Source organism: Ochlerotatus camptorhynchus, unplaced genomic scaffold (assembly GCF_037179485.1).
Source record: "Ochlerotatus camptorhynchus isolate MF236.1 unplaced genomic scaffold, CSIRO-AGI_Acam_v1.1 ptg000076l, whole genome shotgun sequence".
Lineage (NCBI taxonomy): Eukaryota > Metazoa > Arthropoda > Insecta > Diptera > Culicidae > Ochlerotatus > Ochlerotatus camptorhynchus.
The window spans coordinates 464651-608829 of NW_027040566.1; positions in this window are offsets into that span (position 1 = coordinate 464651).

The window sequence follows — 144179 nt, forward strand, 5'->3', positions numbered from 1 at the left end:
TCTCTCTTATCCTAGACACTCTCTAAAACTACGAAAAGCTCCAATCTTGGTGTAGTTATTTGTTTCAAAGGTGTGACCTTCGACCTTCCATTTCTTCACGTAAGAACTAGGTTATTTACTCGCAGATTAATGCATTGTCATTGTGCACCAGGTTTATCGTTAAACTTACGTGATTGGGTTGACGTTTTGGCAATAAGCTCAAACGAAAGGTCGTCATCTGAAATTTATTGTTGTTACGTTCTAATTTCTTGGATTTATCTTAAACGTCAAACTGATCAATGGCCCAATCTGAAATTAAAATCCGGGAAATATGATACCACTCTTTTAACTAGCTAGCTACTATAAGTGAATGGTAAATTTTGATGTAGCTAACTAACAAGCTAAAAGGAGCACATATGTGATAAGCCCTCGTTAAATGTACTGAAAAGTTACCTCTATTACTAATTTCGATCGAAACCGATTTTCAGTTTCAATCAAAATCATCATTAGGGGTGATTTTTCAGTACCTTTAAACTCCAACCACATTCCCTGCCAATCACATATGTGCTCCTGCCCTAGCTCCTATCAATCTATCTGATTTTTTTTTTTTCTACAAAAATTGGTACTATATCTATATCTATATCTACTACTCTGAAATGCAACGATCGAGCTCACGGTAGTGGTCCTTCGAACTCCATAAACAAAAAGATCTTCGATGATAGCATTCTGCCACATCGATTGGTTTGCTCGAAAGCACGGTCCCTAAACGAATTTTTTATTCACCAAAAAGTCCCTATTCGGTGTTAATGGTGTTGCTATGGTAGCGACTATGGAAGGGGATGCGCAGTGGGTGAAAGTCGTGAAAATCGAAATTTTGATCAACGTAGGCGTGCATGTTTTTTTCTTCATTGAAACGTCAATTTTTTAAACGATGCATCATCAACTGAAAAAATTGTAACGGACAGTGGTGCAGGATTGTTGGGGTCTTAAATGTGTGACAAAGTTAGGTGGTACTTGTGAAGTGTGCTTGCTGGTGAGTACCGATTGGAATCTACACAATAATTAACGGTGAAGCTGGAATTCCTAGTGGCTATAATGTGAAGATGGATTCGTATTCATTCCAAGATCAAGATGGAAGGATGCATAGGTGGCACAGTACTCACGGTCCGCTAGTGTTCGTGAGTTATTTGCCGTCAACGCTGACGGTGCCATCTCTCCTACTTAGAGGCACTAGTCTTTTCCTTGTCGTTGGCTTTTGTTTGTGCACCTTTTCAATCCGGACTGAAATTCTGTTACCGGTAACAATAATTATATATCTTTCTCTTTCTCTTTTTCAACATTCCATCTTCATCAACGACGACCCTACCGGACTGATGAGATGACGATGATGATAAGATGCTGTAAAATTCATCCTCTCTGACGAAGGAATCACAGCCTTTGGACAACATTGATGACCTATGGACTACATCTTCACACGTGCCATAATGCTACACGTGTTAGTACGGTAAGTTGTTTCTGATTTAGGCGCAATTTAAGACAGAAACTAAAACTTTTCTTTTTTTTTAAGGAATCACCCAGAAGAACGACGTGGAGTCTTTTTTCCCGGACGGATAACGCTGGCTGAAAAAACTCCCAGATTGACGATTGACGCAAATTCCGTTTGAAAACCTTCTGGCTGACCTCATAAGCTGATGCAAACTTCTTGAACTGTAAGTTGTACACTTTTTTATGCTCCTCCAACTTATCTTCTATAGTGGTCCCTCGCTTCGATGGAAAGTTCACCTTCATCCCTCTCCAGACGATGAAGGAATACAACGCCGTGTTGTTCATTTCCTTCACCTAGGGTATCCTAGTGTCCCACACTCGCTGGTTTAATTACATGTAGATGCGTAGGCATGCATTGATTTGCTTGGACTGGACTTGCTACGTATACAAGATGTTAGAAGTTTTTTTTTTTATTATTATAGTCACTTTAACGCTCTTGGGTCATTCGTGACTTGTCCGGAGGTGAGATTTGAACTCGTGACTTTGGCGTGAGAGGTATGGATGCTAACCACTACGCCGGGGTCGCCCCATAGATGGAGATCAGATTATTTTTCTACTAGATCACCCAAGACTAATTCAATATCTGTAGTATCGAAACATGTCCAAACAGATTCAAAGTGTCTATGTGGCTCATGACAACCTATTTTCGTGTATGCCAAATGTTCTAGGCTTTCCATATCGATATTTCGATACTATAGATATTATCCCAGTCTTTGTTGATCTAGTAAAACAAATCATCTGAACTGCAGTACGATTTGGAGAGCCTAAATCATCTGGTATACGTGGGAATAAATAAGCATTATCCATATAGACACTATGATTCTGTTTGGACATATTTTGATACTACAGACTTTATCCCAGTCGTGACAAACTTGGCACCGTTCGCGTGATTCCGGTGGTAAATGATGTAACGGGACGGAATTGATTTGAATTGAGGAGGGCTATATTGATGGTTACCTATTATGTTTGGTGAAATATTTATTGATTTGTTTTACAAATACTGTACGTAGAAATTTTAAGAAATGCACTATTGTACAGACGCCTTTAATTAAATACAACTTAAATAACCAACAACCAGGGATGTGGAGTCAGAATCGGAAGCATTTTTTGAGCATCAGGTGTCCAAGTTGGAGTCGAAGAAATAGTAACACCTGAGCAATGTTGACTGTCGCACCACTCGTTTAAACAGCATCTTGACTACCGAAGGTACGACGTTCTTTACTTATATAGCGCAACGCAACAGCCAAAGGTGCTACGTAAAGAGGGTTTTTGGGATAAGAGAAAAACATATTCAAAACCAACGACCTTGGCAACCAATGCCTAGGTGGTTTCTAGCAACACTGCCATTTCAATCAAGACATGCGTTGCTCGATTGGTTCTGGCTTTGACAGTTGAGTAAAATCAACCAGTCCGCTTCTCTCTTATCCTAGACACTCTCTAAAACTACGAAAAGCTCCAATCTTGGTGTAGTTATTTGTTTCAAAGGTGTGACTTTCGACCTTCCATTTCTTCACGTAAGAGCTAGGTTATTTACTCGCAGATTAATGCATTGTCATTGTGCACCAGGTTTATCGTTAAACTTACGTGATTGGGTTGACGTTTTGGCAATAAGCTCAAACGAAAGGTCGTCATCTGAAATTTATTGTTGTTACGTTCTAATTTCTTGGATTTATCTTAAACGTCAAACTGATCAATGGCCCAATCTGAAATTAAAATCCGGGAAATATGATACCACTCTTTTAACTAGCTAGCTACTATAAGTGAATGGTAAATTTTGAGGTAGCTAACTAACAAGCTAAAAGGAGCACATATGTGATAAGCCCTCGTTAAATGTACTGAAAAGTCACCTCTATTACTAATTTCGATCGAAACAGATTTTCAGTTTCAATCAAAATCATCATTAGGGGTGATTTTTCAGTACCTTTAAACTCCAACCACATTCCCTGCCAATCACATATGTGCTCCTGCCCTAGCTCCTATCAATCTAGCTGATTTTTTTTTTCTACAAAAATTGGTACTATATCTAAAGCCTATCACTACTACTCTGAAATGCAACGATCGAGCTCACGGTAGTGGTCCTTCGAACTCCATAAACAAAAAGATCTTCGATGATAGCATTCTGCCACATCGATTGGTTTGCTCGAAAGCACGGTCCCTAAACGAATTTTTTATTCACCAAAAAGTCCCTATTCGATGTTAATGGTGTTGCTATGGTAGCGACTATGGAAGGGGATGCGCAGTGGGTGAAAGTCGTGAAAATCGAAATTTTGATCAACGTAGGCGTGCATGTTTTTTTCTTCATTGAAACGTCAATTTTTTAAACGATGCATCATCAACTGAAAAAATTGTAACGGACAGTGGTGCAGGATTGTTGGGGTCTTAAATGTGTGACAAAGTTAGGTGGTACTTGTGAAGTGTGCTTGCTGGTGAGTACCGATTGGAATCTACACAATAATTAACGGTGAAGCTGGAATTCCTAGTGGCTATAATGTGAAGATGGATTCGTATTCATTACAAGATCAAGATGGAAGGATTCATAGGTGGCACAGTACTCACGGTCCGCTAGTGTTCGTGAGTTATTTGCCGTCAACGCTGACGGTGCCATCTCTCCTACTTAGAGGCACTAGTCTTTTCCTTGTCGTTGGCTTTTGTTTGTGCACCTTTTCAATCCAGACTGAAATTCTGTTACCGGTAACAATAATTATATATCTTTCTCTTTCTCTTTTTCAGCATTCCATCTTCATCAACGACGACCCTACCGGACTGATGAGATGACGATGATGATAAGATGCTGTAAAATTCATCCTCTCTGACGAAGGAATCACAGCCTTTGGACAACATTGATGACCTATGGACTACATCTTCACACGTGCCATAATGCTACACGTGTTAGTACGGTAAGTTGTTTCTGATTTAGGCGCAATTTAAGACAGAAACTAAAACTTTTCTTTTTTTTAAGGAATCACCCAGAAGAACGACGTGGAGTCTTTTTTCCCGGACGGATAACGCTGGCTGAAAAAACTCCCAGATTGACGATTGACGCAAATTCCGTTTGAAAACCTTCTGGCTGACCTCATAAGCTGATGCAAACTTCTTGAACTGTAAGTTGTACACTTTTTTATGCTCCTCCAACTTATCTTCTATAGTGGTCCCTCGCTTCGATGGAAAGTTCACCTTCATCCCTCTCCAGACGATGAAGGAATACAACGCCGTGTTGTTCATTTCCTTCACCTAGGGTATCCTAGTGTCCCACACTCGCTGGTTTAATTACATGTAGATGCGTAGGCATGCATTGATTTGCTTGGACTGGACTTGCTACGTATACAAGATGTTAGAAGTTTTTTTTATTATTATTATAGTCACTTTAACGCTCTTGGGTCATTCGTGACTTGTCCGGAGGTGAGATTTGAAGTCGTGACTTTGGCGTGAGAGGTATGGATGCTAACCACTACGCCGGGGTCGCCCCATAGATGGAGATCAGATTATTTTTCTACTAGATCACCCAAGACTAATTCAATATCTGTAGTATCGAAACATGTCCAAACAGATTCAAAGTGTCTATGTGGCTCATGACAACCTATTTTCGTGTATGCCAAATGTTCTAGGCTTTCCATATCGATATTTCGATACTATAGATATTATCCCAGTCTTTGTTGATCTAGTAAAACAAATCATCTGAACTGCAGTACGATTTGGAGAGCCTAAATCATCTGGTATACGTGGGAATAAATAAGCATTATCCATATAGACACTATGATTCTGTTTGGACATATTTTGATACTACAGACTTTATCCCAGTCGTGACAAACTTGGCACCGTTCGCGTGATTCCGGTGGTAAATGATGTAACGGGACGGAATTGATTTGAATTGAGGAGGGTTAGCCATGATGGTTACCTATTATGTTTGGTGAAATATTTATTGATTTGTTTTCCAAATACTGTACGTAGGAATTTTAAGAAATGCACTATTGTACAGACGCCTTTAATTAAATACAACTTAAATAACCAACAACCAGGGATGTGGAGTCAGAATCGGAAGCATTTTTTGAGCATCAGGTGTCCAAGTTGGAGTCGAAGAAATAGTAACACCTGAGCAATGTTGACTGTCGCACCACTCGTTTAAACAGCATCTTGACTACCGAAGGTACGACGTTCTTTACTTATATAGCGCAACGCAACAGCCAAAGGTGCTACGTAAAGAGGGTTTTTGGGATAAGAGAAAAACATATTCAAAACCAACGACCTTGGCAACCTATGCCTAGGTGGTTTCTAGCAACACTGCCATTTCAATCAAAACATGCGTTGCTCGATTGGTTCTGGCTTTGACAGTTGAGTAAAATCAACCAGTCCGCTTCTCTCTTATCCTAGACACTCTCTAAAACTACGAAAAGCTCCAATCTTGGTGTAGTTATTTGTTTCAAAGGTGTGACTTTCGACCTTCCATTTCTTCACGTAAGAGCTAGGTTATTTACTCGCAGATTAATGCATTGTCATTGTGCACCAGGTTTATCGTTAAACTTACGTGATTGGGTTGACGTTTTGGCAATAAGCTCAAACGAAAGGTCGTCATCTGAAATTTATTGTTGTTACGTTCTAATTTCTTGGATTTATCTTAAACGTCAAACTGATCAATGGCCCAATCTGAAATTAAAATCCGGGAAATATGATACCACTCTTTTAACTAGCTAGCTACTATAAGTGAATGGTAAATTTTGAGGTAGCTAACTAACAAGCTAAAAGGAGCACATATGTGATAAGCCCTCGTTAAATGTACTGAAAAGTCACCTCTATTACTAATTTCGATCGAAACAGATTTTCAGTTTCAATCAAAATCATCATTAGGGGTGATTTTTCAGTACCTTTAAACTCCAACCACATTCCCTGCCAATCACATATGTGCTCCTGCCCTAGCTCCTATCAATCTAGCTGATTTTTTTTTTCTACAAAAATTGGTACTATATCTAAAGCCTATCACTACTACTCTGAAATGCAACGATCGAGCTCACGGTAGTGGTCCTTCGAACTCCATAAACAAAAAGATCTTCGATGATAGCATTCTGCCACATCGATTGGTTTGCTCGAAAGCACGGTCCCTAAACGAATTTTTTATTCACCAAAAAGTCCCTATTCGGTGTTAATGGTGTTGCTATGGTAGCGACTATGGAAGGGGATGCGCAGTGGGTGAAAGTCGTGAAAATCGAAATTTTGATCAACGTAGGCGTGCATGTTTTTTTCTTCATTGAAACGTCAATTTTTTAAACGATGCATCATCAACTGAAAAAATTGTAACGGACAGTGGTGCAGGATTGTTGGGGTCTTAAATGTGTGACAAAGTTAGGTGGTACTTGTGAAGTGTGCTTGCTGGTGAGTACCGATTGGAATCTACACAATAATTAACGGTGAAGCTGGAATTCCTAGTGGCTATAATGTGAAGATGGATTCGTATTCATTACAAGATCAAGATGGAAGGATTCATAGGTGGCACAGTACTCACGGTCCGCTAGTGTTCGTGAGTTATTTGCCGTCAACGCTGACGGTGCCATCTCTCCTACTTAGAGGCACTAGTCTTTTCCTTGTCGTTGGCTTTTGTTTGTGCACCTTTTCAATCCAGACTGAAATTCTGTTACCGGTAACAATAATTATATATCTTTCTCTTTCTCTTTTTCAGCATTCCATCTTCATCAACGACGACCCTACCGGACTGATGAGATGACGATGATGATAAGATGCTGTAAAATTCATCCTCTCTGACGAAGGAATCACAGCCTTTGGACAACATTGATGACCTATGGACTACATCTTCACACGTGCCATAATGCTACACGTGTTAGTACGGTAAGTTGTTTCTGATTTAGGCGCAATTTAAGACAGAAACTAAAATTTTTCTTTTTTTTTAAGGAATCACCCAGAAGAACGACGTGGAGTCTTTTTTCCCGGACGGATAACGCTGGCTGAAAAAACTCCCAGATTGACGATTGACGCAAATTCCGTTTGAAAACCTTCTGGCTGACCTCATAAGCTGATGCAAACTTCTTGAACTGTAAGTTGTACACTTTTCTATGCTCCTCCAACTTATCTTCTATAGTGGTCCCTCGCTTCGATGGAAAGTTCACCTTCATCCCTCTCCAGACGATGAAGGAATACAACGCCGTGTTGTTCATTTCCTTCACCTAGGGTATCCTAGTGTCCCACACTCGCTGGTTTAATTACATGTAGATGCGTAGGCATGCATTGATTTGCTTGGACTTGACTTGCTACGTATACAAGATGTTAGAAGTTTTTTTTATTATTATTATAGTCACTTTAACGCTCTTGGGTCATTCGTGACTTGTCCGGAGGTGAGATTTGAACTCGTGACTTTGGCGTGAGAGGTATGGATGCTAACCACTACGCCGGGGTCGCCCCATAGATGGAGATCAGATTATTTTTCTACTAGATCACCCAAGACTAATTCAATATCTGTAGTATCGAAACATGTCCAAACAGATTCAAAGTGTCTATGTGGCTCATGACAACCTATTTTCGTGTATGCCAAATGTTCTAGGCTTTCCATATCGATATTTCGATACTATAGATATTATCCCAGTCTTTGTTCATCTGAACTGCAGTACGATTTGGAGAGCCTAAATCATCTGGTATACGTGGGAATAAATAAGCATTATCATATAGACACTATGATTCTGTTTGGACATATTTTGATACTACAGACTTTATCCCAGTCGTGACAAACTTGGCACCGTTCGCGTGATTCCGGTGGTAAATGATGTAACGGGACGGAATTGATTTGAATTGAGGAGGGTTAGCCATGATGGTTACCTATTATGTTTGGTGAAATATTTATTGATTTGTTTTCCAAATACTGTACGTAGGAATTTTAAGAAATGCACTATTGTACAGACGCCTTTAATTAAATACAACTTAAATAACCAACAACCAGGGATGTGGAGTCAGAATCGGAAGCATTTTTTGAGCATCAGGTGTCCAAGTTGGAGTCGAAGAAATAGTAACACCTGAGCAATGTTGACTGTCGCACCACTCGTTTAAACAGCATCTTGACTACCGAAGGTACGACGTTCTTTACTTATATAGCGCAACGCAACAGCCAAAGGTGCTACGTAAAGAGGGTTTTTGGGATAAGAGAAAAACATATTCAAAACCAACGACCTTGGCAACCTATGCCTAGGTGGTTTCTAGCAACACTGCCATTTCAATCAAGACATGCGTTGCTCGATTGGTTCTGGCTTTGACAGTTGAGTAAAATCAACCAGTCCGCTTCTCTCTTATCCTAGACACTCTCTAAAACTACGAAAAGCTCCAATCTTGGTGTAGTTATTTGTTTCAAAGGTGTGACTTTCGACCTTCCATTTCTTCACGTAAGAGCTAGGTTATTTACTCGCAGATTAATGCATTGTCATTGTGCACCAGGTTTATCGTTAAACTTACGTGATTGGGTTGACGTTTTGGCAATAAGCTCAAACGAAAGGTCGTCATCTGAAATTTATTGTTGTTACGTTCTAATTTCTTGGATTTATCTTAAACGTCAAACTGATCAATGGCCCAATCTGAAATTAAAATCCGGGAAATATGATACCACTCTTTTAACTAGCTAGCTACTATAAGTGAATGGTAAATTTTGAGGTAGCTAACTAACAAGCTAAAAGGAGCACATATGTGATAAGCCCTCGTTAAATGTACTGAAAAGTCACCTCTATTACTAATTTCGATCGAAACAGATTTTCAGTTTCAATCAAAATCATCATTAGGGGTGATTTTTCAGTACCTTTAAACTCCAACCACATTCCCTGCCAATCACATATGTGCTCCTGCCCTAGCTCCTATCAATCTAGCTGATTTTTTTTTCTACAAAAATTGGTACTATATCTAAAGCCTATCACTACTACTCTTCGAACTCCATAAACAAAAAGATCTTCGATGATAGCATTCTGCCACATCGATTGGTTTGCTCGAAAGCACGGTCCCTAAACAAATTTTTTATTCACCAAAAAGTCCCTATTCGGTGTTAATGGTGTTGCTATGGTAGCGACTATGGAAGGGGATGCGCAGTGGGTGAAAGTCGTGAAAATCGAAATTTTGATCAACGTAGGCGTGCATGTTTTTTTCTTCATTGAAACGTCAATTTTTTAAACGATGCATCATCAACTGAAAAAATTGTAACGGACAGTGGTGCAGGATTGTTGGGGTCTTAAATGTGTGACAAAGTTAGGTGGTACTTGTGAAGTGTGCTTGCTGGTGAGTACCGATTGGAATCTACACAATAATTAACGGTGAAGCTGGAATTCCTAGTGGCTATAATGTGAAGATGGATTCGTATTCATTACAAGATCAAGATGGAAGGATTCATAGGTGGCACAGTACTCACGGTCCGCTAGTGTTCGTAAGTTATTTGCCGTCAACGCTGACGGTGCCATCTCTCCTACTTAGAGGCACTAGTCTTTTCCTTGTCGTTGGCTTTTGTTTGTGCACCTTTTCAATCCAGACTGAAATTCTGTTACCGGTAACAATAATTATATATCTTTCTCTTTCTCTTTTTCAGCATTCCATCTTCATCAACGACGACCCTACCGGACTGATGAGATGACGATGATGATAAGATGCTGTAAAATTCATCCTCTCTGACGAAGGAATCACAGCCTTTGGACAACATTGATGACCTATGGACTACATCTTCACACGTGCCATAATGCTACACGTGTTAGTACGGTAAGTTGTTTCTGATTTAGGCGCAATTTAAGACAGAAACTAAATTTTTTCTTTTTTTTTAAGGAATCACCCAGAAGAACGACGTGGAGTCTTTTTTCCCGGACGGATAACGCTGGCTGAAAAAACTCCCAGATTGACGATTGACGCAAATTCCGTTTGAAAACCTTCTGGCCGACCTCATAAGCTGATGCAAACTTCTTGAACTGTAAGTTGTACACTTTTCTATGCTCCTCCAACTTATCTTCTATAGTGGTCCCTCGCTTCGATGGAAAGTTCACCTTCATCCCTCTCCAGACGATGAAGGAATACAACGCCGTGTTGTTCATTTCCTTCACCTAGGGTATCCTAGTGTCCCACACTCGCTGGTTTAATTACATGTAGATGCGTAGGCATGCATTGATTTGCTTGGACTGGACTTGCTACGTATACAAGATGTTAGAAGTTTTTTTTATTATTATTATAGTCACTTTAACGCTCTTGGGTCATTCGTGACTTGTCCGGAGGTGAGATTTGAACTCGTGACTTTGGCGTGAGAGGTATGGATGCTAACCACTACGCCGGGGTCGCCCCATAGATGGAGATCAGATTATTTTTCTACTAGATCACCGAAGACTAATTCAATATCTGTAGTATCGAAACATGTCCAAACAGATTCAAAGTGTCTATGTGGCTCATGACAACCTATTTTCGTGTATGCCAAATGTTCTAGGCTTTCCATATCGATATTTCGATACTATAGATATTATCCCAGTCTTTGTTGATCTAGTAAAACAAATCATCTGAACTGCAGTACGATTTGGAGAGCCTAAATCATCTGGTATACGTGGGAATAAATAAGCATTATCCATATAGACACTATGATTCTGTTTGGACATATTTTGATACTACAGACTTTATCCCAGTCGTGACAAACTTGGCACCGTTCGCGTGATTCCGGTGGTAAATGATGTAACGGGACGGAATTGATTTGAATTGAGGAGGGTTAGCCATGATGGTTACCTATTATGTTTGGTGAAATATTTATTGATTTGTTTTCCAAATACTGTACGTAGGAATTTTAAGAAATGCACTATTGTACAGACGCCTTTAATTAAATACAACTTAAATAACCAACAACCAGGGATGTGGAGTCAGAATCGGAAGCATTTTTTGAGCATCAGTAACACCTGAGCAATGTTGACTGTCGCACCACTCGTTTAAACAGCATCTTGACTACCGAAGGTACGACGTTCTTTACTTATATAGCGCAACGCAACAGCCAAAGGTGCTACGTAAAGAGGGTTTTTGGGATAAGAGAAAAACATATTCAAAACCAACGACCTTGGCAACCTATGCCTAGGTGGTTTCTAGCAACACTGCCATTTCAATCAAGACATGCGTTGCTCGATTGGTTCTGGCTTTGATAGTTGAGTAAAATCAACCAGTCCGCTTCTCTCTTATCCTAGACACTCTCTAAAACTACGAAAAGCTCCAATCTTGGTGTAGTTATTTGTTTCAAAGGTGTGACTTTCGACCTTCCATTTCTTCACGTAAGAGCTAGGTTATTTACTCGCAGATTAATGCATTGTCATTGTGCACCAGGTTTATCGTTAAACTTACGTGATTGGGTTGACGTTTTGGCAATAAGCTCAAACGAAAGGTCGTCATCTGAAATTTATTGTTGTTACGTTCTAATTTCTTGGATTTATCTTAAACGTCAAACTGATCAATGGCCCAATCTGAAATTAAAATCCGGGAAATATGATACCACTCTTTTAACTAGCTAGCTACTATAAGTGAATGGTAAATTTTGAGGTAGCTAACTAACAAGCTAAAAGGAGCACATATGTGATAAGCCCTCGTTAAATGTACTGAAAAGTCACCTCTATTACTAATTTCGATCGAAACAGATTTTCAGTTTCAATCAAAATCATCATTAGGGGTGATTTTTCAGTACCTTTAAACTCCAACCACATTCCCTGCCAATCACATATGTGCTCCTGCCCTAGCTCCTATCAATCTAGCTGATTTTTTTTTTCTACAAAAATTGGTACTATATCTAAAGCCTATCACTACTACTCTGAAATGCAACGATCGAGCTCACGGTAGTGGTCCTTCGAACTCCATAAACAAAAAGATCTTCGATGATAGCATTCTGCCACATCGATTGGTTTGCTCGAAAGCACGGTCCCTAAACGAATTTTTTATTCACCAAAAAGTCCCTATTCGGTGTTAATGGTGTTGCTATGGTAGCGACTATGGAAGGGGATGCGCAGTGGGTGAAAGTCGTGAAAATCGAAATTTTGATCAACGTAGGCGTGCATGTTTTTTTCTTCATTGAAACGTCAATTTTTTAAACGATGCATCATCAACTGAAAAAATTGTAACGGACAGTGGTGCAGGATTGTTGGGGTCTTAAATGTGTGACAAAGTTAGGTGGTACTTGTGAAGTGTGCTTGCTGGTGAGTACCGATTGGAATCTACACAATAATTAACGGTGAAGCTGGAATTCCTAGTGGCTATAATGTGAAGATGGATTCGTATTCATTCCAAGATCAAGATGGAAGGATGCATAGGTGGCACAGTACTCACGGTCCGCTAGTGTTCGTGAGTTATTTGCCGTCAACGCTGACGGTGCCATCTCTCCTACTTAGAGGCACTAGTCTTTTCCTTGTCGTTGGCTTTTGTTTGTGCACCTTTTCAATCCAGACTGAAATTCTGTTACCGGTAACAATAATTATATATCTTTCTCTTTCTCTTTTTCAGCATTCCATCTTCATCAACGACGACCCTACCGGACTGATGAGATGACGATGATGATAAGATGCTGTAAAATTCATCCTCTCTGACGAAGGAATCACAGCCTTTGGACAACATTGATGACCTATGGACTACATCTTCACACGTGCCATAATGCTACACGTGTTAGTACGGTAAGTTGTTTCTGATTTAGGCGCAATTTAAGACAGAAACTAAAAATTTTCTTTTTTTTTAAGGAATCACCCAGAAGAACGACGTGGAGTCTTTTTTCCCGGACGGATAACGCTGGCTGAAAAAACTCCCAGATTGACGATTGACGCAAATTCCGTTTGAAAACCTTCTGGCCGACCTCATAAGCTGATGCAAACTTCTTGAACTGTAAGTTGTACACTTTTCTATGCTCCTCCAACTTATCTTCTATAGTGGTCCCTCGCTTCGATGGAAAGTTCACCTTCATCCCTCTCCAGACGATGAAGGAATACAACGCCGTGTTGTTCATTTCCTTCACCTAGGGTATCCTAGTGTCCCACACTCGCTGGTTTAATTACATGTAGATGCGTAGGCATGCATTGATTTGCTTGGACTGGACTTGCTACGTATACAAGATGTTAGAAGTTTTTTTTATTATTATTATAGTCACTTTAACGCTCTTGGGTCATTCGTGACTTGTCCGGAGGTGAGATTTGAACTCGTGACTTTGGCGTGAGAGGTATGGATGCTAACCACTACGCCGGGGTCGCCCCATAGATGGAGATCAGATTATTTTTCTACTAGATCACCCAAGACTAATTCAATATCTGTAGTATCGAAACATGTCCAAACAGATTCAAAGTGTCTATGTGGCTCATGACAACCTATTTTCGTGTATGCCAAATGTTCTAGGCTTTCCATATCGATATTTCGATACTATAGATATTATCCCAGTCTTTGTTGATCTAGTAAAACAAATCATCTGAACTGCAGTACGATTTGGAGAGCCTAAATCATCTGGTATACGTGGGAATAAATAAGCATTATCCATATAGACACTATGATTCTGTTTGGACATATTTTGATACTACAGACTTTATCCCAGTCGTGACAAACTTGGCACCGTTCGCGTGATTCCGGTGGTAAATGATGTAACGGGACAGAATTGATTTGAATTGAGGAGGGTTAGCCATGATGGTTACCTATTATGTTTGGTGAAATATTTATTGATTTGTTTTCCAAATACTGTACGTAGGAATTTTAAGAAATGCACTATTGTACAGACGCCTTTAATTAAATACAACTTAAATAACCAACAACCAGGGATGTGGAGTCAGAATCGGAAGCATTTTTTGAGCATCAGTAACACCTGAGCAATGTTGACTGTCGCACCACTCGTTTAAACAGCATCTTGACTACCGAAGGTACGACGTTCTTTACTTATATAGCGCAACGCAACAGCCAAAGGTGCTACGTAAAGAGGGTTTTTGGGATAAGAGAAAAACATATTCAAAACCAACGACCTTGGCAACCTATGCCTAGGTGGTTTCTAGCAATACTGCCATTTCAATCAAGACATGCGTTGCTCGATTGGTTCTGGCTTTGACAGTTGAGTAAAATCAACCAGTCCGCTTCTCTCTTATCCTAGACACTCTCTAAAGCTACGAAAAGCTCCAATCTTGGTGTAGTTATTTGTTTCAAAGGTGTGACCTTCGACCTTCCATTTCTTCACGTAAGAGCTAGGTTATTTACTCGCAGATTAATGCATTGTCATTGTGCACCAGGTTTATCGTTAAACTTACGTGATTGGGTTGACGTTTTGGCAATAAGCTCAAACGAAAGGTCGTCATCTGAAATTTATTGTTGTTACGTTCTAATTTCTTGGATTTATCTTAAACGTCAAACTGATCAATGGCCCAATCTGAAATTAAAATCCGGGAAATATGATACCACTTGTGTGACTTACCTCGTTGAGAGATGGTCCGAAAGTGAGGAGTTGTCCGTGCGTGTTCATTGAAGCGTTGCCATCGAGCTCGCCGTATAACGGCATTGAACTGTAACGGCGCTGACATCGACGAGCTGGACGCACGGCTTGCTGACTAGTTAAGCGTCAAGTTAAGACCCGCTTACACTAGCTCTAACATATGCCACACATCTCCCTCTCTCCTCAAAAAAAGAATTTTACTCGGTTCTGTTTTTCTTTACTGTAAGTAACGTTTTCAGTACGTTCTTATCCTTTTTTTTTTTTTTTTGTACATGAATTGTCATTTTGAAGCAATGAACAAAGAGGAGGGAAGAACCCTATCTGAAATTTTATGGCAGATGCCTATACTTTACAGCAGAACGCGTTTTCGTGGTGTAATCAGTCCACCTTACGCGGGGTGGTGTAATGTGCTAGGACCGCAAGCGTGGGCTTCTGTCACTGCCGCAACAGGCAAAGGAACAAAAGGAAACGAAACAACAACAAACACGGTCGATGGTCTTAAATGTTCGGACGTAGGATTGCAAAGGAGCGAAATGAATTTCTTCACAAATTAAGGTACGTAGCTAATAAATTATACTGATTTATGGATTTTATATTTTCAGGTATCTTGATTGATTGGATACATTGTCGTTCATTGATTGATTTGCCTGACGTACTGGTCTAGATGCGCTGGGGGCTGGTAACGCGAATCGGGGTAGGCAAAATTCCGACTGGGAAAAAGCAGAGGTTGACACATCCAGTTAACCGCCGCTATGCATAGTGCCATCTCGCAACCACCTGTTGGATGATGACTCTTTTACATCAATTCGATGCAATTCAATAAAAAAAACTGCGGGGGAATGCGCTGTTCCCACCTCTTCCTCTGCCACTCTGCTGCAAATGCAGATTTACACAGATTGGCCATGACTCCAGGGGTTTTTGTCACCTACTTTCCTTTATTTTTTTCGACGGATATCCGTCGCGGGGCACGAAGCTGCCGTGTACAACCTGGAGACACCGTTATCGTTCGTTTGTGGTGTTCATTTCCGGGTTTGTTTGCTCAGCGGCGTTACCTTCGCGATTCGCATCAGGTTCCTTCTCCTTTGATGGTGCGGCCGGTTCTCCATCGCCGTTGGTAGGGCTAATGCTTCTTGTTCTGTAGGCGCTGCTAAGGTCGGTGTTTTCATCGTCACTTCCTTCATGGCCACTGCTGTTGCTGTAGTCCGCTGAGTATTCGCTGCCGTCGTCATCGTGGCCCGTGGCAGCATCGACGTCGTTAGGCTTTGCTTCTCGCTCCGGTTCACGGTCGCTCGAATAACCCTTACGGTCTTCTTTCGGCCGAACGTACTTGCCGCTGTTTGGCATTGCTCGAACTCTGCGGTGATATCGCGGGGGTTTCGAAATGTAGCCTGCAATTGTGGATGCAACAAATGTCAGTAAAAAAAATACCGTAAAGGAAGTGATTGAAGAAATGTTATGCACTAGATTATACTGGTGAAATGTGTGCGGTAGTTTTTGCAATGAGGGGTCGTTTTGAAACGATTATAACAGATTTTGCAGTTTTAACAATGGCGTCATTTTAAAGTAAATGAAGCCGACTCAGCAGTTTTTTTTTTTTTTTTTTTTTTCGCGATAGCATCGTTTTGAAACGATTAGGCATATTGGCGTTTTTGTAACGGCGTCGTTTTGAAACGATTGGGGCAGTTTTCGCGGCAATGGCATCGCTTTGAAACGATTGAGGCACATTTGGCGTTCTTTTGTAATAGCGTCGTTTTGAAACGATTGAGGCAGCTTTTTTCTAGGCATTGGCATCGCTTTGAAACCATTTACGCAGATTTGGCGTTTTTTTTTTTTTTTAATGGCGTCGTTTTGAAACGATTAAGGCAGGCTTGGTGGCTTTTTTTCTCGCGATGGCATCGTCTTGAGACGATAGGCAGAATCGGCGTTCTTTTTTTTTCTCTGCAAAATGTTCTTTTTGCAATGCGTGAGGGCTGCGGTTATTTTAATCTGCTCGCTATTAGCGTGGTTTCTTTCAGAAAGAAAACCAAATCAGCTAATGTATAGAAGATTTTGTACGGCTTATTTGAATCTCCTGGCAGGATCGCCAATGTGTGACTTACCTCGTTGAGAGATGGTCCGAAAGTGAGGAGTTGTCCGTGCGTGTTCATTGAAGCGTTGCCATCGAGCTCGCCGTATAACGGCATTGAACTGTAACGGCGCTGACATCGACGAGCTGGACGCACGGCTTGCTGACTAGTTAAGCGTCAAGTTAAGACCCGCTTACACTAGCTCTAACATATGCCACACACCACTCTTTTAACTAGCTAGCTACTATAAGTGAATGGTAAATTTTGAGGTAGCTAACTAACAAGCTCAAAGGAGCACATATGTGATAACCCCTCGTTAAATGTACTGAAAAGTCACCTCTATTACTAATTTCGATCGAAACCGATTTTCAGTTTCAATCAAAATCATCATTAGGGGTGATTTTTCAGTACCTTTAAACTCCAACCACATTCCCTGCCAATCACATATGTGCTCCTGCCCTAGCTCCTATCAATCTAGCTGATTTTTTTTTTTCAACAAAAATTGGTACTATATCTAAAGCCTATCACTACTACACTGAAATGCAACGATCGAGCTCACGGTAGTGGTCCTTCGAACTCCATAAACAAAAAGATCTTCGATGATAGCATTCTGCCACATCGATTGGTTTGCTCGAAAGCACGGTCCCTAAACGAATTTTTTATTCACCAAAAAGTCCCTATTCGGTGTTAATGGTGTTGCTATGGTAGCGACTATGGAAGGGGATGCGCAGTGGGTGAAAGTCGTGAAAATCGAAATTTTGATCAACGTAGGCGTGCATGTTTTTTTCTTCATTGAAACGTCAATTTTTTAAACGATGCATCATCAACTGAAAAAATTGTAACGGACAGTGGTGCAGGATTGTTGGGGTCTTAAATGTGTGACAAAGTTAGGTGGTACTTGTGAAGTGTGCTTGCTGGTGAGTACCGATTGGAATCTACACAATAATTAACGGTGAAGCTGGAATTCCTAGTGGCTATAATGTGAAGATGGATTCGTATTCATTCCAAGATCAAGATGGAAGGATGCATAGGTGGCACAGTACTCACGGTCCGCTAGTGTTCGTGAGTTATTTGCCGTCAACGCTGACGGTGCCATCTCTCCTACTTAGAGGCACTAGTCTTTTCCTTGTCGTTGGCTTTTGTTTGTGCACCTTTTCAATCCAGACTGAAATTCTGTTACCGGTAACAATAATTATATATCTTTCTCTTTCTCTTTTTCAGCATTCCATCTTCATCAACGACGACCCTACCGGACTAATGAGATGACGATGATGATAAGATGCTGTAAAATTCATCCTCTCTGACGAAGGAATCACAGCCTTTGGACAACATTGATGACCTATGGACTACATCTTCACACGTGCCATAATGCTACACGTGTTAGTACGGTAAGTTGTTTCTGATTTAGGCGCAATTTAAGACAGAAACTAAAACTTTTCTTTTTTTTTAAGGAATCACCCAGAAGAACGACGTGGAGTCTTTTTTCCCGGACGGATAACGCTGGCTGAAAAAACTCCCAGATTGACGATTGACGCAAAATCCGTTTGAAAACCTTCTGGCTGACCTCATAAGCTGATGCAAACTTCTTGAACTGTAAGTTGTACACTTTTCTATGCTCCTCCAACTTATCTTCTATAGTGGTCCCTCGCTTCGATGGAAAGTTCACCTTCATCCCTCTCCAGACGATGAAGGAATACAATGCCGTGTTGTTCATTTCCTTCACCTAGGGTATCCTAGTGTCCCACACTCGCTGGTTTAATTACATGTAGATGCGTAGGCATGCATTGATTTGCTTGGACTGGACTTGCTACGTATACAAGATGTTAGAAGTTTTTTTTTATTATTATAGTCACTTTAACGCTCTTGGGTCATTCGTGACTTGTCCGGAGGTGAGATTTGAACTCGTGACTTTGGCGTGAGAGGTATGGATGCTAACCACTACGCCGGGGTCGCCCCATAGATGGAGATCAGATTATTTTTCTACTAGATCACCCAAGACTAATTCAATATCTGTAGTATCGAAACATGTCCAAACAGATTCAAAGTGTCTATGTGGCTCATGACAACCTATTTTCGTGTATGCCAAATGTTCTAGGCTTTCCATATCGATATTTCGATACTATAGATATTATCCCAGTCTTTGTTGATCTAGTAAAACAAATCATCTGAACTGCAGTACGATTTGGAGAGCCTAAATCATCTGGTATACGTGGGAATAAATAAGCATTATCCATATAGACACTATGATTCTGTTTGGACATATTTTGATACTACAGACTTTATCCCAGTCGTGACAAACTTGGCACCGTTCGCGTGATTCCGGTGGTAAATGATGTAACGGGACGGAATTGATTTGAATTGAGGAGGGTTAGCCATGATGGTTACCTATTATGTTTGGTGAAATATTTATTGATTTGTTTTCCAAATACTGTACGTAGGAATTTTAAGAAATGCACTATTGTACGGACGCCTTTAATTAAATACAACTTAAATAACCAACAACCAGGGATGTGGAGTCAGAATCGGAAGCATTTTTTGAGCATCAGGTGTCCAAGTTGGAGTCGAAGAAATAGTAACACCTGAGCAATGTTGACTGTCGCACCACTCGTTTAAACAGCATCTTGACTACCGAAGGTACGACGTTCTTTACTTATATAGCGCAACGCAACAGCCAAAGGTGCTACGTAAAGAGGGTTTTTGGGATAAGAGAAAAACATATTCAAAACCAACGACCTTGGCAACCTATGTCTATGTGGTTTCTAGCAACACTGCCATTTCAATCAAGACATGCGTTGCTCGATTGGTTCTGGCTTTGACAGTTGAGTAAAATCAACCAGTCCGCTTCTCTCTTATCCTAGACACTCTCTAAAGCTACGAAAAGCTCCAATCTTGGTGTAGTTATTTGTTTCAAAGGTGTGACCTTCGACCTTCCATTTCTTCACGTAAGAGCTAGGTTATTTACTCGCAGATTAATGCATTGTCATTGTGCACCAGGTTTATCGTTAAACTTACGTGATTGGGTTGACGTTTTGGCAATAAGCTCAAACGAAAGGTCGTCATCTGAAATTTATTGTTGTTACGTTCTAATTTCTTGGATTTATCTTAAACGTCAAACTGATCAATGGCCCAATCTGAAATTAAAATCCGGGAAATATGATACCACTCTTTTAACTAGCTAGCTACTATAAGTGAATGGTAAATTTTGAGGTAGCTAACTAACAAGCTAAAAGGAGCACATATGTGATAAGCCCTCGTTAAATGTACTGAAAAGTCACCTCTATTACTAATTTCGATCGAAACAGATTTTCAGTTTCAATCAAAATCATCATTAGGGGTGATTTTTCAGTACCTTTAAACTCCAACCACATTCCCTGCCAATCACATATGTGCTCCTGCCCTAGCTCCTATCAATCTAGCTGATTTTTTTTTTTCTACAAAAATTGGTACTATATCTAAAGCCTATCACTACTACTCTGAAATGCAACGATCGAGCTCACGGTAGTGGTCCTTCGAACTCCATAAACAAAAAGATCTTCGATGATAGCATTCTGCCACATCGATTGGTTTGCTCGAAAGCACGGTCCCTAAACGAATTTTTTATTCACCAAAAAGTCCCTATTCGGTGTTAATGGTGTTGCTATGGTAGCGACTATGGAAGGGGATGCGCAGTGGGTGAAAGTCGTGAAAATCGAAATTTTGATCAACGTAGGCGTGCATGTTTTTTTCTTCATTTTCTTCATCAATTTTTTAAACGATGCATCATCAACTGAAAAAATTGTAACGGACAGTGGTGCAGGATTGTTGGGGTCTTAAATGTGTGACAAAGTTAGGTGGTACTTGTGAAGTGTGCTTGCTGGTGAGTACCGATTGGAATCTACACAATAATTAACGGTGAAGCTGGAATTCCTAGTGGCTATAATGTGAAGATGGATTCGTATTCATTCCAAGATCAAGATGGAAGGATGCATAGGTGGCACAGTACTCACGGTCCGCTAGTGTTCGTGAGTTATTTGCCGTCAACGCTGACGGTGCCATCTCTCCTACTTAGAGGCACTAGTCTTTTCCTTGTCGTTGGCTTTTGTTTGTGCATCTTTTCAATCCGGACTGAAATTCTGTTACCGGTAACAATAATTATATATCTTTCTCTTTCTCTTTTTCAACATTCCATCTTCATCAACGACGACCCTACCGGACTGATGAGATGACGATGATGATAAGATGCTGTAAAATTCATCCTCTCTGACGAAGGAATCACAGCCTTTGGACAACATTGATGACCTATGGACTACATCTTCACACGTGCCATAATGCTACACGTGTTAGTACGGTAAGTTGTTTCTGATTTAGGCGCAATTTAAGACAGAAACTAAAACTTTTCTTTTTTTTTAAGGAATCACCCAGAAGAACGACGTGGAGTCTTTTTTCCCGGACGGATAACGCTGGCTGAAAAAACTCCCAGATTGACGATTGACGCAAATTCCGTTTGAAAACCTTCTGGCCGACCTCATAAGCTGATGCAAACTTCTTGAACTGTAAGTTGTACACTTTTCTATGCTCCTCCAACTTATCTTCTATAGTGGTCCCTCGCTTCGATGGAAAGTTCACCTTCATCCCTCTCCAGACGATGAAGGAATACAACGCCGTGTTGTTCATTTCCTTGACCTAGGGTATCCTAGTGTCCCACACTCGCTGGTTTAATTACATGTAGATGCGTAGGCATGCGTTGATTATCTTGGACTGGACTTGCTACGTATACAAGATGTTATAAGTTTTTTTTTATTATGATTATAGTCACTTCAACGCTCTTGGGTCATTCGTGACTTGTCCGGAGGTGAGACTTGAACTCGTGACTTTGGCGTGAGAGGTATGGATGCTAACCACTACGCCGGGGTCGCCCCATAGATGGAGATCAGATTATTTTTCTACTAGATCACCCAAGACTAATTCAATATCTGTAGTATCGAAACATGTCCAAACAGATTCAAAGTGTCTATGTGGCTCATGACAACCTATTTTCGTGTATACCAAATGTTCTAGGCTTTCCATATCGATATTTCGATACTATAGATATTATCCCAGTCTTTGTTGATCTAGTAAAACAAATCATCTGAACTGCAGTACGATTTGGAGAGCCTAAATCATCTGGTATACGTGGGAATAAATAAGCATTATCCATATAGACACTATGATTCTGTTTGGACATATTTTGATACTACAGACTTTATCCCAGTCGTGACAAACTTGGCACCGTTCGCGTGATTCCGGTGGTAAATGATGTAACGGGACGGAATTGATTTGAATTGAGGAGGGTTAGCCATGATGGTTACCTATTATGTTTGGTGAAATATTTATTGATTTGTTTTCCAAATACTGTACGTAGGAATTTTAAGAAATGCACTATTGTACAGACGCCTTTAATTAAATACAACTTAAATAACCAACAACCAGGGATGTGGAGTCAGAATCGGAAGCAGTTTTTGAGCATCAGTAGCACCTGAGCAATGTTGACTGTCGCACCACTCGTTTAAACAGCATCTTGACTACCGAAGGTACGACGTTCTTTACTTATATAGCGCAACGCAACAGCCAAAGGTGCTACGTAAAGAGGGTTTTTGGGATAAGAGAAAAACATATTCAAAACCAACGACCTTGGCAACCTATGTCTATGTGGTTTCTAGCAACACTGCCATTTCAATCAAGACATGCGTTGCTCGATTGGTTCTGGCTTTGACAGTTGAGTAAAATCAACCAGTCCGCTTCTCTCTTATCCTAGACACTCTCTAAAGCTACGAAAAGCTCCAATCTTGGTGTAGTTATTTGTTTCAAAGGTGTGACCTTCGACCTTCCATTTCTTCACGTAAGAGCTAGGTTATTTACTCGCAGATTAATGCATTGTCATTGTGCACCAGGTTTATCGTTAAACTTACGTGATTGGGTTGACGTTTTGGCAATAAGCTCAAACGAAAGGTCGTCATCTGAAATTTATTGTTGTTACGTTCTAATTTCTTGGATTTATCTTAAACGTCAAACTGATCAATGGCCCAATCTGAAATTAAAATCCGGGAAATATGATACCACTCTTTTAACTAGCTAGCTACTATAAGTGAATGGTAAATTTTGAGGTAGCTAACTAACAAGCTAAAAGGAGCACATATGTGATAAGCCCTCGTTAAATGTACTGAAAAGTCACCTCTATTACTAATTTCGATCGAAACCGATTTTCAGTTTCAATCAAAATCATCATTAGGGGTGATTTTTCAGTACCTTTAAACTCCAACCACATTCCCTGCCAATCACATATGTGCTCCTGCCCTAGCTCCTATCAATCTAGCTGATTTTTTTTTTCTACAAAAATTGGTACTATATCTAAAGCCTATCACTACTACTCTGAAATGCAACGATCGAGCTCACGGTAGTGGTCCTTCGAACTCCATAAACAAAAAGATCTTCGATGATAGCATTCTGCCACATCGATTGGTTTGCTCGAAAGCACGGTCCCTAAACGAATTTTTTATTCACCAAAAAGTCCCTATTCGGTGTTAATGGTGTTGCTATGGTAGCGACTATGGAAGGGGATGCGCAGTGGGTGAAAGTCGTGAAAATCGAAATTTTGATCAACGTAGGCGTGCATGTTTTTTTCTTCATTGAAACGTCAATTTTTTAAACGATGCATCATCAACTGAAAAAATTGTAACGGACAGTGGTGCAGGATTGTTGGGGTCTTAAATGTGTGACAAAGTTAGGTGGTACTTGTGAAGTGTGCTTGCTGGTGAGTACCGATTGGAATCTACACAATAATTAACGGTGAAGCTGGAATTCCTAGTGGCTATAATGTGAAGATGGATTCGTATTCATTCCAAGATCAAGATGGAAGGATGCATAGGTGGCACAGTACTCACGGTCCGCTAGTGTTCGTGAGTTATTTGCCGTCAACGCTGACGGTGCCATCTCTCCTACTTAGAGGCACTAGTCTTTTCCTTGTCGTTGGCTTTTGTTTGTGCACCTTTTCAATCCGGACTGAAATTCAGTTACCGGTAACAATAATTATATATCTTTCTCTTTCTCTTTTTCAGCATTCCATCTTCATCAACGACGACCCTACCGGACTGATGAGATGACGATGATGATAAGATGCTGTAAAATTCATCCTCTCTGACGAAGGAATCACAGCCTTTGGACAACATTGATGACCTATGGACTACATCTTCACACGTGCCATAATGCTACACGTGTTAGTACGGTAAGTTGTTTCTGATTTAGGCGCAATTTAAGACAGAAACTAAAACTTTTCTTTTTTTTTAAGGAATCACCCAGAAGAACGACGTGGAGTCTTTTTTCCCGGACGGATAACGCTGGCTGAAAAAACTCCCAGATTGACGATTGACGCAAATTCCGTTTGAAAACCTTCTGGCTGACCTCATAAGCTGATGCAAACTTCTTGAACTGTAAGTTGTACACTTTTCTATGCTCCTCCAACTTATCTTCTATAGTGGTCCCTCGCTTCGATGGAAAGTTCACCTTCATCCCTCTCCAGACGATGAAGGAATACAACGCCGTGTTGTTCATTTCCTTCACCTAGGGTATCCTAGTGTCCCACACTCGCTGGTTTAATTACATGTAGATGCGTAGCCATGTATTGATTTGCTTGGACTGGACTTGCTACGTATACAAGATGTTAGAAGTTTTTTTTTTATTATTATAGTCACTTCAACGCTCTTGGGTCATTCGTGACTTGTCCGGAGGTGATATTTGAACTCGTGACTTTGGCGTGAGAGGTATGGATGCTAACCACTACGCCGGGGTCGCCCCATAGATGGAGATCAGATTATTTTTCTACTAGATCACCCAAGACTAATTCAATATCTGTAGTATCGAAACATGTCCAAACAGATTCAAAGTGTCTATGTGGCTCATGACAACCTATTTTCGTGTATGCCAAATGTTCTAGGCTTTCCATATCGATATTTCGATACTATAGATATTATCCCAGTCTTTGTTGATCTAGTAAAACAAATCATCTGAACTGCAGTACGATTTGGAGAGCCTAAATCATCTGGTATACGTGGGAATAAATAAGCATTATCCATATAGACACTATGATTCTGTTTGGACATATTTTGATACTACAGACTTTATCCCAGTCGTGACAAACTTGGCACCGTTCGCGTGATTCCGGTGGTAAATGATGTAACGGGACGGAATTGATTTGAATTGAGGAGGGTTAGCCATGATGGTTACCTATTATGTTTGGTGAAATATTTATTGATTTGTTTTCCAAATACTGTACGTAGGAATTTTAAGAAATGCACTATTGTACAGACGCCTTTAATTAAATACAACTTAAATAACCAACAACCAGGGATGTTGAGTCAGAATCGGAAGCATTTTTTGAGCATCAGGTGTCCAAGTTGGAGTCGAAGAAATAGTAACACCTGAGCAATGTTGACTGTCGCACCACTCGTTTAAACAGCATCTTGACTACCGAAGGTACGACATTCTTTACTTATATAGCGCAACGCAACAGCCAAAGGTGCTACGTAAAGAGGGTTTTTGGGATAAGAGAAAAACATATTCAAAACCAACGACCTTGGCAACCTATGCCTAGGTGGTTTCTAGCAACACTGCCATTTCAATCAAGACATGCGTTGCTCGATTGGTTCTGGCTTTGACAGTTGAGTAAAATCAACCAGTCCGCTTCTCTCTTATCCTAGACACTCTCTAAAGCTACGAAAAGCTCCAATCTTGGTGTAGTTATTTGTTTCAAAGGTGTGACCTTCGACCTTCCATTTCTTCACGTAAGAGCTAGGTTATTTACTCGCAGATTAATGCATTGTCATTGTGCACCAGGTTTATCGTTAAACTTACGTGATTGGGTTGACGTTTTGGCAATAAGCTCAAACGAAAGGTCGTCATCTGAAATTTATTGTTGTTACGTTCTAATTTCTTGGATTTATCTTAAACGTCAAACTGATCAATGGCCCAATCTGAAATTAAAATCCGGGAAATATGATACCACTCTTTTAACTAGCTAGCTACTATAAGTGAATGGTAAATTTTGAGGTAGCTAACTAACAAGCTAAAAGGAGCACATATGTGATAAGCCCTCGTTAAATGTACTGAAAAGTCACCTCTATTACTAATTTCGATCGAAACAGATTTTCAGTTTCAATCAAAATCATCATTAGGGGTGATTTTTCAGTACCTTTAAACTCCAACCACATTCCCTGCCAATCACATATGTGCTCCTGCCCTAGCTCCTATCAATCTAGCTGATTTTTTTTTTTCTACAAAAATTGGTACTATATCTAAAGCCTATCACTACTACTCTGAAATGCAACGATCGAGCTCACGGTAGTGGTCCTTCGAACTCCATAAACAAAAAGATCTTCGATGATAGCATTCTGCCACATCGATTGGTTTGCTCGAAAGCACGGTCCCTAAACGAATTTTTTATTCACCAAAAAGTCCCTATTCGGTGTTAATGGTGTTGCTATGGTAGCGACTATGGAAGGGGATGCGCAGTGGGTGAAAGTCGTGAAAATCGAAATTTTGATCAACGTAGGCGTGCATGTTTTTTTCTTCATTGAAACGTCAATTTTTTAAACGATGCATCATCAACTGAAAAAATTGTAACGGACAGTGGTGCAGGATTGTTGGGGTCTTAAATGTGTGACAAAGTTAGGTGGTACTTGTGAAGTGTGCTTGCTGGTGAGTACCGATTGGAATCTACACAATAATTAACGGTGAAGCTGGAATTCCTAGTGGCTATAATGTAAAGATGGATTCGTATTCATTCCAAGATCAAGATGGAAGGATGCATAGGTGGCACAGTACTCACGGTCCGCTAGTGTTCGTGAGTTATTTGCCGTCAACGCTGACGGTGCCATCTCTCCTACTTAGAGGCACTAGTCTTTTCCTTGTCGTTGGCTTTTGTTTGTGCACCTTTTCAATCCAGACTGAAATTCTGTTACCGGTAACAATAATTATATATCTTTCTCTTTCTCTTTTTCAGCATTCCATCTTCATCAACGACGACCCTACCGGACTGATGAGATGACGATGATGATAAGATGCTGTAAAATCCATCCTCTCTGACGAAGGAATCACAGCCTTTGGACAACATTGATGACCTATGGACTACATCTTCACACGTGCCATAATGCTACACGTGTTAGTACGGTAAGTTGTTTCTGATTTAGGCGCAATTTAAGACAGAAACTAAAAATTTTCTTTTTTTTTAAGGAATCACCCAGAAGAACGACGTGGAGTCTTTTTTCCCGGACGGATAACGCTGGCTGAAAAAACTCCCAGATTGACGATTGACGCAAATTCCGTTTGAAAACCTTCTGGCCGACCTCATAAGCTGATGCAAACTTCTTGAACTGTAAGTTGTACACTTTTCTATGCTCCTCCAACTTATCTTCTATAGTGGTCCCTCGCTTCGATGGAAAGTTCACCTTCATCCCTCTCCAGACGATGAAGGAATACAACGCCGTGTTGTTCATTTCCTTCACCTAGGGTATCCTAGTGTCCCACACTCGCTGGTTTAATTACATGTAGATGCGTAGGCATGCATTGATTTGCTTAGACTGGACTTGCTACGTATACAAGATGTTAGAAGTTTTTTTTTTATTATTATAGTCACTTTAACGCTCTTGGGTCATTCGTGACTTGTCCGGAGGTGAGATTTGAACTCGTGACTTTGGCGTGAGAGGTATGGATGCTAACCACTACGCCGGGGTCGCCCCATAGATGGAGATCAGATTATTTTTCTACTAGATCACCCAAGACTAATTCAATATCTGTAGTATCGAAACATGTCCAAACAGATTCAAAGTGTCTATGTGGCTCATGACAACCTATTTTCGTGTATGCCAAATGTTCTAGGCTTTCCATATCGATATTTCGATACTATAGATATTATCCCAGTCTTTGTTGATCTAGTAAAACAAATCATCTGAACTGCAGTACGATTTGGAGAGCCTAAATCATCTGGTATACGTGGGAATAAATAAGCATTATCCATATAGACACTATGATTCTGTTTGGACATATTTTGATACTACAGACTTTATCCCAGTCGTGACAAACTTGGCACCGTTCGCGTGATTCCGGTGGTAAATGATGTAACGGGACGGAATTGATTTGAATTGAGGAGGGTTAGCCATGATGGTTACCTATTATGTTTGGTGAAATATTTATTGATTTGTTTTCCAAATACTGTACGTAGGAATTTTAAGAAATGCACTATTGTACAGACGCCTTTAATTAAATACAACTTATTAACCAACAACCAGGGATGTGGAGTCAGAATCGGAAGCATTTTTTGAGCATCAGGTGTCCAAGTTGGAGTCGAAGAAATAGTAACACCTGAGCAATGTTGACTGTCGCACCACTCGTTTAAACAGCATCTTGACTACCGAAGGTACGACGTTCTTTACTTATATAGCGCAACGCAACAGCCAAAGGTGCTACGTAAAGAGGGTTTTTGGGATAAGAGAAAAACATATTCAAAACCAACGACCTTGGCAACCTATGCCTAGGTGGTTTCTAGCAACACTGCCATTTCAATCAAGACATGCGTTGCTCGATTGGTTCTGGCTTTGACAGTTGAGTAAAATCAACCAGTCCGCTTCTCTCTTATCCTAGACACTCTCTAAAGCTACGAAAAGCTCCAATCTTGGTGTAGTTATTTGTTTCAAAGGTGTGACCTTCGACCTTCCATTTCTTCACGTAAGAGCTAGGTTATTTACTCGCAGATTAATGCATTGTCATTGTGCACCAGGTTTATCGTTAAACTTACGTGATTGGGTTGACGTTTTGGCAATAAGCTCAAACGAAAGGTCGTCATCTGAAATTTATTGTTGTTACGTTCTAATTTCTTGGATTTATCTTAAACGTCAAACTGATCAATGGCCCAATCTGAAATTAAAATCCGGGAAATATGATACCACTCTTTTAACTAGCTAGCTACTATAAGTGAATGGTAAATTTTGAGGTAGCTAACTAACAAGCTAAAAGGAGCACATATGTGATAAGCCCTCGTTAAATGTACTGAAAAGTCACCTCTATTACTAATTTCGATCGAAACCGATTTTCAGTTTCAATCAAAATCATCATTAGGGGTGATTTTTCAGTACCTTTAAACTCCAACCACATTCCCTGCCAATCACATATGTGCTCCTGCCCTAGCTCCTATCAATCTAGCTGATTTTTTTTTCTACAAAAATTGGTACTATATCTAAAGCCTATCACTACTACTCTGAAATGCAACGATCGAGCTCACGGTAGTGGTCCTTCGAACTCCATAAACAAAAAGATCTTCGATGATAGCATTCTGCCACATCGATTGGTTTGCTCGAAAGCACGGTCCCTAAACGAATTTTTTATTCACCAAAAAGTCCCTATTCGGTGTTAATGGTGTTGCTATGGTAGCGACTATGGAAGGGGATGCGCAGTGGGTGAAAGTCGTGAAAATCGAAATTTTGATCAACGTAGGCGTGCATGTTTTTTTCTTCATTGAAACGTCAATTTTTTAAACGATGCATCATCAACTGAAAAAATTGTAACGGGCAGTGGTGCAGGATTGTTGGGGTCTTAAATGTGTGACAAAGTTAGGTGGTACTTGTGAAGTGTGCTTGCTGGTGAGTACCGATTGGAATCTACACAATAATTAACGGTGAAGCTGGAATTCCTAGTGGCTATAATGTGAAGATGGATTCGTATTCATTCCAAGATCAAGATGGAAGGATGCATAGGTGGCACAGTACTCACGGTCCGCTAGTGTTCGTGAGTTATTTGCCGTCAACGCTGACGGTGCCATCTCTCCTACTTAGAGGCACTAGTCTTTTCCTTGTCGTTGGCTTTTGTTTGTGCACCTTTTCAATCCGGACTGAAATTCAGTTACCGGTAACAATAATTATATATCTTTCTCTTTCTCTTTTTCAGCATTCCATCTTCATCAACGACGACCCTACCGGACTGATGAGATGACGATGATGATAAGATGCTGTAAAATTTATCCTCTCTGACGAAGGAATCACAGCCTTTGGACAACATTGATGACCTATGGACTACATCTTCACACGTGCCATAATGCTACACGTGTTAGTACGGTAAGTTGTTTCTGATTTAGGCGCAATTTAAGACAGAAACTAAAACTTTTCTTTTTTTTTAAGGAATCACCCAGAAGAACGACGTGGAGTCTTTTTTCCCGGACGGATAACGCTGGCTGAAAAAACTCCCAGATTGACGATTGACGCAAATTCCGTTTGAAAACCTTCTGGTCGATCTCATAAGCTGATGCAAACTTCTTGAACTGTAAGTTGTACACTTTTCTATGCTCCTCCAACTTATCTTCTATAGTGGTCCCTCGCTTCGATGGAAAGTTCACCTTCATCCCTCTCCAGACGATGAAGGAATACAACGCCGTGTTGTTCATTTCCTTGACCTAGGGTATCCTAGTGTCCCACACTCGCTGGTTTAATTACATGTAGATGCGTAGGCATGCGTTGATTTGCTTGGACTGGACTTGCTACGTATACAAGATGTTATAGTTTTTTATTATTATTATTATTATTATAGCCACTTTAACGCTCTTGGGTCATTCGTGACTTGTCCGGGGGTGAGATTTGAACTCGTGACTTTGGCGTGAGAGGTATGGATGCTAACCACTACGCCGGGGTCGCCCCATAGATGTTATAAGTTATAAAATCATTCTGGAGATCAGATTATTTTTCTACTAGATCACCCAAGACTAATTCAATATCTGCAGTATCGAAACATGTCCAAACAGATTCAAAGTGTCTATGTGGTTCATGATAACCTATTTTCGTGTATGCCAAATGTTCTAGGCTTTCCATATCGATATTTCGATACTATAGATATTATCCCAGTCTTTGTTGATCTAGTAAAACAAATCATCTGAACTGCAGTACGATTTGGAGAGCCTAAATCATCTGGTATACGTGGGAATAAATAAGCGTTATCCATATAGATACTATGATTCTGTTTGGACATATTTTAATACTACAGACTTTATCCCAGTCGTGACAAACTTGGCACCGTTCGCGTGATTCCGGTGGTAAATGATGTAACGGGACGGAATTGATTTGAATTGAGGAGGGTTAGCCATGATGGTTACCTATTATGTTTGGTGAAATATTTATTGATTTGTTTTCCAAATACTGTACGTAGGAATTTTAAGAAATGCACTATTGTACAGACGCCTTTAATTAAATACAACTTAAATAACCAACAACCAGGGATGTGGAGTCAGAATCGGAAGCATTTTTTGAGCATCAGGTGTCCAAGTTGGAGTCGAAGAAATAGTAACACCTGAGCAATGTTGACTGTCGCACCACTCGTTTAAACAGCATCTTGACTACCGAAGGTACGACGTTCTTTACTTATATAGCGCAACGCAACAGCCAAAGGTGCTACGTAAAGAGGGTTTTTGGGATAAGAGAAAAACATATTCAAAACCAACGACCTTGGCAACCTATGCCTAGGTGGTTTCTAGCAACACTGCCATTTCAATCAAGACATGCGTTGCTCGATTGGTTCTGGCTTTGACAGTTGAGTAAAATCAACCAGTCCGCTTCTCTCTTATCCTAGACACTCTCTAAAGCTACGAAAAGCTCCAATCTTGGTGTAGTTATTTGTTTCAAAGGTGTGACCTTCGACCTTCACGTAAGAGCTAGGTTATTTACTCGCAGATTAATGCATTGTCATTGTGCACCAGGTTTATCGTTAAACCTACGTGATTGGGTTGACGTTTTGGCAATAAGCTCAAACGAAAGGTCGTCATCTGAAATTTATTGTTGTTACGTTCTAATTTCTTGGATTTATCTTAAACGTCAAACTGATCAATGGCCCAATCTGAAATTAAAATCCGGGAAATATGATACCACTCTTTTAACTAGCTAGCTACTATAAGTGAATGGTAAATTTTGAGGTAGCTAACTAACAAGCTAAAAGGAGCACATATGTGATAAGCCCCGTTAAATGTACTGAAAAGTCACCTCTATTACTAATTTCGATCGAAACCGATTTTCAGTTTCAATCAAAATCATCAAAAGGGGTGATTTTTCAGTAGCTTTAAACTCCAACCACATTTCCTGCCAATCACATACGTGCTCCTGCCCTAGCTCCTATCAATCTAACTGATTTTTTTTCTACAAAAATTGGTACTATATCTATATCTATATCTACTACTCTGAAATGCAACGATCGAGCTCACGGTAGTGGTCCTTCGAACTCCATAAACAAAAAGATCTTCGATGATAGCATTCTGCCACATCGATTGGTTTGCTCGAAAGCACGGTCCCTAAACGAATTTTTTATTCACCAAAAAGTCCCTATTCGGTGTTAATGGTGTTGCTATGGTAGCGACTATGGAAGGGGATGCGCAGTGGGTGAAAGTCGTGAAAATCGAAATTTTGATCAACGTAGGCGTGCATGTTTTTTTCTTCATTGAAACGTCAATTTTTTAAACGATGCATCATCAACTGAAAAAAATGTAACGGACAGTGGTGCAGGATTGTTGGGGTCTTAAATGTGTGACAAAGTTAGGTGGTACTTGGAAGTGTGCTTGCTGGTGAGTACCGATTGGAATCTACACAATAATTAACGGTGAAGCTGGAATTCCTAGTGGCTATAATGTGAAGATGGATTCGTATTCATTCCAAGATCAAGATGGAAGGATGCATAGGTGGCACAGTACTCACGGTCCGCTAGTGTTCGTGAGTTATTTGCCGTCAACGCTGACGGTGCCATCTCTCCTACTTAGAGGCACTAGTCTTTTCCTTGTCGTTGGCTTTTGTTTGTGCACCTTTTCAATCCAGACTGAAATTCTGTTACCGTTAACAATAATTATATATCTTTCTCTTTCTCTTTTTCAACATTCCATCTTCATCAACGACGACCCTACCGGACTGATGAGATGACGATGATGATAAGATGCTGTAAAATTCATCCTCTCTGACGAAGGAATCACAGCCTTTGGACAACATTGATGACCTATGGACTACATCTTCACACGTGCCATAATGCTACACGTGTTAGTACGGTAAGTTGTTTCTGATTTAGGCGCAATTTAAGACAGAAACTAAAACTTTTCTTTTTTTTTAAGGAATCACCCAGAAGAACGACGTGGAGTCTTTTTTCCCGGACGGATAACGCTGGCTGAAAAAACTCCCAGATTGACGATTGACGCAAAATCCGTTTGAAAACCTTCTGGCTGACCTCATAAGCTGATGCAAACTTCTTGAACTGTAAGTTGTACACTTTTCTATGCTCCTCCAACTTATCTTCTATAGTGGTCCCTCGCTTCGATGGAAAGTTCACCTTCATCCCTCTCCAGACGATGAAGGAATACAACGCCGTGTTGTTCATTTCCTTCACCTAAGGTATCCTAGTGTCCCACACTCGCTGGTTTAATTACATGTAGATGCGTAGGCATGCATTGATTTGCTTGGACTGGACTTGCTACGTATACAAGATGTTAGAAGTTTTTTTTTTATTATTATAGTCACTTTAACGCTCTTGGGTCATTCGTGACTTGTCCGGAGGTGAGATTTGAACTCGTGACTTTGGCGTGAGAGGTATGGATGCTAACCACTACGCCGGGGTCGCCCCATAGATGGAGATCAGATTATTTTTCTACTAGATTACCCAAGACTAATTCAATATCTGTAGTATCGAAACATGTCCAAACAGATTCAAAGTGTCTATGTGGCTCATGACAACCTATTTTCGTGTATGCCAAATGTTCTAGGCTTTCCATATCGATATTTCGATACTATAGATATTATCCCAGTCTTTGTTGATCTAGTAAAACAAATCATCTGAACTGCAGTACGATTTGGAGAGCCTAAATCATCTGGTATACGTGGGAATAAATAAGCATTATCCATATAGACACTATGATTCTGTTTGGACATATTTTTATATTTTGATTCCCAGTCGTGACAAACTTGGCAGCGTTCGCGTGATTCCGGTGGTAAATGATGTAACGGGACGGAATTGATTTGAATTGAGGAGGGTTAGCCATGATGGTTACCTATTATGTTTGGTGAAATATTTATTGATTTGTTTTCCAAATACTGTACGTAGGAATTTTAAGAAATGCACTATTGTACAGACGCCTTTAATTAAATACAACTTAAATAACCAACAACCAGGGATGTGGAGTCAGAATCGGAAGCATTTTTTGAGCATCAGGTGTCCAAGTTGGAGTCGAAGAAATAGTAACACCTGAGCAATGTTGACTGTCGCACCACTCGTTTAAACAGCATCTTGACTACCGAAGGTACGACGTTCTTTACTTATATAGCGCAACGCAACAGCCAAAGGTGCTACGTAAAGAGGGTTTTTGGGATAAGAGAAAAACATATTCAAAACCAACGACCTTGGCAACCTATGCCTAGGTGGTTTCTAGCAACATTGCCATTTCAATCAAGACATGCGTTGCTCGATTGGTTCTGGCTTTGACAGTTGAGTAAAATCAACCAGTCCGCTTCTCTCTTATCCTAGACACTCTCTAAAGCTACGAAAAGCTCCAATCTTGATGTAGTTATTTGTTTCAAAGGTGTGACCTTCGACCTTCCATTTCTTCACGTAAGAGCTAGGTTATTTACTCGCAGATTAATGCATTGTCATTGTGCACCAGGTTTATCGTTAAACTTACGTGATTGGGTTGACGTTTTGGCAATAAGCTCAAACGAAAGGTCGTCATCTGAAATTTATTGTTGTTACGTTCTAATTTCTTGGATTTATCTTAAACGTCAAACTGATCAATGGCCCAATCTGAAATTAAAATCCGGGAAATATGATACCACTCTTTTAACTAGCTAGCTACTATAAGTGAATGGTAAATTTTGAGGTAGCTAACTAACAAGCTAAAAGGAGCACATATGTGATAAGCCCTCGTTAAATGTACTGAAAAGTCACCTCTATTACTAATTTCGATCGAAACCGATTTTCAGTTTCAATCAAAATCATCATTAGGGGTGATTTTTCAGTACCTTTAAACTCCAACCAAATTCCCTGCCAATCACATATGTGCTCCTGCCCTAGCTCCTATCAATCTAGCTGATTTTTTTTTTCTACAAAAATTGGTACTATATCTAAAGCCTATCACTACTACTCTGAAATGCAACGATCGAGCTCACGGTAGTGGTCCTTCGAACTCCATAAACAAAAAGATCTTCGATGATAGCATTCTGCCACATCGATTGGTTTGCTCGAATGCACGGTCCCTAAACGAATTTTTTATTCACCAAAAAGTCCCTATTCGGTGTTAATGGTGTTGCTATGGTAGCGACTATGGAAGGGGATGCGCAGTGGGTGAAAGTCGTGAAAATCAAAATTTTGATCAACGTAGGCGTGCATGTTTTTTTCTTCATTGAAACGTCAATTTTTTAAACGATGCATCATCAACTGAAAAAATTGTAACGGACAGTGGTGCAGGATTGTTGGGGTCTTAAATGTGTGACAAAGTTAGGTGGTACTTGTGAAGTGTGCTTGCTGGTGAGTACCGATTGGAATCTACACAATAATTAACGGTGAAGCTGGAATTCCTAGTGGCTATAATGTGAAGATGGATTCGTATTCATTCCAAGATCAAGATGGAAGGATGCATAGGTGGCACAGTACTCACGGTCCGCTAGTGTTCGTGAGTTATTTGCCGTCAACGCTGACGGTGCCATCTCTCCTACTTAGAGGCACTAGTCTTTTCCTTGTCGTTGGCTTTTGTTTGTGCACCTTTTCAATCCAGACTGAAATTCTGTTACCGGTAACAATAATTATATATCTTTCTCTTTCTCTTTTTCAGCATTCCATCTTCATCAACGACGACCCTACCGGACTGATGAGATGACGATGATGATAAGATGCTGTAAAATTCATCCTCTCTGACGAAGGAATCACAGCCTTTGGACAACATTGATGACCTATGGACTACATCTTCACACGTGCCATAATGCTACACGTGTTAGTACGGTAAGTTGTTTCTGATTTAGGCGCAATTTAAGACAGAAACTAAAACTTTTCTTTTTTTTTTAAGGAATCACCCAGAAGAACGACGTGGAGTCTTTTTTCCCGGACGGATAACGCTGGCTGAAAAAACTCCCAGATTGACGATTGACGCAAATTCCGTTTGAAAACCTTCTGGCCGACCTCATAAGCTGATGCAAACTTCTTGAACTGTAAGTTGTATACTTTTCTATGCTCCTCCAACTTATCTTCAACTATTTTATCATCTCGCTTCGATGGAAAGTTCACCTTCATCCCTCTCCAGACGATGAAGGAATACAACGCCGTGTTGTTCATTTCCTTGACCTAGGGTATCCTAGTGTCCCACACTCGCTGGTTTAATTACATGTAGATGCGTAGGCATGCGTTGATTTGCTTGGACTGGACTTGCTACGTATACAAGATGTTATAAGTTTTTTTTTATTATTATTATAGTCACTTCAACGCTCTTGGGTCATTCGTGACTTGTCCGGATGTGAGATTTGAACTCGTGACTTTGGCGTGAGAGGTATGGATGCTAACCACTACGCCGGGGTCGCCCCATAGATGGAGATCAGATTATTTTTCTACTAGATCACCCAAGACTAATTCAATATCTGTAGTATCGAAACATGTCCAAACAGATTCAAAGTGTCTATGTGGCTCATGACAACCTATTTTCGTGTATGCCAAATGTTCTAGGCTTTCCATATCGATATTTCGATACTATATATTATCCCAGTCTTTGTTGATCTAGTAAAACAAATCATCTGAACAGCAGTACGATTTGGAGAGCCTAAATCATCTGGTATACGTGGGAATAAATAAGCATTATCCATATAGACACTATGATTCTGTTTGGACATATTTTTATATTTTGATTCCCAGTCGTGACAAACTTGGCAGCGTTCGCGTGATTCCGGTGGTAAATGATGTAACGGGACGGAATTGATTTGAATTGAGGAGGGTTAGCCATGATGGTTACCTATTATGTTTGGTGAAATATTTATTGATTTGTTTTCCAAATACTGTACGTAGGAATTTTAAGAAATGCACTATTGTACAGACGCCTTTAATTAAATACAACTTAAATAACCAACAACCAGGGATGTGGAGTCAGAATCGGAAGCATTTTTTGAGCATCAGGTGTCCAAGTCGGAGTTGAAGAAATAGTAACACCTGAGCAATGTTGACTGTCGCACCACTCGTTTAAACAGCATCTTGACTACCGAAGGTACGACGTTCTTTACTTATATAGCGCAACGCAAAAGCCAAAGGTGCTACGTAGAGAGGGTTTTTGGGATAAGAGAAAAACGTATTCAAAACCAACGACCTTGGCAACCTATGCCTAGGTGGTTTCTAGCAACACTGCCATTTCAATCAAGACGTGCGTTGCTCGATTGGTTCTGGCTTTGACAGTTGAGTAATATCAACCAGTCCGCTTCTCTCCTATCTTAGACACTCAAGCTACGAAAAGCTCCAATCTGGGTGTAGTTATTTGTTTCAAAGGTGTGACCTTCGACCTTCCATTTCTTCACGTAAGAGCTAGGTTATTTACTCGCAGATTAATGCATTGTCATTGTGCACCAGTTTTAACGTTAAACTTACGTGATTGGGTTGACGTTTTGGCAATAAGCTCAAACGAAAGGTCGTCATCTGAAATTTATTGTTGTTACGTTCTAATTTCTTGGATTTATCTTAAACTGATGCATACGTCAAATTGGTATGATGTCTGAAAAAAAAAGAAGCAGCAATCCATCAAAAACGGACACACTTACCCATCTTATGCTAACGGTGGATCTGATCCTATTGCATCATGTGATGACCAGATAGTAAAGACAATACTAGTTGGCGCCAGCATCAGTGGTTTAAAAATGCTTCGCGCTAATGGCATAGTTCCCCTGCCGAAGAGCATTCCACAATGGTGTCTTGGTTAGCTTTAGTTAGGTAATACTATTTAAATTATCATTTGTCAACAGGATCTTTTGAAGCCTTGAACACTTAGTTCAACCAAATTAAGCAACACCACTTAATTGATACACTTTCATTTATGGGATTGTTTTTTTACTTGAAAATATTACCCTGAAATGCACAATTGCAATTTTGATTGACAACGAAAAATGTTGTAGCACATCTTAAATGTGGGACTGCAATTCCTGCTCATTAAATTCTTGTTCCGGCCCTAGCTCTTTTCTACTAAATACAGTTTCAAGAATAAAGGAGCGCATATGTGAGAAGCCCCGTTAAAAGTACTGAAGTGTGCTTGCTGGTGAGTAATTCAATATCTGTAGTATCGAAACATGTCCAAACAGATTCAAAGTGTCTATGTGGCTCATGACAACCTATTTTCGTGTATGCCAAATGTTTTAGGCTTTCCATATCGATATTTCGATACTATAGATATTATCCCAGTCTTTGTTGATCTAGTAAAACAAATCATCTGAACTGCAGTACGATTTGGAGAGCCTAAATCATCTGGTATACGTGGGAATAAATAAGCATTATCCATATAGACACTATGATTCTGTTTGGACATATTTTGATACTACAGACTTTATCCCAGTCGTGACAAACTTGGCACCGTTCGCGTGATTCCGGTGGTAAATGATGTAACGGGACGGAATTGATTTGAATTGAGGAGGGTTAGCCATGATGGTTACCTATTATGTTTGGTGAAATATTTATTGATTTGTTTTCCAAATACTGTACGTAGGAATTTTAAGAAATGCACTATTGTACAGACGCCTTTAATTAAATACAACTTAAATAACCAACAACCAGGGATGTTGAGTCAGAATCGGAAGCATTTTTTGAGCATCAGGTGTCCAAGTTGGAGTCGAAGAAATAGTAACACCTGAGCAATGTTGACTGTCGCACCACTCGTTTAAACAGCATCTTGACTACCGAAGGTACGACATTCTTTACTTATATAGCGCAACGCAACAGCCAAAGGTGCTACGTAAAGAGGGTTTTTGGGATAAGAGAAAAACATATTCAAAACCAACGACCTTGGCAACCTATGCCTAGGTGGTTTCTAGCAACACTGCCATTTCAATCAAGACATGCGTTGCTCGATTGGTTCTGGCTTTGACAGTTGAGTAAAATCAACCAGTCCGCTTCTCTCTTATCCTAGACACTCTCTAAAACTACGAAAAGCTCCAATCTTGGTGTAGTTATTTGTTTCAAAGGTGTGACCTTCGACCTTCCATTTCTTCACGTAAGAGCTAGGTTATTTACTCGCAGATTAATGCATTGTCATTGTGCACCAGGTTTATCGTTAAACTTACGTGATTGGGTTGACGTTTTGGCAATAAGCTCAAACGAAAGGTCGTCATCTGAAATTTATTGTTGTTACGTTCTAATTTCTTGGATTTATCTTAAACGTCAAACTGATCAATGGCCCAATCTGAAATTAAAATCCGGGAAATATGATACCACTCTTTTAACTAGCTAGCTACTATAAGTGAATGGTAAATTTTGATGTAGCTAACTAACAAGCTCAAAGGAGCACATATGTGATAAGCCCTCGTTAAATGTACTGAAAAGTCACCTCTATTACTAATTTCGATCGAAACCGATTTTCAGTTTCAATCAAAATCATCATTAGGGGTGATTTTTCAGTACCTTTAAACTCCAACCACATTCCCTGCCAATCACATATGTGCTCCTGCCCTAGCTCCTATCAATCTAGCTGATTTTTTTTTTCTACAAAAATTGGTACTATATCTAAAGCCTATCACTACTACTCTGAAATGCAACGATCGAGCTCACGGTAGTGGTCCTTCGACTCCATAAACAAAAAGATCTTCGATGATAGCATTCTGCCACATCGATTGGTTTGCTCGAAAGCACGGTCCCTAAACGAATTTTTTATTCACCAAAAAGTCCCTATTCGGTGTTAATGGTGTTGCTATGGTAGCGACTATGGAAGGGGATGCGCAGTGGGTGAAAGTTGTTGAAATTCGAAATTTTGATCAACGTAGGCGTGCATGTTTTTTTCTTCATTGAAACGTCAATTTTTCAAACGATGCATCATCAACTGAAAAAATTGTAACGGACAGTGGTGCAGGATTGTTGGGGTCTTAAATGTGTGACAAAGTTAGGTGGTACTTGTGAAGTGTGCTTGCTGGTGAGTACCGATTGGAATCTACACAATAATTAACGGTGAAGCTGGAATTCCTAGTGGCTATAATGTGAAGATGGATTCGTATTCATTCCAAGATCAAGATGGAAGGATGCATAGGTGGCACAGTACTCACGGTCCGCTAGTGTTCGTGAGTTATTTGCCGTCAACGCTGACGGTGCCATCTCTTCTACTTAGAGGCACTAGTCTTTTCCTTGTCGTTGGCTTTTGTTTGTGCACCTTTTCAATCCAGACTGAAATTCTGTTACCGGTAACAATAATTATATATCTTTCTCTTTCTCTTTTTCAGCATTCCATCTTCATCAACGACGACCCTACCGGACTAATGAGATGACGATGATGATAAGATGCTGTAAAATTCATCCTCTCTGACGAAGGAATCACAGCCTTTGGACAACATTGATGACCTATGGACTACATCTTCACACGTGCCATAATGCTACACGTGTTAGTACGGTAAGTTGTTTCTGATTTAGGCGCAATTTAAGACAGAAACTAAAACTTTTCTTTTTTTTAAGGAATCACCCAGAAGAACGACGTGGAGTCTTTTTTCCCGGACGGATAACGCTGGCTGAAAAAACTCCCAGATTGACGATTGACGCAAATTCCGTTTGAAAACCTTCTGGCTGACCTCATAAGCTGATGCAAACTTCTTGAACTGTAAGTGGTACACTTTTCTATGCTCCTCCAACTTATCTTCTATAGTGGTCCCTCGCTTCGATGGAAAGTTCACCTTCATCCCTCTCCAGACGATGAAGGAATACAACGCCGTGTTGTTCATTTCCTTCACCTACGGTATCCTAGTGTCCCACACTCGCTGGTTTAATTACATGTAGATGCGTAGGCATGCATTGATTTGCTTGGACTGGACTTGCTACGTATACAAGATGTTAGAAGTTTTTTTTTTATTATTATAGTCACTTTAACGCTCTTGGGTCATTCGTGACTTGTCCGGAGGTGAGATTTGAACTCGTGACTTTGGCGTGAGAGGTATGGATGCTAACCACTACGCCGGGGTCGCCCCATAGATGGAGATCAGATTATTTTTCTACTAGATCACCCAAGACTAATTCAATATCTGTAGTATCGAAACATGTCCAAACAGATTCAAAGTGTCTATGTGGCTCATGACAACCTATTTTCGTGTATGCCAAATGTTCTAGGCTTTCCATATCGATATTTCGATACTATAGATATTATCCCAGTCTTTGTTGATCTAGTAAAACAAATCATCTGAACTGCAGTACGATTTGGAGAGCCTAAATCATCTGGTATACGTGGGAATAAATAAGCATTATCATATAGACACTATGATTCTGTTTGGACATATTTTGATACTACAGACTTTATCCCAGTCGTGACAAACTTGGCACCGTTCGCGTGATTCCGGTGGTAAATGATGTAACGGGACGGAATTGATTTGAATTGAAGAGGGTTAGCCATGATGGTTACCTATTATGTTTGGTGAAATATTTATTGATTTGTTTTCCAAATACTGTACGTAGGAATTTTAAGAAATGCACTATTGTACAGACGCCTTTAATTAAATACAACTTAAATAACCAACAACCAGGGATGTGGAGTCAGAATCGGAAGCATTTTTTGAGCATCAGGTGTCCAAGTTGGAGTCGAAGAAATAGTAACACCTGAGCAATGTTGACTGTCGCACCACTCGTTTAAACAGCATCTTGACTACCGAAGGTACGACGTTCTTTACTTATATAGCGCAACGCAACAGCCAAAGGTGCTACGTAAAGAGGGTTTTTGGGATAAGAGAAAAACATATTCAAAACCAACGACCTTGGCAACCTATGCCTAGGTGGTTTCTAGCAATACTGCCATTTCAATCAAGACATGCGTTGCTCGATTGGTTCTGGCTTTGACAGTTGAGTGAAATCAACCAGTCCGCTTCTCTCTTATCCTAGACACTCTCTAAAGCTACGAAAAGCTCCAATCTTGGTGTAGTTATTTGTTTCAAAGGTGTGACCTTCGACCTTCCATTTCTTCACGTAAGAGCTAGGTTATTTACTCGCAGATTAATGCATTGTCATTGTGCACCAGGTTTATCGTTAAACTTACGTGATTGGGTTGACGTTTTGGCAATAAGCTCAAACGAAAGGTCGTCATCTGAAATTTATTGTTGTTACGTTCTAATTTCTTGGATTTATCTTAAACGTCAAACTGATCAATGGCCCAATCTGAAATTAAAATCCGGGAAATATGATACCACTCTTTTAACTAGCTAGCTACTATAAGTGAATGGTAAATTTTGAGGTAGCTAACTAACAAGCTAAAAGGAGCACATATGTGATAAGCCCTCGTTAAATGTACTGAAAAGTCACCTCTATTACTAATTTCGATCGAAACAGATTTTCAGTTTCAATCAAAATCATCATTAGGGGTGATTTTTCAGTACCTTTAAACTCCAACCACATTCCCTGCCAATCACATATGTGCTCCTGCCCTAGCTCCTATCAATCTAGCTGATTTTTTTTTTCTACAAAAATTGGTACTATATCTAAAGCCTATCACTACTACTCTGAAATGCAACGATCGAGCTCACGGTAGTGGTCCTTCGAACTCCATAAACAAAAAGATCTTCGATGATAGCATTCTGCCACATCGATTGGTTTGCTCGAAAGCACGGTCCCTAAACGAATTTTTTATTCACCAAAAAGTCCCTATTCGGTGTTAATGGTGTTGCTATGGTAGCGACTATGGAAGGGGATGCGCAGTGGGTGAAAGTCGTGAAAATCGAAATTTTGATCAACGTAGGCGTGCATGTTTTTTTCTTCATTGAAACGTCAATTTTTTAAACGATGCATCATCAACTGAAAAAATTGTAACGGACAGTGGTGCAGGATTGTTGGGGTCTTAAATGTGTGACAAAGTTAGGTGGTACTTGTGAAGTGTGCTTGCTGGTGAGTACCGATTGGAATCTACACAATAATTAACGGTGAAGCTGGAATTCCTAGTGGCTATAATGTGAAGATGGATTCGTATTCATTACAAGATCAAGATGGAAGGATTCATAGGTGGCACAGTACTCACGGTCCGCTAGTGTTCGTGAGTTATTTGCCGTCAACGCTGACGGTGCCATCTCTCCTACTTAGAGGCACTAGTCTTTTCCTTGTCGTTGGCTTTTGTTTGTGCACCTTTTCAATCCAGACTGAAATTCTGTTACCGGTAACAATAATTATATATCTTTCTCTTTCTCTTTTTCAGCATTCCATCTTCATCAACGACGACCCTACCGGACTGATGAGATGACGATGATGATAAGATGCTGTAAAATTCATCCTCTCTGACGAAGGAATCACTGCCTTTGGACAACATTGATGACCTATGGACTACATCTTCACACGTGCCATAATGCTACACGTGTTAGTACGGTAAGTTGTTTCTGATTTAGGCGCAATTTAAGACAGAAACTAAAATTTTTCTTTTTTTTTAAGGAATCACCCAGAAGAACGACGTGGAGTCTTTTTTCCCGGACGGATAACGCTGGCTGAAAAAACTCCCAGATTGACGATTGACGCAAATTCCGTTTGAAAACCTTCTGGCCGACCTCATAAGCTGATGCAAACTTCTTGAACTGTAAGTTGTACACTTTTCTATGCTCCTCCAACTTATCTTCTATAGTGGTCCCTCGCTTCGATGGAAAGTTCACCTTCATCCCTCTCCAGACGATGAAGGAATACAACGCCGTGTTGTTCATTTCCTTCACCTAGGGTATCCTAGTGTCCCACACTCGCTGGTTTAATTACATGTAGATGCGTAGGCATGCATTGATTTGCTTGGACTGGACTTGCTACGTATACAAGATGTTAGAAGTTTTTTTTATTATTATTATAGTCACTTTAACGCTCTTGGGTCATTCGTGACTTGTCCGGAGGTGAGATTTGAACTCGTGACTTTGGCGTGAGAGGTATGGATGCTAACCACTACGCCGGGGTCGCCCCATAGATGGAGATCAGATTATTTTTCTACTAGATCACCCAAGACTAATTCAATATCTGTAGTATCGAAACATGTCCAAACAGATTCAAAGTGTCTATGTGGCTCATGACAACCTATTTTCGTGTATGCCAAATGTTCTAGGCTTTCCATATCGATATTTCGATACTATAGATATTATCCCAGTCTTTGTTGATCTAGTAAAACAAATCATCTGAACTGCAGTACGATTTGGAGAGCCTAAATCATCTGGTATACGTGGGAATAAATAAGCATTATCCATATAGACACTATGATTCTGTTTGGACATATTTTGATACTACAGACTTTATCCCAGTCGTGACAAACTTGGCACCGTTCGCGTGATTCCGGTGGTAAATGATGTAACGGGACGGAATTGATTTGAATTGAGGAGGGTTAGCCATGATGGTTACCTATTATGTTTGATTTGTTTTCCAAATACTGTACGTAGGAATTTTAAGAAATGCACTATTGTACAGACGCCTTTAATTAAATACAACTTAAATAACCAACAACCAGGGATGTGGAGTCAGAATCGGAAGCATTTTTTGAGCATCAGTAACACCTGAGCAATGTTGACTGTCGCACCACTCGTTTAAACAGCATCTTGACTACCGAAGGTACGACGTTCTTTACTTATATAGCGCAACGCAACAGCCAAAGGTGCTACGTAAAGAGGGTTTTTGGGATAAGAGAAAAACATATTCAAAACCAACGACCTTGGCAACCTATGCCTAGGTGGTTTCTAGCAATACTGCCATTTCAATCAAGACATGCGTTGCTCGATTGGTTCTGGCTTTGACAGTTGAGTAAAATCAACCAGTCCGCTTCTCTCTTATCCTAGACACTCTCTAAAGCTACGAAAAGCTCCAATCTTGGTGTAGTTATTTGTTTCAAAGGTGTGACCTTCGACCTTCCATTTCTTCACGTAAGAGCTAGGTTATTTACTCGCAGATTAATGCATTGTCATTGTGCACCAGGTTTATCGTTAAACTTACGTGATTGGGTTGACGTTTTGGCAATAAGCTCAAACGAAAAGTCGTCATCTGAAATTTATTGTTGTTACGTTCTAATTTCTTGGATTTATCTTAAACGTCAAACTGATCAATGGCCCAATCTGAAATTAAAATCCGGGAAATATGATACCACTCTTTTAACTAGCTAGCTACTATAAGTGAATGGTAAATTTTGAGGTAGCTAACTAACAAGCTCAAAGGAGCACATATGTGATAAGCCCTCGTTAAATGTACTGAAAAGTCACCTCTATTACTAATTTCGATCGAAACCGATTTTCAGTTTCAATCAAAATCATCATTAGGGGTGATTTTTCAGTACCTTTAAACTCAAACCACATTCCCTGCCAATCACATATGTGCTCCTGCCCTAGCTCCTATAAATCTAGCTGATTTTTTTTTCTACAAAAATTGGTACTATATCTAAAGCCTATCACTCTACTCTGAAATGCAACGATCGAGCTCACGGTAGTGGTCCTTCGAACTCCATAAACAAAAAGATCTTCGATGATAGCATTCTGCCACATCGATTGGTTTGCTCGAAAGCACGGTCCCTAAACGAATTTTTTATTCACCAAAAAGTCCCTATTCGGTGTTAATGGTGTTGCTATGGTAGCGACTATGGAAGGGGATGCGCAGTGGGTGAAAGTCGTGAAAATCGAAATTTTGATCAACGTAGGCGTGCATGTTTTTTTCTTCATTGAAACGTCAATTTTTTAAACGATGCATCATCAACTGAAAAAATTGTAACGGACAGTGGTGCAGGATTGTTGGGGTCTTAAATGTGTGACAAAGTTAGGTGGTACTTGTGAAGTGTGCTTGCTGGTGAGTACCGATTGGAATCTACACAATAATTAACGGTGAAGCTGGAATTCCTAGTGGCTATAATGTGAAGATGGATTCGTATTCATTCCAAGATCAAGATGGAAGGATGCATAGGTGGCACAGTACTCACGGTCCGCTAGTGTTCGTGAGTTATTTGCCGTCAACGCTGACGGTGCCATCTCTCCTACTTAGAGGCACTAGTCTTTTCCTTGTCGTTGGCTTTTGTTTGTGCACCTTTTCAATCCAGACTGAAATTCTGTTACCGGTAACAATAATTATATATCTTTCTCTTTCTCTTTTTCAGCATTCCATCTTCATCAACGACGACCCTACCGGACTGATGAGATGACGATGATGATAAGATGCTGTAAAATCCATCCTCTCTGACGAAGGAATCACAGCCTTTGGACAACATTGATGACCTATGGACTACATCTTCACACGTGCCATAATGCTACACGTGTTAGTACGGTAAGTTGTTTCTGATTTAGGCGCAATTTAAGACAGAAACTAAAATTTTTCTTTTTTTTTAAGGAATCACCCAGAAGAACGACGTGGAGTCTTTTTTCCCGGACGGATAACGCTCGCTGAAAAAACTCCCAGATTGACGATTGACGCAAATTCCGTTTGAAAACCTTCTGGCCGACCTCATAAGCTGATGCAAACTTCTTGAACTGTAAGTTGTACACTTTTCTATGCTCCTCCAACTTATCTTCTATAGTGGTCCCTCGCTTCGATGGAAAGTTCACCTTCATCCCTCTCCAGACGATGAAGGAATACAACGCCGTGTTGTTCATTTCCTTCACCTAGGGTATCCTAGTGTCCCACACTCGCTGGTTTAATTACATGTAGATGCGTAGGCATGCATTGATTTGCTTGGACTGGACTTGCTACGTATACAAGATGTTAGAAGTTTTTTTTTTATTATTATAGTCACTTTAACGCTCTTGGGTCATTCGTGACTTGTCCGGAGGTGAGATTTGAACTCGTGACTTTGGCGTGAGAGGTATGGATGCTAACCACTACGCCGGGGTCGCCCCATAGATGGAGATCAGATTATTTTTCTACTAGATCACCCAAGACTAATTCAATATCTGTAGTATCGAAACATGTCCAAACAGATTCAAAGTGTCTATGTGGCTCATGACAACCTATTTTCGTGTATGCCAAATGTTCTAGGCTTTCCATATCGATATTTCGATACTATAGATATTATCCCAGTCTTTGTTGATCTAGTAAAACAAATCATCTGAACTGCAGTACGATTTGGAGAGCCTAAATCATCTGGTATACGTGGGAATAAATAAGCATTATCCATATAGACACTATGATTCTGTTTGGACATATTTTGATACTACAGACTTTATCCCAGTCGTGACAAACTTGGCACCGTTCGCGTGATTCCGGTGGTAAATGATGTAACGGGACGGAATTGATTTGAATTGAGGAGGGTTAGCCATGATGGTTACCTATTATGTTTGATTTGTTTTCCAAATACTGTACGTAGGAATTTTAAGAAATGCACTATTGTACAGACGCCTTTAATTAAATACAACTTAAATAACCAACAACCAGGGATGTGGAGTCAGAATCGGAAGCATTTTTTGAGCATCAGTAACACCTGAGCAATGTTGACTGTCGCACCACTCGTTTAAACAGCATCTTGACTACCGAAGGTACGACGTTCTTTACTTATATAGCGCAACGCAACAGCCAAAGGTGCTACGTAAAGAGGGTTTTTGGGATAAGAGAAAAACATATTCAAAACCAACGACCTTGGCAACCTATGCCTAGGTGGTTTCTAGCAATACTGCCATTTCAATCAAGACATGCGTTGCTCGATTGGTTCTGGCTTTGACAGTTGAGTAAAATCAACCAGTCCGCTTCTCTCTTATCCTAGACACTCTCTAAAGCTACGAAAAGCTCCAATCTTGGTGTAGTTATTTGTTTCAAAGGTGTGACCTTCGACCTTCCATTTCTTCACGTAAGAGCTAGGTTATTTACTCGCAGATTAATGCATTGTCATTGTGCACCAGGTTTATCGTTAAACTTACGTGATTGGGTTGACGTTTTGGCAATAAGCTCAAACGAAAGGTCGTCATCTGAAATTTATTGTTGTTACGTTCTAATTTCTTGGATTTATCTTAAACGTCAAACTGATCAATGGCCCAATCTGAAATTAAAATCCGGGAAATATGATACCACTCTTTTAACTAGCTAGCTACTATAAGTGAATGGTAAATTTTGAGGTAGCTAACTAACAAGCTCAAAGGAGCACATATGTGATAAGCCCTCGTTAAATGTACTGAAAAGTCACCTCTATTACTAATTTCGATCGAAACCGATTTTCAGTTTCAATCAAAATCATCATTAGGGGTGATTTTTCAGTACCTTTAAACTCAAACCACATTCCCTGCCAATCACATATGTGCTCCTGCCCTAGCTCCTATCAATCTAGCTGATTTTTTTTTCTACAAAAATTGGTACTATATCTAAAGCCTATCACTACTACTCTGAAATGCAACGATCGAGCTCACGGTAGTGGTCCTTCGAACTCCATAAACAAAAAGATCTTCGATGATAGCATTCTGCCACATCGATTGGTTTGCTCGAAAGCACGGTCCCTAAACGAATTTTTTATTCACCAAAAAGTCCCTATTCGGTGTTAATGGTGTTGCTATGGTAGCGACTATGGAAGGGGATGCGCAGTGGGTGAAAGTCGTGAAAATCGAAATTTTGATCAACGTAGGCGTGCATGTTTTTTTCTTCATTGAAACGTCAATTTTTTAAACGATGCATCATCAACTGAAAAAATTGTAACGGACAGTGGTGCAGGATTGTTGGGGTCTTAAATGTGTGACAAAGTTAGGTGGTACTTGTGAAGTGTGCTTGCTGGTGAGTACCGATTGGAATCTACACAATAATTAACGGTGAAGCTGGAATTCCTAGTGGCTATAATGTGAAGATGGATTCGTATTCATTCCAAGATCAAGATGGAAGGATGCATAGGTGGCACAGTACTCACGGTCCGCTAGTGTTCGTGAGTTATTTGCCGTCAACGCTGACGGTGCCATCTCTCCTACTTAGAGGCACTAGTCTTTTCCTTGTCGTTGGCTTTTGTTTGTGCACCTTTTCAATTCTGTTACCGGTAACAATAATTATATATCTTTCTCTTTCTCTTTTTCAGCATTCCATCTTCATCAACGACGACCCTACCGGACTGATGAGATGACGATGATGATAAGATGCTGTAAAATCCATCCTCTCTGACGAAGGAATCACAGCCTTTGGACAACATTGATGACCTATGGACTACATCTTCACACGTGCCATAATGCTACACGTGTTAGTACGGTAAGTTGTTTCTGATTTAGGCGCAATTTAAGACAGAAACTAAAATTTTTCTTTTTTTTTAAGGAATCACCCAGAAGAACGACGTGGAGTCTTTTTTCCCGGACGGATAACGCTCGCTGAAAAAACTCCCAGATTGACGATTGACGCAAATTCCGTTTGAAAACCTTCTGGCCGACCTCATAAGCTGATGCAAACTTCTTGAACTGTAAGTTGTACACTTTTCTATGCTCCTCCAACTTATCTTCTATAGTGGTCCCTCGCTTCGATGGAAAGTTCACCTTCATCCCTCTCCAGACGATGAAGGAATACAACGCCGTGTTGTTCATTTCCTTCACCTAGGGTATCCTAGTGTCCCACACTCGCTGGTTTAATTACATGTAGATGCGTAGGCATGCATTGATTTGCTTGGACTGGACTTGCTACGTATACAAGATGTTAGAAGTTTTTTTTTTATTATTATAGTCACTTTAACGCTCTTGGGTCATTCGTGACTTGTCCGGAGGTGAGATTTGAACTCGTGACTTTGGCGTGAGAGGTATGGATGCTAACCACTACGCCGGGGTCGCCCCATAGATGGAGATCAGATTATTTTTCTACTAGATCACCCAAGACTAATTCAATATCTGTAGTATCGAAACATGTCCAAACAGATTCAAAGTGTCTATGTGGCTCATGACAACCTATTTTCGTGTATGCCAAATGTTCTAGGCTTTCCATATCGATATTTCGATACTATAGATATTATCCCAGTCTTTGTTGATCTAGTAAAACAAATCATCTGAACTGCAGTACGATTTGGAGAGCCTAAATCATCTGGTATACGTGGGAATAAATAAGCATTATCATATAGACACTATGATTCTGTTTGGACATATTTTGATACTACAGACTTTATCCCAGTCGTGACAAACTTGGCACCGTTCGCGTGATTCCGGTGGTAAATGATGTAACGGGACGGAATTGATTTGAATTGAAGAGGGTTAGCCATGATGGTTACCTATTATGTTTGGTGAAATATTTATTGATTTGTTTTCCAAATACTGTACGTAGGAATTTTAAGAAATGCACTATTGTACAGACGCCTTTAATTAAATACAACTTAAATAACCAACAACCAGGGATGTGGAGTCAGAATCGGAAGCATTTTTTGAGCATCAGGTGTCCAAGTTGGAGTCGAAGAAATAGTAACACCTGAGCAATGTTGACTGTCGCACCACTCGTTTAAACAGCATCTTGACTACCGAAGGTACGACGTTCTTTACTTATATAGCGCAACGCAACAGCCAAAGGTGCTACGTAAAGAGGGTTTTTGGGATAAGAGAAAAACATATTCAAAACCAACGACCTTGGCAACCTATGCCTAGGTGGTTTCTAGCAACACTGCCATTTCAATCAAGACATGCGTTGCTCGATTGGTTCTGGCTTTGATAGTTGAGTAAAATCAACCAGTCCGCTTCTCTCTTATCCTAGACACTCTCTAAAACTACGAAAAGCTCCAATCTTGGTGTAGTTATTTGTTTCAAAGGTGTGACTTTCGACCTTCCATTTCTTCACGTAAGAGCTAGGTTATTTACTCGCAGATTAATGCATTGTCATTGTGCACCAGGTTTATCGTTAAACTTACGTGATTGGGTTGACGTTTTGGCAATAAGCTCAAACGAAAGGTCGTCATCTGAAATTTATTGTTGTTACGTTCTAATTTCTTGGATTTATCTTAAACGTCAAACTGATCAATGGCCCAATCTGAAATTAAAATCCGGGAAATATGATACCACTCTTTTAACTAGCTAGCTACTATAAGTGAATGGTAAATTTTGAGGTAGCTAACTAACAAGCTAAACGGAGCACATATGTGATAAGCCCTCGTTAAATGTACTGAAAAGTCACCTCTATTACTAATTTCGATCGAAACCGATTTTCAGTTTCAATCAAAATCATCATTAGGGGTGATTTTTCAGTACCTTTAAACTCCAACCACATTCCCTGCCAATCACATATGTGCTCCTGCCCTAGCTCCTATCAATCTAGCTGTTTTTTTTTTTCTACAAAAATTGGTACTATATCTAAAGCCTATCACTACTACTCTGAAATGCAACGATCGAGCTCACGGTAGTGGTCCTTCGAACTCCATAAACAAAAAGATCTTCGATGATAGCATTCTGCCACATCGATTGGTTTGCTCGAAAGCACGGTCCCTAAACGAATTTTTTATTCACCAAAAAGTCCCTATTCGGTGTTAATGGTGTTGCTATGGTAGCGACTATGGAAGGGGATGCGCAGTGGGTGAAAGTCGTGAAAATCGAAATTTTGATCAACGTAGGCGTGCATGTTTTTTTCTTCATTGAAACGTCAATTTTTTAAACGATGCATCATCAACTGAAAAAATTGTAACGGACAGTGGTGCAGGATTGTTGGGGTCTTAAATGTGTGACAAAGTTAGGTGGTACTTGTGAAGTGTGCTTGCTGGTGAGTACCGATTGGAATCTACACAATAATTAACGGTGAAGCTGGAATTCCTAGTGGCTATAATGTGAAGATGGATTCGTATTCATTCCAAGATCAAGATGGAAGGATGCATAGGTGGCACAGTACTCACGGTCCGCTAGTGTTCGTGAGTTATTTGCCGTCAACGCTGACGGTGCCATCTCTCCTACTTAGAGGCACTAGTCTTTTCCTTGTCGTTGGCTTTTGTTTGTGCACCTTTTCAATCCGGACTGAAATTCTGTTACCGGTAACAATAATTATATATCTTTCTCTTTCTCTTTTTCAACATTCCATCTTCATCAACGACTACCCTACCGGACTGATGAGATGACGATGATGATAAGATGCTGTAAAATTCATCCTCTCTGACGAAGGAATCACAGCCTTTGGACAACATTGATGACCTATGGACTACATCTTCACACGTGCCATAATGCTACACGTGTTAGTACGGTAAGTTGTTTCTGATTTAGGCGCAATTTAAGACAGAAACTAAAACTTTTCTTTTTTTTAAGGAATCACCCAGAAGAACGACGTGGAGTCTTTTTTCCCGGACGGATAACGCTGGCTGAAAAAACTCCCAGATTGACGATTGACGCAAATTCCGTTTGAAAACCTTCTGGTTGACCTCATAAGCTGATGCAAACTTCTTGAACTGTAAGTTGTACACTTTTCTATGCTCCTCCAACTTATCTTCTATAGTGGTCCCTCGCTTCGATGGAAAGTTCACCTTCATCCCTCTCCAGACGATGAAGGAATACAACGCCGTGTTGTTCATTTCCTTCACCTAGGGTATCCTAGTGTCCCACACTCGCTGGTTTAATTACATGTAGATGCGTAGGCATGCATTGATTTGCTTGGACTGGACTTGCTACGTATACAAGATGTTAGAAGTTTTTTTTTTTATTATTATAGTCACTTTAACGCTCTTGGGTCATTCGTGACTTGTCCGGAGGTGAGATTTGAACTCGTGACTTTGGCGTGAGAGGTATGGATGCTAACCACTACGCCGGGGTCGCCCCATAGATGGAGATCAGATTATTTTTCTACTAGATCACCCAAGACTAATTCAATATCTGTAGTATCGAAACATGTCCAAACAGATTCAAAGTGTCTATGTGGCTCATGACAACCTATTTTCGTGTATGCCAAATGTTCTAGGCTTTCCATATCGATATTTCGATACTATAGATATTATCCCATTTTTTGTTGATCTAGTAAAACAAATCATCTGAACTGCAGTACGATTTGGAGAGCCTAAATCATCTGGTATACGTGGGAATAAATAAGCATTATCCATATAGACACTATGATTCTGTTTGGACATATTTTGATACTACAGACTTTATCCCAGTCGTGACAAACTTGGCACCGTTCGCGTGATTCCGGTGGTAAATGATGTAACGGGACGGAATTGATTTGAATTGAGGAGGGTTAGCCATGATGGTTACCTATTATGTTTGGTGAAATATTTATTGATTTGTTTTCCAAATACTGTACGTAGGAATTTTAAGAAATGCACTATTGTACAGACGCCTTTAATTAAATACAACTTAAATAACCAACAACCAGGGATGTGGAGTCAGAATCGGAAGCATTTTTTGAGCATCAGTAACACCTGAGCAATGTTGACTGTCGCACCACTCGTTTAAACAGCATCTTGACTACCGAAGGTACGACGTTCTTTACTTATATAGCGCAACGCAACAGCCAAAGGTGCTACGTAAAGAGGGTTTTTGGGATAAGAGAAAAACATATTCAAAACCAACGACCTTGGCAACCTATGCCTAGGTGGTTTCTAGCAACACTGCCATTTCAATCAAGACATGCGTTGCTCGATTGGTTCTGGCTTTGACAGTTGAGTAAAATCAACCAGTCCGCTTCTCTCTTATCCTAGACACTCTCTAAAGCTACGAAAAGCTCCAATCTTGATGTAGTTATTTGTTTCAAAGGTGTGACCTTCGACCTTCCATTTCTTCACGTAAGAGCTAGGTTATTTACTCGCAGATTAATGCATTGTCATTGTGCACCAGGTTTATCGTTAAACTTACGTGATTGGGTTGACGTTTTGGCAATAAGCTCAAACGAAAGGTCGTCATCTGAAATTTATTGTTGTTACGTTCTAATTTCTTGGATTTATCTTAAACGTCAAACTGATCAATGGCCCAATCTGAAATTAAAATCCGGGAAATATGATACCACTCTTTTAACTAGCTAGCTACTATAAGTGAATGGTAAATTTTGAGGTAGCTAACTAACAAGCTAAAAAGAGCACATATGTGATAAGCCCTCGTTAAATGTACTGAAAAGTCACCTCTATTACTAATTTCGATCGAAACCGATTTTCAGTTTCAATCAAAATCATCATTAGGGGTGATTTTTCAGTACCTTTAAACTCCAACCACATTCCCTGCCAATCACATATGTGCTCCTGCCCTAGCTCCTATCAATCTAGCTGATTTTTTTTTTTCTACAAAAATTGGTACTATATCTAAAGCCTATCACTACTACTCTGAAATGCAACGATCGAGCTCACGGTAGTGGTCCTTCGACTCCATAAACAAAAAGATCTTCGATGATAGCATTCTGCCACATCGATTGGTTTGCTCGAAAGCACGGTCCCTAAACGAATTTTTTATTCACCAAAAAGTCCCTATTCGGTGTTAATGGTGTTGCTATGGTAGCGACTATGGAAGGGGATGCGCAGTGGGTGAAAGTCGTGAAAATCGAAATTTTGATCAACGTAGGCGTGCATGTTTTTTTCTTCATTGAAACGTCAATTTTTTAAACGATGCATCATCAACTGAAAAAATTGTAACGGACAGTGGTGCAGGATTGTTGGGGTCTTAAATGTGTGACAAAGTTAGGTGGTACTTGTGAAGTGTGCTTGCTGGTGAGTACCGATTGGAATCTACACAATAATTAACGGTGAAGCTGGAATTCCTAGTGGCTATAATGTGAAGATGGATTCGTATTCATTCCAAGATCAAGATGGAAGGATGCATAGGTGGCACAGTACTCACGGTCCGCTAGTGTTCGTGAGTTATTTGCCGTCAACGCTGACGGTGCCATCTCTTCTACTTAGAGGCACTAGTCTTTTCCTTGTCGTTGGCTTTTGTTTGTGCACCTTTTCAATCCAGACTGAAATTCTGTTACCGGTAACAATAATTATATATCTTTCTCTTTCTCTTTTTCAGCATTCCATCTTCATCAACGACGACCCTACCGGACTAATGAGATGACGATGATGATAAGATGCTGTAAAATTCATCCTCTCTGACGAAGGAATCACAGCCTTTGGACAACATTGATGACCTATGGACTACATCTTCACACGTGCCATAATGCTACACGTGTTAGTACGGTAAGTTGTTTCTGATTTAGGCGCAATTTAAGACAGAAACTAAAACTTTTCTTTTTTTTAAGGAATCACCCAGAAGAACGACGAGGAGTCTTTTTTCCCGGACGGATAACGCTGGCTGAAAAAACTCCCAGATTGACGATTGACGCAAATTCCGTTTGAAAACCTTCTGGCTGACCTCATAAGCTGATGCAAACTTCTTGAACTGTAAGTGGTACACTTTTCTATGCTCCTCCAACTTATCTTCTATAGTGGTCCCTCGCTTCGATGGAAAGTTCACCTTCATCCCTCTCCAGACGATGAAGGAATACAACGCCGTGTTGTTCATTTCCTTCACCTACGGTATCCTAGTGTCCCACACTCGCTAGTTTAATTACATGTAGATGCGTAGGCATGCATTGATTTGCTTGGACTGGACTTGCTACGTATACAAGATGTTAGAAGTTTTTTTTTTATTATTATAGTCACTTTAACGCTCTTGGGTCATTCGTGACTTGTCCGGAGGTGAGATTTGAACTCGTGACTTTGGCGTGAGAGGTATGGATGCTAACCACTACGCCGGGGTCGCCCCATAGATGGAGATCAGATTATTTTTCTACTAGATCACCCAAGACTAATTCAATATCTGTAGTATCGAAACATGTCCAAACAGATTCAAAGTGTCTATGTGGCTCATGACAACCTATTTTCGTGTATGCCAAATGTTCTAGGCTTTCCATATCGATATTTCGATACTATAGATATTATCCCAGTCTTTGTTGATCTAGTAAAACAAATCATCTGAACTGCAGTACGATTTGGAGAGCCTAAATCATCTGGTATACGTGGGAATAAATAAGCATTATCCATATAGACACTATGATTCTGTTTGGACATATTTTGATACTACAGACTTTATCCCAGTCGTGACAAACTTGGCACCGTTCGCGTGATTCCGGTGGTAAATGATGTAACGGGACGGAATTGATTTGAATTGAGGAGGGTTAGCCATGATGGTTACCTATTATGTTTGGTGAAATATTTATTGATTTGTTTTCCAAATACTGTACGTAGAAATTTTAAGAAATGCACTATTGTACAGACGCCTTTAATTAAATACAACTTAAATAACCAACAACCAGGGATGTGGAGTCAGAATCGGAAGCATTTTTTGAGCATCAGGTGTCCAAGTTGGAGTCGAAGAAATAATAACACCTGAGCAATGTTGACTGTCGCACCACTCGTTTAAACAGCATCTTGACTACCGAAGGTACGACGTTCTTTACTTATATAGCGCAACGCAACAGCCAAAGGTGCTACGTAGAGAGGGTTTTTGGGATAAGAGAAAAACATATTCAAAACCAACGACCTTGGCAACCTATGCCTAGGTGGTTTCTAGCAACACTGCCATTTCAATCAAGACATGCGTTGCTCGATTGGTTCTGGCTTTGACAGTTGAGTAAAATCAACCAGTCCGCTTCTCTCTTATCCTAGACACTCTCTAAAGCTACGAAAAGCTCCAATCTTGGTGTAGTTATTTGTTTCAAAGGTGTGACCTTCGACCTTCCATTTCTTCACGTAAGAGCTAGGTTATTTACTCGCAGATTAATGCATTGTCATTGTGCACCAGGTTTATCGTTAAACTTACGTGATTGGGTTGACGTTTTGGCAATAAGCTCAAACAAAAGGTCGTCATCTGAAATTTATTGTTGTTACGTTCTAATTTCTTGGATTTATCTTAAACGTCAAACTGATCAATGGCCCAATCTGAAATTAAAATCCGGGAAATATGATACCACTCTTTTAACTAGCTAGCTACTATAAGTGAATGGTAAATTTTGAGGTAGCTAACTAACAAGCTAAAAGGAGCACATATGTGATAAGCCCTCGTTAAATGTACTGAAAAGTCACCTCTATTACTAATTTCGATCGAAACCGATTTTCAGTTTCAATCAAAATCATCATTAGGGGTGATTTTTCAGTACCTTTAAACTCCAACCACATTCCCTGCCAATCACATATGTGCTCCTGCCCTAGCTCCTATCAATCTAGCTGATTTTTTTTTCTACAAAAATTGGTACTATATCTAAAGCCTATCACTACTACTCTGAAATGCAACGATCGAGCTCACGGTAGTGGTCCTTCGAACTCCATAAACAAAAAGATCTTCGATGATAGCATTCTGCCACATCGATTGGTTTGCTCGAAAGCACGGTCCCTAAACGAATTTTTTATTCACCAAAAAGTCCCTATTCGGTGTTAATGGTGTTGCTATGGTAGCGACTATGGAAGGGGATGCGCAGTGGGTGAAAGTCGTGAAAATCGAAATTTTGATCAACGTAGGCGTGCATGTTTTTTTCTTCATTGAAACGTCAATTTTTAAACGATGCATCATCAACTGAAAAAATTGTAACGGACAGTGGTGCAGGATTGTTGGGGTATTAAATGTGTGACAAAGTTAGGTGGTACTTGTGAAGTGTGCTTGCTGGTGAGTACCGATTGGAATCTACACAATAATTAACGGTGAAGCTGGAATTCCTAGTGGCTATAATGTGAAGATGGATTCGTATTCATTCCAAGATCAAGATGGAAGGATGCATAGGTGGCACAGTACTCACGGTCCGCTAGTGTTCGTGAGTTATTTGCCGTCAACGCTGACGGTGCCATCTCTTCTACTTAGAGGCACTAGTCTTTTCCTTGTCGTTGGCTTTTGTTTGTGCACCTTTTCAATCCGGACTGAAATTCTGTTACCGGTAACAATAATTATATATCTTTCTCTTTCTCTTTTTCAGCATTCCATCTTCATCAACGACGACCCTACCGGACTGATGAGATGACGATGATGATAAGATGCTGTAAAATTTATCCTCTCTGACGAAGGAATCACAGCCTTTGGACAACATTGATGACCTATGGACTACATCTTCACACGTGCCATAATGCTACACGTGTTAGTACGGTAAGTTGTTTCTGATTTAGGCGCAATTTAAGACAGAAACTAAAACTTTTCTTTTTTTTAAGGAATCACCCAGAAGAACGACGTGGAGTCTTTTTTCCCGGACGGATAACGCTGGCTGAAAAAACTCCCAGATTGACGATTGACGCAAATTCCGTTTGAAAACCTTCTGGCCGACCTCATAAGCTGATGCAAACTTCTTGAACTGTAAGTTGTACACTTTTCTATGCTCCTCCAACTTATCTTCTATAGTGGTCCCTCGCTTCGATGGAAAGTTCACCTTCATCCCTCTCCAGACGATGAAGGAATACAACGCCTTGTTGTTCATTTCCTTGATCTAGGGTATCCTAGTGTCCCACACTCGCTGGTTTAATTACATGTAGATGCGTAGGCATGCGTTGATTTGCTTGGACTGGACTTGCTACGTATACAAGATGTTATAAGTTTTTTTTTATTATTATTATAGTCACTTCAACGCTCTTGGGTCATTCGTGACTTGTCCGGAGGTGAGATTTGAACTCGTGACTTTGGCGTGAGAGGTATGGATGCTAACCACTACGCCGGGGTCGCCCCATAGATGTTATAAGTTATAAAATCATTCTGGAGATCAGATTATTTTTCTACTAGATCACCCAAGACTAATTCAATATCTGTAGTATCGAAACATGTCCAAACAGATTCAAAGTGTCTATGTGGTTCATGATAACCTGTGTTGAATGCTAACCACTACGCCGGGGTCGCCCCATAGATGGAGATCAGATTATTTTTCTACTAGATCACCCAAGACTAATTCAATATCTGTAGTATCGAAACATGTCCAAACAGATTCAAAGTGTCTATGTGGCTCATGACAACCTATTTTCGTGTATGCCAAATGTTCTAGGCTTTCCATATCGATATTTCGATACTATAGATATTATCCCAGTCTTTGTTGATCTAGTAAAACAAATCATCTGAACTGCAGTACGATTTGGAGAGCCTAAATCATCTGGTATACGTGGGAATAAATAAGCATTATCCATATAGACACTATGATTCTGTTTGGACATATTTTGATACTACAGACTTTATCCCAGTCGTGACAAACTTGGCACCGTTCGCGTGATTCCGGTGGTAAATGATGTAACGGGACGGAATTGATTTGAATTGAGGAGGGTTAGCCATGATGGTTACCTATTATGTTTGGTGAAATATTTACTGATTTGTTTTCCAAATACTGTACGTAGGAATTTTAAGAAATGCACTATTGTACAGACGCCTTTAATTAAATACAACTTAAATAACCAACAACCAGGGATGTGGAGTCAGAATCGGAAGCATTTTTTGAGCATCAGGTGTCCAAGTTGGAGTCGAAGAAATAGTAACACCTGAGCAATGTTGACTGTCGCACCACTCGTTTAAACAGCATCTTGACTACCGAAGGTACGACGTTCTTTACTTATATAGCGCAACGCAACAGCCAAAGGTGCTACGTAAAGAGGGTTTTTGGGATAAGAGAAAAACATATTCAAAACCAACGACCTTGGCAACCTATGCCTAGGTGGTTTCTAGCAACACTGCCATTTCAATCAAGACATGCGTTGCTTGATTGGTTCTGGCTTTGACAGTTGAGTAAAATCAACCAGTCCGCTTCTCTCTTATCCTAGACACTCTCTAAAGCTACGAAAAGCTCCAATCTTGGTGTAGTTATTTGTTTCAAAGGTGTGACCTTCGACCTTCCATTTCTTCACGTAAGAGCTAGGTTATTTACTCGCAGATTAATGCATTGTCATTGTGCACCAGGTTTATCGTTAAACTTACGTGATTGGGTTGACGTTTTGGCAATAAGCTCAAACGAAAGGTCGTCATCTGAAATTTATTGTTGTTACGTTCTAATTTCTTGGATTTATCTTAAACGTCAAACTGATCAATGGCCCAATCTGAAATTAAAATCCGGGAAATATGATACCACTCTTTTAACTAGCTAGCTACTATAAGTGAATGGTAAATTTTGAGGTAGCTAACTAACAAGCTAAAAGGAGCACATATGTGATAAGCCCTCGTTAAATGTACTGAAAAGTCACCTCTATTACTAATTTCGATCGAAACCGATTTTCAGTTTCAATCAAAATCATCATTAGGGGTGATTTTTCAGTACCTTTAAACTCCAACCACATTCCCTGCCAATCACATATGTGCTCCTGCCCTAGCTCCTATCAATCTAGCTGATTTTTTTTTCTACAAAAATTGGTACTATATCTAAAGCCTATCACTACTACTCTGAAATGCAACGATCGAGCTCACGGTAGTGGTCCTTCGAACTCCATAAACAAAAAGATCTTCGATGATAGCATTCTGCCACATCGATTGGTTTGCTCGAAAGCACGGTCCCTAAACGAATTTTTTATTCACCAAAAAGTCCCTATTCGGTGTTAATGGTGTTGCTATGGTAGCGACTATGGAAGGGGATGCGCAGTGGGTGAAAGTCGTGAAAATCGAAATTTTGATCAACGTAGGCGTGCATGTTTTTTTCTTCATTGAAACGTCAATTTTTTAAACGATGCATCATCAACTGAAAAAATTGTAACGGACAGTGGTGCAGGATTGTTGGGGTCTTAAATGTGTGACAAAGTTAGGTGGTACTTGTGAAGTGTGCTTGCTGGTGAGTACCGATTGGAATCTACACAATAATTAACGGTGAAGCTGGAATTCCTAGTGGCTATAATGTGAAGATGGATTCGTATTCATTCCAAGATCAAGATGGAAGGATGCATAGGTGGCACAGTACTCACGGTCCGCTAGTGTTCGTGAGTTATTTGCCGTCAACGCTGACGGTGCCATCTCTCCTACTTAGAGGCACTAGTCTTTTCCTTGTCGTTGGCTTTTGTTTGTGCACCTTTTCAATCCAGACTGAAATTCTGTTACCGGTAACAATAATTATATATCTTTCTCTTTCTATTTTTCAGCATTCCATCTTCATCAACGACGACCCTACCGGACTGATGAGATGACGATGATGATAAGATTCTGTAAAATTCATCCTCTCTGACGAAGGAATCACAGCCTTTGGACAACATTGATGACCTATGGACTACATCTTCACACGTGCCATAATGCTACACGTGTTAGTACGGTAAGTTGTTTCTGATTTAGGCGCAATTTAAGACAGAAACTAAAACTTTTCTTTTTTTTTAAGGAATCACCCAGAAGAACGACGTGGAGTCTTTTTTCCCGGACGGATAACGCTGGCTGAAAAAACTCCCAGATTGACGATTGACGCAAATTCCGTTTGAAAACCTTCTAGCTGACCTCATAAGCTAATGCAAACTTCTTGAACTGTAAGTTGTACACTTTTCTATGCTCCTCCAACTTATTGTATAGTGGTCCCTCGCTTCGATGGAAAGTTCACCTTCATCCCTCTCCAGACGATGAAGCAATACAACGCCGTGTTGTTCATTTCCTTCACCTAGGGTATCCTAGTGTCCCACACTCGCTGGTTTAATTACATGTAGATGCGTAGGCATGCATTGATTTGCTTGGACTGGACTTGCTACGTATACAAGATGTTAGAAGTTTTTTTTTTATTATTATAGTCACTTTAACGCTCTTGGGTCATTCGTGACTTGTCCGGAGGTGAGATTTGAACTCGTGACTTTGGCGTGAGAGGTATGGATGCTAACCACTACGCCGGGGTCGCCCCATAGATGGAGATCAGATTATTTTTCTACTAGATCACCCAAGACTAATTCAATATCTGTAGTATCGAAACATGTCCAAACAGATTCAAAGTGTCTATGTGGCTCATGACAACCTATTTTCGTGTATGCCAAATGTTCTAGGCTTTCCATATCGATATTTCGATACTATAGATATTATCCCAGTCTTTGTTGATCTAGTAAAACAAATCATCTGAACTGTAGTACGATTTTTAGAGCCTAAATCATCTGGTATACGTGGGAATAAATAAGCATTATCCATATAGACACTATGATTCTGTTTGGACATATTTTGATACTACAGACTTTATCCCAGTCGTGACAAACTTGGCACCGTTCGCGTGATTCCGGTGGTAAATGATCTAACGGGACGGAATTGATTTGAATTGAGGAGGGTTAGCCATGATGGTTACCTATTATGTTTGGTGAAATATTTATTGATTTGTTTTCCAAATACTGTACGTAGGAATTTTAAGAAATGCACTATTGTACAGACGCCTTTAATTAAATACAACTTAAATAACCAACAACCAGGGATGTGGAGTCAGAATCGGAAGCATTTTTTGAGCATCAGGTGTCCAAGTTGGAGTCGAAGAAATAGTAACACCTGAGCAATGTTGACTGTCGCACCACTCGTTTAAACAGCATCTTGACTACCGAAGGTACGACGTTCTTTACTTATACAGGGTGTTTGGTTCCGGGTTTTACATATTTTTAGGGTAGATAGGGCTCTTAAAGTTATGAAAAAATCCCCATGAAACATAGGGTCGGAAATGACTGCTAAGTGAGTTATTCAACATTTTATATTTTTTTGTATTGCCAACTTTGGTTAGCTATATTTTTTTAATCTTAATGTGGTTTTCTGATTTCAATATACCAAATGAAAGATTAAAGTCTTAGCTATCAATGCTCTTTGAAAAAGAACTCGATTAAAGTTAATTATCATACATTAAAATTGAAAAGTATGTTGAAAGTACCGAAAAAATTGGTGAAATTTCATACATTTTAGTGTTTTTAAGTTGAATATTTTCATTTCTGTTTAATTAGTTGTTCTACAAAACATTTTCCATGCAGTTCTCTAGAGTTGTGCCTTTGGTAGTAACCTTGTAGGCTTTATGGTTTCTTCGTTATTATTGATTTAAAACAGCCATAAAAACTTGTGACGTTTTCATAAAATGCGCTATAGTCACCCTATTCGTTCGTACGTTCGACTGTTGCAGTGGACTACGCACATGACAATTTGGTAGAATGTTATTGTAAATGTTTAGCTACATTCTTAACTTTTGATTACCGCACATCTCCTGCGCCGAAAGAAAACATAACTGCGGAGATGTTTCGCGGTATCGAATATTGCTCAGTCTCAGCAGAAAACACAACGAGAGACACCGAATCGGCGAATTCTGAGAGCGGAAGGAAGAGAAGAAGTAGGTAGTGGTAATAAGTCGATGTCCCTTTTATTTCATAGCACTCTCAGCTCAGCTGCGGTGCTGTTTTGATGGAGGAGTGTGGAGCTCCGCTGCTTCTGTATACACACTTAGATTTTTTTACAGGAGTTAGTATTTTTACTGGTTTTTGGATTACTGACTCGGTTAAAATTCAAATGACTGTTATTCGTAAAGATTGGATAAAATCAAAAAAAAAAAATATTTTTCATAATTACACGGGGTTAACAGAAGTTAGTCTCTAAATTTTCGTAACACATTTTCTCAACTTTGAATTTTTCACAGATTTTTTTTAAATTTTACCGAAGAGTTCCGCTATTTAAAAACTCGGTAAAAATTACTGACTCGATAAGTGTGTACTGATGTGTGGTTGGTGAAGAGGCTAGCATGTGGAGGGTATTCTCGGGCTAGTGAATGCCACCCATCCCCACTTATAATTCAGTAATACACTATTTATTCATTTCTGTTTGATATGATTACAAAGTTTGCAAACAGATATGAGCATTGCAGTGTAGTTACCAATTTTCCAAGTCATAGACTTCAGATAACTGTTCAAAGTCCCAGAACGGAATCATGAACAAAAAACCAAAGACCACTATGACAAACGTGATCGGTCTGAAGGGATCTTTACATAGAAATAGTTTTAAGGTGATGCGATCCAGAACCTCGGGCTCTTGTTCCACTTTGCTTTTTCCAGGAGTCCATTATCTGCTACCGGAAAACATACAATAACAAAACTGTGATGATAATTTAGTGCCTCAAATCGCAATAGTGCCCGAGATTAACTCCCTAGAAAACTCAAAGTGGCAGTGAAAGTGCCTATGATTTGTGGACGCTGAACCATACCACCTTAAGAACTCAGTATACCTTAAGAACTCAGTCAAGTAATTAATTGAAAGCTTTCTATGCCTACCAATGTATGAATCTGTATTATTACAAGCACAGTGATACTCTATGCCCAGGGAAGTTGAGAAAATTTCCAACCTGGGAATGGAACATACTGAGTTCTTAAGGTGATACGATTCAGCGTCCACAGGCACTTTCACTGCCACTTCGAGTTTTCTAGGGAGTTAATCTCGGGCACTATTGCGATTTGAGGCACTAAATTATCATCACAGTTTTGTTATTGTATGTTTTCCGGTAGCAGATAATGGCCTCCTGGGAAAAGCGAAGTGGAACCAGAGCCCGAGGTTCTGGATCTTATCACCTTAAAACAATTTCTATGTAAAGATCCCTTCAGACCGGTCGCGTTTGTCATAGTGGTCTTTGGTTTTTTGTTCATAATTCCGTTATAAAAAAATCTGGGACTTTGAACAGTTGTCTGAAGTCTATGATTTGGAAAATTGGTAACTACACTGCAATGGTCATTTCTGTTTGCAAACTTTGTAAACATATCAAACAGAAATGAATAAATCAGTGCTAACATTTGAAAACGGCGCAAAAGCCATTTGTAAACAAATGGTTTGTGGGCCCTTTACTCGCTACCCGAAGAACGCCCACGCAAACTAACAGCATCGTTAGGAAGGGGAAAATTTCCCCTACCCGATGTTGCTGTTGTGTCGCGTGGGTGTACTTCAAGTAGAAGTTGTTTACAAATGGCTTTTGTGCCGTTTTCAAATGTTAGCACTGAAATAGTGTATTACTGAATTATAAGTGGGGATGGGTGGCATTCACTAGCCCGAGAATACCCTCCACATGCTAGCCTCTTCACCAACCATACATCAGCACACACTTATCGAGTCAATAATTTTTACAGGATTTTTGAATTCCGGAACTCTTCGGTAAAATTTAAAAAAATCTGTAAAAAATTCAAAGTTGAGAAAATGTGTTACGAAAATTTAAAGACTAACTTCTGTTAACCCCGTGTAATTATGAAAAATATTTTTTTTTTTGATTTTATCCAATCTTTACGAATAACAGTCATTTGAATTTTAACCGAGTCAGTAATCCAAAAACCAGTAAAAATACTAACTCCTGTAAAAAAATCTAAGTGTGTATACAGAAGCAGCGGAGCTCCACACTCCTCCATCAAAACAGCACCGCAGCTGAGCTGAGAGTGCTATGAAATAAAAGGGACATCGACTTATTACCACTACCTACTTCTTCTCTTCCTTCCGCTCTCAGAATTCGCCGATTCGGTGTCTCTCGTTGTGTTTTCTGCTGAGACTGAGCAATATTCGATACCGCGAAACATCTCCGCAGTTATGTTTTCTTTCGGCGCAGGAGATGTGCGGTAATCAAAAGTTAAGAATGTAGCTAAACATTTACAATAACATTCTACCAAATTGTCATGTGCGTAGTCCACTGCAACAGTCGAACGTACGAACGAATAGGGTGACTATAGCGCATTTTATGAAAACGTCACAAGTTTTTATGGCCGTTTTAAATCAATAATAACGAAGAAACCATAAAGCCTACAAGGTTACTACCAAAGGCACAAATCTAGAGAACTGCATGGAAAATGTTTTGTAGAACAACTAATTAAACAGAAATGAAAATATTCAACTTAAAAACACTAAAATGTATGAAATTTCACCAATTTTTTCGGTACTTTCAACATACTTTTCAATTTTAATGTATGATAATTAACTTTAATCGAGTTCTTTTTCAAAGAACATTGATAGCTAAGACTTTAATCTTTCATTTGGTATGTTGAAATCAGAAAACCACATTAAGATTAAAAAAATATAGCTAACCAAAGTTGGCAATACAAAAAAATATAAAATGTTGAATAACTCACTTAGCAGTCATTTCCGACCCTATGTTTCATGGGGATTTTTTCATAACTTTAAGAGCCCTATCTACCCTAAAAATATGTAAAACCCGGAACCAAACACCCTGTATACAGTTGCACACAGCAATCGTAGAGAAAAATTTGCTCAGCTGCGTATTTGGGAAAGAGAAAATATTTTAAAATAAAAATAAATATTGGTCATTGCAGTAGCCCACCTTTCCTACTATCCAAATACCAGCCATCAGCATCCTTACGTCAGCCCAAGTTTGTTTTCCTTGCTCTCTTTGTGTTCCCATCGAAAATTTACTTTTCGATAGAAGACAATCGCCATAGTCGCATCACTTTTACTTGCTTTGTTGCAACCTGGACCTTGACTTACATGTTTGTGTATCACTTTTTTATTGGTCCCCTTTTCCTCCTCTCTTCCGATACTTTAGCATTGTCTATTTCAAACGAACGTTATGTGCGAATCGATCACGCTCGCTTCTTTTGACCATCGAACGGGCGAACAATGGCCAACTAAGATTCAAACGGCCGGCCGGCCGGCCGGTTGTGTGTCATCCTCCCATTGTTTCCCCGGTTCTCCTCTTTTCACGGTCATGGCTCATTGTGGTCATTCCGAATGGCCCTTCCCGTTCGCCTCGTCGATGTCCTTCAGGATGAGTAATGTTCCTCAAGGTGTTACTTCGAAAGCCATTACATTGTATTTCGTTGCTATTTTGGACGACTTACGCATTTTGAGAAGAATAATGCCGTGTTGCTTCAATTCGATTGTCCCATTCTTCGGTGATAAAATTCCGATAAAAAAAAATCAATTTAAGATTCTCGAAAACACCGTTATCGAGAACCCAAGGGCGTTTCCCACCCAATCGAGCAGATCACTTTCCGCCGAAGCTCATATTAGTGCCGCATGCTTTCGGTGGAATTCAATTTCGGCTTCTCACGCAATGGAGCATCTTCACGGCAGTTCCGGCGAAATCCATTTTCGAGGCTCTTCACGTTCTTGTCGCTGTTGTCCGTGAACCCATATAGGCGTGAAACTGAGCCCACTGTTTCTGGTCGTCTCTAATTTGGGGACCGATCCCCCCCTCCCCACTACCACCTCGTCAGCTGTCTAAAAGATATCATTTCAGACTAACAACCAGTTTCGGGTTCGATTTTCAGTAAGCTTCAACTCACTCCCATGAAATTTACCGATCACCTGGATTTCAATGATCGGGTATGAAATTATTATCTCATTTGTTTTAATCCCCTGCAACGTAACACAAAACGAGAAACACGTCGAGAATGAGGAAATAAGGGCTTAGGCTTAAGAAGTCATTTTCGAGCACGAATGAAGCACCAAAAAGCGTTCGCATGAATGAATAAGCCCCGAATGATGACTAGACAGATTCAAGTTGCCAGGGGTCAAAATGATGATATGATTCATGACTGTGCGGTCTGAACACCTTTCCACGAGGATTATAGCGAAGGATTCGTTCGTTTTGCACTGCCGCCGCGTCGGGATGCTTTCATCTTGTTTTGTTTTCATCTTGGGCTCGTGTGGAATTGGGAAATCATTTCGATGTAATTGCTGGCCATTTAAATGATATTAGCGCCGGATTCCAGGATGGTTTTTGCGACGCATTGGTATTTTCAGAAATATTCGGCTGGAAATTGGTAGGTTCAGGATGATCCAGTGAATGGAGAGGATATTTCATGGAATGATTGATTGCAGGAAAAGGTATTAGGTTGTCTCGAGGATTGCTTATTGTAATAATTGGAGAAAGAATTGCCTTTGTACGTTAGGGTGCTTCATTTTGAAAATAGTGATGAATTTCTGATAGGAAACGCTCCAGTTCGTATCATTGCTCCAAAATATGATTCTGTGCCAAAAAAAAAAATGATAAACATTGATAAAGTTTAAGAGGTCGCGTTAATGGCTTGAAAATTGTATGGAATTTCAAATTTCACCTATATCGCTCTAACTGTGCTTCTACGTGTTCATGTGTTGAAAAAAATAATAATTTGTGTTGCTTTGGCAATGAGTAAAAAGTCTTTTGTTGTTACGATCAAGATAGATAGAAATGCGAAAAAATGTCGAAATAAGGTAAACTGACAGATGAATATGTGCAAAACAAAATCGCCAATTTCTTCAAAACAACAACAAGCTTTTTGATCATTGTCATGTCAACCACATACTAATTTTTTCAAAGTTTGGGCAACTACAATCAAAGTTAGAGCAATGTAAGTGAAAATCAATAATTTCCCATACTAATTCACCGAAATCTCCATACAAATTTCAAATCATTTGCGTGACCTCAAAACATTCATCAATCTTTACCATTTTTTGAACAGGCTCATATTTTTGGGTTATTAATCGATCTGGAGGGCGGTCTATTAGAAATTCATGACTTTTTTTCAAAATGAATAACTTTATTGGACATATGGCTGCTATGTAATCGTACCATTAAAACGTTGCAATGCTCCTTAAGGTGATACTTTAAGGAAGCCTTAGCGTGAATCTTCAAAGGCAGAAATGTCAGCTTCCACAAAACATACAAATTTGAAATTGCTACTCTCTGTTTGTAGTAGCACAGCATCACATCAGAGTATCACCTTAAATTTATAAAAAATGCTCCTTTACTGCGTGGCTGCCCGTATTGTTTTTTCGACGGGCATACAAAAGAAGCTCCTACGCTCCATCGTTGTAATGTAACGAAAACCACTTTCTTAACCAACCAGAGCATTTAAAAGGACGAATTTATTTATTTTAAAAACGTCGTCTAGAGAACAGAACATAATATTTAACAGTCCGAATACGATGCTTCCGGTAAAATTTGCAACGGCAAACTTGCAATGTTTGAAAAATCGTAATTCAACCATTTATTGGCGAATTTGAAATCTATTTGCGCCATTCGAAGTAACAGATTTTAAAGATATAAAAGGTATCAATAGATTTAAAATCGATTCATAAATTGCTGAGCAATGGTTTTTAAAAATTGCTGATTTGTCGATACACATTTTACAGAATGTTCAGAGTGTCAAAGAGCACTCCCAAATTGACTTCAGAGCTGAAAAAAAAAATACGATCTACATGTACTCCTTTTATAAGTGTTGCGCAACATGATAAGGGAACTTTTGAAAGACCATTATGATTAATATGCACCAATATGCGCAAAGTTGCGCTGCAAATATACAACCTGAAAAGAGATCTGTTTTCATCCTGGTTCCACATATGCTTTTAAACGTGGAATGTAAATATGCCAAGTTCAAATAGGGTAATGAATTTCGGTTGGGCCAATCCAAAAATGAATCATGGTTGGTACTTTTTTTACTAGCGCTAATTGAGTCCATATGTTTTAAAAAACCAATGACCTTCAACATAGCTATAAAGAAAATGAACTTTTTTTTTAATTATTAACATATATTTTGAAAAGAATTTTTCAAATAATTTCGGTTTATTTTTTGTGTTTAAAAATAGTCCAATTTTAACACATTGTATCATCAACATAGCTCACCCTAGATGTCCACAATAGGAATGATTTTTTACATTTTCTAAAATATTGTGCAGTACAATACTACTTAAAGTTCTAAACTTCATGTAAGGAGACTATTAATGCATTAATTTTATAAAAAAGTTTGTATAATTGACAAAATAGCTAATTCATATTTGTATCATTTTCTGAACCTATGCAGTATCATTTATTTATTTATCTGACATATGGTTGTCATAATGAATAAAAAAATTAAACAAAACAGGACACGTTCTATTCAGGACAGTCTTCTAATAAAAACAATTATTTATTTATGCGATAACACAATCAGCTGCAACTCCTCACAATCAGCGATGCAATTGATAACCACATACATCGTCAGCGTAAAATAGCTGGCATCCAGGTGGCAGTAGACACGAAAGCTCGTTGACGAAAACCGAAAACAGATGGGGTCCTAGATTACTTGTTTGGGGAACACCGGAAACGTTCGTGAACACTTCAGAACGAGAAGCTCCAATCTTAACGCAAAGCGAACGGTTCTTAAGGTAAGATATGAACCACGAGATGAAGGATCCAGACACTCCGAGTTTCTCAAGCTTGCTCAAAAGAATTTTGAGGTCTACTCGATCAAATGCAGCCTTGAGATCAGTGTAAACCGCGTCGATTTGTCCAAACGCACAGCGACGCGAATTCGGTCAAATTGATTGTAACTGACCGTTTGCTGAGCCGTGGAGATGTAATTTTTACAAGAGCTGAAGAGCGCCTCATTGATGATGATCTTGAATACTTTGGAGCAGCAACATAGTGAAGTGATTCCTCTGTAATTCTGGACATTTCTTTTATCACCTTTCTTATGGACGGGGAACATATTCGAAAATTTCCACGCCTCAGGAAATTTACTCTCCTGTAGTGACAGATTAAATAACTTCACCAAGGGAGTGAGCGACGACTCCGAACACAGCTTCAGAACGGACACAGGAATGCCGTCTGGCCCAGCATCAAACGATAGTTTCAACCTTTGAAGAGCTAGATTTACGGTATGTTCAGTGATGTGAAACGGACGGAGCTCAAATGCATCTGTTGGAGAATCTCTTATAGCAATCGTGACTTGATTTGGTGAGGCCGAAGATTCATTGAACGAACTCATGAAATGCGGCATTTCTCCACTTCAGATTCAGCGGTTTGCTCACCGAGATGAACTGACAATGGTAAACCGACTTCGTTGTTTTTAGAGTTTACAAACGACCAAAAACGCTTTGGATTTCTGCGAAGAGATGATTGCGTACGGAAGACATATCGTCGATACAGGAATCTGTTGCATTTCCTATAGTCGTTACTTGTGCGGTTGAACTCCTGCTTCGTAATGTACAAACGATTTTGGCGGTATCTTCATAGAGATTTAGCCATATACCATTTCAGTCGACGCAAGTGACCGTTAGATCACGATGGCTTTGGTGCGGGGCGGACAATAGATACAAATTCAGCCATGAAATCCCAAACCATTTGACTGAATATGCAACGACATCGTCAACACATCCAGCTAATTCTAATGGTCACCAATTGATACCGGAAATAGCAGCACTAATCGCAAAATAGTCGGCTCGATGGAAATCCAGTGTACTATTATTTTCGGAACAATCCTCAAAAACGATTGGCGCTGGGAGGTTCATCAGGACGTTTAAAGCAGGGTGGTCTGCTTCCGAAACGGTGCATGCCAGAGTTGCAGCCTCGTTAGAGAGAACATGGTCTAGAAAGCGAGCGTTCCTATTCAATACACCATTGATCTGCGTGAGGCCATGTAAAGTGAAACCGTCGATAAGCGTTGAACTAGCAGCCGATAGAACCGATTTAGGCTCAACCTGGAAAGAACCATCGTACGACTTACTCCGAGCTGCAGAGCATAGTCATTGAATTCCAATCAGGAAACAATAGCACCGATGGAGTTTACATGGTCCTGAATACCAATGACATTGTTGCGGCGGTCTGGAGGTAAACACATCACGCCTTCACTAATAATTCGACTTGGCGTAGTGATTCTAACGCACAGCTGTTTTAGAGCATCGGAAACAGGTGTCGGATCAATATAACTGTTCCAACGAGATGAAACAGCGATTAGGACACATCCACCACGGGTTTTTGCACTGTTGGAGGCATTACGGTCTGTGCGATAAACCGAAAAGCCATTTCCGAACAGTTGAGCTCTGTATAAACGGTCATCGAGCCATGTCTCCGTCAATACAATCATCGCGGACAAAAAGAACGAATCTACCTTGGTCCGTAGTTTTCGAACATTCTGGTAGTATATGCGCAGGAGATGAGCTACGTTTACAGCGCTAAAGGGCCACCACATTAGATCCGTTTGCGTTGCGTTGACGTAAATTTGACAGTTAGACGATAGATCACTGTCACTTTGCCGCAACGCGTCCGATCCGGATCTAATGTGCGTGGGCCTTAACTGCAACAGATGCGTTGTCGGTCGATGGATCCGTGGTGGAAGGTGAAGAGCTGCATACAATACCACTGGAATTCGAACAGACATCAGGAAGAGGCAATCCAACATTGACGTGGTACTTGCCTACTCATGATTAGACCTTGTTGTTTTGATTTGGAGATTTGAATCGATGTTATCATACTACAATTTTCTGTTTACTTTTCTAATCACAACTTTCTTAAAGATAAATAGGAAATAGATGAATTCTCATGTGATTTGAGGCATCGCATGGTAGATTTTGATTCAAGTCTAAAATTGACCACTTCCATGGGGGTTTTCGGAAAATGACTGGATGTGGCCGGCGTGACCTGGCTTTTCCTAGATCTGATTGTTGAATTTTACTGTGATTAAAGGTACCTCATGACGGTTTTTGACCATAGTCAGAAACTGGTCGCTTCTATGGGCCAGGTTTTGGCATTGTGGCCCTGGGCCTCCAAATGACTACCATTGAACTAGTTTTTGAATTATAATGTGCTTTGAGGTGTGAGTTTTATTCGTTTGAAGTCATAATATGCCTCATGCCCCATATAAACCGAAGCATGTTCCGGCCATATTTCTGGAATCGATTGACCGATTACAAAATAAAGGAATTCTATGGGACCTTTCATTTGGGAGTTGTTGCATCCAATTCGATTTAGTGGTTGACGAGAATCACTACTTAATAAATATTTCGTTACACACACATACACATGCAAACACACACATACACAGGGCTTTTTTGTTCCTTGATTTGTTTTCCGTCGATCTTGTTTGCCATGCTGAGCACGAATGCTACCGACGCCAGGGAGGCAGCTCCCACACCTGGACCCTACCTATCGACCCATCAACTCATGAACCGGGGACCAACGGCTTAACTTCCCTTCCGAAGGAAGGCGTGATCAGAGATGTTATGCCTCAGAACTTCCCGGCGGCGCCGACTGGGATTGAACCCAGGCCTTTTGGGGTTGAGAGGTAATCACGCTTACCACTACACCACCGGCGCCACTCATACACAGGGTTGTGATGGCGAAGAGCAGAGTACCAATAATGCCTGCTGAAATGTACCCAGAGAAGCTGAAAGTAATCGTGGAAGGACTTTTCCCGAAGCCCGACCCAATGGCCTGACCACCTACACCGTACGTAGAGGGAGATAACGTCGAAGACACCAACGAAGAAATCGTTGCTGCGGCGAAAGGATTGAAGGTGATGGAAGGATCCTGAGGAGTTACTTCTAGAGCCGGGTCCTGGTCTACTTTCGTTCTCCGCATTTCCACCGGTGGCCATTCGTCGATACCGTACCGGATCGCCTGATGGTCACTATGGGTGTACTCCTAGCACACTCTCCAGTTCATACTTGCCACTAGTGCCGGTCTGCAGAAAGTGACGTCGATAATTAATTCCCTTCCATCTTTGCGGAAGATGCTGGTGGTTCCTAAGTTGGCCAGACTGACATTCAACTTTGCCAGAGCTTCCAGCAGGCTATACCCTCTTCCCTCAATCCACTGTCCAAGCATTGAAATCCCCTGCGATGATGACTGGTCTCCGTCCAATGGGCTCTTCGGTGAGCCCATCTAGCATCTGGTGGAACTGCTCCATTGTCCATCTCGGGGGTGGGGAAGCAACTACATACAATGATTTTGGCGATCACGAAACCTTCATCTGAGCCCACCAACACTTGTTGAATGGGATACCTGCCCATGACTTGTATTGTCACCATTCCTGCTCTGTTACTATTATCGAGAGGGACTTCCACCTTCAAAAATGTCAGTGGGACAATGTACTATGGTATCATAGAACTTTTTGAATAATTTTGGATTCGTGAACTGGTTCCGGATATGACCAGAACAATACATTTTGATGAGTCATGAGAATCCCCAACCCCAGTTTCTTGCTAAATATGATGTTGATATGATGATATGGAACTACCACTAATGGTAGCAAGACAACTGCCAGTAGATAGTGGAATTTCCTCGCTGTTCAACTTGATAAAGCTCAATAACCTCTGATTGTCATCAGAAAATCGCTGTATGAAGGGCCAACAACGAATGGATGGATTGATAGGCAATTCGCCTTTTCATTTCTTTGGGGAAATTGAGTATCTCGTTCCAACAACTTGACCAATTGACAGAAAACGAACCATCCAGTAGGAAGATACTCCAATGAATGTGGAGAAGAGGCCGCTCTTTATCTACGAAATTTTAGTTAGAGTGAGTCGATATCTTCACTCTCCCCATCTAAATCGCTTCAATTAGGTTTTTTTTTTTTTTTTTTAGTCTTTATTATAGAGATTTTTAGCCTGGGGCTAGTTCATCTCTTCCTTCAATTAGGTGCCCTTCCTGGTGGTCCTTCCTCATTCCAAATTTTTGATATATAGTAATATGTAACATAAAGATCAGATAATCAGAAGCATAACGTCAACACAAATATGCGAGTCGATCGAAATCTGCCGAAAATAAATGAGGACTATGTTGATTTTTAACATAGAAGCGTAGATGCATAGGTGAAACATATGAGAAAGGAGAGTCAAACGTGCTGACATGCAGAATAAGAAGTCGTCAAGATTAAATTGCGCATGTTTAAATATCGTTGATCCAGCTACCAATCATATCAATTTGCATTTCATCTAATCATGATTATTGTCAATAATACTTACATATCAATGAAGATGGTGCTACCTATTCTACCTTTTATGTGAAACCAATCATCACAGAAGCCAACCTTGAATTTTAGACCAGGTCCATTAACAATACACTCGTTCCGAGAAGGGGCTCTATGTATGGTCATACTGTATAGTCATCTTCTTCTTCTTCAGGTTTAATTACCACCCGTGCCTCATAGATTTGATATGGTTAGTTTTATAAAATAGTGTTACATGCAAACGAAGAAGAGATACAATCAGGATTAGTTTTTGCTGCATACCAAACTAACCATTTCGTATCTTAGTGACATTGTCTCACTTTGAACCTACATTTAAAGTTATTTTAAGATTATATGGTTACTTGGATACTTACATAAAATTGTGTGCAAGTACCACAAGTTCAACAACGCCCAACTATGGTCGGCTCAATGTTCAATCAACACCTACATGATTATCTGCTAGGAAACACCAAATAATATAAAGAGGTACAACTCAAAAGTACAGTTTTAACTGATGGTATATTATAAAGATCAAGCATTTATTGGACCTTGTCAACCCACAGCACTTGCACGGTAATTGTTGTTTATTAATTTATTTGATAAGGCTCAAACGAATTAACTTTACAGAGCCGAGGATTCTTGGTCACTATACAATACATCTTAAAACTATAGTCAAGTTGTTGTAGTAGTTGTACACACAATGAACATACTATCTTTGCTATTCAATAAGCCTCCTCTACTAGAACAGGAGCTGCTTCCAGTGGTTTCATTGCATGACAGTATCGCCAACGAGGGTCAGAGCGCTTCCACCCATCGAGAGTGGCCTGCTTTTGTCGACAGCCGAGTGATCACTGCCTGCACGGTAATGAGGGCCTTCAGAATGTCTCATCGGTTACGAAGTGAAGTACTTCTCAAACTGAAGCGATGCATTTCTCAATAGTGCAACTTTATCCTAACGTAAACTTAATATTATCACCCATATGCTCGTCCACACCCGAAACCCATCCCCACACAAAATCAAATAAAAAGGTTTATGTATGGCAAACACGCCCGGACTTACACGAGAATATGGGTATACATCCTTACTATCGCCACTACGAGTTAACATCGAAAGTACTTGCATTTTACTTGCACTTGAGCAAACTGAAATCACCCTCTTATACTCGAAATGTGCCACGACCAACTTGGCACAACGATGCCCTATACGGTCTCTGATCAAAGCGCAGGGATGCTCAACCTGCCATTGTATGAACGGCCAAAAATGGGTTGGGTTGATCCGTGGGCTACATCGCTGACGGGTATCATCGGGATAGTCAAGAATCTCCTTCCAACAACAGGATCATACAACCAGTCAAGGAGCAAGAGAGTTGCCCCAATGAATGGGGAGAAGTTCACCCTCTATTTACGAAATGTTAGAGGTAGGGAGTTGGTATTCCCACTCTCCCCATCGCACAGTGCGTTGGCCCATAGACAAAAATCGATTTTAACTTTGTTTCATTTGGATAAACTAACTACTGAGAAGTGTTAATGGATGCCCCCTACAATGTAAACAAGTATTGGTTAGCTTGAGAAAGCATCACAACTACTATTAAAGCCATGTGAACTGTCAGTGTTCAGAGAGAAAAATAAACTCGAATATCGTCTAGAAATTTCACAGTTTTTCAACATACTCGGAAAAGTTTTCTACTGCGTAAAATCGATTCCGGTAATATGGACAGTAACAGTCAAGAGTGTGTAGTAGAGTAGAGTGTGTTACAATTACCCATTGGATTAATTTTGGTCTCAGTTCAGATAAACAGGAACGAATAGCTTGTGTAGAATTTGATCTTCTTAAGACACTATCATCGAGTTCCACCCCAAACTTTTCATAGAATTGTTGGTTAAAGTGTCCTTTACAAGACCATGTATGATTTAACTGCATTTTTTCGCAACTCTACCAGATTTTTAACCTTTTGTAGGACAACGCCAATTGCTTTTAAATCAACAGATTTTTGAAAAATGGGTCACATGTGAGGAAACAAAAGAACGCCATGTGTTTTCTGCTATTTTGCTCCATGCTTAACGAATGAAACACTTGAGTGCGTTTTGAAGTATTTGCACAAATTTTGCGTCGTGTATTGCTAAAAATTGAACTCCAGGTTAGTTAAATGTCATCGAGTAAAGAAGTATTTTATTAAAAAATATAATGTTTGTTGAAGTCATCAATTGCATTGCCTGCTTACGATACAAATATTGACGATGATTCCAATGAAAATTCTACTTGCGGTTGGCCCCAGAAAGATTTTGCAAGCTGCTAAACCAAAACAAAAAAAAAAAACGAGTTGCAGAACTAGTTTTCAAAACCGCTCCAGAAGAACTAGTATTCGCCGCAAACGTGTCATTGAATTTTTTCTGTTCCTGTAAAAAATACCAACAGATACTTAAGCCCTGCTCAAGTTCTAGCTCTGTTTGTTGATCTGGATCTGTCAGAGCGGAAGTAAATTGTGCATCGAGATGCTGTGAACGCCATTCATAAAGATTGTTTTCCAAGTCTGTATGCTTTAAACAAGCAAAAAACAGAATCATCTTACAAAACCTTTCGGTTACAGAGACATCTGCTATGGTAGATCTTCAAGAGCTGCTCAACCTAACAGTTAATGGCATCACTAAAGTAATACAGATAACTCACCCCACAAAAGCAAGATTGGTTTGTAAGTGCGGAATGGATGGAAGTTCTGGTTACAGCATTTATAAACAAAAAATTTCGGATTCAAATGCAACCGACTAATTCTTATTCCTAATTGCTATGGTTCCTCTCAAACTCATTGATGGCACAACCCATGACCAGCCTCTACGAGCTTTTGCAGACCTATTAAATTTATGTTTGCTAAGGAGGATTTATCTTTAATTTTAAATTGTATCAGTAATTTAGTTCCATATGAGACATGTGTAGGTGATACCAATCTTCACGTTTGCTATTAATTAATTTTCACTATGCTGGATGGGAAAGCTTGCAGTACGCTGTCACATTAAAAAGCAGCAGCTAAGTGTTACATTTGTGGCGCAACTCCATAAGGAATGAACCATACGAAAGCCCATGAAAAAACTGAAAATACAAACAACTTTAGATTTGGATTATTCATTCTACATTTTATGCATATAGGTACGTGACATTTATTTCCTCACTAAGATTTGTATACTAATGATTTTTTTAGGATAACCTGGGAGGTTCGTGGAGAAGAAATTAAAAAGAGCCACAAAGAAAGCAAAAAAGAATTCAGCAACAGTTTAAAGTTCAAATAGGATTAATTGTTGATAAACCTAAGCCAGAATACGGTATATCTTATGATGGCAACACTGCCCGAAGTTTTTTTTCCGGATCCTGTTACAAGTGCTGCTATCACGGGAATTGACGAAACTTTCATCGAAAAATTTGGTACGATTTCGAGAGTTGTAGCCAGCGGAAAACCAATTGATATTCCCAAATATCAAACATTATTACAAGAAAAAAGTTATCAATGCTTACACACTTAGAAATAACTAATTTTACACGTGACGGAATCCATCTTTGATATAAAAGATGAGACGTAAACAATAATGTCATGTAATATTAAGTGCTCCGAGACTGAAAAGTTCGAAGTACGTTTGATTGAGCTGAATTTCGCGTCTGTTATGACTTAAATTTATGTCAAAATTGACGCTCGTATATGTCAGTCTCAGAGCACCTAAATTTACATGATTTTTTCTAAGTGTGTAGCTCTTTACAACTGGTATTACAAGCCTTTGACGGTTCATAAACTGTTGATACATAGCGCCAACATTATTCTAATGTTCGAGTTACCCATTGGCGAACTTTCGGAAGAAGCTTTAGCTACTAAACCACACAAGGAAAACATCCAGAATCAATACCAACGAATACCTGATGAGATCATTGCTGTTGAATTCGGACGCTTGTGTTTCTCTTAATTGAAAAACATTTTCATCTAAAAATCGCGAAGATGACGCAGCTGTTTCATATTACATGAAACATGCCGAAACAGGAGAAGAGTAAATGGAGTTTTTGGAGAACGTAAGTTTAAACATTCAAGAGACATCGTAAGTAGACAAGGCTAGAATCGGAAGAAAGCAATCGAAGTAGAAGATAAAAGAAAGCTGTATTGAAAATTTGCCTTAAGATAATTGAATTTTTATGTTTTTCTTGTGTTATTTTGTAAAATAAAAACAAAATTTTGAATTATTATAAACTCAAATTATCGCAAAAATTCGTAATAAGAAACTTTTCTAATAATTTCTGGTTAACCGGGATATGATTTTTTGACGAAGGACTTCGTCTTTGATTTCTATATGGGGGTACACTTTGTGAAAACCGAAAATGGAACATGTAACAAATTAAGAAATATTTTGAACGTTAATAAGTCGGCTGCCCCTGGTCCAATTTCAATAATTTTATCACCAATCGATCAGAAACATGGCTACGCATCGATAACAATGTTTTCGAATGTTGATTTTCAACAAGAAACTATTGAAAAACTGGTAAATGTCCAGCATTGTCCAAAAGCGTCGAATTAACTAACAAATCCACCAATTACCTACATGCATATGCTGCTTCCCCAGCACAGTCATCAGAGAGTAGTAAGTAGACGAAACAAGTCGAAGTGGCATTCGCCTCCGATCCTCGGGCGCGTGCGAATAGGGAGAATGGAATTGCGTAATATTTTGCACACTCATCGCCATATTCAGAACCAAACGCCGTCTGGCTCACCGTGGCGGTGTCTGACGTATCTCCGGTCTGATTTACGAGGTGTGCTGAAGGTTTTCCCGAAAAATGAGATCCGTGATGCTGTCACCTACACTAAACATGCCAAGCGTAAGCGGCCATGGATGTCATCTACGTTTTGAAGTGACAGAGACGCACTCTGTTTGGTTTCGGTTTTGGTTAAATCATCACCAACTTTGGCAACAAAACGGCTCTTTTCAGGACCACCAAGCTTATTACAGTAAAGAGTAGGAATAGAATTCATCTGTCTGTTTGTCCATATTCAGAGCCAACGACCACACAAAATGCTCATGTAATCAAACTGAAAGCAGGGGTACAAAATGATCAACCTTTGAATCGCCACGGCCGGATATTTTCGATGGAAGAAGCAACAATCTAGCATCTAATTCGACGAAGACGGCAGGAAACATTTGTGAAGCCGAGTTATTTACGAAAGAGAGAGTCTATGAAGAGAATTGATCAATGTAGATAGGAAAGTGACGCAAGATTTGTTTTCCGTACTGAGCTCCAATGCTACCGACGCCAGGGAGGCAGCTCCCACACCTGGACCCTACCAATCGACCCATCAACTCAACCGGGGACCAACGGCTTTACTTCCCGAAGGAAGGCGTGATCAGAGATGTTATGCCTTAGAACATGCCGGTGGCACCGACTGAGATTGGACCCAGGCCTGCTGGGGTGACAGGTAATCACGCTAACCACCGGCGCCGATCTTTCAAGGTGATATCAGGGCGAATGAGAACAACCCAAATTTGAGTTTAGTTATCTCAGATATAAGAAATAAAGTGTAGGAACTCAGCGATGAGTAAATTTGCCTCATGTTCTCCCAGGTTTTTCCAGGATTTTCCAGAGAAAAATTCCCGAATTTGAGAAGTAAAGATTGGGTACTACTCCGAGACTGAATAAAATTTTCGTCAATTTCCTCACTTTCTGGCAGATTTTTTAGGTTTTCCACAGGAAACCATGAGACAAATTTACTCATCGCTGAGTTCCTGCACTTTTGGCGGTTATGAGTGAACTAAACTCAAATTTGGGTCGTTCTCATTCGCCGTGTACGCAAAAGGAAAAGAGCCAGTGTCGCTACTTGATAGCAAACTACTTATAATGGGAGGAGTCTTTTTAGTTTTTATACCACTTGGTTGCACATCATTCTGCTTTAACCCGAAAAGATATAAAAGAGCGCTGCTGGCTCGACTATCCAAAGTCCGCTCGAAGATCAGGTTGCGCTATGCGTTCAAAACCTAGATGCCTCCCCTTGTGCCGTGGCTCCGGCGGATATGATTACAGTACAACAGATTTGCTCAGCGCTGAAATGCACCAAGAACATGAAAGCTCCCGGGTTTGACGGTATATTCAACTTGATCTTGAAGAGACTCAGCATGAAAGTACAGTCTCTTCTAACCACTATCTTCAACAGATGCTTAGAACTGCACTACTTTCCAAGCATCTGGAAAGTAGCAAAAATCATACCAATCCGCAAGCCCGGTAAGGATCCAACATTGTCTTCAAGCTACAGACCAATCAGCCTCCTTTCAGCGCTGAGCAAATTGTTCGAGAAACTCATTCTCAATCGTTTGCTCAAGTTTGTCGAGGAAAATAACATTCTCCTTCCGGAACAGTTTGGATTCAGAAAGGGGCACTCCACCAATCATCAGCTAGTACGGGTGATGAATAACATCCGAAGTAACAAAGCTGTATCCAAGTCCACAGCCATGGCCTTGTTAGACGTTGAAAAGGCGTTTGACAATGTTTGGCATGATGGACTTGTGTACAAGCTTTGTAACTTCAACTTTCCTTTACATCTGGTTAAAATCACCCGTAACTACCTCCAGCAAAGGTCGTTTAGGGTATCGTTGAATGGTAGTCTTTCAGACACGTTTTCCATCCCAGCAGGAGTCCCGCAAGGCAGTCTGCTGGGCCCCTTGCTTTACAGCATTTATACTTCCGACATTCCTCCCCTTGGAGACGGTTGCGTGTTTTTCCTGTTCGCAGATGATACCGCAATAGCCGTCAAAGGAAGAATGCCTCGCGAAATAACGAACAAACTTCAACGATGCCTTAACGCCTTTGCTGATTATGCCACCACGTGGAAAATCAAAATCAATGCCTCCAAAACACAAGCGATCATGTTCCTCCATCGGCAATCGCCCAAACTGAAACCGACTCCATCTTGTACTGTAATCATGGATGGCACAAGGGTTGAGTGGTCCGCCGAAGTAACCTATCTCGGGATGTTGTTCGATGAAAAGCTCCTCTTCCGTTCGCATGTGGAGAAAACCGTAATCAAGTGTTCTGCCTTGGTTAGGTGTCTGTATCCGCTGATTTGCCGCAGATCCCGCCTCTCAAGGGTGAACAAACTGGCCGTCTACAAACAAATCATAGCACCTGCGATTCTCTCACAGGACTCACAGGAACAAAATTCAGGTAGCTCAGAATAGAGTGCTGAGGATGGTTCTTGATCGTCCTTTCGACACTAGAATAACAAATTTACACGAAGAGGCAGGAATTGCCAAAATAGATTCAAGAATTAACGAAATTAAGACTAAATTTGTAGAAAAATATAATTTATCAGAACATGCTTTGATAAGTAATTTGTATATAGTAGGTTAGGTGTATATAGTATTTTTTTTTTTTTATGTTAATTTATTTGTACAGGCTCAATCGAATAAACTTTACAGAGCCGAGTTATCATTTGCATTATACATGATTAATGTCTTAAATCTAGAGTTAAAGGAATTGAACCGATTACTCGCGGTCGTCTCGAGGTTAGTGGAGATTTACAATTTTTTGGATGGGGAAAGGGAGGAGGTTTGAAATATGATTTATTATACAAATATTCAATTAATCCTAAAACATGAACTTATTTCTATTCATCTTGAAGACAAACATTAAAAAAAAAACTACACGCACAATACACAAACTAAACACAAGGTTAATCAAACTTACAATCTGAGGTTAGTATTCTTAAAGTAAACATATATGAGTTTCATAAACTCCAGATCACGTCTAGCCAAAATATCCCGAACTGGAACATTAGGTTGTCTACCTCGAGCCCGAAGGGAATCGCACAGCTCAGATCTGACTCCACGATGCTCAGCACAATACCAAATGATGTGATCGGCGTCCTGGTAACCTTGTCCACATTCACAGAGATTGCTGTCCCCCAACCCAACACGGAACAAGTGAGCGTTTAACGAATAGTGATTGGATATGAGGCGAGACATCAGACGAATGAAGTCTCGACCCACATCCAACCCCTTGAACCAAGGACTCTTCGACACCTTAGGGATGATCGAGAATAGCCATCGTCCCAAACTTCCTTCACTCCATTTATTTTGCCAGCTGGCGAGCGACTGTTGACGATAAATGAAGAAAAATTCATTGTAGGCGATTTGTCGATCGTAAATATCGCCTTGCATAGCGCCCACCTTAGCAAGTGAGTCCGCCTTCTCATTGCCCGGAATCGAGCAATGAGATGGGACCCATGCAAAGGTGATGACAAAAGATCTTAAAGATAAAGCACTCAGAAGCTCTCGTATTTTCATGAGAAAATACGAGGAGTGCTTTACCGGCCTCATGGATCGAATAGCCTCGACAGAACTGAGACTATCCGTAAAAATAAAATAGTGATCTGGTGCAAGTGAGGCGATCGTCTCTAGCGTATAGTGTATTGCCGCCAGTTCAGCAACATATACGGAACAAGGAGCTTGAAGCATTCGAGAGGCGCTATGAAATTCGTTAAAAATACCAAAACCAGCGGACGCCTCTATTAGTGATCCATCTGTGAAGAACGATCTTGCGGAATCAACTTGGCCAAACTTTGCAGCGTAAATTGACGGAGCAATCATGGGTGGTGTATATAGTAGTTGTAGGTAAGTTGTAGTTGTTAATAGTAGTTATAAGTAGTCTCCTTTTTCAAATTTTAAAACAATCCAATCCCACCAAGGTGGTCATTCTCTAAAACAGGCCTGATAGGACTAGGAACTGTAATTAATAATAATTGAAATTTCACAGGAACTAAAGTTGAAAAGAAGCATCTGTGTCACTTGATAAGTTATACATGTAAACCACACAAATTCAAGAAATATAGATCATTTAAAGTCAAAGTCAAAAAAGGCATTAGCTCATTTTCGCTTCGAGCGGCGTGGTGAACAGCAATATTAGCAGTAGAAAGGTGGTGGCTAGTCCACTCCTTCACACCTAACAAGCAGCAATTGACTGTGACTGGTCGTGGCAAAGGAGGAAAAGGTTTGGCGAAGGAAGCGCCAAGCGTCATCGCAAAGTTCTTCGAGATAACCGCCATCGGTCGTCTGGCTCGCCGTGGTGGTGTCAAACGTATCTCCGGTCTGATCTACGAGATGTGCTGAAGGTGTTCCTGGAAAATGAGGTCCGTGATGCTGTCACCTACACTAAACACGCCAAGCGTAAGTGGCCATGGATGTCCTCTTCAATAAAACGGCCCTTTTCAGGGCCATCAAGCTTACATCAGTAAAGAGTTGGAATAGAATTTATCTGTGCTTGTTTGTCCATATTCAGAACCACAAGCCCTCAATGACCACACAAAATGCTCTCCAGAGTTGTAATCTTGTAACCAAACTTGGAAACTTGATTGATTCTCTTAATCAACTTTCTCTTTGAAAAAAAAAATACTACAAATTTGGTACGCCTACAATTCAAAAACGGAAAGAGTTGAGGAAATAGATAATTGATCAATTAACAGAACTAAATGCTCTTCACATTTATTCCGTCCACACTTCTACTTTTTTTATTGGGTAGCACAATAATTATTTTGAATAAATAAAATGAAATTTGGCATATCAGACATTTACTGCACATGTGTCATTAATGCAAATTGTAGCTCTGAACCTCTAGAGTAACTTTTTCCATAACACCGATGGGGTAAAATTACGATAACTTCATCTTTTTGTTTGTGTCTCATCGTTTCAATTGCCCTACTCTGGGTCAAACTTGCCGATTGTTTAATTTCAGGCTTGGAAAGCTCTCAACTAATAACTATGCAAGAGCTTAAAGAACTTCTACTGCAGAGCAGGCATAAGGTTTTGTAAGAACGTCATAACCCATGTAGCCAAAATTGAAGATTAAAAACAGTAGATACAAATTGTACGTTCAAAGCAAAAGCGATTTCATAAAAAATATCAACGACATCACCTTAAAGTGCCGATTCTTTCAAAAAAGCAGACAGCTGGTTCAAATATCTTTGTCTTATTTCGTACCCCAGGAAGTCCAAAGTCATTTTGCGCTTCACAACACACACTCATCGGAATCCTTTACCTTTCCCAAACAATGATTTCTGCTCAAACCCTCCGGTTAAAAATGTACACCTTAAACGAGCGATCCTAAAAGGTAAAATCTTTGAAGTGGACCCACCGTGGTGCAGTCTTTATGGAAAACCTACGCTTTGAGAACCCCCGGGATAGAGTTCATCGGTAGCTTTATTGTGTGCACACGAAATGTGTCGCATTAAATTCTCCGACTTCGGAATGAATAACATCACTAATTGCGTTAGATTTGTTTCAAATTTGTTTTAAAATGCTTCTGCTAGTCCATCGAGAGATTTTCTCCACTCGGCTAGCTCGGTTATTCTACAACAAACTGGTATCGAATACCAGCAGACCTACGACGACAATTCGATTTTCTCAGAGAGCTATTTTAAAGGCAATCATTTGGAAAGCTGAGAGCTGTGGAAAGTGGGGCCGCATCCTCCTCTCAACACGGCTGTGGGACAAAAATTGAAGATGTTCGTTTGTTGGAAACTTATTGAAATTTATAGCCAATGCAGTTTTCTTCCGATCAAAAGACAATTTCAAATCCACACGCTCATACACACACAAACCGCTTCTGGGCGATCGTTCTGACTCGAGTGAGGGTAAAGGGGATTCATGCCGATGTGGTCTCTCTTCCTGGAAGCTATCGCTTTGGCTTAGAGCGTTGACTGCGCTTCACTGCTGGTCTCGTTCCGTTTGCTACTTGGGAGCTGAATGTTAGAACAATATGGCACAAACATAAATTTTAATTATTATTTATAGCACTGGTCTTACAGTATTTTATGAAAATTTTCCCAAATTTGATGATGCTGAAAGTTTTTCAGTTGCTTCAGTTGGAAGTACGGGGAAACTGGGAGGAATGATGCCGGGCAGCCGGTTCCGGAAAGACGCTGGTCGGCTTCGGGGATCACTCCCGGAGGGTGTGATAAATAATCAAACTTTATCGTAAAGTGGCATTAGCTGTGGAAGGTCAAAGGATTTAGGTGCGGAATAAATCATGCCGCTATTTTTAATGGACAGTTTGGCTGACTGGCCGGGCTCGGGTTGGGGTTGTTGGTTTGGAAAGGCCGATTTTGATCGGGAGAAAGGTTATGGCAGTTTGAATTTGTTTCGTTTTAATGGAACCACAAAAGCAGCTGGTTGGATGGAAGTTTTAATGGTTGAATCTATTTACAGGAATGAAGTCATACAAGGTCATGGGTAATGGTCTGGTTCAGTGCGTAAGATAATATTATAGATTAGATTATATATTATTATATTAACGATTCTGTGCTCAAGTTATTAAGGCTGTGTTCCATATGGTGAATGTTTACTTAAATTTGACCGATGGAAAATTTTCAAATAAACCTGCTTATTTAGCAGACTTATTTCTGACAGACAAGGAATCAATTTGACAGGAACTTTCTCGAAAATCGAACGATGTACAACAGAGGGATTTTCGAACATCTTAATTTATTTTCGAAATGTCAAATCTAAGTGAAAATTTTCCAAATGGAACACAGCCTTAGCATTTTTTTTATTCGTTCAATCGGTAGATAAAAGATGTACCGAGAACTTATTGGAGGGATTCATGGCTAATTGATATCATCTCGATCAACTATGAAATGTTGCATAACATCGATGCAAAATAGTGTACTCCGTTTTTGTGTGTGCATTTATTTTTAGCGTTTTGAAGTTGAATCGCTGAAGTTCAATCTCATTACCATAGAAAAAATTTCAAGAGTACAGATATCAGCTCTCACAAAACTTATAATAAAGAAACTGGAACTTCACATTTGTTGCAGTCCAGTACACAAGGAGTTTTAATTTCATGAGTGATGTCACAACCGTCCAAGATTTGTGTCCTAGAAATCTTGATGTTATAGGGAATATCAGCCATCATGACGGTCATTGTTGGACGCGTCAATGAATCACTTGAAGAAATCCTTACTCATATCTGAATGTAATTTAGGAACCAAATGAAATAAAATATGTGTTCGCATTTTAATGATGTCCTGAAATTAACCAAGTTTTACTAAGTAGGAAATCCAAAATATGTACATAGGACCGAAATCATAGGTTACTTCTACTGTATTTTAAATCAATATCTAGAGACTTTCACTACACAGCTTAACGTAGTCTACGTCAACCCTGCGGTCGTGTCTTGTACACAACCCTACCAATTTTTTCTTAGTTATCTCAAAACATGCTTGACTTTTTCCAAATTTCAAGAAAAACCTTGAAACATTTCTTGAAATTTTCTTAAACATTCGTGGGCAAAACTAAGTTCTCAAAACTACCAGTAAGCTACAAAACCGTTAAGTTTTTAAGAAGTATGCTGAACTTCAACAAGCCTGAGCTGAGTTTTTATAAAATTCCCAGAACTTCTACCAAAAGCACTGAGCTTCCCCAATTTAGGCGAAACTTCTATGAAGTCCCTTTAATTAGTGTCGGTAAGGGTCATTGAGACCTACTAAAAATAGCACAACGGAACACCTGTTCCGATGGTAAAAGTCTATCATGGAGTCATGGACCTCTTACCATTCATTCAAGGCATGGTAGGTTAAAGGTCACATGATACCATGAATTAGGGGTAGAGGTGACCCCTAATTCATGGTATCATGTGACCTTTAACCTACCATGCCTTGAATGAATGGTAAGAGGTTCTATCAAAACTCCAATCGCTAACGGAGCCTGTAGAGTAGCAGAGTGTCCCCACAGTATGATTAAAATTGTCTTTTTGGAATGATCACGGAAATAGAAAATTTTTCATACATTTATGATTTAAAATATCGATTTTGTTCCAATAATCAAATTTGAAAGATTCGAGGATATATTTTGAGATTTTTATTATTTTCATATGCTGGGACTCAGAAATTCACGATCTCTAATACAAACAAATTAAGAAAGCCTGAAATAATTTTCGATTTAAGAATATTAAAAAAAGATTTCATTCTTTTTTCTTTCCTTTATTTAACGTCGGTATCTGTTCCGCAATCTAGTGCCAATCACCGACGGACATCGATTGCCATCCATTGACGACAATCGAATGTGCAGGAAGGCAGCTTCCACACCTGCGTAGGATATCGCACCCATTCACAACACACATGGGCCGGGACCAACGGCTTTACTTCCCTTCCGAAGGAAGACGTGACCAGAGATTTTTATGCCTCAGAAAAATCCCACCGACCTCGGCTGGGATTGAACCCAGACCCATTGGGGTGTTAGAAAGCAGTCACGCTTACCACTACACCACCGGCGCCGGCTAAAAAAAAAAAAAAAAAAAAAAAAAAAAAAAAAAAAAAAAAAAAAAAAAAAAAAAAAAAAAAAAAAAAAAAAAAAAAAGCTTTTTTCTAAAATCTAAGCTGGGGAATATATTGATCCCAGACTAATGAAAAAAAAAAAAAAAAACACTTAGAAAAGCACCAAAGATACTGATAACATGATTGTTCGATGTTTGGACAGACGCTAAAGGCTTCAAATAATGTTCAAAATTCAGGGCTTTGAAAAAGTCTCTAGAGCTTAAAAATTGCCTGGACCAATTTTCATCATTTTAGGCTAGGAAAAATTTCACGATGGTAAAGTAAAAAAGGCAAGAAACTGGATCCCGAGTTTTTTTTATTCAACTCCTCCTAAAATTTGTGATATCTCGAGGTCATAGGCAATAGAAAAAAACAAATGAAAATTGAAACATCACAAGTTTTATCTGATGACAATACCATTACTTGAAGCAGAGCTTATTATTTCGCTTTACTTTTGACCCTTAAAAATGCAAAGGGCTTAAATACGTTACTTTCAATGAAATTTAAAAGAGAGCTGAATGCAAGTTAATCGAACCTTTATGAAATTTAAGCGGAATACCAGAACGATTATTTGAGAATACTCTACGGGAATTCCACGTAAAAAGTAAGTGATAATCATGTACACTCCGAGGTACACTTTACAAAATATGCACGTCCAGTCTACTTTAAAAATCACGTAGCTACTTCGATTGCTTCAACTTCCATTTTTAAATGATAGTAGTAAAATTGACAAACATATCATCCTATGTTCTCTGAAGCTGATGATGAAAGTAACAACATTTTCACGTCAAAAGTGTATGTGCGCTTGTGTGAGTTCTTACGTTAAATGAAATTAAGTAGGGTAAGGAACTAGTTCGGCCTAATCGCCCATTTTGGGCCTATCGAGCAGATAACTTCAAAATCCATGATTTCTGAGTTAACAAGTCAATTATGCGTTTGGTACGATACTTTAGTTAATAAGCTACCGAACGAAGTCAATGAGAACGCGTGATATGAAGGTTTGCACCCATTTTTCCCAAAAACAAAAGAAGCGCTCCGACCGAATCACTTTTTATCTTCATCCGATAGGCCGAAGTGAATTCATTGACGTTTCAATGACGTTTCAATGTTTTAGGCCGAGTTTAGAATCCGTAGGCCGAGTTTGGCGTCAAGAAGCAGTGTTAGACTTTTGACAATATCTCAACGATTGGTTTCTCTTTATCAAATCTTAGGGTACGTACGGAAAGGTAAATAAGTTTGGAAGCTATCAGTAATAATAACATTACGTTTGGTGCTAAACTGCGCTAGATTAAGAAAGACTAAGTGCGGGTTGTGCTAAATAGGCCGAAAATGGGGTAGTTTTTTTTTTCCTTTGGTTTGTTTTTTTCCGTCGATCTTGTTTTCCGTGCTGAGCACCAATGCTACCGAAGAGATGAACTAGCCCCAGGCTAAAAATCTCTATAATAAAGACTAAAAAAAAAAAAAAAAAACCAATGCTACCGACGTGCCAGGAAGGCAGCTCCCACACCTGGACCCTACCTATCGACCCATCAACTCATGAACCGGGGACCAACGGCTTTACTTCCCATCCGAAGGAAGGCGTGATCAGAGATGTTATGCCTCAGAACATCCCGGCGGCGCCGACTGGGATTGAACCCACGCCTTCTGGGGTGAGAGGTAATCACGCTTACCACTACACCACCCTATAATGAGAAAGAGAAGGATTAGTATTTTCCATTTAATTCCACTACTTTATTTGCTTATCCTTGACAGATACGCGTATTTCGTCTACAATGTGCAGACTTCTTCAGCGTCTTGTACTAATACTCGATAGTCGTCAGTAGCGGTCTTCAACGCACAAAAAGTTCTATTCATTTCAATTTCAGAGGGTGGAATCTATAGCATAGTTCTGAAGCAGACAGTGCAAACGGATATTGCATCTGAATGTTCTTGATCAAACCTTGGAGACAACGAAATGATTGAAATAAATTTAACGGAAGCTTCGCGAGAGTTATTATGAATACTAAGATAATTGTGGGGCCTCCCTTAGCTCAGTCGGTAAATACGCAGCTACAAAGCAAGACCATGCTGGAGCTGGCTGGATTCGATTCCCGGTCCAGTCTAGGAATTTTTTGGGTTGGAACATTTCTCGACTTCCCTGGGCATAGAAGTATGATTGGACTTGCCACACAATTATACCAATGCAAAAATGGTAAAGGCATCGAAAGCTCTCAATTAATAACTGTGGAAGTGCATCTAGAACACTAAGTTGAGAGCACGCAATAAGCTAATATGCGATAAGCAATAAGCTTGAAATGCGAAGAAGAAGAAGAAGAAGAAGACTACGATAATTGTAAATTGAATTCTAAGAATTTCCTAGAGGGGATCCCAAAACAAACTGGTCTATGCAAGGTGTGAAATTGTAGACCTAAATGTATTAGTGCACTTCGTTTTTCACTCGGTTTTCATTTCGTTTCGCACGATTCATTTCTTTCGTTCACTCAATCACCCCTGTAGTGACGTCATAACGTTTGTTTCGATCGGCGCTTGCATAAGAAATTTATTATGAATTATAGAGATGAACCAGCCGAAGGCTGAAAATCTCTTTAATAAAGTAAATATAAAAAATTGAAGGGTTGTGTCCTAGACACGACCGCAGTATGACGTAGAACCAGCTTCTCTATCTATTTTGCACCGTATATACATTTAGGTTAACATCCGACGTCCCTCCTTTTTAACATATTTTGCACAAAAAATACATCCGAAGTCCCTCCTTTTTTTTTCATATTCTGCACAATACATACTTTCAAAGCCCCGAAGCTGACAGGATTTCCCGCCATTTTTTATGAATGGGGTGGGGCAGAAAGTTTCTTTTGTGCAGAATATGTACATACATATTTTCCAGTTTTTACCCGCTGACTTGGTCCTGCTTGCTGCAGGACCAAGTGCCACGCCGTCCGAAGTTGTAATGAGCAGAGGCATGAGAGCAGCGCTGATTTATATCTTTTCAGGTTCAAGCCGAATGATGTGCAACCAATTGGTATTCGTTTATAATGACTGGGCTTGGGGAAAACGTTTAGTTCATGAAAACAGGGATAAAATTAGCATTTGTGCATTTTTCAAAAGTTTTTTGATTAAAAATTTAAAAAGAATTTATTTTAGCAGATTCGTTAAGGAATATTCAATCGATTGGTGTATTTGGATTTTAAATTCATCTATAAATGACAAAGTTACAAGCGTTCAAAACCTAACACTACTTCACCACACATATTTTTTGATTTGCACGTCAAAATATGAATTAAAGAATTTATGTATGTTACCAAAATTTATGAATGGTTCGCCACTAAATGTTGAGAAAATTTATTTATTATTGAATTATCCCACTGTATACCATGAAATAGCAGCCTGTTTGAGAGTTTTTGCCTCTTTTCAAGTAAGGAGTTATCATAAAAATATAAATCGGCAGCTGATATTTCCCGGTGACTTCACAAACGAATACAATCAAGCAAAATCATCATGCAAAAATAACTAGGATTTGTTTTACTTCTTATTTCGCAAAATTTCGAGTGTTATGACGTCGTCACCATCGTCTCCCGCAAAGTTTACACTTTTCCATCTTCCAACACAAACGTCAGGGCTAGATCTCCACACCTTGTATAGACCAGGTTGATCCCAAAAGTGGTATGCAGATTATTTTGAAGGCTCTTAGGTACAAACGTCGCTACAAAATGGAGAGTGACAATCTGGAAGGAGCGATATACCTAGCTCCGGTCCTCACAAGTTCCTACCTCACGCCTTCACGAGTCATATGATTACAAAAGACTGCCAGCTGAAACATGGACACAGCTGGTTGGCGTAGCCTGGGCAATGTTGTCAATCCGACAATAGTAGAGTGAGGAGGTGCGACGCGAACACTGGCGCGGTAACCATAGCACGGTGATAGAGGAAATGCTTCGCCAACCCGAGCGTCTGTTCACCATGGAGCTACGGCTTAAACAGAGTCTGACTGGCATCCAGCGGCTGAATAAGAAATGCTCTTCCCCGGAAGCTACAACTAAGATGGCAGCCCCATCACGGCGGATAGGAGACCTTAGGCCAACCATCTACTGTCTCTGAAACCTTTTCAATTGTTACAGAAACCAACAGAGAAAGACATCGAACTGATATAACGGCAACGACTTTTAGCGCAAAACAACGGACACGAATTGGATCATGGAATGTATTGACGTTAGCCCAGCAGGGTAAACTGGCACACCTCGCCAACGAGGCGCGACGCATGAAGCTAGAAATCCTGAGACTGAGTGAAGTTCGTTGGCCAAACTTTGGAGAACACAAACTGCCGTCGGGACAGGTATTACTATACTCTGGTATTCGAGGTGAAAACGCTCCCCGCCATCGTGAAGTTGGTCTCCTACTTAGCGTCCAGGCAAGTGCTGCGCTCATCAAGTGGGAGCCTGTTAAATCGTTACCAGATTTAGAACACGGGTTCGTAACCTTACCATGATCCAATGTTATGCGTCAACCGATGCTGCCGAGCTACAGGACAAGGAGAATTTTTACAGTCAACTGAATGCCGTCGTGGATAAGGTTCCAAAGGGTGATATCAAGATCTACACTGGCGACTTCAATGCGAAGATCGGCTCCGACAACACGGACTATGAGCGTGTCATGGGACGCCATGGTCTCGACGAAATGAGCGAGAACGGTGAGCTGTTTGCAGAATTTTGTGGCAATAACGACATGGTGATCGGGAACTCGCTCTTCCCCCATCGGCCAGTGCACAAAGTCACGTGGGTTTCCCGTGATGGACATACCGAAAATCAGATCGACCCCATCTGCATCAGCCGAAAATGGAGACGGAGCCTTCTTGATGTCCGGAATAAACGCAGTGCCGACATCGCGTCTGACCATCACCTTCTAATCGGTAAAATCCGCCTACGCATGGCGCGGATCCAGCGACGGGAGGAGAGACTCGGGCGGCGCACAGTTTGGGCAGCGAAGCCATTCGTGTGGCCAAAACCTCTAGCGCCGTTGGTTTGCTTTCTACAGTGATACAATGTTCTACAAAGTTGCTCAATACTAAAAGCGCCATCTTTTGAAAGTTTCATATTAGTTAATTTTTACGTCACATAGGTGGCGCAAGAGTCTATCTTTTGAACGCAGCATCCTAGCCGAATGGTTTTCACGGAAAAGTTGTGTAATTTGAAGTGTTGCGAAATTTTGTCCCATACATCAAAACTCTATGACTCATATTAAGCGAGATATCGGGCAATTAGGAAAACTAACCTCTAAAATTGCGTTTTTTCCTTTTTTTCACCTCTATACGTCAAATGTATATGTTTTATACTCTGATAATTATCAAAATGGTTTCACTCATTTAATAAATACCCATTACTTTATATATCATGCTTTATTATAAAGTTATTAACATAAATGTCTCAAAAAAGTGATGTATTAAAATGTCAATTACTCAAAATATAGCAAAAAGTAGCAGCCAATTTTTTTACAGTGATTAGTGTAGACATTGCTGGGTAAAATAACGACCACAGTTCAACAGGCAACTGCAGGCATTTTCATATAACATCATTTGAATATTGCATATGGTAAATTCTTTCAAATTTGTTGAAATTTTGCTTTGTGTGTAGAACATGATAAAATGTTATTGATGAATGCAATAGATGCATGATTAGATTACTAGGAGACTTTAAACTGCTGGTTTATAATATCCATCCTCCAACGTCCTCCATAGTGTCCTTTCGACTTGTTTTGCAACTGTATCGTTCTCGAAATTTTCTGAAGTCTTTATTTCTGGCTTCCTGAGCCTCCTCGCTTAACATACCAATTGCAAGCAATGCAATTTGGATTGCTTGCGATCCGTGGATTAAAACCTTATGGATAGAGGCTGGCATTGGATACCATTTATAAAGGTTAACATAAAGACGAGCAGTTTCTTCAGCAAAATTTCACAATGCTGCTATGTTGATCGAAAATCCGGAAGACAACGTATGAAGAATTGTATCGCATCGGTCAATTAGTTCTTCATTAATACCACACAGCAAAAAAATAATTTTGATATCACATCAAAGTGGATGCACTAAAATCATGTCGAAAATTTCATGTAATTTTTATGACCACATAAATAAACAAATGCAGTAAAAGTAGCGTAATGTCAGTTCATGCATTGTATTAATGATAATTTTGTCCTTTTTAGCAAGTATTATTACACCATATTTTCGAAATGATTGTAGTGCATCCACTTTGACGTGATATAAAAATTATTTTTTTGCTGTGCAGTTATTGCACTTGTTTTGGGTTCCGTTAGTGAAGAATCTGCGTGCTTCTGTGCTTGTGTTTCTGATTGTTTGTAATCTATTCAGATCAATAACATCTTATCATGTTTTACACACAAAGCAAAATATCAACAAATTTGAAAGAATTTACCATACACACTTAGAAATAACTAATTTTACACGTGACGGAATCAATCTTTGACATAAAGTATGAAAAGTAAACACAAATTTCATGTAAAATTAAGGTCCCCGAGACTGAAAAGTTCGATACTCGACGAAAACTACGTTTGATTGACTTGAATTTCGCGTCTATTATGACTCAATTTTATGTCAAATTTGACGCTCGTATATGTCAGTCTCAGAGCATTTAAAATTACATCAATTGCATGTGTGTATGCAATATTCAAATAATGTTATGTGAAAATGCCTGCAGTTGCCTGTTGAATTGTGGTCGTTATTTTACCCAGCAAGGTCTACACTAATCACTGTAAAAAAATTGGCTGCTACTTTTAGCTATATTTTGAGTAATTGACATTTTTATACATCACTTTTTTGAGACATTTATGTTAATAACTTTATAATAAAGCATGATATATAAAGTAATGGGTATTTATTGGATGAGTGAAACCATTTTGATAATTATCAGAGTATAAAACATATACATTTGACGTATAGAGGTGAAAAAAAGGAAAAAAAAACGCAATTTTAGAGGTTAGTTTTCCTAATTGCCCGATATCTCGCTTAATATGAGTCATAGAGTTTTGATGTATGGGACAAAATTTCTCAACACTTCAAATTACACAACTTTGCCCCAAAAACCATTCGGCTAGGATGATCCGTTCAAAAGATAGACTCGAGCGCCACCTATGTGGCGTAAAAATGAACTAATATGAAAATTTCAAAGATGGCGCTTTTAGTATTGAGCAACTTTGTAGAACATTGTATCACTGTAGAAAGCAAACCAACGGCGCTAGAGGTTTTGGCCACACGAATGGCTTCGCTGCCCCACTGTGCGGCGGTTCAACACACGCCGACTTGAAGATCCAGCGGTAAAAAGGTCTTTTGTTGAAGAACTTGAGACTCGAGCTGCGGACGTTCCAGAATGTGGCAGCGTAGAAGAACAATCGACGGCCATCAAGAATGCCTTTATAGAAACAAGCGAGAACAACTTGGGTGAGCTGCGCACCCAGAGGAAAGAGTGGATCACAGATGAAACCTGGCGGAAGATTGAGGAGCGTAGAGTAGCAAAAGCCGCGATAGAGCGGGCGAGAACCAGAGGAGCCAAGAACGAAGCCCGTCAACGGTCCTCGGCTCTAGAGAAGGAAGTCAAGCGCTCTTGCAGACGAGACAAGCGAGCGTGGGTGAACTCCCTGGCCGACGAAGGGGAGAAAGCCGCAAACACTGGCGGTATACGCCTCCTCTACGATATCTCACGACGCCTGAGTGGAGCAAGGATGAACCCGAGGATGCCAGTGAAGGACACGACTGGACAATTGCTTACCGACCCCACTGACCAGCTGAAACGCTGGTTTGAGCACTTCGAACAACTTCTTCAAGTTTCGACGGCCAACCAGCCATCAACATCTCGGCATGATCCGCCTAGGGTGCGGCGCATCACTCGCGTCAAATTCGAGGCCCCATCACTGCAGGAGATTGAAGCAGCTATCCGAAGCATGAAATCCAACAAGGCTCCAGGGGTCGATCACATATCAGTAGAGATCCTCAAAGCTGACCCCATGCTATCCGCACAAATGTTGCATCAACTATTCTGTAATATCTGGTACACCGCGACTTTTCCAGCCGACTGGATGCAGGGCATCTTAGTGAAGGTCTCAAAGAAGGAGGATCTGACTGTGTGCGACAATTGGCGAGGCATCATGTTACTGTGTATTGTTCTCAAAGTTCTGTGCAAAGTTATCCTGAATCGGATACAGGAGAAGATCGACGCGACTCTCCGACGGCAGCAGGCAGGATTCCGTGCCGGAAGATCTTGTGTGGACCATATTGTCACGCTCTGCATCATCCTGGAGCAGGTCAATGAATTCCAAGAGAATTCCTTTATTTGGTATTCATTGACTACGAAAAAGCTTTCGACCGTCTCAATCACGAGAATCTGTGGGGCGCCCTGAGACGCAAGGGAGTCCCGGATAAAATCGTCAACCTCATCGAAGCGCAGTATGAGGCTTTCACGTGCAGAGTTCTGCATAACGGAGCCTTGTCCGACCCTATCCGGGTAGTCGTTGGTGTGAGACAAGGATGTATACTACTGTTTCTCATCGTAATCGAAGAGATCATGGTAGGTGCAATTGACCATGTACCGAACCGTGGGCTGCTTTGGCAGCCTATCACCATGGAGCATCTCAACTACTTCGATTTGGCTGATGATGTTGCTCTACTAGCACAACGGCGCTCTGATATGCAGAGTAAGCTCAATGACCTAGCCGAACGCTCCTCTGCGGCGGGTCTCACCATCAACGTCAACAAGACCAAATCGTTGGATATCAACACGGGCAACCCTTCCAACTTTACGGTAGCGGGGCAAGCAGTGGAGAAGGTCGAAAGTTTCCAATATCTTGGCAGCCAAATAGCGTCGGACGGCGGGACCAAGAGCGACATAGGTGCACGAATCAAGAAGGCTAGGGCTGCCTTTGCGAGTTTACGAAACGTATGGAGATCCAACCAGATAAGCCAACGCACCAAAATCCGAATTTTCAACTCGAACGTGAAATCTGCGTTGTTATACGCCAGCGAGACGTGGTGTGTTTCAGCGGAGAACACTCAAAATCTGCAGGTCTTCATCAACCGATGCCTGCGGTATATAATTCGTGCCTGGTGGCCTCTCAACTGGATCTCGAATGCCGAGCTCCATCGTCGATGTCATCAGAAACCGATAGCAACAGAAATTCGAGAGCGAAAGTGGAGGTGGGTCGGCCACACACTTCGACGGGGCGGAAACGAAATCTGCAAGCAAGCACTGGATTGGAATCCGGCAGGATATCGCAGCAGAGGCAGACTAAGGGGTCCATGGCGGCGGAGCCTCAATAAGGAAATTAAGCAAGTCGATAGGAATCTGACCTGGGCCCAGGTCAAGGCAAAAGTGAGCAGCCGCCCAGGATGGAAGTCTTTCACGTTGGCCCTTTGCACCGCTGGTGGTGCACAGGACCCTTAAGCAAGTTAGGTACAAACATTTCAATGAAATACCAGAGAGAAGAATAACCTTATTCAGGGCAGGGGAATCAAGGGAAAACGAATCTGAAGACATCTATCATCATTCATCATTCTAACAAATTTTCAAAGATATTCAATGAAGAGTTATCTTCTAGAAATGTAGAAATTATCATCATAGATAATTCAGACACTGAAAATTTGCTTAATCTCCGGGCATAGAAATTCAAGATTCAGGATTGGGTAAATAGCACTAATAATTCTGATACTTCAAATTACCACTTCTGGGTTAACCGGTTGAGTGGCCACCCTTCAAATGTCTACACGAAGGCGTTGAAAAAAATATTACAATTTTTGCGATTCTGTCAAAACCAATTGGGCAGTTAACGTTACGTCTGTTCGCAGTCGCACTATTCTAGTCAGATTTTCCGTTAGCGGCGCCCATGGTGTAGTGGCAAGCGTGATTACCTTTCACGCCAGCAGGCCTGGGTTCAATCCCAGTCGGCGCCGCCGGGATGTTCTGAGGCAGAACATCTCTGATCACGCCTTCCTTCGGATGGGAAGTAAAGCCGTTGGTCCCCGGTTCATGAGTTGATGGGTCGATAGGTAGGGTCCAGGTGTGGGAGCTGCCTTCCTGGCACGTCGGTAGCATTGGTGCTCAGCACGGAAAACAAGATCGACGGAAAAAAACAAACCAAAGGAAAAAAAAAAGATTTTCAGTTAATCTATCTAACTCAAGTGTGTTACTAAATCAAGCGTTTTAATGTGAACTTTTAAAGATAAATTCATTGCTCTCAATATTGGTGGTAAAAAAGTGATTTTCGTGACTTAATTTTCAGAAATAGTGACTTTAGTGACTTTTTGGTGTATCTTTTAAGTAACTTGAAAATAATGACCTAGCCACTAAAGAGTGCCCTGCTTCCAGCCCTGCAAATGTCCAACACTGGTGGAATTTCTATCTAGCCAAGGTCAGGAAAGTCTTGGAATAGACGTTGCTTAAAAGATTCTGAAGCCTTTAAGTCGGCTCGCAAGGCTTACAAAAAAGCTCTATGGTCAGCTGAACGATCCTTCTGGAAAAGTTTGTGTACAAATGTTTCCAGTTTGAGTAAGGCTAGTCGATTCAACAAAATTCTTGCTAAATCAAACAGTCTCCAAGTGAACACAATTCGAAAACCAATTGACGACTATACTTCTACTGATGAAGAAGTGCTGGAACATTCATTTGAAGCACACCTGGACAAGTGGATTTTTTTTTCTAAATTACCGTGATTTTTAGTCGTAGGCTAGTTCATAACGTGGTGACGAGTGGATTTGACATCATATGATGATCCTAATGCCTTTTGCAGGCAGTTGTGAAACTTGGGCCCAAGCCCATAGAATCTATTCAATGGACAGTTAACAGCTTTGCTTCTTATAAATCTCCTGGTGTTCTCAAAACAAAAGAAGTGCTCCCAGAAAATATTTTTGTTTGCCTTCATAGTACAAAAAAAAAACCTAGAAAAGCTATGGCGTTTCAATGCGTTAGGGTTAGGACTGAATAGAAACTCGTGGAACGAATTTGGAAACAAGACGCGGTGTTAGATGTCTAACAATATCTCAACTCAATGTGCCTCTTTAGCAAATCAAACGGTACGTATGGAAAGGCAAATAAATTTTGTACACCCCAAGAAAGAATTTCAGTCGTCCTCAGAAATCACTGGTTATTAAATTGCGGCGAATTACTACCCCAAAGTCTTTTGGTTTTAATGCCTGACATGTATATTTCTATCAATTTTTTCCTGAGCATGTTAACTAGGGGCGCAGGTCATTTAAAATTTAACATGTTTTAAAAAAACTTTCCATGAACTTGTCTTCCAGGGGTGTTAGCCATTTTGATTTTTTTTTTCTGAGCGTGTTGTTTAGAATTTAACATATTTTCAATTAATGCCTGAATTTGCTTACCAAGGGTACTAGCCAATTCAAATTTAGGATTTACTTTTGAAGTAATTTTACGTGATTTCTATATGGGGGTACACTTTGTGAAAACTGAAAATGGAACATGTAACAAATTAAGAAAGATTTTGAACGTTAATAATTCAGCTGCCCCTGGTCCCATTTCAATAATTTTATCACCAATCGATCAGAAATATGGCTACGCATCGATGCTTTTGAACATTGATTTTCAACAAGAAACTATCGAAAAACTGGTAAATGTCCAGAATTGTCCAAAAGCGTCGAATTAACTAACAAATCCACCAATAACCTACATGCATATGCTGCTTCCCCAGCACAGTCGTCAGAGAGTAGAAAGTATACGAAACAAGTCGAAGTGGCATTCGCCTCCGATCCTCGGACGCGTGCGAATAGGGAGGATGGAATTGCGTAATATTTTGCACACTCATCGCCATATTCAGAACCAAACGCAAATTCTTCAAGATAACCACCATCCGTCGTCTGGCTCGCCGTGATCTACGAGGTGTGCTGAAGGTGTTCCTGGAAAATGAGATCCGTGATGCTGTCACCTACACTGAACACGCCAAGCGTAAGTGGCCATTAGACTGATGCAAAATTTGACTTTTTCGCTCCACAGTGCTTAAATGGTTTCAAATCGGGTCCTGATTAGCCTCCCAAAGTTACAACTCATTTGGTTGGAGACAGACTTCGCACAAGCCATTTGAAATTTACATGTAAATTACTATGGGAAATCTCAACTTTTTGTTCATTGCCTTCTAGTCTTTTTCCATATTGAGCTGCGAAACAGTTCGATAGCTATTCTTATAGAAAATTTTTTCAGCTACAACTTTGCTGTAGATCGTTTCTATGTAAAACGAGACATGAAAAAGTTATTAATTATTTAAGAGATTGGTAAACTTATGACAAGATCAAGCAGCTGCTCTGTAGGCAACACTGTATTTTGCAGTGTGACATAGTAGCCATGATTTTTGTGTCCTATTCAATGCCACAGAAACACCAATGTTGCCTGCTGAGCAGTTGATTGAGCATGATCACAAGACATCAGCGCATTGAACCATTGATAACTTTCGATCCTTGCATTTAATCTTCAGCAAAGTTGTAGCTGGGAAAATTTCCTACAAGTACTGTTGAAAGTTTTTGAAGCAGATCGATATGGTGAATTATTAGATAGACATGAACAAAAATCTTGGGTTTTACCATAGTAATTCCCATACAAACTTCAAATGGTTTGTGCCATCTCAGTTTCTCACCAACTGGGTTCAAATTTTGAGAGGTTAGTCAGAATCCGATTTGGAATCGTTTAAGTACTGTGGAGCGAAAATTTTTATTTTTGCATCACTCTAGTGGCCATGGATGTCCTCTTCAATAAAACGGCCCTTTTCAGAGCCATCAAGCTTACATCAAGAGTTGGAATTGAATTTATCTGTGCTTGTTTGTTCATATTCAAAACCACAAGCCTCCAACGACTACACGAAATGCTCTCCAGAGTTGTAATCTTGTAACCAAACATGGAAGCAGGGATGAAAGTGATTTTGATTAATTCTCTTAATCAACTTTCTCTTTGAAAAAAATTACTGCAAATTTGGTACGCTTACAATTCAAAAACGGAAAGAGTTGAGATAATAGATAATTGATCAATTAAAAGATCTAAATGCTCTTCACATTTATTCCGTCCACTAGCGGTCCTACGTAAAGCTTCCGTTCGTGCCCCTAGGCACAGACCCTTCTACTTTTTTCTGTTTCCCTGAACGTGGGCGCCAGCCACTTCAAATTTAACGATTTTGATAAATTTTTCCCTCAGCATGTTTACCAGGGGTGCAAGCCATTCCAAAATTAATATTGTTTCAATTTTTCCCTTTGCATGTTTATTAGGGGCGCAGACTTTTATCAATTTGAACCTAAACATGTCTACCACGGGCGCAAGCCATTTCAATATTTTTCAATTATTCCCTGAACTTGTCAAACTTTACGATTTTTAAATTTTCATCTGATCTATGTATATCAGAGACGCTAGTTATTTCAAATTAAACATTTTTCCAAGTTTTCTTCGAAATTGTTAATCAGAGGCGCAAGTGTTCGAAGGTATCTTAGTTATGGACAGTGTATTTTTTTTACATTTAGCATTTACGGTCAAATATTGCTCTCATTTAAGCGTATATACATATTTTTTTTTCTGGATTGGATTGATCTCTTTGACCTATTCGTAAACTTTTTTTTCGGTTTGGAACTACGTAGTTGTCGACTACCCACGAATACCAACAACCACAGCACTGGCTGTGAGGCTATTTGTAGTCTTTTGTTTTTAAAAGCCATATCAACGTATTTGCGATTTGGGGCCATTATTTTCATTCTAAAGTCCAATTTTACATTGCATTTTTCTAAAAAGCTCAGCTATATTGAAAATGATCGTTCAGTATCAATTTTCGAGCCTTCGTCGAATGCCTTAGCTAGCACATTAAATAAACACCATGACAGTAACTTCTTGCACCCCGATGATGTCTTTAACTATGAGGGAACCCGAATTACAGACTCAATTAGTTAAAGCTTAAGTTCACCCAACCATTGTCCGAAATGACGACTGCCATAATTACGCAAAGTTCAATTTTGAAGAACCATTACCATCCTAAACATCACTGGTACATCCCACTGTACTTGTTCAACATTTATTCAAAAACTTTTCGCTTCCATTAAATAGCTTGACATCTGTACAATAGCTGCAGAACATCTCCCCGCGGTCGCTGGCTACGAACTGTACTCGCATATTGCCAACTTTTCGCCAGAAGAACCGACACAAACCAATTCTGTCATACTTTTTGCCACCAACCGTGTCTTTTGCCATCCTCCCAACGCCGTCGTCGTCACTCAACAGATGGCACTTTTCCAACCGCCCACTCCCGTGTCTCCTCTACCGGGAGCTTATTCCATAAAATTAAACAATGAAACTTACTGTTACTACAATTTGTATAAATAATAATGAAAGGCACTCACCGGCAGTGGCAGCAGGGGCATGTGCTTAGTTGGACAAAAACCAATTCTACGACCAAAACTAGACTGATGGCTTTTCCATTCCCGTCCCCCCCCCCACCACCTTCTTGCTGAACTGACTAACGGGGGAAAAAAGAAACGGACTGAAACTAAATTGGACCGACCGAGAGGGAAAATTACACACTCACAAAAACTGTGTACACGACGACGATGACGACAACGACGACGAAAGCCATCACGCAGCATTAAATGGAAAATGTCAGCGACAGAGAAAAGAACTGTCGGGAAAAGTGCGGAAGGAAATGTACTTTGTCGAATGAAAAACAGAGAAACAATCCTTAATGTTGGAACGGAAGGAAATTGCATTATGGATTTTTTTCCCTTGGGTTAATCCGTTTCGAGATTGTAGGTTTTTTTTTTGTTCCTGAAGATTATTTCACGCTCCAGTCAGTTGCAGGCTCCGGGCTGCGGTCATTTCCTAATAAAATAACTGAATTTCCTTCTGATTTATTTGCACACCATAATCAAGAACTGGTTGCACAAAACTATCCATTTCAGACATTTCCTCAGTTGCAGTTGCATTGTTGCACCGTTCCCACTTCGTTATCGTTGGCAATAATTCAACAAGCTGTAAAACTGTACAAAACCACACCTTCCAGTCCTTGAGGGAAAAGTTTCTCCTTGCCCGCAAGCCACGGGCCATGGAGGATGCAACTCGTGCACATAGACTTTGTAACCCAGGCTCAGGCAGACCTCCTGGAAACTCCGAGTCCGTTGGTGCATGACGAGCTTAGAAACCAAAAACCATATTTTGAAATATCGTTTCTGCGGTTTTGACACTCCCCTGCTGCTTCTAGTGGCTAATCCCCATTGCTTAGAACTGTGGTTTTCCCTAGATGAGTTAGGTCCGAAAAGCGAAAGTTAGGTGCACCCTTTCCCGAAATAGAAGTCGGGGAAAAGGATACAAAATGTTATCGGACTGCAAAGTTTTGAACTAATTTCGTAGTCCGTGCCTCGACAAGCAGTCGTAATTTATTTCGTAAAAATGTTCGATGATAGACTTTACGACTGTTCTGCTCTGCCTTGCCGTGTCCTGTCGCACCAGAGGTGGTCATATACATATGAGCGTGCAGAAGATGGGAAAATAATTGCCAGCACGTGTAGAGTGCTACCGTTTAGATCCTATGTCAGGCAAGGGCCCCGGTTAGAAACTTCGTCGAGGTCGGTTTGCGGTTTTCGGGCGGCTTGAAACATTGTTGTTGTTTACCCTAACAATATCGCTGTTGGCCGTCGTCATCGTCATTGTTGAGACGATGACTCCATGTATGTAGGTAAGTTACCAAAAACGGGCGGTGAAACTTTCCAGTCAGGATCCATTCATAAAACCTCCGTTCGCCAACTGGTGGCGGGCAAAGTTACGATGCCTGATGGTGCTGCTGCTGCTGCTACTGTTGAAGGTCATAATCATTCTGGAGGTGGAAATAGATGCTGGTGGTCGCTTAATGACAGTTCAGATACGAGAGCTTTGTTTATGAGAATTTCGTGTAAATGCTTTGCATCTGAACGGCTTAGGGCCGTTGGTGGTGGTGTAAGTTGTTTCTAGGTGGCTAAAATGCCTTTAGATAATTGAATATATTTATATTTTTGGGTTATTTAGCTACAGTTACTTGGATAGAATCAAAGTTTCTTAATGTTTCAACATGTTTCAACGAACCGAGATCTTTTTCAGATTCCCGCCAACAACGTGCAGGCTGTGCCCTAACACCAGAACCCTCCCAACACGCCAGAGCTCCGCCCAATCGAAAAATATTGAGCCATCATCAAGCGGAACCTGAAGAAGACCCAAAAAAACTGTTGCTAGCGAGAAATAGTTTAAGGCAAACTGGTGTTCTGCGGCAAACAAAGTGGAAAAGGTGGCTGTACAGAATCTGATGGCAGGAGTTAAACGAAAAGCCCGATAGTTCGGTTTCGGTCATTCGGAAGCATAGCTGAATATTTTTTTTAATAAAAAATTCAATCAATTTACACGCATTCTTGTTTGACCAAATTTTGATCGTAACACCTTTTAAACGGTTTACTACTGAATGGATCTTGTCCATTCGAAAAACTTTGCTGATGACACGAAACTGATCATAACGTTAAGAGATAGAAAAACATGTTTTGCCGATAGAGGCTATTGTACCGGGTGCATTGTGCAGCTTGATCGATGATTGTCATGTTATTGTTTGAAACAATTAAAGTTTGATGATGTTTGGAGTTGACGTCAAGAGCACCGTTTGTTTTGAGTTCGAAAATGGAAGTGCGAGACCAACCTAGAGTGAAATTTTTGATCTCGTCAATGATCGCTGGATGCGAATGCTACTGAGATGGAAACAACATACCATATGTCGGTGCAGAAAGCGATATTCATTATGTTCAAGTTGGAAGTACTTGCACATTTATTATTTGCTAACAATGTGTTTAACTAACTGGGCAATCAAAGCCCACAATTGTAATAATTGTTATATTTAATGCTTTTTAGGCGGTGGGAGGTTTATTTTGCGTGTTTAATGTTATTTTAGTGTATTTTAAATCCTCCAAGATCCTGAAAAAGGAACAAAAAAAGCCAAAAAAGTCGGTAGTCTTTGGATAATTGCTGTAATTGTTGTTCAATTTTGCTTTAGTTCATTTCATTGATAACCTTGATCGTTATTGAAAAAAAAAATAAATATTAAATAATTAAATGAAGTAATGAAATTGGGTTGTTAGCGGAATGCTAAATAAAACAGCAAAAAAGGTTATCTTCCATTTAATTCCACTTAATTAATTTTGGTATCCATGACAGATACGTATTTCGACTACAATGTGCAGTCTTCATCAGTGTCATTCCCACTAAAGAACTTATCAAAATCTAACCCCCTTAAGTACTCATCCCATCCCCAGAGAGTTGTATAGATTTTTCTCCTTTAGCTTACTTAAATCTTTGGTAATGAAATTTTTAATTATTTAATTATTAGTTAGGTAGGTTCCGATTCAACACATTGTAGTTTCATTTTTATACCTATGATCTTGACTTTTTTACCTAGGGGATGAGTACTTATGGGGGTTAGATTTTGATAAGTTCTTTAGTGGGAATGACACTGATGAAGACTGCACATTGTAGTCGAAATACGTATCTGTCATGGATACCAAAATTAATTAAGTGGAATTAAATGGAAGATAACCTTTTTTGCTGTTTTATTAAATAATTGCTCAATCACAGCAACTAATTCCCTTTCATTTGTTTGTATCCAAAATGTCAGCTCAGAACGAGTTGTCAAAACATTTTTTGTGAGCTAACAGCTTAGATTAGTTGCCACTATTATTTTACAATAGATTTTAGCAGTTTTTAGGAGGAATGACCGGTTATTGCCAATTTTATTCATGTTCTATGGCTTTTTTTCCTTAAAAAATGACAATATCCTAATTTAAATATCTCGAGTTAACAAAATGATACCTCTGCCATTTTTGCAGCAAAAATAGAAATTTTTCTTTCCATTACTTTCAATAGATTTGAAATTGGCTTGCGCGTTTTAAAGTTATATTAGTTTGAAAAATACTTGTTTCTTACCTTAAAATGACTATATCTTTTGATTCATTGGTCCAAACGTCATATTTAGGTAATCAAAATGTATGGTTTTTAAAGTTCTAAAAGTGGTTTCAACAGTTTTTTTTATAAATACAAAGCAAAAAAGTTTATGGTCAAAAAACTGTTTTTCATGAATCACCCTAACCTTCTAGTTGTTTCAGTTCGTAGAATGCGTAGATCATGAGATAAAAATTTGATAACTTGAACAAAGTTGCTTGGTTTTGCATTCTCTATAACTTTGAAGAAGTAAAAGAAATTTCCAAAAATTTCCCTGAAGAGTTAGATTTCTGAAGTCACCCTAAAACTGAATCACCCTAATGACTGATCCATTGAAAATAAGCGCTTTTTTATTACCAACAACTCTTTCAAAGACAACAAAACGCTAAAATCCATAGATTTTGCGCAAAACCTAATTTCCATGTACTTTTCCGCTCTGGACCACTCTGCAGTGGTGGCGGGGGAATACCCCTCACCATCCCTCTCCAACGGTAGAGTTTGGTAAAGAGAGATGATCAAACCGATTTGTACCTTCCTAAAGTTGTTCTTGCTAGCTTTCTACTCTCTATATGCAATTTTCACACTGCCGTACTCTAACGGAACTATCAATTCTATACTTTAAAATACTTCTCATCTATCGTATAAATATTACCACTTCAGTTAGTTATTTGAAATTAGCATCTTCAAATAAACATGTCATGTAAGATTAAGTGCTCCGAGGCTGAAAAGTTCGTTGCTTGGCGAAAAGTACGTTTGATTGAGTTATATTTCGCGTATGTTGTGACTCAAATTAATGTCAAAATTGACGCTCGTATATGTCACTCTCAGAGCACCTAAATTTACATGAATTTTTCTAAGTGTGTAGACATCCTATTTAAAAACCACTGTGAAAGGTGCTAATGAAAAAAGTTCATGTACGCTCTTTGGAACATTCGACGTCTATTACGATTATTTTCCAACCCGAAAAAATAACAATATTCTTAATACTTAGTTCCAGTTCCCTGTTGAAGATCCATAGATCACCGAATGCATTAAGTGTAGCAATCTGTTGAAGACAGAACCAGTCAGTTGTTCCTTGAATTAATCGTTTTCCCGAAGAACATTTCACCGAAGGATAGTTCCCCGAATGGGTCATTTCACATAATGAGTCATTTCGGCGAATTCTACAACTCGAAAGAACTGCTCATATTTAGAAGAAAGAAGCATTCCTTTTTTTCCTTTGGTTTGTTTTCCGTGCTGAGCATCAATGCTACCAACGCCACGGAGGCAGCTCCCACACCTGGACCCTACCTATCGACTCATCAACTCATGAACCGGAGACCAACGGCTTTACTGCCCTTCCGAAAGAAGGCGTGATCAGAGATATTATGCCTCAGAACATCCCGGCGGCGCCGACTGAGATTGAACCCAGGCCTGCTGGGGTGAGAGGTTATCACGCTTACCACTACATCACTGGCGCTGCTAAAGAAGCATTCCTATAAAATATATTTTAAAAAAATCTGAAATTGGTAGAACTCAAAACAACTGCTCATATTAAAAAAGGAAGCATTCCTATAAATATTCAGTCCGCATCGTGCTCTCTTGCCGTGCGGATCTATTTGCTTTTTGCTGAAGGAAGTGTTACTACTACCTAAAGCTACAACAAATTTAAACAGCACTTTTCAGTGCTCAACCTGTAAAATTTCTACCTTGTTCAACTCTTATTCCTCTTCGATCCTTGTTTGGACCCTACCCGAGGTAATCCTTCTTGGATATCGATTTGGAAAATTCCTCTTCGATCCTTCAGATTCTTATAGTAATCTGCTTGGAAGTCGATTTGGATAAAAATTTACTGCCGCCATGGCCCCTAAACGCAAAAGAAAGGGGCAAACTCTTGACCCCCCTTCTGAAGAAATTAATTTGAGTAATCAATTTGATTTGCTCACGGATGATGAGAATGATCTACCATGCAAGAAAAATTCTAGTAAACTTTCCCGGCTTAATGCCAAGAAGGAAAAGATTCCCCCTATTGTGATAACCGCTTCCGATTTCCATGCTCTTCGCATGGAACTTTTGAACTTCGTGAAAGTTAAGTTTTCACTACAAATTGGACGTCGGGGTGAATGCCGTGTATTGGCTGAAACCTTGGACGGATTTAAATGTCTTCTCAAGTATCTTACTGAGAAGAAGCACACATTTTTTACTTATGACACCAAAACTGAACGTGTGTTCAAGGTTGTCATGAAAGGACTGCCCAGTGGTGAATCCCTGGATCAGATCAAAGATGAACTGGCAAAATTACTTGGAGTTGTGCCACTCCAAGTAATCAAAATGAAAATGAAATCCCGTCCTGGCGATTCGCGCAACGGGATTTCTAATGATTTTTATTTAGTTCACTTCAAGTCTAGTGAACTAAACAACCTTAAGGCCTTAGAAAAAGCTAGCCTTATGCTCCATGTCCGAGTGAAGTGGGAACACTTCAGGAAGACTGGAGGAAATTTCCAAAACCTCACTCAGTGCCGTAAGTGCCAGGGATGGGGTCACGGAACTAAAAATTGCTACATGCCAGCTAAATGCATGAATTGTGGTGATTCCTCTCACGCAAAGGACGACTGTCCTGTGAAGGAAGATCCTAAGAAATTTAAATGTTCAAATTGTGATGAAAACCACAAATCCATTTTTTGGGAATGTAAGACTCGCAAAGCGATCCTACAATCTCGTTCTAACCGACAAGTAAGAAACGCTCCACGTTTCCGAACAGGTACAAATTCCTCTGCTGTTAACAACGGTCAGCGAGGAAAAAATTCTACATTCGTACCCGTAGGTACAAATATCACCCCTGCTTCAAATTTTTCATCTGTACCTACTCCCCTCGCTGCTAACAATGTTCAACGAGTTAATGGAGCTACCTATGCTGCTATTGCAGCGGGTAGAAATCAAAATACTAACCACCGTTCTAACGGAAATTTTGACAATTTTGACTTAGGAAGCATTACTGCTCCTAAAATGGAATTTTTACAGAAATCATTAATTGACATGATTTCTGATATGCTTAAATCTAACTCCATGTTTGATGCTATTCAAACTGGAGTAAAATTTGCAAATAATATTGTCATGACTTTAAAATTCAGTAATGGATTTTAAAGCATTAAATATTGTAAATTGGAATGCTCGATCTCTTAAAGATAATGAAGACGAGCTATTTAACTTTTTGAGAGTTCATAACGTGTATATTGCCGTTATAACTGAAACGTTCCTTAAACCTGACCATAGGGTTAAGAAGGACGCAAATTACTTGATTTATAGAAATGATCGTCTTGATGGACCCTGTGGTGGCGTTGCCATCATTGTTAATAGACGAATCAAACATAAAATTCTTTCTTCATTTGAAACCAAAGTTTTTGAAACTTTGGGAGTTTCTGTTGAAACAAAATTTGGACAACTTACGTTTATAGCTGCCTATTTGCCATTCGAATGCGTAGGCCAGAAAAAGAATTTTCTCAAGGGTGACCTCCAGAAACTTACCCGTCATAGGTCTAAATTCTTCATTATTGGTGATTTTAATTCAAAACACCGCTCATGGAATAATGCTCAAAGCAATTCCAATGGTAATATTCTGTTTGATGATTGTTCTGCAAGTTATTACACTATTCAATATCCAAACAGCCCAACATGCTTTTCTTCTGCAAGAAATCCCTCCACTATTGATTTGGTCTTAACTGATTCATGTCAACTTTGTAGCCAACTGGTTACCCATGCTGACTTCGGTTCTGATCACCTTCCAGTAACTTTTGAAATATCCCAAGAAATAATTTGTAATCCCAACAGCTCTACTTTCAATTACCATAGAGCTGATTGGGAGCAGTATCGAACATTTATGGAATATAACTTCGATCCAAACATTCCTTTGCAAACCAAAGATGAAATTCATTATGCTCTTGAATCTCTGACTACTTCTATAGTTGCAGCAAGAGCTGCCTCAGTACCAAAATGCGAGGTTAAATTCGATTCAATTATAATAGACGACGATCTTCAGCTCTTGATCCGTCTTAAAAATGTCCGTAGAAGACAATATCAAAGAATACGCGATCCTGCCATGAAGGTTATCTGGCGGGATTTGCAAAAACAAATTAAAAAGCGATTCTATGCCCTGAGGAACAAAACTTTTGAAAATAATATTTCTAAATTAGACCCGAGTTCCAAACCCTTTTGGAAACTCACAAAATTTTTGAAAAAACCTCAAAAGCCTATTCCAGCGCTTAAAGAAGGTGGTAAAATTTTGATCACAAATTTGGAAAAAGCTCAGAAACTTGCTAAGCAATTCGAGAGTTCCCATAATTTCAGTTTGGGTCTTACTAGTCCTATTGAGAATCAGGTTGCTCGGGATTTTCTGAATATTTTCTGTCGGGAAAATATTTTTGATGATTCCTGGGGGACTGATTTGGACGAAGTAAGGTCTATAACTAAAAAGTTTCAAAATATGAAAGCTCCAGGTGATGATGGAATTTTCTATATCCTCATCAAAAAACTCCCAGAGAGTACCTTGTCTTTCTTGGTAAAATTATTTAACAGATGTTTCCATTTGGCATACTTTCCTGATAAATGGAAAAATGCAAAAGTTGTTCCAATTTTGAAGCCGGATAAAAATCCAGCTGAAGCTTCTAGCTACCGCCCAATAAGTTTGCTTTCTTCAATAAGTAAACTTTTTGAAAAGATAATTTTGAATAGAATGATGCTTCACATCAATACGAACTCAATTTTTGTAGATGAGCAGTTTGGATTTCGCCAAGGGCATGCAACTACTCATGAACTCTTAAGAGTTACCAATTTAATTCGTTCAAACAAATCTGAAGGCCACTCAACTGGAGTTGCTCTTCTAGACATAGAAAAAGCATTCGACAGTGTTTGGCATGAAGGTTTGATTGCTAAATTGAAAAAGTTTAATTTTCCACTTTACATTATGAAATTAGTTCAAAATTATTTAACTGACAGAACTCTGCAGGTAAATTATCAAAATTCCAAATCTAATCGACTACCTGTTAGAGCAGGAGTTCCTCAGGGTAGCATTCTTGGGCCTATATTGTATAACATTTTCACTTCGGACCTCCCTGATTTGCCTCAGGGTTGCCACAAATCTTTGTTCGCTGATGACACAGGCATTTCCGCGAAAGGAAGAAGTCTTCGTGTTATTTGCAGCAGACTGCAGAAAAGTTTAGATATTTTCTCTTCTTATTTACAAAAATGGAAGATTTCTCCCAACGCTTCCAAAACTCAACTTATAATATTTCCACACAAGCCTAGAGCTTCGTTTTTGAAACCTAGTAGTAGTCACATAGTCACTATGAACGGAGTTCCAATTTCCTGGTCAAACCAAGTGAAATATCTTGGATTAATACTTGACCAAAAATTAACTTTTAAAGATCACATTGAGGGCATTCAAGCCAAATGTAACAAATATATAAAATGTTTGTATCCTCTTATAAACAGGAAATCCAAACTTTGCCTGACGAATAAACTTCTAATATATAAACAAGTTTTTAGACCGGCCATGCTTTACGCTGTGCCAATATGGTCTAGTTGTTGCACTACCAGGAAAAAAGCATTTCAAAGGATTCAGAACAAAGTTCTGAAAATGATTTTGAAGTTGCCTCCCTGGTACAGTACTACCGAAGTACATAGAATGTTGATACTTTAGAACAAATGTCCAACAAAATAATTAAAAATTTCAGGCAAAAACCGTTGCAATCCTCAATTGCAACAATTAATTCCCTTTATACTTAGATAAGATTTAGTTTTAGATTTTAGTTTTAAGATTTCAATTGTTATACTGACATGGAGGTTTGAAAAACCTGTTTAAAATACTGAATTGCCAAGACAGGAACAATGTAAAAACACTTAGATATATCATAATAATTAAGACTGGTAAGTTACTGTAGTAACTGGAGCACCTAGGTTAATGTGAAATGTAATTTATTTTGAATTTGGAACAAATAAAGAGTTAAAAAAAAGCTATTTATTTAACTGTTAAACCTACATTTATTGTTTATTTATCTTATGTTCTATGGTATAAACCTTAATTTATTAAAAACAAATGGACATGTGTAAAAGATAGCAGAACAGATCACAAAAACAACTTCAAAGAAACGGTCAAATTAAAATTGTCGGAACACAATTAGTTAAACATAAGGTACACTTCCCATCCAGACACCACAAACAGGATCGGATCATATAAGAGGGAAATAAATGGAAAGTATGACGGGTGGAAACAGGGAGTATGGTCAAATAGGATAAAATCGAGGTTACTACTGAGTCAGATCGAATGGGCAACTTGTTTTCCACTTCAGCTCTTCTCGAAGGAGGTTTGGAGCATAGTTCGCAGATAAAAGTCGAAGTGTTTAAACAAGCAATAATTGTAGTCTGGAACGCGTTAATCAAAAGAATCAGGACCCATTGTCCTTAGTTTAAGTCTCCGCTGTTCAGCGTCGAGACTGATGCAAAATTTGACTTTTTCGCTCCACAGTGCTTAAATGGTTTCAAATCGGGTCCTGATTAGCCTCCAAAAGTTACAACTCATTTGGTTAGAAACAGACTTCGCACAAACCATTTGAAGTTTACATGTAAATTACTATGGGAAATCTCAACTTTTTGCTCATTGCCTTCTAGTCTCTTTCCATATTGAGCTGCGAAACAGTTTGATAGCAATTCTTATAGAAAATTTTCTCAGCTTCAACTTTGGTGAAGATCGTTTCTATGTAAAACGAGACAGGAAAAAGTTATTAATTATTTAAGAGATTGGTAAACTTATGACATGATCAAGCAGCTTCTCTGTAGGCAACACTGTATTTTGCAGTGTAACATAGTAGCCATGATTTTTGTGTCCTATTTAACGCCCCAGAAACACCAATGTTGCCTGCTGAGCAGTTGATTGAGCATGATCATAAGACATCAGCGCATTGAACAATTGATAACTTTCGATCCTTGCATTTAATCAAAAAATGGTCTTGAGCAAAGTTGTAGCTGGGAAAATTTCCTACAAGTACAGTTGAAAGTTTTTGAAGCAAACCGATATGGTGAATTATTAGATAGACATGAACAAAAATCTTGGTTTTACCATAGTAATTCCCATACAAACTTCAAATGGTTTGTGCCATCTCAGTTTCTCACCAAATGGGTTCAAATTTTGAGAGGTTAGTCAGGATCAGATTTGGAACCGTTTAAGTATTGTGGAGCGAAAATTTCAAATTTTGCATCACTCTATTGGACATGATGTGGCTAGTGCGGAGGCCTCAGAACCGAAAACACAGCTAGAAGTTGAAGCGGTATTAGGCAAAGGAGAGGCTGAATCGGCAATATACTTGCGAGTAATAGCTGGTTGGAAGACCACCGACCTACATCTACACTCAGGGACGAGACGACTATGCTGAATGCTGGCTGTAGTAAGCGCGACTGAGGCAGAGAAATCGGGGGCTTCCACAGTGCTATCCACGATGCGTCTCGGTGGTGATGATGGAGGTCCAGAAGCAGTAGAGGTAGCGTTTCGTAAGAACGGTGTGCAAGTAGTCGGGCAAACAATTTCGGAAAACTCCGTTTCTCGACTCAAGCGTAGAACCGGGATGTCTGCTGGTCGCTGGCGGAAAGGGTTCGAATGCGGAGAGTGGAAAAGGGGCTTCCTCAAGGCGAGCGTCAAGAGTGCGTCCCGGTATCCGGCCAGTCTTCAAGGTGCAGCATAGCACTGGTGTGCAAGCAGGCTATTGTACTTACCTGAACATTAACTCTACGTTCACGTACCCCAGCATGAGTGCAAAGTTTACGTTCGAACATCGCTTGCTTCAGCGTTTGAAAAACATCGTTCGTACTCAAGCGCAGCAACCCGGCTTTAGTTTTTGGACTCAGCTTTGATTTCCGTTGTGGTGTAAAACTTATTTTTATCCGATATTAGAAGGAAGTTATTGCTGGTAAGTACCCCAGAAGCGGCTGTTATTGTGAAGCTATCATGTGTGGCTCCTCGTTAATTTTGAGTATGTAATTAAGCATACTTAAAACTAAGGATAAAATGTTGTCGTCACCAATTATCCATCCTTTACTGTGATCTGTGTTTCGCATCAAGTCAATAGCAAATAGTAATGGTGAGCAGTGTTGGAAAAGTTCGCGATATTTCACGAAGTTCTCCAAGGGAAAAGTTCGCGAGTCATAGTGATTTTTTGCGAACTTTTCCATCACTGATGGTGAGGAGTATATTAGCAATGCATAATTGCTACTTTAAATTATGGCAACAACCTTGTAAATGTTGCTTCTCTTTTGAAAGAAGCGTAAAAAGCATTGGTTTTGTAACTCCAAATAACTTGAAATAGTAAGGTTTGTCTTTTTGACAGAAAATTTCTGAAATCGCCCGTTAGAGTAAGGTGGGGTAAAAGTTTCACCTTAGTAGAAATCATTAAAATTGCTTCAAACTCCAAGCATTTGGAATCTAACTTATTCTTCACACGGGTTCCCTCATTCAAAGTTTACAACTTTCTCTTACAAGACATTGATTCGTAGTTAGAAAGATTTTTTCGATTGAATGTTTAGAGATTGAGCAAAAGTTCAATTCAGCAATGGGATACAAATTTGCAATTTAATTCTAGCTTCCTGCACGGGAAAAAAAGAGTTCCCATATTCGTGAACCACAGCCGTGAACCATAGTTCACGGTGTATATTTGAGAAAATTTTGTTCTGGATAGCTGGCCGTGATTTTTAGTTCACGGTCCGTTCCCGTTTTCGGGAACGGATTTTTTTCCGAGTGGTGACCTATCAAAAGTAGGACACTCCTAAAATCATCTTCAAGATAAACGCAAATAAAATTACCCCTTCACTATTGAAGTTTTCTTGTTGTTCGCCTCAAATTTGGCACGAATGTTGTAATTTATCGTCCCGAAACACACTTTTGCCTATTCGTCAAAAACACTCTATATACTGTCGCGGTGTCCCTGGTAGAATAACATTAATATAAAAAATAAGTATCGCTGAAACACTCAAATCGTCCATGAAATAAAACAGCTGGTTATACATTTTTAAATCATAGTTAATCATTGAAGGGGTTTGTGAAGATCCATTTGCCACTCAGGAATCACCCAGCGCGCTGTTGCCGGAGACACGTCTTACCTCTTCGGGTTCTGGATGTGGAAAGCCCCGTGTCATGGCAATCGTCGTAGTGCGTGGCTGACTGTGTAGAGTTCGCACACACACACACAATCTCATCGAGCCATATGGTCGGGGGACCCAACTTCAGCCCATATTACACTATGGCATATTCAGCCCACACAGGGTTAAAAGCTCAGCCCAATTCAAAAACATTGCAGCACAGATTGGAATCACTGGGTACAAGAAAAAGGCAGATCAACAAGTGGATTCACAACAGCCCTCTCCAGCCAAGCGGCTGAAGGCTGTAACAGTTCATGTTGATCCTCTTGAATTCCACGGTGAACTAGTTGAAATGGTTGCACTCAATTCAGTTCCTTTCAACTTTTTCAATTCTGGAAGAAAAAAAAAACCCTTAATATTCCAGCATACGTTGAAGCAGTTGCCAACATCATAAGCATGATTTCTGAGGAACTCAGTAACTTTTTTTGCTTGGAATTTGACGCTGCTCAACGACACAACCGAAAAAAATTGGAATCAATGCTAGAATTCTATTGAACGTCAAATTCCAAACACGAACTCTGTCAATGATGGAAATTACAATCCGACAGACAGCCGAGAACTTAAAAAATCGAATCGAAGAAGTGTTGAAAGTGTACAAAACTAACGTGATGCATATTTATGCTTGTACTACGGACAATGACAAGAACGTTCTTTAATGTGGATTAGAGCTGAACAAGTCTCAGCAGATAGCCCTTGATACACAAACTGGATTAACTACAGAACACGATAACCAAATCGCGGAAGTTGACAAAGACGAAGATGATGAACCCTTGATGGATGATGTTGAAACGTGTTTTGATGAAGAGATGGATGTTATGGTAGAGACAATTGAAGGAATTCTATTCCTTGGAAACGAGTTCAGTATTGTTACGTTGGAGTGTGCTGCGCATAATTTGATCGTAAAATATGCGGTTAATGCACAGGACGAATCATCAAAGAAAATCCGAAAGATTGTGAAATCATGCCGAAAAACAGAGTACAAACCCTTTTTAGATTTGAAAAAAGTACCACTTCGCAAAATTGATGTCAAAACCAGATGGGGCTCGTTATATGACGTGTTTGGTCAGTAATGGCGCCTTTTACAAAGATTTGGGGAGTAAATTCGAGGAACTTTGTCTAGTTGAAGCAGACTGGCCTTTCGTGGAGGAATTTAATACAGCATTCGAAACAGTATACGCTCTGACAAAGAGTGTACAGTCAGATGGACTCATTCTGGGAAATGTTTTCAAGTTGCTCAAAATGTGTCAACTGAAACTGAGGCAAGTTTCTCCAGGCAACAGATCTTCCGGAAAGATTCTAGATGCACTCAGCAATTCAACTCAAGTGATGATGGACAACAACGCCTTCCGTGCTGTCTTACTATTTGACCACCGATGGTGCTTGATCAACTCACCGTATGTAACGACAGGCGACAAACTAGATGCAATTGTAAGTATAAGTATCTTTAATAAAAAAATATTATCTTATCTAATCTGTAAGTATAATGCTTTTGTAATGTAAGTTTCAAATGCATCACTGTATGCTGTCGGATTTGATCTCACTACTACTGACAGCATAGCACACCCTCTTACTATGGGCAAAAGGTTAGCTGGAAAAAAAATAATTTATGGAGATTTAAACATTTTTCCAAAATTATCTATTTTGAAACTAAACCAGACAAAAATTACTTTTTCCAGTTGTCTGCATATAAAATAAATCACCGTAACTTTTTTTTTCTAGCGAAATCTGTTGCAAAAATCAACCATGCTTTTAATCAATTTAAACAAAACTCGACATTATAATTTGAATGTAAACGACTGAATACTCTTCTGGAAAAAAAATCCGTTCAAGCTACGAATGAACTAAAATGTAATCAAATATTTTCAAGAGAAAGTTGTAAACCGAGTTGTACCCGAGTACAGAATAAGTTTAACAAGTTTAATGAGTAATTCCAAATGTGTGGGAATTTGAGATACTTTATTTTCTATAATTTAAGTTAACCTTAATACTATTCTAATAAAAATAAAAATTCGTCCTTATTTAATTCTTTCAGGAAAATATGCTTAAAGTGAGCAATATTTTAAAAACCTTCAAGACAAACCAATCTTTTCTTGTTTTCATAGCAAGGAACCGATTTTAATTGAAATGTATCTTGAAGAGTTCGTTTGTCGATCAAAATCGGATTCCTTAGTAACAAAATCAAAAAATGACACCAATATTGACCTTCACTGATGTGCATTACATAAGCATTCTCTCGAACACACACCTCAACAACTTTTATCTCCGCACATTGTTTGCTTCAGCGTTTAAAAAACATTGTTCGTATTCAAGTTCAGCAAACAGGCGTTGGCTTTGGAAAGAATGAACGATATTAAAATTAATTATAAAACGGAACAATTCAAGCTCGAACCATGAACTTTGAGTGTATTAGACCAGCATCCCAAGTAACATTGCGAGCTTTATAGCGGTTTTATAGCATTCTACAAGCCTAAATCATGGTCTATAGAACCCTCATAAAACCAAAATTGTTACTTTTTATGTTCACCATTACTCTGAAAGATATTTAGGATAAAGGCGTATAAGATGCGTTCATCGATTTCGTCTGCCTTTTCTGTTGCAACATAGCAAGCCTCAATGTTGTCACTTGGGTGCAGGTACGAAGTATCACGTTCGATGTGCAGAGTACACCTGAGTTCGAAAGGTAACACGCGCGTTCAACGAACGTGCACTGAAAAAATTGAAACTCAAGCTCAACGCTACCTATGTTTCGTGAAGACTGTATCAGGCTATTAGAGGAAACTCCGGGAAACCATTATAGAGTTAGCATAGAATATGCAATTGTACAAACTGTGGGGGGCTTATGGCCAACCAATACATTTTGCAGAAAATATCATGTGCTGCCGTGCTTGGGATTAGTGGTCAATAAAATCAAAATTGGCAACACATATAAGGCATTATACACCTAGCCACAACCTTGCATTCGCAGGAATTATTATCAAAAGCGTGGCAGTATTGATTAATTTATCCAATTACTGCACTTCAAACGATTCGTCGGATAATTCATCTTAGACGAATTCCCATAGTAGCTTTCGCAGCCACGATTCAAGAATACTTATAACCCTCACGCCATGAAATATTCATATAGATCCTGTCGAACTGACCAGCTTATCGTCTCCTTAATACACTTCGCTTTCCAAACACACTGTCAATCACCATAAATCTTCATCAGAATTTCAAGACGCGCGCGACACTTCATCACTCGCGACTTCAAACGAAAACTTCATCAGAAGCGCGAACGACCGGACAGGAATAGAAATTATATCGTTAGCTGCGACAAGCTTCGAGGAAGCGAGAGAAAAGAAAAGCACAAACTTTTCACTTTTCCTAGAGAGTGAGCTGATTTCAATTTCACCCTTGTGTTTCGCTGATTTTTTTTATCACTCTCCGGTTCTCTTGCCGGGGCAAGCTTTGCCATGTTCTTCTCTGGTCCAATAATTTCCGCTTCCTTTGCCACTTTCCGGGGCTGTTTCATTTATGCTAAATTTACATAATATTTGCATTATCATTCAGACTGCTCCGTTCTTCTCATTTCGCGAGGTTTTTTTTTTTTTTTATTTCAGCTTGAGAGATTCCATCCTGGGGGGCAAATCGTTGCAAAGGATTGACAGAGGAAGGACGTGACGTGTGATACGTAACGCAGTTCTATCCGGGTGTGAATCGTGATGACAAAAAAAGCAATTCCCGTCCGGTGGCTTTCCTAGCGAGCCCATGCTAGGTCGTCGAAGAGGATGTGTGAAGGTGTAAACCTGTATTGCCTCCATCCCCCTCGCACTATAGGTTGAAACAATACGCCTTCGTTTGGTGAAATAGCGAGCAAAGCTTCCGGGAGGAATACTGTGACAATTTCGTTATTTCAATTTCGTGAAATGAAATGAGTTTTTATATTTTATTAAAATCTAAGCTCCGGCTAATAAGATTTAATTGAATTGTCTGCTGGAAGCGCTAAGCAGAGCGAACGGAGATTTGGCGAGTAGCTACTTGAGGAGAGTTTGCGAGCTGGCTCAAGAGGCGCCAGTAAAACCATCTTGTTTAGTGTTATTCCAAATTGCGTTTTCTCGCTGTGCACTTAAGCTCCGATGAGGGTAGCTGCTTGCACTGGTTTAGCATTGATCGGGGTGAAAATCCTCACTTCCGGTACGTTGTAAGGACCTACTCTTCAAGTGAATATATACAGATAATTTGAGATAAAATTTGAAGACACATAATTTGGTTGACAGTCATTTGGTGCCTAGCCCTAACTAAAGAAGCGGATAACATTTAACTGTTTGTCATCTTCACTTACGTGCAAGACGCACTTATTGTTGTTACGGTGTACGATAAAAGTAAAACTGCCACGGGCGGTCATCGTGGGCGACGAGTTTGGAATGAGTTTTGGAACTGTTTGCAATTAAGTTTGCCTTCACTGGACCGCGGTTTACTGGCCATATCCAAAATTTATCGACAAACCAATCAACTCTGTTGACTGTAATTTCAATTAGTTCTAATAAATTCAACCAAACACATTCAACGTTCTTTCCATTGAGAAAAGATTGAGATGCAGTGGGTAGCAGTTCTAACGCGAGAAGCAAACCAATCGCACTGGAGGAAAAACTTTTTCAATTTGTTACCCTGCAGAGCCCGAAAAGCGCATGGGAAAAATCTAGACCCCCCTCCCTCTGACAAACGCCCGCTGTGGGGTACCTTTCGGTACCCATTTCAGGACTTATACAAATAGAGCCTTTTTTGCACTTTGCTCACCCTTCTCCCCCGGCCGGTTGTTCCCACGGACCTCTAGTGTAGGGAGGTTCCAACGGTGGAGCAACTTTCCAGGAAGCGTTACACCAATGTTGTACAAGGAAAAAGGCGCAGGCAGTCAGGCTTTGGGGAAAATGAATTCTGTTACAACTTTTGGATACGCTCGTTAGCGGCGCTGACAAATGAAAAATTAATTAAAATAGATGACTTCGCTTGCTTGGTACCACCGCCCCCGAACGGGTCCCGGTTCGAATTCAACAGTTCGGATTTCTCGGGTATGTGAAGCGGGAGATGGGGCCACTACGATACGATCCATGCTGCTGGGTGGGTTTAGTATTATATGGAGTGAATTTCGTTCCGGGTTTGCTGGATAAAAATTGCGATTTTACAGGATTAAGAAATAGGATTATGAAGTTGAAGTAGATTAGATTGAACGATTTGTTAATTAGGTGATGATGATTAACTGCAGTCAAAAATTATCCTAATGTTTTAGAGCTTCGTCAAGGCGAGGATTTAATTGATTTGATAACGCTCTATTTTCAACGGATGAGTTTGGTAAAGGGGATGATCATTCCGATTCGTACCTTCCTCGAAATTGGCCTTTGCTCGCTTTCTACTTTCTATATACAATTTTCACAGTGCCGTACTACAACGGAACTATCAACTCTATACTTTCATCTCCTCAATGTTTGGTACAAAAATGTACACTTTAAGCCTGATATTTGGCGTAAAGCATCTCCAACTATTTTTAATTTGTTTTTGCAAATCTCGCCAGATAACATTCATGGCATGAGCACGTGTTCTTTGATATTGCCTCCTACGGACATTTTTCAAACGGATCAAGAGCTGAAGGTCGTCGTTTATTATAATTTTATCGAATTTAACCTCTTATTTTGATACTGAGGCAGCTCTTGCTTCAACTATAGAAGTAGTCAGAGATTCAATAGCATAATTAACATCATCTTTGGTTTGCAAAGGAATATTTGGATCGAAGTTATATTTCATAAATTTTCGATATTGCTCCCAATCAGCTCCATGGTAATTGAAATCAGAGCAGCTCGGATAAGAAATTAAATCTTTGGATATTCCAAAAGTTACTGGAAGGTTATCTAAGCCGAAGTCAGTATGGGTCATCCATTACCAACGAAGTTGACATAAATCAGTCAAGACCATACTGACGGTGGAATCGGTCTGAGCATTAATTAAAATTACCAATAATGAAGAATGTAGACCTAAGTGGGGGAAGGTTCCGAAAGTCACCTGTTGGGGGATTTAGGTTTGGTGGTTTGCCTTTCCGTGCTCGAAATATCCACCTTGTATCCACCGTCACGTATCTTAGATCCTGTTGAGTGTTTGTCCAGAATCGTACTATTTTTTCCATCCAATTTCGATCTTTTCCTGGGGCTGGTGTCTAGGGTCGTCTGATGGCTAGAGGTCCAGAGTTAAGAGCGGCTGATATTTGTACGAGCAGGGTGCAGAAGTTTTCATGACTCAATTTGTTCGTACCGACTTCCTTTTTCAGGCAGTTTTTGGCGAAGCGTACTGCTGCCTTCCACAATCCACCAAAATTGGGGGCACGGGGTGGAATTAAATCTCAGGATATTCCTTGCTGTGACATTTCAGATCCGATAACTTGTTGAGCAGCTTTGCTGTTGAGACTCTTGTACAGCTCGTGCAATTCGTGTTTGGAGCCTTGGGAAATTTGTAGCATTACCTGAAGGGATCTGTGATGGAAGTCCATGGTGTCCAATGAATCGAAGTGCAGATAAGAATCCAGCTGTTTACAGGTCCAGTACGCTTTGGTCGTAAAGCATATGAAAACTGCAATGTAAAATGTGAGGATGAGGGACTTTAAATAGAAGGGTCCACAAAAATCTATACCAGCTATGAGAAACGGCCGAGCTGGGCGAACTCGCGTAGATGGAAGCTATCCTATCGGTTGTTGAATCTATGTGAGGTTCGAACGGAAGCACCGATGGCACATTCGAAGTATAGAACTGATGGTTCTATTGCCATGAATTGGCCAGAATTCCTGTCTTGTAGCAGCGAGTGTAGCTTGATCCTCCGTGGTGGGTTTGAAGATGATAGTATTCGATGAGTAGTGAAGTGAAGACATGCTATTTTGGTAATACCGCTGGATACATTGTCGTATAGTTCTCCTGCGAGTGTCGGAGTCGACCGCCAACTCTGCCAAGTCCACCTTAGCGTTTTAACCTTTTCATCAGGATTCAACTCAAAGGTTATCGTAAGATCAGTGCCCAACTGGTCCTCAGGAATACCGGATAGGACTTCAGGATTCGAGCACCAAATATATATATTTCTTTTGCCATCAAATCCTTTCTAAGCTCGATGGTTTCGGCGACATTTGCGGATCCTCCAATATAGTCGTCGACGTAAAAATCCTTTTGTAGCGCTAGGCGAGCTTTAGTACTTTCAACTCCTTCATCTTCAGCCAGCTGTTGTAGTGCCCGGGTTACCAGAAAAGATGACGGTGTAAGCCCATACGTTACGGTCAGAAACTCGTAATAAACATCTATGGGATCATCCTTCGTGAAGCGAACCAATATCCGTTGACCAAGAGTGTCATTAGTGTCCTGAAGTACCTGCCGATACATTTTTCCCACATCTGTCACAAGCGCCACTTCATGCTTGCGGAAGTCTATCAGGAGATTCAGCAGATCATCCTGAATTACAGGTTCCTTCAGAAGAACATCGTTGAGGGAGTATCCGCTGTCTGCACGTGCCGTTGCGTCAAATACGACGCGCACTTTTGTAGTTGTGCTTGATTCTTTTATCACCGCGTGGTGCGGCAAATAAAAAACCTTCCGTTGATCTACCCCGTTGGCCTCTGCCTACAGTTCCGTTGACGCTAGCCTTCGCATGTGCCGCATGTCCTCGTACTCTTTCATGAAAGCGTGGTATGGTTTCTTCATATCCCGGTGCCGTTCCAATTGATTCTCCTGTACCTGTTCAACTCCGTTGCTCGTGATTCTCCTAACATCCGGTCCCAGCTATTTTGTTTCGGCAGCTGCACGATGTACCTGCCATTTTCTGCTCTTGAATGCATACTCTTGAAATGCTCCTCGCAGTCTTGTTCCTCCTTTGACCATGCAGGTCGGTCGTCGCAGTTTTCTACCCTCCAGAACTTTTCTAATAGATCTTCGATTCTCTCGGTAGGGGCGACTGCCGTACAACTTCAAACTGACTGTTTCTGCTGTAGACTTTAATCACGACCGCATACAATCCACCCGAATACCGAATCCACGAGTATTGGCAGCTTTGGACCCGAAATCATTCTTGTCACCTCTCTGTCGCGCAGGAAACTGAAGAAATGTTCCGCTCCTAGTAACAAATCGATGCGGCCGCTTATGTTGAATTGTGGATCCGCCATCTGCAGGTCATGAGAAATATTCCAATGCTTGATAGGAATCGTAACCGAAGGAAGTTCAAATGTCACTCGCTGGAAATCCAATTCAATGGAGATATCGGTGTCTCTGGACTTAACCGTTGTATTCATATTTGCTTCATATTGCTCGACGGTTAAGCATCAGCATTTGGCAACGTCGTTCGCTCATCACGTTGACCTGCAATCCATTATCCAGCAACGCTTTACCTAGCTGTGCACCACCATTTTGATTCCGTATCGCCACGACCACTGTTTAAATCCTACGTTGTGTTTGTCCAGAATCGTACTATTTTTAACGTAGTCTATACTGGGGTGCAAATCGAAAAATATGTGTGGTGAAATAGTGTTAGGTTTTGAAAGCTTGTAACTTTGTCATTTATAGATGAAATTCAAATCCAAATACACCAATCGATAGGCCGTGAAGTCACCCAATGCTCGAACTGCCTGCTGTTTGGGCATGGAACGAAAAATTGCCATATGCCGCTGCATCAAGTGTGGCAAACATCACAAAACCGACGCCTGTGACAGACTCGATGAAGCCGATCCCATTTGCGCCAACTGCGGTGCTGCTCACAAAGCTACAAGCAAGACCTGCCCGAAGCGCGCCGATTACATCGAGATCCGGAAGAAAGCATCGACGAAAAACCAGCCCGGCCGCAAGAAGTTGCCGGAAATGAATGATCAAAACTTCCCACCGGTTCCACGACGACCGATTCCAGTGCTGACACTGCGGCCACTCAATCAACGATTGGCTGCTGCTCGTACCGCTGCTACTGCTGCTCAAGCTCAAACTGCCGGAGCCCCTGCAAACTCAGCCCGCAGTTTCTCCCCCACAGCCCCTTGGCTAAACTGGCATCAGGATGGACCGTCCCTACCGCAGTCCGGAATCAACGATGGTTCTTGGTTCACCGCAGCGGAACTAATGATCTTTTTCCCCAAGATGCACGACATTTCCAACATCATCAAGAACAAATCCGACCAGCTCCAAGCTGTGGCTACCCTCATGCTCAGTTTGGACCGTGAGCTTATCAAAATCGCAAACTGGAACGCTTGCTTGCTCAAGAGCAAAATTATCGAGTTCGTTGACTTCCTCAACGAACAAAGCATCGACATCGCTATCATCACCGAAACTCATCTGAAACCGGAGATGATCGTATTTATTCCTGGATTCCGGCTCGTGAGGCTGGATCGGACAAGCTCTGGGGGTGGTGGAGTGGCCATCGCTATCAGGAACAACATCTGCTGCTGGCTGCTACCCAGTTTCCAGCTGAAAATGGCTGAATCATTGAGAGTGGAAGTCTTCACACCCATCGGCCCCGTCACCATCATTGCGGCCTACTGTCCAAAACAAGCAAACGACAGAGATGGATCCGCGGTAGACATGCTGAGGGATATTGCCAAGATAACGCGACGCCGTAGAAAATTAATCATCACTGGCGACCTGAACGCCAAACATCAAGCTTGAGGCAACCAAAAACGGAATCAAAACGGCACCATCCTGAACTACGACCTGCAAGAGGCTCACTACACCATCCTGGCGCTGGACAGTCCCACCCGGCGGAATCGGTCCGGCGTGCTCTCCATCATCGATATCTTCTTCAGCTACATGGAAGACACCATCTCGCAACCTGTGACCCACCAGGAGCTGAGTTCGGACCACTATCCGGTGGTGGCCGAAGAAGGCTCATCCGTCAACCGATTCCAAACTTCCCGACGCAACTATCATCGTGTCAGCTGGGATCAGTTCCAACACTGTGTCGGCTCAACTGTCGACTACGGTGTCCTTCCGGAGACGCCTGAAGACGTTGACTGGTGTCTGTCGAGGAGGCGATATCCCGGGCCAGGGAACAAAACGTGCCAGTATGTAGACAGGTGAGCAATACTCTGAACCTTGACAGATCTACCGAAAACCTTATAATACTCCGAAGGCAGTACCAACGTTCAGGTCTGCCTGTCCTTAAGAACCACTGTAATCGACAAACAAAAACCATCCAAATCAGGATGGTGAACCTCAGAAATCAGGACTTTGCTAATAGGATCCGCTCTCTCCCAGATTGTGCAAAGCCCTTTTGGGAACTAACCAAAATTCTTAAAAATAAGCCAAAATTCATTCCACCACTGACCCCACTGGATTGTTACGGCAACCCAGTGGTTCATCTGATAACTCCTGCCGCGATAGGTCAACACTTCGTCAGCTCTCATAATCTCGGACAAAAATCATCAGCCCTCACGAAGCTGAGGTTGCTGAAAACGCAACCAACCTCCATCAGATTCCCAATATGTTTTTCGAGGAATCCGAGATTACGACTGAAGAACTACTGGCCTACATCAAATCATCTAAAAACATGAAGGCCCCGGGTTTCGACAACATCCTGAATCTGGAACTCAAACACTTGAGTTCCAGATTCTACAACCATCTGGCACTGATTTTTAATCTGTGCCTCCGACTTGGCTACTTCCCCTCGTGCTTGAAGTCAGCTAAAGTCATACCAATCCGGAAACCTGGGAAGGATCCGTCCTCTCCTTCAAGTTATCGACCAATCAGCCTTCTCTAAGGGTTATCAAAACTGTTCGAAAGAACAGTCTATCACCGGCTCCTAACATCTGCCGAACAAAACAACATCTTACTCGAGGAACAGTTTGGTTTTCGAAAAGGTTGTTCGACCGTCCACCAGCTGACTCGAGTAACAAACAATCTCAGATGGAACAAGTCTGTTTCGAAAACATCTGCCATGGCGTTGCTGGACGTTGAAAAAGCGTTCGAAAATGTCTGGCATGATGACCTGGTGTTCAAATTGCAGCAGTACGGTCTTCCAATCTTCATAGTGAAGGTAATTAACAACTATCTATAAAACAGGACGTTCCGATTCTCTCTGAATGGCATCACATCGGATGTTTTCCACATCGGTGCTGGGGTTCCAAAAGGAAGCATCCCATGGGCCCCATTCTATTCAACCTGCCTGGACGTCCTGTCTGAATATTTCAACAGCTGGAAGATCCGTATCAACGCGCAAAGACCCAGGTCATCATCTTTCTACACTCTAAATCTCCTAGACTTGTTCGGCCGGTGAATAATAAGATCTGCCTGACCGGCACAGTGGCGGAATGGTCGAAAGAGGTAGTCTACCTTGGCTTAACACTAGACAGCAAGCTGATTTTCAGGGATTCAAGGATCCAAAACAAGATCCTTAGGATGGTCCAAAACAGTCCCCCGTTAGAAGAACCAAGAGTATTCATCCTGGAAAGGTTCAAAGACACCTGTCTGAGATCAAATCATCAGATCATACGTGATCTTGCATGTTAGGTTAAGTTATACTCGTAGTGAGGAAGGTTTTTCACTTTTTTTTCAATTCAAACAAAACACACTCCCAAAGGGGTTTTCTGTAAACTAGTTGAAAAACGCAAATGTTAAATTAGAATATCAAATTATACAAAGATTAAGAGCCAGGTAGGCTAATAAATTAAAATGTAAAATCAATGTACTATCATAATCAACTGAAAAAAACATAATTTTACAACTGCCTCTGCTCATTACCGCTTCGGACGGCGTGGCACTGGGTCCTGCAGTAAGCAGGAGCAAGTCAGTGGTTAAAGGTGGATCACGGCGATGGGGTGGAAGGAGACTTGGGTCGTTGAGTCCCGTTCAACTAAGGGGAAGAAGGGATGGGGGTGGGGTGTTGGAAATTATCCACAGCCTATAAAAATTTTAACAAAATGTATGGACAGTTATCTACGCAGGGGGAGGGAGGAGGTGCAAGAATCCCTATAAACTGTCCATGTAGTTAAGACCCTAAAACGAAACGCGGAAAAGTTATTTATGCAAAGGGAAGACAACTGCCTGTTGCGTACATTGGCGATAACATCTCTCAACATATCGCTAGAATCAGGAGCTGAGCTCGGACCACTATCCGGTGGTGGCCGAAGTAGGTTCCTCGGCCAATAGATTTTAAGTTTCCCGGCAAAATTACCATCGTGTCAACTGACAGCAGTATCAGCGCTGTGTGGACACAGCAATTGACTACGACGTCCTGCCGGAGTCGTTAGAAGAAGTCGATCAGTGTATGCAAACCATCGAAGAGGCGATATCCCGTGCCAGGGAGCAACACGTACCAGGATCCAGACAGGTGAGTCATACTCTGAACCATGACAGCCAATGATGAACCAAAGATCTTATCAGGCTCCGTAGCACCATCCGTAGACAGTTCCAGCGTTCTGGACTGCCCCACTTAAAGACCAATGTCAATAGGCTAACCAAAATTATCCAGGTCAGGATGGTGGAACTCATAAATAACGATTTTGTCAACAAGATTCGCTCTCACCCAGATTGTGCTAGACCATTTTGAAAGATGACCAAAATTTTGAAAAATAAGTCGAGACCGATCCCTCCACTTTCCTCTGTTGACCAGAACTCGGACCCATTCCTACTCATAACCCCATTTGAAAAGGCCAATGCTCTTGGCCAACATTTTGTGATTCACATAATCTTGGCCAAACCATGGTGAGCCCCCATGGGCCTGCCGTTCTGGAGGCAATGTCTAGAGTCGCTGACACCTCCGTATTAGTGCATGATGATAGTAGAATATCGGCTGATGAGGTAATAGCAGCTATTAGAAGCACTAAAAACATGAAGGTCGCTGGTATGGATGGTGTAGTCAACCTCGAGTTGAAAAACTTGAGTATTGACTTCTTCAACCATCTTACCGTTATCTTCAACAAATGTTTGGAGCTTGGCTACTTCCCTGCATGTTGGAAGTTAGCCAAAGTGATTCCAATACACAAGCCGGGCAAAGATAGCTTTCGCCCCATCAGCCTCTTGTTCTTCATCTCGAAGCCGTCTGCTGGTGTTTTCAAATGACAATAACATCTTTCTCAAAGAGCAAATCGGGTTTGGGAAAGGCCACTCTACCATCCACCAACTCGCATGGGTTACTAACATCATCAAGCGGAACAAGTCCTTTTTCAATACATCTGCCATGGCATTGTTGGACGTCGAGAAGGCGTTCAACAATGTCTAGTGTACAAGCTGCATCGATACAACTCTCCGATCTACCTCGTGAAGATCATCAAAAACTACTTGTCGGGCAGATCATTCCAGGTCTATTTGAACAATGTACCCTCTGATACGTTTAACGTTGATGCAGGTTTCCCTCAGGGTAGCCTGCTTGGGCCTATCCTATTCAACATTTTCACGTCAGACGTTCCTCCCCTGCCGGGTGGTGGTATCCTGTCTATGTTCGCAGATGACTGCTTCAATCTTCTTCAAAATGAACTGGAAAGCTATTTGAAGGGTTGATCATTTTCAGCCCTTAGTGTGAAACCGAACTTTTTGTCAGTGCGAACCTCAACCTGAGGTAGGTTTTTTTTAAAGAAACGATCAAACTGACGTTTGTCTGAAATCTTAATAACCGATCCAGGTTGGAGCTGAGCAATAAGTTCTTTCGCTATTAGATACCTTCACGCGCACTCACACAATGGCATCTGGTAAATATTCATCTTAAAAATCGTCTAGCTCATTTTTCAACAATATTTTAGGAAATTTTGTTCATATGTGGATGGGAAATGGATCAAATGTCGGCCTAAATGCCCCTAATTTGGGCCCATACATAAATTCAGCAATCGACTATATGTTCAATAGCGACCGTTAGTACCGTCCCAATGACGCGATCATCTAGATACAATTGATAAATAGCAGATTTTTACCGATGGGTCTAATCTTAGATCCATAGGCCAACATTAAAGCCATTTCCCCTGTATGGGAAAATGTGATCAAGATCGTTTTGAAATCCTGGTCGGAATTTAATTAATGACTACCTGGATCAAATAGGGTTTAAAACATATAAACTATGCACGGTATATTTGTTAAACAAAAAACAAATCTGCAACCCTAACCTTCACCATTCAAAGGGGGAGGGGGGGGGGGTGTTATTCAAACAGATACACCGTTCGATTTATTTGCTTCCATACAGTAGTACACTTTTGCAATACACTACGCAAGTTTGAAGAAATGCCTCCGAGAATCTTGCTGAAATTCGTTTGTGACCCTCTTTGAAAATTTAATTCGTTCGAACATTAGTGCATTCTACACTCACCAGTGGATTTATCTCCACAGATTTTATAGCCCACACCACCGCACCAGAGCGATCCAAATGGCTTGCAGTCCATACATACTTGACTAAGTTGATGGATAGCTCGTCTAAATAGCTCACCCACCCTCGAGTGCCAAACGTCAGCGTACAAACGCATTAGAAATCAGCGGGATCTTCACCCAAATGAGTAGTTTGTTGTGTTTTATAGCTTCTAAAGCAGCTGAACATTAAATTTACGATCGCTTTCGTTGGCCCGGTCGATCGTATTTTTCCACTGTCAAATAGGTTTAAAAGCTGAAAACTGATACAGTTCCTTTCATCATCGCCTCCATCGACCGTCGTCGTCGTCGTCGTCGTAGTTTGGATAACTTTTTGGTAGAATCAGATGCAAATGAACCAGTCTCTAATAATAAAATAATTACTTCCAAATTATAGCTAGCTCCTCCGATGATGTTGGCGGCGGCGGCATGATGGAGCAGCTGTGTGGTACACATTATTTAAAATTCGTTTCGCTCTCACCTTTCCGAATGGATGGGTGGTGGAGGAGATTGGTTTCTGTTTGGGGAACGCCAAACAATAAGCAAGATGCTGCATCATGGACCATGCTTTGGCATGCAGATGTGTTTTGCTCCCGCGCGCCACGCTCCCTGGGCCACGGTCTGGAAGGAATTGATTTACGACGAAGCACTAATTGCTAGTTGGATGTTATGGAGTTTATCGATCATGTTCGGGCATACCGGAGCAGAATGCATGGGAGCTTGAGCAAGCATCTGGGCTCATATTTCATCAATTTCAGCATGATTACAAACAATGCATTGAATTCCCTTATGAACTTGTGGTAGCTGGTTGATCATAAACATGACATTTTATTTGATCAAAACTAGTTCTGAAAACTACCGACCCCTTGCGTAACTTTTCCCACAAACAGATGAGTCCATTTCCTGTTGCTCGCTTCCCAACCAGCTAGGAAAAGTAAAATCGCAACATTTTAGCACATTGAACACCAATTGACCGATTTTTGCTCCGTCCGCAGGGAGATGCCCATCGAAGAACGTGCATTTGCCACCTGGTGCAAAGTTCCCACGCAGCAATGACTCCATATGTGTTTAGTTCGCAGCGAGGCAAGATGCACCCTCTTGCAGATCTGCTGAAGTCAGTCGCTTTACTTCTGCTCGTCTGACCAAGTGATCAATAACTCCGTTTATTTTTTTTTTTTGGAAACAGGATGCTGGAATCGACAATTTATTCTGAAGATTCAAACTAGAGTGTCTTCTAAATCATACCGAAAAAGAAACCCATTAGCCTGAGCAGCAATTTGCAAAATCGGAGGGAAGATCAATTACAGCACGCAACTTTGGATTGGTCCCCCGAAGGTCAGTTGACTACCTCAACTACTATGTAGTTACCTTTTTTGTCAAGCTTTTCTTTCCTCCTCAGCTGACACCCAATTTGACACGCGTGTGGTCCTAAGGTACCTAAGCTTTGTGGTTATCGCAAAATGCCGACCAACGACGATTCAATTATTAAATTTCAAAGAACCCCAAATTGAGCCAACCAGTAGGTGCCAGTAACGAGTAAATAATTAAATACAAATTGATTGTGATTAGCCTTCTTTACCAACCCAAGACCCAATTTGATCCCATTTCGTTTAGGAGCTGCTGCCAGAAGAAGCATGCATTATTATCTGCTGGAGATTTTCTTTCAATCTTCTTCACACATGTAGGGGCTCGGTGGTCGGTAGTCGTTGTCTGTACTCTGAAGATTGATGCTTATAGCAAGCAAAAAAGGGTGGCTAAAATTTACATTTTCTACTCTCCATCTCACTTATAGGCCCGATGGCTATAGAATTTACGATTGACCAATGTTGACCGAGCCTGTGTCTGTGTGCATTTATTAGGGCAAGCAAAGGTTGGCCGAGTCGTCCTCCTAAGCGATGGCTAGAAGGCGATAAGATGTTTAATCGACCAGGTGAAGAAGTGCAAGCAAATTAGATGGAAGAAGGGGCTTTTCTCGAATGGATGAGCATTAGGGACAAACGAGGTCCAATTTCTGAGACCTGCACTGTCTAGACGGGTTTATATGGAAGAGGGCTTGGTTTGAAATTACAATCTACGATTTCAAGCGGTAATCGGCGACGACAGTTGATTGGAATGAAGGTTGCTGCTTCATTAAACAAATAATAAAATATGTTGTGAAGTTGAAGTGATTCTAATAAATCTTATTTTAATTAAACGAAAACTTAACGGCGCCAGTGGTGTAGTGGTAAGCGTGATTACCTCTCACCCCAGCAGGCCTGGGTTCAATCCCAGTCGGCGCCGCCGGGATGTTCTGAGGCATAACATCTCTGATCACGCCTTCCTTCGGATGGGAAGTAAAGCCGTTGGTCCCCGGTTCATGAGTTGATGGGTCGATAGGTGGTAGGGTCCAGGTGTGGGAGCTGCCTTCCTGGCACGTCGGTAGCATTGGTGCTCAGCACGGAAAACAAGATCGACGGAAAAAACAAACCAAAGGAAAAAAAAAATTAAACGAAAACTTAACTTTTAACTATCAATCAACAACACATTTCTGATCGATTGAAACCTGTTTAAACAGTTAAAAACAGGTGTAATATTTATTTATTTCTTCATCAACAGGCTTCTTGGTCCCAATGATGGATAAGTTGTTGCCAATAAACTTAATTAACTGACATAACCCCAAGGCTGCAAAATGCGTGTCGATGCATGTTGACATGACTGGTTCTCAGCAATACAATCACCAATCGTTATGATTTAGCCATCATTCGAAAGGTATGGCTATCGTCTTTCATTTGATACAGGTAGATACCCGATTGAACCTGTGATTGGCCATCCGGAACGGAAAAACCCGGAAAAGTCCCGAGCAAAATGAGTGTCGATTGAAGTTGACATGACTGGTTCTCGGTGATTTGGTTACCAAATTTCAAGATTGAGCCACTATTTGAAAGGTACAACTATCTACTTACGAACGAAACAGACAACGAACTGATTGCACTTGTGGTTGGCAAATCGGAACGGGAACACCCGCGAAAGGTGGCTCTGTGGAAATTCGGATTCACCGATAAAATGGTCAATTCCTGAAAGTAGACCTAGAGATCCGCGATTTTTTCTAAATTGCTAACAATTATGAGCAGAGAAGAAATATACCATCAACATATCGATTCTGCAACCAAGTGGCCAGAAAACGGTCCTCTGGATATCCGGAATCACCGGAAAAATAGTAAATTCTTGAAAGTAGACCTAGAGATCCGCGATTTTTTCTAAATTGCTTACAATCATGAGCATAGAAGAAATAAACCATCAACATATCGATTCTGCAACCAAGTGGCCAGAAAACGGTCCTCTGGATATCCGGAATCACCGGAAAAATAGTAAATTCTTGAAAGTAGACCTAGAGATCCGCGATTTTTTTCTAAATTGCTTACAATCATGAGCATAGAAGAAATAAACCATCAACATATCGATTCTGCAACCAAGTGGCCAGAAAACGGTCCTCTGGATATCCGGAATCACCGGAAAAATAGTAAATTCTTGGAAGTAGACCTAGAAATCCGCGATTTTTTCTAAATTGCATACAATCATGAGCATAGAAGAAATAAACCATCAACATATCGATTCTGCAACCAAGTGGCCAGAAAACGGTCCTCTGGATATCCGGAATTACCGGAAAAATAATAAATTTTTGAAAGTAGACCTAGAGATCCGCGATTTTTTCTAAATTGCATACAATCATGAGCATAGAGGAAATATGACATCAAAATATTGATACTGCTACCGGGTGGCCGGAATATGGTCCTCTGGATATCCGGAATCACCGGAAAAATAGCCAATTCTTAAAAGTAAACCCTTAGTTGAGAAGAGATATCTCAGTGCCATAGTGATTCGGTCCCCCGGTGGCCATAAAACGCCCTTCTGGATATCCGGATTCACCAGAAAAATGTTCAATTCCTAAAAGTAGTCCTAGAGATTCGCGATTTTTTTCTAAATTGCATAGCATCATGAGCATAAAGAAAATATGCTGTCACCATATCGATTATGCTACCGAGGGGCCAGAAAACGGTCCTCTAGATGACCGGAATAATCGGTAAAATTATCCATTCCTGAAAGTAGCCTAGAGTTCCGCGATTTTTTTCTAAATTGCATACAATCTTGAGCTTAGAAGAAATATGCCATCGCTGAATCGATTTTGCTGCCGGGTGTCCATAAAACACCCTCGTGGATATCCGGATTCACTGAGAAAATGGCCAATTCCTAAAAGTGATCCTAGAGTTCCGCGATTTTTTTCATAAATTGCACACAATAATAATCATAGAGGAAATAAGCTATCACCATATCTATGCGGCTGCTAGGTGACCAGAAAACGGTCCTCTGGATATCCGTAATCACTGTGATCAAGGGCAATTCCTGAATGTAGACCTAGAAATCCGTGATTTTTTAGAACGTGTGAAGAACGTTCAGTTGAGATGAAATACCTCAGTGCCATATTGATTCGATCCCCCGGTGGCCATAGAACGCCCTTCTGGTTATCCGGATTCACCGGGAAATTGGTTAATTACTAAAAGTAGTCCCTGAGATCCGTGATTTTTTATAAATTGCATACAATATTGAGTAAAGAGGAAATATGCCATCACCATATCAATTCTCCTTCAGGGTGGCCAGAAAACGTTCCTCAGGATATTCGGATACATCGGAAAAGTAGTAATTTTCACAAAGTGGTTCTAATGCTCGGTGAATTTTTAGTAAATGTATTGATCCTTAAGTTAAGTGGAGATACCTCAGTGAAATATTAATTCGTTCACCCGGTGGCCATAAAACCCCTTTCTGAATTTGGAATCACCAGGAAAATGGTCAATTAAATTAAACGTGGTCCTAGCGATCCGCAATTTTTGCAAAATTGCATACAATCTTCATCATAGAGGAAATATTCAATCACCATATCGATTCTGCTTCACGGTGACCATGAAACGGTCAGCTAGATATCCAGAATCACCAGAAAAATGAGCAACTCATAAAAGTAGACCTAGCGATCCACGTTTCTTTTTTAAATGTGAAAAACCCTAATTTGAGGAGAGATATCTCTGCTCCATATTGATTCGATCCCCCGGTGGTCATAAAACGCCCTTCTGGATATCTGGATTCATCGGGAAATTAGTCCATTCCTAAAAATGGTCCTAGAGACCCGCGATTTTTTCTTAATTGGATTCTATCGTGAGCATAGAGAAAATATGCCATCACTATATCGATCCTCCTCCAAGTGATCTGAAAACGGTCCTCTGGACATCCTGAATAAACGGGATCAAGGTCAATTCTTGAAAGTAGACCTAGAGATTTGCGATTTTCTAGAAAATGTGAAAAACTCTTAGTTGAGAGAGATATCTCAGTGCCACATTGATTCAATCCCTCGAAGGCCATAGAAGGCCCTTCTGGATAATCGGAAACACCGGAAAAATAGTGTATTCCTAAAAGTGGTTATGCACCTCTCATAATATCAGCGCTAGCTGGTGTTACTAGCTCGCTGATCGTCTGCCTACTTACGTTGCAGGTTCAACAGCATTTGAGCGACTGCCCTGTTGACGGCATCCCAGGTGCCCTCCTCTCGACGCATTTCCTCGCCGACATTAATTGCGCCAAGGGCAGACATCTCCCTTCGTATTGTTTCGAATCAAGGTCGAAGACCACGTGATGAGTATATGTATGTGTGTTATACAATTTTGAGTAATGTTTTTCTCACTAACCACATGCGTCCGGATATGTCATGTGTCCGGATGTGTCCAATGTAATTCTGGGCACTTTTTATAACATTGCACTTGGTTTTAATTCTCATGTTATGAGGTATTATATGAGGTGTTACTGAGAATCCCGTTACTCAAAATTGTTTAACACACAAAGACACACACCACACACCACACACGTGGTCGTGTGGGAAGTCTAGGCTACTGAAGAGAGTAAAGCTGGGTTTAGACAGGGCAAGTCAATTGATCAAATCAGTTAAATTCAACCGACTTGAACGTGAATTGAACGTGTAAACCATGCCATTCAACTGACTTGATCAACTCACTTGAATTGAAAAAAGTTGAACCAGGCTCAACTTTTCAAGCCAATTGAATTCAACTGAGTTGATCAATTAACTTGCCTTGTCTAAACCCAGCTTAAGGAGTTGTTTTCAGTAGGAAGGCACTAGATGATTAGTGAGTTCACATCGTGGTCAAGGGTACATATGGGTATAAACTCGATTACTGCATAACAACACCACAAAACAAAGCCAGGTTTTTGAAGCATTTTTATCCATACTATAAAAAAATTAAAAAAAGGGGCAGATCCCTAAGCGGCGGGCATCTCTCAATACCGGACATTGCTTTTATCCACGGTTTCATGCGTGTTATTCACGTGTTTTGGCATGTATGCTTCTTCTTATTTCTTGTCTTATACTTCCATTGACCGTTGAAATCATGGAAATCAGCAATGTCCGAGCAATGAGATATGTCGCGCTGGGGGATCTCCCCTTACATATGTACAGACATAGGGGTCCCATAGGCCCCAATTCATGTATTGGTATTGGCATCGACGTCTCTCAATTCATAACTGTGGAAGTGCATTTAGAACACTAATACCCCGTTCACACTACAACCTATATCATGTAATATAGGCTGTATTGCACCGAGCACTCATATAGGATTTCCAGTGAAAACTAAATGTATGAGTGCTCATTGCAAGACAACCTATATTATATGATATAGGTTGTAGTGTGAACGAGGTATAAGTTGAGAGCACGCAATAAGGTAATATGCGATAAGCAATAAGATTTAAATGCGAAGAAGAAGAAGTTGTACAGACATATTCTGATCTCGGCGAGCTTACTTGAATGTTTTTTGAAACTTGGCATCGGATCAAAAGACGGATTTCTTAGCGATACGTATACTCTCCTCTGTAAAAAAGTTGTAATGTAATGTGTAAAAATGTAATATAAATCTATGTAATCCATGTTTCAAAATTGCTAAAAGCAGATACAATATTACATACATGTATGTGAATTTGATCACAGTTTCTTAGTACATTGTACAATGTTATATTTATTACCCAATAAGCCCATTGACAAATGTGCAGATGGTTTTGTGAAATATTGAATAGCTTTGTTGTGTGTGTACTAACACAATTTTTACTGTAATTCTATGTTTGCACTACGTAGTTATAACATGTTACATCAAGATAGCCTTGTAACATTTTATAACCCGTTATGCGAACGGCAAAAGTGGTGTTTCTTGTTTTAGCGTGATTTGTTTATTTTTGAAGCCATCCATATTTCAAATTCAATCTTTTCGAAAGTGACGTGTTTCGCTTTGTCTGAATAAAAAAAAATGAGTGAATCAAGTGATTGGGAAGAAAGTGAGGATGATTCGGAATGCTCGATTGATGAGGAAATGGTGGTGGAAGAATATTCCGAGGAGGAAGACATAATTATTGGTGATGACAATGAAGAAACTGTGGGTGGAAGTCAACTGAATGTGTATACATCAAAAAGTGGTAAGCAATAATGCCAGAAACAACAACATTCCTGTTACTGTGGCTAATGACAATAAGATAATTGAAGGACAGAGATGCTGAGGATAGCTGTCTAATGTCCTTTGTATAAGATCCTGCTCAACTGGCTTGTTGGTGTTAGTGATATGAGGCAATGTTTTGTGGTGTTTGTATTTTATCATAATGTTTACTTTTTTTTGCATGAACTGCAGGGTAACGTCACGTTGGATATTCGCTATATGGAACGTTCGTAGGTCTCACGCGTCGTCACTGTACGCTTGCTCAGCAATGTTCACAATATTTTTGCTGCTAATGCAAGCAAGCTATCTGTTGGGCCAGATCTATAATATATGTGTTGTATCGGACATCGATCTATGCCAGGGTTTTGTCAATGTTATGAAGTATAGGAGGAAAGTGGTAAAGTTCGAGAATCTGTTTGTATTACTTAGTAAAACAAAAATAACGTAAACTAATAAAAACATTTCGTCAATATTTGCAAGGACAGGACTGAGATTTTTTTCGGCGCCGGTGGTGTAGGGTAAGCGTGACTGCTCTCTCACCCCAATGGGTCTGGGTTCAATCCCAGCCGAGGTCGGTGGGATTTTTCTGAGGCATAAAAATCTCTGGTCACGTCTTCCTTCGGAAGGGAAGTAAAGCCGTTGGTCCCGGCCCTTATGCGTTGATGGGTACGATATCCTTACGCAGGTGTGGAAGCTGCCTCTCTGCACATTCGATTGTCGTCAATGGATGGCAATCGATATCCGTCGGTGATTGGCACTAGATTGCGGAACAGAAAACCGACGTTAACAAAAAAAAAAAAATAGAACAGCAGGTAACTCAGGACCATATTCAGAAATCTACCACTTGTCAGAGGAATCCGGATATCCAAGTTAATATTCTATGACTACCACGTGAGTGAATCGATATGACGCAGATAAATTTCAATTTTTCTCAGCATTCTGAGCATTTATTAAAGTCAAAAAATCATAGGTCCAGGCACACATTCAAAAACTGACAACTTTTATGAAGAATCTGGATATTCGGAAGGGTGTTTTATGGCTACTGGGTGTTTGAATTAATATGGTACTGAGATGTATCCTCCTCGCAGAGTTTTATGATTACTTTTACGGTGATTCGGGAAATCCAGTTTTATGGTGGCATAATCAATATGGTGATGGCATTTTTTCTCTATGCTCAAGATTGTACGCAATTTAGAAAAATATTATGGACCTCTAGGACTAATTTAAGGAATTAACCATTTTACCGGCCTTTTATAGCTTCCGGGGATCGAATCAATATCGCGCTGAGACATATTTGTTCAAATAAGCGCTCTATTCATTTTCTAAAAACTTGCAGAGCTCTAGGTCCACTTCCTGAAAATGACTAGTTTTCCAGTGATTCCGTATATCCTGAGAACCGTTTTCTAGCAACCCCGGGCAGAATCTATATGGTAGTGGTATATTTCCTCTATACTCAAGATTGTATGCAATTTGGAAAAAAATCGCGAATCTCTAGGACTACTTTTAGGAATTGACAATTTTTCTGGTGAATCCGGATATCCAGAAGGGTGTTTTATGGCCACCGGATCACTATGGCACTGAGATATCTCTTCTCAACTAAGGGTTCTTCACATGTTCTAAAAAATCGCGGATCTCTAGGTCTACTTTCAAGAATTTACTATTTTTCCGGTGATTCCGGATATCCAGAGGACCGTTTTCTGGCCACTTGGTTGCAGAATCGATATGTTGATGGTTTATTTCTTCTATGCTCATGATTGTATGCAATTTAGAAAAAATCACGGATCTCTAGGTCTACTTTCAAGAATTTACTATTTTTCCGGTGATTCCGGATATCCAGAGGACCGTTTTCTGGCCACTTGGTTGCAGAATCGATATGTTGATGGTTTATTTCTTCTATGCTCATGATTGTATGCAATTTAGAAAAAATCACGGATCTCTAGGTCTACTTTCAAGAATTTACTATTTTTCCGGTGATTCCGGATATCCAGAGGACCGTTTTCTGGCCACTTGGTTGCAGAATCGATATGTTGATGGTTTATTTCTTCTCTGCTCATAATTGTTAGCAATTTAGAAAAAATCGCGGATCTCTAGGTCTACTTTCAGGAATTGACCATTTTATCGGTGAATCCGAATTTTCACAGAGCCACCTTTCGCGGGTGTTCCCGTTCCGATTTGCCAACCACAAGTGCAATCAGTTCGTTGTCTGTTTTGTTCGTAAGTAGATAGTTGTACCTTTCAAATAGTGGCTCAATCTTGAAATTTGGTAACCAAATCACCGAGAACCAGTCATGTCAACTTCAATCGACACTCATTTTGCTCGGGACTTTTCCGGGTTTTTCCGTTCCGGATGGCCAATCACAGGTTCAATCGGGTATCTATCTGTATCAAATGAAAGACGATAGCCATACCTTTCGAATGATGGCTAAATCATAAAGATTGATCTTCGCATTATTGAGAACTAACCATGTCAACCATGAATCGACACGCATTTTGTAGCATTGGGGCTTTGAGGAAGTTTTTATGGCTTGGGGTTATGTCAGTTAATATACATTAAAACTACACATATTTTTCAAATTATCTAAAAACATTAAGAAATCTAGCACGTCGCAAGTCACGCGAAGCGTTAAAATCAATTTGACTGGCGATCCGGTTGAAAACTCTCTGTATCCCAGTAATGGCACTGTTCATTCTGTAATTGGTGCGGTGAGGTTGAGGTCATAGCATCACATTGTTCCGTAGAGATCTTAGTCGCACATACAAGTTGATTCTTTGTAGGATTTCAGGACAATCAACTCGACCCAGCAAGACATCAGAAACCAGCATAGCCTTAGCAACGTCTCTTCGTGTAATAAGTGGAGCGAGACGAATTAGCTGACATCGGTGCTCGTAGTTTGGGAGACGAAATGGATTCCGCCATGATAGTCAACGAAGTGCGAATATAACAAACCACCGTTGCACTGATTCTATTCTCTCAATTCCATTTTGGTAGTGAGGACTCCAAACAGTCGAACAGTACTCCAATGTCGACCGAACTAATGCACAGTAGAGCGCCTTTAAACAGTAAATGCCCGTGAACTCTTTTGTTAACCGGAAGATAAAGCCTAGAAATTTGGAAGCTTTATTCACTACGAACGACACGTGCTGCTTGAAGGTCAACTGGGAGTCGTGGATAATTCCCAAGTCCTAGATTTCGTTCACACTTACCAGTGGTACTCCAGAAAATGAATAATCGTATAGTTTTGGATCTTTCAGTCGACAAAACGTAATAACTGAGAATTTTGCAGTATTTACGGTCATACGATTCATCTGGCACCAATGAGCGAAATGGGAGCAATATCTGTTTATTTCAAAGTTAATATCAAGGCAATAATGATTATTCTCCTGAATTCTAAAATTTTAAACGTTACACTTTGTTCATGAGTAGCGCTGAAAATCAACTTAATGTTGTATAATATCCATGGAACAAAAAATAAACGAAATTCACAATTTAAAGAAAAATTACAAGGGGGTTGTACGCAATGGTGACGTAGGACTTCGTGGTCTTATATAATAAATCCCTTTTGTTGACTGCAGCAGGAGCTTGTGTTTTGTGTAGGAAAAGAAATTTGAGCTGGGTTCTTTCTGTTTATACTCTTTAGCATGACGCGCTTGACATAGGTGGCCCACAGCAACTCACGAAGAGCTACTGATTCTGATCAATAGCGGTGTAGCTTCTTCCTCTTTCTATGGATGCTCATGTGGGTTGAACGACTTACCTGACCTATAGTCCGGCTTTTTGAACATTTTTCCCGGTCATTCACTCAAAAGTGCGAACTACCTAGCCCATGCACAAAACACATCAACCGAACCGTCCAGAGAACCGGGCAACAACAAGGATTGTCAGGGCACGCATCTCTCTTGATAATGATATCACTGAACCAAAAAATATGTTCAAGAACCGAACTACCTAGAAAACTCTAATAACTCTTCACAGGATTTCTTCGGGATGTTCTATGGAATTATCTTCGAAAACATTGCTCTTCACAAAGTTCATTTGAAAACTCTTGAAAAATAAATTTTTAAATCACTCTGAGATTTATTTGAAATTATCTTAACAATACTTTAGAAATTCTATGAAGAACACTCCTTGTAAAATTCAGTGTTCATCGGGTTGTCGACAGAAGCAGGCCACTCTCAGTGATAAATATCTTAGACCATGTTAACGATAACGATAATTTTGTAAAATTGAAGTGCTGGAGGAAATATTCGAAGCAAGCTGTTTCGAGTCTTGTTGAGAGGAGCGTGGATTTTCCATTCGCGACCGGTATCTTAGATGAATCTACAGCTGTTCTTAATAACGCTTTGAAAACGTGTACCAATCAACTAGTTGAGCAAAAGTTTGTTTCTTTGAAAAACTCGAACAGCTGGTACAATTTTGATCTTCTGCGTCTTAACACTCCGAATACTTTTCGCCGACTACGAAGCCTCCGAAAAACGTGTAACGGCAAGTTTGCAATGGCATAACTTAGCCATTTCTTAATGAATTTCAAAAATTGTGGTAGGGGAAATGACGGCTTCGGCATGACAGACTATTTTCGGCAACACAAATTGAAACACTATTTTCAGTGGATTTTCTTACGAAAACACTTCGCTGAATGCATGCAAACGATTCTTTATGCTTTCAGCTTCAATTTGACTATATTTTTACCACTGAGAAAAAGCAATCTAGCAAGGTTTTCTTGAAATGCAACACACGCACTACAAATTGTAGCTGATTTCGAGTTGCCGATAATAGAACAACAGATTTACATGCAGTTCAAATGGAACAGTTGCCGAAGAAAAACTGGTTGCTGACAATACTCGCTCTCACTAGAGAAGATTGGAGCTTACATGAAGATAATATAAACATGAACCTGGATGTCCATAGGACCGTCCTCAGGGAAGATCTGGAACAACCGTAAAAGTGATCAATCCATGAAACTGATCCTAGAGCTACGCGTTTTTTAACATTATGATCTGTGATATAAGAATGAATTTGGGTCATGGACCCAGATGGCCATCAGACCGTCCAGCGAAAGATCCGGAACATCCTTAAAAGTAGTAAATCCACGATCCTGATCCTAGAGCTCCACGTTTTTTTTATAAACATTAGGAACTTTAATGATAGAAAGAATTTGGGGTTGTGACATAAACATGAACCTGGATGTCCATGGGACCGTCCTCCGGAAGATCCGGAACATCCGTGAAAGTGTAAAATTCACGAAACTGATCCTAGGGCTCCGTGGTTTTCTTAAAAACGTTAGGAACTGTGATATTAGAATGAATTTGGGATCATGACATAAACATGGAATTTGCTGCCGGATGTATTGATTTGGTGAGTACGTTCCAGTTGAAGATTGTTCTTATACATATCTCGATTGCATTTTCGAGGGGACGTTCGGAGAGCTTTAAGATTTAGGCGTTGTTGCATTTGCGGGCAGATGAGTTGGTCGCCGGTAAGGGCCAGTAAGTGCCTACAGCAGATGAATTAAGAGGTATTCGAAACAAAATTGATAAGAAATGTCCATTCAAATCGATTTAATACAGTTGAACAAATTTCAAAACTATATACGTGCCAGATTTGGAAATAATATTTTTTGAATCTGGAAGTGTGTTTATGATACCATTATCCATTTGATAAAGGTAGAATGAACATGCGGGGCTTATTGTAAGTAAAAGTGACCTCGGAGTGGTCGTGAATTACCAGGCATTCTGAAATGGGTCACTGGAACTGCAATAGAGTTAACACCTTCTAACTCCCGGACTAAACCTGCTTTAATTTAAGGGTAATAAAAAGCAGTTTTCTTCCATAATAACACTGCCGGACAGTGGGGGTTAGATTGTACACACACACACACACATGACATAAACATGGACCCAGATGGCCATCGGACCGTCCTCCGGAAGATCCGAAAAGTCCGTAAATCTGGTCAATGTATGGAGCTGATCCTAGAGCTCCACGGTTTTTTTTTCGAAATCACTTGGAACTGTCATATATAAATTAATTTGCGGTCGTCATATTAACATGTACCTAGAGGGCCATGAGACCATCCTCCGCAAGATCTAGAACATCGAAACTGATCCTAGAATTCTACGGTTTTTTTGAAAGCATGTGGAACTGCGATATAAGAAAGAATTCGGGATCATGACATAAACATGGACCCAAATGGCCATGGTGTCATCCTCTGGTAAGTCCAGAACGTCAGTAAAAGAGGTCAATCAATGAAACTGACCATGAGTCCCGCAGTTTTTTTTTCAATAAACATTAGGAATTGTGATATAAGATAGAATTTGTGGTCGTGACAAAAACATGGATCTGGATGGCCATAGGACCGTCCTCCGGAAGATACGGAAAATCCGTAAAAGTGATCCAGAGGTTTCTTATATCACATACTTTAAAAAAGAATTGCAAAGCTCTAGGATCAGTTTCACAGTATGACAAATTTAAGGATGTTCCGGATCTCGGAGGACAGCCCAATGGCAATCCATGTTTATGTCTCGACCCGAAATTCTGTCATATATCACAGTTCGAAGAGTTTTCGACAAAATTACGGAGCTCTAGAAACAGTATCAAGGATGGACCACTTTTACGGATCTTTCGGAGGACTGTCCCATGGTCATTTGGGTCCATGTTTATGTTAAGACCCCAAATTCATTCTAATATCACAGTTCCACGGTTTTTTAGTTCTTGGATCTCGAACAGCTTGGATAACCCTGAGAGAAGGCTGATGGGTCGGTAACTTGAAGGAGAGGAAGGATCCTTCCCAAGTTTCCAAATGGGGATTACTTTAGCTAACTTCTAGCACGATGGGTAAGTAGCCAAGTCGGAGGCACTGATTGAAATAAGCCAACAGTTCGTCGGTCGTGATCTCGGATTCCTCGGGAAAGATGTTAGGAACCTGGTGGGGATTGATTACATTTTCAGCAACTTCAGCTTCGTGAGGGCTGGTGATGTTTTGTCCGAGATTGTGGGAACTGACGAAATGTTGACCTATCGCGGCAGCCTTCTCTTCACGTGTTACCAGGTAAACCACTGAATCGTCGGGACAATTTCAGGTTTTGCACAATCTGGGAGGGAACGGATGTTATTGGCAAAATTCTGATTTATGAGTTCCACCATTTTGGCTTTGATAAGTTTGCTTAGATGGTTGCAATGGTTCTTCAAGGTAGGCAGTCCAGTTCTCTGGTACTGCCTACGCATGGCGTTACGGAGTCTGTTTAGGCTTTTGGTATTCTGATCAAGGTTCAGAGGTTCACCCGTCTGGAGGCTGGCGCGTGTTGTTCCCGAGTGCGGGATATTGCCTCCTCGACGGCGCACAGA